The sequence below is a fragment of the Hemicordylus capensis genome, chromosome 2 (assembly GCF_027244095.1).
Source record: "Hemicordylus capensis ecotype Gifberg chromosome 2, rHemCap1.1.pri, whole genome shotgun sequence".
In the NCBI taxonomy this organism is placed as follows: domain Eukaryota; kingdom Metazoa; phylum Chordata; class Lepidosauria; order Squamata; family Cordylidae; genus Hemicordylus; species Hemicordylus capensis.
In genome coordinates this window covers 417,652,574-417,777,926 of record NC_069658.1, presented here as the reverse complement: position 1 = coordinate 417,777,926, position 125,353 = coordinate 417,652,574, and the positions used below count along the sequence as shown (strand labels likewise).

Here is a 125,353-nt window from a genome sequence, read left to right as displayed (position 1 = left end):
AATCCAGAGAAGAAACAGCAAGCGAGACAAAGTGGGAAAAAAGTAGGGAGAGATGCAGAGAAAGTGTGGAAAGAATAAGAATGGGATTGAGTCTTTCCCTTGTGTTCCCCAAGAGGGCAGGTCTCAACCCATCACTTTGTTAGCCAGCTGCCCAATATGTGAATATTGCCTAACATGTGGATACATATTGAAAGACTTATCATCTCCTTCAAGAAGGAGACTTATGTGCAAGGAATAAGAACAGCCCTGCTGGATCAGACCCAAAGCCCATCTAGTCCAGCATCCTGTTTCACACAGTAGCCCATCAGATGCCTCTGGAAGCCTACAGGCAGGAGTTGAGGGCATGCCCTCTCTCCTGCTATTACTCCCCTGCAACTGGTACTCAGAGGCATCCTACCTTTGAGGCTGGAGGTGGCCTATAGCCCTCCGACTAGTAGCCGTTGATAGACCTCTCCTCCATGCAGTTATCCAAACCCCTCTTAAAGCCATCCAGGTTGTTGGCTGTCACAACATCTTGTGGCAGAGAATCCATTGCACTCCTAAGTAGACCTGCTCTAGATAATTTATACAAACTCCAGGCCTAGATTATTTTTCAGGATCTAAACAAGGACTAAAAGCCACAAAAAATGAACTGTTCTTTATACGGTAGCTATACAACACAGTCAAGTATGAAAACTCAATGGTGTTCAGTCTTAGAGCTCCCTCATATAAGCCAGCATCCCCACATATGGTTGTAACTGGAGCTACTGCAATTTGTATTATCGTGACTGCTCAGGAAAGGCCTGCTGTGACTGAACAAAGCATAGTAATGGCATAGACAGCCTCTATGTCGGGGTGTCAGTCTCCTACCTATAAGTTCAGCAGCAGCCCCAGACACACCCAGATAGAGTAATATGGGGCCAGTATGTTAATTTTTATTGAAAAATTAATTACATTTTCCATACTGCTTTTCATTAAAATAATCCCAAAGCTGTTTACAGTCTAATTAAAACAATGCACAATAATTGGCTGGCCCCTTAGTCTGAAAAACATATGCTATATAAATTCGCCTACATATTGCACAGTGACCTGCCGATGGAAGCAGGTGGCATACATCTGAGCCCCTGGTGGCGCAGTGGTAAAACTGCCGCCCTGTAACCAGAAGGTTACAAGTTCGATCCTGACCAGGGGCTCAAGGTTGACTCAGCCTTCCATCCTTCCGAGGTCGGTAAAATGAGTACCCAGAATGTTGGGGGCAATATGCTAAATCATTGTAAACCGCTTAGAGAGCTCCGGCTATAAAGCGGTATATAAATGTAAGTGCTATTGCTATTGCTATCCACCCTGAACTATATTGGTGCGCCTGGCAATGCCACAGGGGGCTCCATCCAAATGTCATGTTGTGAGAGAGCAGCTCTGCCCAACTCCCGTTGTGACTGCTTCCATCAGCGGATGGCTGCGCAGTATATAAGTCAATGCTTTAAGAACTTTTTTTGGTTGAAAAGTGATATATAAAATATTCCAAATAATTGTGCTTTCACATGCTTATGAAAACCGGCACTGAAGACCCAACGTTTGCAAATCGAGTGTTTCCAAGTGGGATAATCCATTCACCCTTTTCATCTACCTGGGTTTGAGTTGGGAAAGCCCCCTATGATGAACCATTTAGCACATACATGGCTGTCTGTGGACAAATGGGGCTGTGGGATTGCTGGTGGTGGAAAAGAAGTTCAGAGATCAAGTGCCTCAATGCCTTCTGATGGCAGCAGATGGGCTGGTTTGGGGTGTGGAAGATGTTGGGGCTGAATGAATCCTCCCAGGGGGTCACTTCATCATGGTGTCAGCATCCTCCCAACATCCTTTCCTTTCTCCTTCCCTGACTGATTTTAAACAAAAGAGGAGTTTTGGCATTCCAGCTCCCTATATTGTGCCCACAATCAGACCTTTTAAAAGACTATTTGCATGTAGCTTTTGACTCCAAAATGAGGTCAGGTCAGATACATTCAGCCAACGTTTTCCTTCGAGCGACGGCATAATTGTCTCAACCAAACTGCGGAGATCATTATGCTGCCATTGTTAACACAAGCTCTTCTGCCAGTTTCCCCCCTCTTTGCTTGCGACTGCGGCACTATTTTCAGATGACAAATTGAAACTAATAACTAAAATGTCATTGTAATACAAAATGCAGGTTTCTACCTCTTCAGAACTGCTATGTGGCATTATTTTGCCTTTGTTAATTTAAAAGAATATAAAGTGTGTCGATGTAATAATGCTTAAATAGACTTTCAGAAAAGCAAAATTTGCAAATAATACAAAATATGATTAAAATAAAAAAGAATTGCATTGTACAGTTAAGCAATCTGATTCCCAATGGCTAAATTGAGACTGAAAGGGACGTTAATACAACCCATTAGTAGGGAACTCATTTTTCAAATGTACTTTTTCACACAACGCATAATCAACTTGTGGAATTCTGTGCCACAAGATGTGGTGACAGCCAACAACCTGGATGGCTTTAAGAGGGGTTTGAATAATGTCATGGAGGAGAGATCTGTCATCGGCTACTAGTCGGAGGGCTACAGGACACCTCCAGCCTCAAAGGCAGGGGCAGGGCGGGGAGAGTTATCCCACAGTTAAAACAACTTATTGTTTTAAAGGTTGATTTAGAAAGTGAGGGCAAGGCTCCACCTATGCAGACTCAGAGAAAAGTGAAAAGTGAATATTTCACCCTCAGAGAAGGGTGGAATATTCTGAGAGAGAGGAAGAGAGGGATGTTTAGCTTTTTGAATAAAAGGGGCCCTGGGGGTATATTTGGGGAACAAGTACTCTGAGGATAGTGTTGGCTTATTCCTACAGGGCATTTTGTCTTGTATCTAAACTTTGTAAAAATGTAAAGCAAATGGCAATACTATAAATTTATTTTCCTTTGTGATCTTACTTTTAACCCACTTTCCTTAAAGAAAGAAAGCTTATGAGATCACCCAGTGTGTGTCCATGTCCCCCATCAACTTCTCAATGCCTGGACCAATATGAACCAAACTGGGTACAGTTGTAGGGACACCTCAGTGGTGTTGGGAATTCTCTTTGGTAAGAGAATCCCTTTTTCATTATAGCAGAGTGTGCAGAGGCACAACACAGCGGAATTTGGTTAGGCATGCGTGTATGCTGAGAGTAAAGTAACTTGGAGCCAGTTCATAGTTTCAAATCAATATATATGGTATTTATTAGAGAACTCCATTCTAGATAGGAAAGTGAGGAATTAGGATCTCTAATCTAGCTAGCTAGCTGGATGCAGATGGATTCTGCATCTCTGCACACATGGTGCAGGTAGAGGAGCTTGCCATGTTGCAAGGTAGAAGGAACAGGAAGAGAAGGGAGAGAGGAAGGTGGAAGTGTCCCTGAGATTAGCAATCTACATTCCAAAGGGATAGTGTCAGAGCAGTAGAGAAGGGATGACCAATGTTTTGACCCTCTAGCCCTCTGACTCACTAGTCTGTCCTCCTATGTCACTGAGACAAGAGACAGCGCAAAGTCCTTAACTTCCAACAAGTGGTGTGGTTTGTGATGATGTTATCCATCCCAATTCAAGATGGCAGACTCATAAACATTTGAGGCACAAGTGGGCTAACTTGTGAACAGCCTAACTGATTTGAACCAAATTTGCTACAGCTGTAAGGACACATAAGGACACCTCAATGGTGTAGTTTGTACTGATATCATCCACCCCTATTCAAGATGGAGGACACGTGAACATTTTGAGGCACAAGTGGGCCAATTTGTAGACTGCCTAACCTATTTTAACCAAATTTGGTATAGTTGTAGTGAGTGACACATAGGGACACCTCAATGGTGTAGTTTGTGGTGTCATCCACCTCAGTTCAAGATGGCAGATGCATGAATGTTTGAGGTGCAACTGAACTAACTTGTGAACTGCCTAACCAATTTGGACCAAAATTAGTCCCGTTGTAGGGACAGTGAAAGGAAAGTAGGCAGATTAGTTCTTATCGGAACAACTTGTTATATTGTACGATGACCAGAATATTTGGGATAAGGCAGGATAAAAATATAAATAAAAAAAATATTAATTGAGCTGCAAAAGGGACCATCTACTGTGTAGCTGTAATTTGTTCTTCTATATCTGGGTTTGAGTCATGGGCACTGGATCATCTTCATGTCATGTGGCTCTGCTGTAGGAGTTAGCAACTAGTGGCCCCAGGGCCAAATCTACCCTTCCCCCATTCATGAATACATGCATTTTAGGATGCCTGCTTAAAGAGAAGGTTGGATTTCTCCCCACCCCTCCTCACACTTCCAGTGAACGTCTTTATTCATTACAGGGAGCCTGATTAGGGTTGCCTCTTGGCCAAACTTGTACTGCCCTAACCAGAATGTTGCCCTTCTGGCCAGTTGCCAGAATAGGAGAGTAGAAAGTGAAACTCTGTGCTCTATTACTTCCCTGATTTATATAAAATTTTATTTGTTCCTGTTTACACTTGTGTACTTGTCCTCATTCCCACCCCACTCTACATGGCTGAAAACCCTTCTCTGTATGCTGCATGTGGTATTAATTAACTCTGGTATATCCCATCTTGCAATGACTTCTGGCACAAGGTATGTTAGTAAACTGACTAAATATTTTTCTTCCTTAAACACGGACAATTTTTAATCTTATATTGTATCTGGTTGTATTTTTTATAGAACAGCTGTAAATTAACACAACAACTTTTACCATGTGGGGGAAAGTGGGAAATGAAATACTAAATAAGCATTTTGTTTCCACATCTATGTATTTACATGCAGGGGCTTTCCAAGTGGAGGGCTCTTTTGCACTTATGACAGTGAGTTTCCACACTGAACCAGATGTGGAAGATAAACATAACATCCATGTATAGTGCTTTTTGTACTTACATTGCTATTTTCTGTTGCCACTAGTGGGTAGAATAGTGTCAGCTGGTTATCTGTTCCTGCCTCCCTGCCAGGTTTCATGGCAAGTCGCAAAAACCACAAGGGACTGATTGACCAACCTACCCTTTAACTGTTCAAGGGTGCTCACCGACGTTATGTCCCTACTCACTTACCACCCAGCCCGCACTGTCCCTGCCAAGCTGTGACCTAACTATCTACAAACAACTAGGAAAGACAGAATGGAGTAGGCGAAAACAATCCCAACAAGGCCAATGCGTTGGAAGCCAAAAATTCCTACTCAGCCCCCTAAAGGGCAACCAGCCGAAACCCATTCTGCCCCTAGGGAAGGGAGGGAAGAAAAGCAAAATGCCAGATGGAAGTTTGGGACAGGGAGCTGCCTGAAACAGCCAACCTAACCCTGCCCCCTTAAACCACTGCCCAATCCAAGTCTTGGGGCTGCCCGTGAGGGGTGGGTTGGAACAAATCACCCACCCCTACAGCACGAGGCCTTGGGAAGCGCATTCTCCTCTTAGGGGTGTGCACAGAATTGAATTTGAACCAAACCACCAGTCCACATACCAGTTCATTAGAACCGGCTGGCGGTTTGGTTCATGCACTCAAATCAAATTCCAGTAAGGATTTCCTTTTACAAGCATTGGTGATCCCTAGGAAGTGAAAGGGGAGTGGGAGGTCACCTTAACTGCCGCGGCTCCCCTCGGCCCCACTAGTGCTCCCCTCAGCCCCACTAGTGCTCCCGCCCTATCAGCATAGGCTGGCTGAGGCCCAGTTTGGGCTTCCACACATGCATGGAGTCCCAAACCAGGCCCCAACTGGCCTGCACTGATGGGGAGAAGCGCCAGCAGGGCCTAGGGGAGCCGCCACTGTCATGGATAAGGTGGCGTCCGGCCTGCCCACCCACCCACCCTTTTCAACCCCCTGTCACTTCCTAGGTATCCCCGACGCTTGTAAAGGGGAATCCTTACCAGAAGAGAGAATGAAACCTGATCAGCCTAACAAAGGGGAATCGGAGTAGAGAAAGCATAGACGGAACAGGGATTCCATTGCTCACTATCTCTACCCCTAGTGGTCAGTAGGGTTGCTTGTGCTAAGAGTCGATGTCATCAGGAGCTGCATCTCCAACACCCCTTCTCATTGTCTCATGCACCAATCTATGACTCCCACCTTCTCTTGAAGAATCTGGAACCAGTCTCTTGGCTGCAGCTTGGTCAGCCCACCTGCTACCATGTCTTGAGTTGAGCTGTACTTTTGTTTAACTAGCCCCCTCTCTTGTGCCTGGAGAGAGACAGTGGGAGGTGCCAGTTATGGCTAAGGTGAGTCAGACCTGGTGGGAGGGGCCACATTCTTGTTGAGCCTGTTTGCCTCCGTTTGAAGCCTACTCTGTACATAAGAGGTGACAACCAGGGAATTTAGCGACCAGAGATTAGCAAACAGGAATTAACAAACAGTTGTCATTGAAGTTTTGCTTGGAGCTTAGCGGGGAAGTGTCTGAGGGAACCTGAAAGGAACTCGCTTGATCACAAGGAGCGCAGAAGAGAAGGTATGTACTACACCTTCTTTAATATTCGGGGGGGGCGGAGTTTAAACTTGAATAGCTGATAGCTTCAGCTAAGACCTATACAAATAATAATACAAATAAGACCTATAACAAATAATCTCCAAATACATGACACAGCCAACAAAGCCATTCATGAAGATAGAAAACCAGCAGGGTTGGTGGTGCTTCCATTACACAGAGTGTTGCATTTATGACAATTTGCTCAATGGGTAGAAGTCCTGGGTGTATGCTTGGTACTAGGAGCTCCTGGCCCTCAGGGAACAAGTTTGTTTATTTTATTTAACATATTTGTACACTGCCCAAAACACAAGTCTCTAGGCGGTTTACAACAAAACAATACAAATAAATAAAAAGCTTAAAACATTACAATAATCTATAATTTAAAACAATATTAAAACTATTAAAACAAACAACAGCATATTAAAACAGTATCTAATTAAAGCCTGGGTGAACAAATGTCTCTTCACTGCCTTTTAAAAAGTTGTAAGAGATGGGGAGACTCTTATTTCAACCAGGAGCTCATTCCAAAGTTTTTGGGGCAGCAACAAAGAAGTTTGTTCCCTCAAAGCCAAAGTGGCTGATCTGGAGTTTGATCCCTCAAAGCCAAGGTGGACAGCTCATTGAAAGTGTGAACTCAGTGTGTGGCTGCTGTAAAAGAGGCTAATTCCATGCTAAGGATAATTAGGAAGGGGATTGAAAATAAAAATGCTAATATTACAATGCCCTTATAGAAATCTATAGTGTGGTCACATTTGGAGTACTGCATACAGTTCTGGTCACCATATCTTAAAGAGGACATTGTAGAACTGGAAAAGGTACAGAAGAGGGCAACCAAGATGATCAGGGGCCTAGAGCACCTTCCTTATGAGGCTAGGCTACAGCATCTGGGCTTTTTAGTTTGGAAAAGAGGTGACTATGGGGAGACATGATAGAGGTGTATAAAATTATACATGGAGTAGAGAGAATGATCAGAGAGCCATTTTTCTCCCTCACTCACAACACTAGAACCAGGGGTCATCCCATTAAACTGAAGGCCAGGAAATTTTGAACTGACAAGAGGAAGTACTTTTTCACACAGCACATGATTAATCTGTGGAATTATCTGCCATGGGATGTGGTGATGGCCACTAGCTTGGATGGCTTTAAAAGGGGCTTAAACAAATTCATGGAGGACAGGTCTATCAATGGCTACTAGTCTGGTGGCTATAGACCACTTCCAGCCTCAGAGGCAAGGTGCTTCTAAATACCAGTTGCAGTGCAGCAACATAAAGAGAGAGGGCATGCCCTCACCTCTTGCCTGGGGTTTCTGAGGTGCATTTGGTGGGCCACTGCGTGAAATAGGATGCTGGACTAGATAGGCCTTGGGCCTGATCCATCAAGGCTGTTCGTACGAGGGAGCAGGCCAGGCGGAAGCAAGGGAGTGGGCGGGCAAGCGGTTGATAGACCAAACAAGCGCTCCCACCCCTGTTGCCTGTCTCTGACTTTCTTCCCCTTGGTGTGCTTTCTTCCCCTTCTTCCACAGTGCATTATTATGTTGCCCATGGCAGCAAGAAGAGCAAGGGGCCCCCAGTGGGGAGCACCTATTGCTCTCCTCACCATATTTTAATGCGCCATAGTGAGCCACTGGTGGCACAAGCAAACTGTCTGCTGGAGCAAAAAGAGTGAGCAGGTGCTTCCCATCCCCGTCACCCACCCATTGTTCTTCTTGCCACGGTGGACCACCCCTTCTCACCACAGCAGGTGAGGACAGAGAGCAAGCGAGCAAGCAGTGGGGATGGAGAGTGCCCACCTGGTCCATCACTTGCCCACCCATTCACACCCACCCAATGGGAGGCACCCAGCCATGCAGGTGAAGAGTCAGGGTGTGGGGGCATGAGGGACAAAGAGTATTAACTCTACCTGAGGTGTTCCCTCTAACAGGGATTCCCTGATATTGTTGACTACAACTCCCAGAATCCCCAGCTGCAATGGCTTTTGCTTGGGGATTATGGGAGTTGTAGTCAACAATGAGAATCCCTGTTAGAGGGAACACTGTTCTCAATCTTTGGGCCAGCCCTGATGATACTCCCATGAATCTGTCTGTCTGTCAATCCCAGGAATTTTTAGAGATATCCTTGAGTAAGGGGACATATATTTCCCAACGGACATATAGCATGCTTGAATCGTACTGTTTTAACTAAATGTTTAAAGAGCACAGTGGTGAGAAACTCTAATACTCAGAAGGTTCTGAGCTCAGGAGTGCTCTTGTGCCATTTGCATTAATTTTAGTGGGGCTTGTGCAAAAGAATATTCCAGTGGATTGTGCATTTCTCAACTGAGATTTGTTATATAACATGCATGCAAAAATGTGCCCAACACAAGTTCTGAAAGGAGGTTATTTACGTAGCTAAGAATTGTTGCTACCCTTAGAAATTCTTGCATAAGCCAATAAATTATAAACTATTGTTAAAACCACTGAAAAGCAAATGCTTTTAATAATCACATCTGCCAATGTCAGGTATTTCCCTTTATACATCTTTCTCACGCACATGTTCAGAGTAATGATATGTTCATGTGTGAGTGAGTGTTGGAATTGCAGTAGCAACTGAATTATTCCTAGACAGAAACTAAAGGGTTAATCTTACCTTTAGACCTGAAGGAAGGTGGGATAATTCAGGAGCCAGTGTGGTGTAGTGGTTAGAGTGCTGACTAGGACCAGGGAGACCTGAGTTCAAATCCCCATTCAGCCATGAAACTAGCTGGGTGACTCTGGGCCAGTCACTTCTCTCTCAGCCTAACCTACTTCACAGGGTTGTTGTGAAAAGAGAAACTCAAGTATGTAGTACACCGCTCAGGGCTCCTTGGAGGAAGAGCGGGATATAAATGTTAATAATAATAATAATAATAATAATATAATTAATAACAATAATATGCCAAAATAGAGGTTCCCGGCCTTTTATAACAAGTGTACTCCTTCTGTCACAAACCTGTAGCTCAGGCACCCCAGAGATAGAGAGAAAGAACACTCACAAATGTAAATGTTACAGTTATGAGACACGCTACAGCCTAATGGTGCAGTGGGGAAATGACTTGACTAGCAAGCCAGAGGTTGCCAGTTCAAATCCCTGCTGGTATGTTAAACACCAAATATCGGGCAGCAGTGATATAGGAAGATGCTGAAAGGCATCATCTCGTACTGTGTGGGAGGAGGCAATGGTAATCCCCTCCTGTATTCTACCAAAGACAACCACAGGGCTCTGTTGGTGCCAGGAGTTGAAATTGTCTTGACGGCACACATTACTTTACCTTACTTTAGTGACTGGCTTACATCCAGACTAAGGTACTCATGAGTACTCCCACTGAAATTAATGAGGCAAGTTTTCTTGTCCTATTAATTAATTTCATTGGGAGTACTCAGTGCTAATTTTAATAATACCGCCTCTTTAATAAGACACAAGTTTGGGGTGGTATAGAAATATTATAGATAGATAGATAGATAATTTTCTGAAGCCTGTCAATCAGGTTGAGCGAAGGAGTGCACTGAGCTTCAGCACATAGCCAGCCAATCAGGAGCAGAGGAGGAACCAATCTTCCCTCCCAATCTGCAGTGGTTATATCTCTGAGGACATGTTAGCTTCAAGCCCGTGGTGCACCTAGGCAAAACTGGTGCCCGATCTGCCCCACCTCCACATTTTCGGGGGCCTCCTGCTGCCACCCGTGCCCGCCACTGCCCCGCTGTGGACCACCAAAAGTTCCCTTTAGCCTAAGCTGCCAATGTGCATGACCAGGGCGTGGGGATGAGCTGAGCAGGCCTGCCCCACGCCCCGTGGCAGGGGCAGTGAGCAGAGGTGCAAAGTGCTTCTTTCGGCGCAGGTGCGCTGGAGTGCCTCGCAGTTTGCAAGGACCGCTGAGCCAGACAGGCAGGCCCAGTGGCCACTCCACCCACCGCCACCACCACGGGGTGGGGGGAGGCCTGCTCGGCTCACCTCCATCTGTGCACATGGCTAAAATAAGGTAACATTTGGCAGTTCGGCACAGTGGGGGAGCAGAGGGGTGGGGTGGCAGCAAGAGAAAACACCCCCCCCGGTCTATGGAGGCCCTCCTGGTCTTGGAGGCCATGTGCCGGGTCCCCAAGGTCCGGGGGTTAGGGTGCCTCTGCTTCAGGCTGGGACCTTTCTAGATTGCACACTATCACAGTGTCACAACAGGTCCCTTAAGTGTGCTTCCGTTTTGTCTGTGTTTTGACATCGCAGCACCTGCCTTGTAAGGAAGGTGCTGTTCATATTCCTGATGCCTTCTTTTGGATTTTATTGCTACATCACAGCCCTCTAATGTCACAGCCCTCTAAAAAAAAAAAAAGCTTTATTTGCCCATTGAAGGAGGCTCTCCCCCCTTACAAGAGATCTCTCTAATGTCGTTTGAATTTGGCGCCACAGAACATTGCAGTTTTACACCACTTTTTGCTGTGTAAGGCTCGCAATCTGGAAAGTGCCAAGGCGACCCTCCGATGGGGAACAGATAGTGCAGCTGCAGCATGGGGAGCAGGAGGGCTCTGAGTACCCCCGGGAGCCCCTCAAGTACCCCTAGGGGTCCTCCCTGTTGGAAACGCCCTGTGCTAATGGTTTCTCTATATACAAGCTTTTAATCACATAGGCAGACTCTGACTTCTCTCTCTCCATGCAGACAGATATGTAACCCAGCTAAGTTCTTCTTATTTTAAGTAAAGTTTCTTACAGTTACGAATCATGATTCCAGGTTTTTTCATAACGCAACTCTGCTAATGATAGTTTGCACTTGATAAAAGGCGGAAAAAATGTGTTTATAGATATTTCCTATGCATAAAATCAGGAAAGTGAAACATGTATCTTCACACTGTTGCTTAGGTAGGTTCCAGATCAGCTCCTTTCTTTTATGGCTGACTTAACACATTTGTTTTTAAACTGGAAGCACTTAATTTTTAAGAGCATTTTGACCTACCTTTCTTCTAATACACACACACACACACACACACACACACACACTTATGCACTTCAGTAATAATATATGTTAGTGAAAAATAGATACAAACCAATAAAACCATTTTTTAAAAAAATAGTCAAAACACCTGTTCATTTATTTTTTGCCAGATGTCTATATTTTCAGAAATCTTATTCCAGCAGATCCTGAGGATGCCTTTTGGAGGAGAAGCACCTTGCTTATGCTTAAAGCACTGTGGCCTTTCACCAACCTTTTTAAGAAGCTGCTTTCTTCTTATTAAAAGGAAAAATACTCTGCACATGTTGTGAAGCACTTCCCCCTGATGACTTAAAAAAACCAAACAGAACTCTGTTCTGGTCAGGGAAAAGGCATTATGCACATTCTCTGCAGCGTGAATTTGAGGTCCCAGGATTTTTTTTCTTCTTTAAACCAAAGCTTGATCCAAGTTAGTGGTTTGGAAACCTATGAACAGCAGTTTTTCCAAATGATCAAAATTTTAAAACGTGTGTGAACTTTTTCTTATTTAAGTTGTGCTCTGCTGAGATCCAGAAATTCTGCTTTTGTTTTGTGATTTTTATTGTTTTTACCATTTTTAATCAATCAATCAATCATGTTTATTTACGGTCATAGACCAAAATTTAAAACATACATAATAATACACATGATATAGTAATAATATATACATAATATAATCAGGAACATGGACTCATCCTAATCAGCAGTTTCCCGTTTGCATAATCTGGTTTAATATTTCTGCATTGCCCTGGAAACAAACAGCACTATCAAGCATATGTATTCAGTAGTAAATCTAAAGCAAGTTCAGTGGGCTTCACTTTCTAGTATGTTGTTAAGGACTGCAGCCTAAGCAATGTTATAAATCTATTTTTGTGCATGTGCCTCAACAAATCCTGCAGTCTGAACATGCTGTCTTGTATGAAAAAGAAAAAGAAATGGTTAATGCTCTCAATTTTGCTTTTAAAAAAAAATCTTTTTAAATCTTTTTTTAAAAAAATCTTTTTAAAAAAGAAAACGGCTTCTTTCAGCTGCAAAATATGTCTGTAGAGCATAGAATGCTATTCCAGGAGTCGAAGAGCAAGAGCGGTTGCACGGCCACTCCCATCTCTTGGTGCAGCTGTGGACAATGTGAGAATGTTCTGTTAGCAACAAGGTAACAGATGGCCTTAAAGGCTTGCTGCCCGTGAGCCTTGCCTCGCTGAGAGGGGGGCGGACAATAGCACACAGAGCCTAGCATGTGCCACCCAACAGCGCACAGACCCATTGTCAGGGCCGGAGTGCAAAATCCCAATTCCACGCTTAAGGGCGGCCAAAAAGGCGCCTCGCTCCTCCAGACCTGCAAAAGAGCAGCTCCCCATGTTGCACATTGAAAATCAGGAAGGGCAATGCATATAGAAATCTAATTATTGGCAGGCACAGAGCAAGCTTTTAGCATGATAATTGCAGGGCCCTGGTGCTTTCTTGTGCATAGACCCCTGAAAGGTGATCCTGAAAGCAAAAGTTAAAGCCATTGAGTTTCCATCAATCATTCAATGTTCGCTTTGATTATGCTGACAAGATTCTGTTTTGTTGGCTCTTAAAGTGCAGTGAGAAACTCTTATTAATCACTTTAAGATATTTTTATTTTAAGACAAGAGGAGGCTGTCTCCTCATTAGCCATCAATGAGAGCCAGAAGGGCTGAGAAAAGACTTTTGTGGGGCAGAATGGGCTCCAGTGATCAACGTCCTTGGGGCGTGGCTTCTCCAGTCACTGATATGGCACTGCATATTTCCAAACTGCCCTATGCTTTCAAGGCCAGGAGCTGACTTAGTTTACATCAGGCTAGTTCAACAGCCAGGTGTGAATGCCTGGACAGTCCCAGCAAAAGTTAGTCTAAACCAAATCTCACCAAAATCAATTGGACTTCATTCGTTGTGAGGAAATCCCACTCTCTTGCTATTTTGGTGGCTGCAAATAACTTTTGCTGGGTTCTACTCACAGAATGGCTTTAATCTACAAAGAAGTACATGTTGATGAAGCATTAGAAAAAATGTCTTATAACATCAGTTCAGCAATTGAATATTCTAGGCTGGTAGATAAAGACCATAAAAAGATAACGTGTCTCCCTGTACCTGTGTGTTGAGTGTTAATTCTGCAAAACCATTTATCCAGAAGAGAGTCACAAACTCCTAGGGGAGCCTTGCAAAGCAACTTCCTTGGAAGATTTCAGGAAAAGGTTGATCAAGTATGTGTTAGGAATTATTACGTTCTTAATGACTGGAGGCAGATGGTCCATACATGGTCAGCTCCAGATATTTGATAAGCCACTGGGCAAGACACTTGCTGGGCTGAGCACTCACACAACTCCATGCAGGGATGTAGCAAGGCCGGAGTGGCGCTCCCTGGGACAAAACATGAAGATGGGTCCCTGTCGTGTCCTCCTGTCCCCACCAGTGTTCCCTCTAACAGGGATTCCCAGATGTTGACTACAACTCCCATAATCCCCAGCTGCAATGGCATTTGCTTGGGGATTCTGGGAGTTGTAGTCAACAATATCTGGGAATCCCTGTTAGAGGGAACACTGGTTCCCCACTCCCCCACCTTCTTCAGAGAGGTATGAGGAAGAGAGCAAAAAGCAAGCTGTCAGCCAGCCAGCAGGTCCTTCCCTCCCCCCTTGTTTAATTATAGCTACACCTCTGGTTCCATGACCCTAAATCTACCTTCTGCATTGGCCTCCCAAGCACTGGGAGAGGGTATGCTAGAGATCATTCTTCAGCTCAGCACTCAGTCCATAGGTTCTGGGCAGGTGATGCCCAATCTTGCTGGAGGCTGGCACTAGCCTTGAATCCATGGATAGCACTAGAGGTTTGTGTGGTCAAGCAAATGCTGGGAGTTAGAGCAGAAGTACAATACCATACTTTGGATGGAAGATCAGAAGCATGAAGGAAAGTAGAAGTGTGAGTCCTTTTGTACTTCTCCAACCCTCCTTGAAGGCCTGCACCCAGTTAACAAAGAAAAAGAAACTTTACCCTACCCTCTGATTATTATTATTTTTTGCCAGCTGTAGGGGATTCAAGAGATAAACCATTATCATCACATGAGACTTCTGGAAGGGTTAAAACAGCAGAGACTCATGATGCCCCAGACTTTCTCAGAAACCCTTCGTGAAATGTGGCTTCCTGCTCTGCTTCTTATGCTTCTCAAGAGTATTGTGCGATGCCCAGAGAATTCTGGGCAAAGCGATAGAGCACACAACGATCTAAGTGCCAAGATGTGTGCAAAAGCTCTCACTTGGTTTATGTGGCCTCCCTTCCTCCACCCAGCACTGGATAAAGGTCCCACTAACAGGGCTCCTGCCAATGTGACAAGGAATCCCCCCACCCCCTCCCACCGCCAGTCTGCCTTGACCTCCCACAGAACCATCAAGCTGCCCCAGTGCTCAAAGAGCAATATGGGGGAATTGGCACAAGCACTTTTTAGAGGAGGAATTGGGAAGGGGAAGTAAATAGCATGCATAAGAACAGACTAGTAGCCATTAATAGACCTATCCTCCATGAATTGATCTAAACCCTTCTTAAAGTCATCCAAGCTAATGTCCATCACCACATTCCATGGCAGAGAATTCCATAGATTCATTATATGTGAAAAAGTACTCCCTTTTATTGGTCCTAAATTTCCCGGCTGCCAGCTTCATGGGATGACCCCTGGTTCTAGTGTTGTGAGAGAGGGAGAGAAAATCCTCTCTGTACACTCTCTCTGCTCCATGCATATACAATTCTATCGTCTCCCCATAGTCACCTCTTTTCCAAACTAAAAAGATCCAGGCCCCTGATAATCAGACTGCATCAGCATATATGTGAAGTTGGGGGGGGGGGTGTTTGTCCCAATATGCATCACTTTACATTTGCTAACATTGAACCACATTTGCCATTTTGTTGCCCATTCACCCAGTTTAGAGAGATCCTTTTGGAGCTCCTCACAATCTGTTTTGGATTTCACTACTCTAAATAATTTAGTGTCATCTGCAAATTTGGCTACTTTGCCGCTTAACCCAACTCCTAGATCATTTATGGACAAGTTAAAGAGCACTGGTCCCAGTACAGATTCCTGCAGGGGGTCCACTTCTTAGTTCCCTCCATTTAGAGAACTGTCCATTTATACCCACCCTCCGTTTCCCATCCTTCAACCAGTTACCAATCCACCCATGAACCTGTCCTCTTATCCCATGACTGCTAAGTTTTCTCAAGGGTCTCTGATGAGGCACTGTCAAAAGCTTTTTGAAAGTCCAAGTATACTACGTCAACTTGATCACCTTTATCAACACGCCTGTTGTCACTCTCAAATAACTCCAAAAGGTTGGTGAGGCAATATTTACCTTTGCAGAAGCCATTAGCTACTTTCCAGTCCTCTGGTACAAAACCTGATTTAGAGATAAGTTATATATTTTTGCAAGGATGTCAGCAATTTCATATTTGAGTTCTTTGAGAACTCTCGGGTAGATGCCATCTAGCCCTGGTGATCTGTTAATTTGTAATTTTTTCAGACAGTTTAGTAAATCATCTCTCATCACCTCTGATTCAGTTCTTTAGCCTCTGTCCCTGAGAAGCTCGGTTCATGCACAGGTATATGCTCAGTATCCTCCACCGTGAAGACAGATACAGAATTTTTTAGCTTCTCTGCAACCTGCATATCCTCCTTAATAATGCCTTTCACTCTCCCATCATCTAACGGGCCAGCCACCTCCTTGGCAGGTTTCCTGTTTCTGGTGTATTTAAAGAAGGGTTTTTTTTTAAATTCCGCTTGATGTTTTTAGCTAAATGTTCCTCAAACTTTCACCTCCCTCATTGTCTCCTTGCATTTCTTCTGCCAGAGTTTGTGATCCTTTCTGTTCATTTGAGCAGGCCTTCCAATTTCTGAAGGAAATATTTCCCCCCTTTATGGCTTCCTTGACTTTACTTCTTACTTGTACTGGCATCTTCCTGGGCTTGTATACGTTTGGTATACATTCTAACTAGGCTTCAATTATTGTGGTTTTAATCAAACTCTATGCATTCTGGAGCCAAGTGACTCTCCTGATTTTCACCAAACTCCTCATTTTAGGGAAGTCTCCTCTTCTGAAGTTCAAAGTATCTATTTTAGACTTCCTTGCTGATTCTTTCCTCATATGTATGCTGAATTTGATCGCACTATAGTCACTGTTCTCTAAAGGTTCCACAACACTGACATCTCACACCAGGTCCTGGGCACCATTTAGGATTAAGTCCAAGGTTGTCTTCTCTCTGGTAGGCTCCATGATCAACTGTTCTAGGGCACAGTCATTCAGCATATCTAGAAATCTGGCCTATTAGTCATTTAGGGGTGTGCACGGAACTAATTTGGTTGGTTCAGTTTGATTCTGAACTGAATTTGAACCAACCAGGCTCGGTCCAGTTCTGTGTCAGCCTGAACCAGGTCCGGTCCAGTTTGACCATCAATCAGGCTGAACCAGTTAATAGGAACATAAGGAGCTGCCATATACTGAGTCAGACTATTGTCTACACAGACTGGCAGCGGCTTTTCCAAGGTTGCAGGCAGGATAAACGAATTCGAACCTGTTTGCACATCCCTAATGTATGTGTGTGTGCTTTGAATATGACATACCAGCTTGGAAGCAGAAGATGCCCGCCCCACCCCCCATCCCTCCTTCTCCTTGAAATCTGTTACTTTTGAGAAAAAGTCACCAGGGCTCTTCCAGATTATTTCCACCCTGGTCCTTTTGTGGTTTCTTGCCTATCTGCTGTGAGGCCCATGTTGCATTCCTGCTGGCTACAGCAGCTAGACACGATAACAACAATAATAATACATCGGGTGCAATCCACAGTGGATTTAAAGGTAAAGGAAGAATCTCCTGGAGGCAACCTAGCAACCCTGAACAGCAGCATACGAACACTCCAGATTTGATCATTTTCAAAATTCAGAAAGCAACAGCAGTGTTTTGAGAGCCAGGTTCCAGAAGAAGGTAAACACTCTGTTTTCACACAAACAACGTTTTGGGGCCGTTCTTGCACATTATTTGTGCTCATGGGTGAATGTAAATAATATGGGACAGAAAGCAGATGAGAGATCTTTGCAAACAAAACGTACATTCTAGCCAGCGCAGTGTTATGTTCAGCTTGCAGACCTGGGAAAGCCAACAATAAAGGTAAGACCCATGTGTGAAGGCACTCAGCTAGTATTTTGCAATCACTTTGTATAGTTGGCAGCTGTGCTCCAGTGTTAGGTGCAAATTCAGAACACACCTGAACCCTGGACACATTGTGGGAAAAGAGGTACTTCACAGAATAACAAAATCTACATATGCTCCAACTGTCCTATTGATCAGGGGTCAACTCTCATTTTTTTGCAGATCACTGTCCTTACTTTTGTGTTTCTGGAATGCCTTATTAAAATGCTGCCTATCTATGCCTGTTGCCAGAGTAGCCATTCTTCAAGGTTCAGCCCCTCGCCTACTCTCAAGAAGTTAAATGTTGTACGGTGTGATCCTATGCATTACTTACTCAGAAGTAAGTTCCATGTATTCAATGGGGCTTCCTCCTAGGGGAGTGTGCATAGGATTGCAGCCTAAAAGTACAATCCTTCTGGGCACACTTACAAGACATATTAAGTTTCACTGAGCTCATTAAGCTTTAGTTCTGGGTAAATATGCATACAGTATATGGGTGATGAATGATACAACTTGTCCCTGATGCAAGGTAAAGGTAAAGTGTGCCGTTGAGTCAGTGTCAACTCTTGGAGACCACAGAGCCGTGTGGTTGTCTTTGGTAGAATACAGGAGGGGTTTACCATTGCCTCCTCCCACGCAGTATGAGATTATGCCTTTCAGCATCTTCCTATATTGCTGCTGCCAGATATAGGTACCAGTGGATGTACAGACATGAAAATGCCCAAGCATGAACAGTAAGGCACCACGCAGCACAGGGGCGAAGCTGCTAGGAGATGGGGGGGCCTGTGTTCACCCTTCTCCCCGGCAGTCCCTTGGATTGAGGGAGACAATGAAGAAAATAGGGAGGGGTGGTTTCCGTATTCTTTCAACCCAGATCCACTCAATTATAGCTACACCCCCGATGGAGCACATAGCCTACCATATATCACATTGAAGCGGCTATATTTTTGAATGATTGCTAGTAACAAAGCAGCTAGGCACCTTTTTAACTAACAGAGCAAAGAGGCACCTTTTAAAAGTGGCAGCTCTCTTTATTTAGCAGGGGGAGAGCAACTGGCCCTATCCATCCCCAGCACAGCATTCTTCCAGTGGCTATCATCTTTTTTTTTTTTTTTTAAGATTATGAGCCCTTTGGGGACAGGGAGCCATTTTATTTATTTATTTATATCTATGCAAACCGCTTTGGGAACTTCTGTTGAAAAGCGGTATATAAATATCCATCGTATTTGTACTTGTTAGTAACATATCGTAGAACAATTATGTACATGTTGTCCATTTATTTTGCAATAGCCTGTCCTCCTTTGATTTATAATCCAAGATGCTGTTTGCCCTTTGAGTTAAAGAACAAACACCATTTTGGATTTGAAATCAGTGGGGAAGACAAGTGATTGCAGAATAAATGAGCACAGCATACAGTCACCACAATATGGAGTATTTCTACCATCGTGGGGGTTCGAAAGGCAGCAGCGGGAGTGGTGGTGGTGTCAAGTATTTAGAATCACACCCTAGACGTCCATCCCCCCAACAGCCAAACCCTCACGTATGATCAACAACATTCAATCATCTTGGGAATGCTTTGCGGCGGCCCCATATGTAGGTGCCGAGGCTGGGGCTCTGAAACAAAGAGCAGCCCTTATGCTTGACGCTGTGCAGTGTATGGCCTGCTGGAGTGAGTGGGAGTTCTTGGAAATCAGGGACATCTGTCAACTCAACCGCAGATTAGACTCCTTCAAACGCAGCTGGGGAGGGGGTGGGACTCCTCCGGGTTGCCCATTTCATTCCCTCTGGCTGCGGCACACACAGACCACCACCACCACCACCACGCCGCTCTCTCCCGCCCAGCCGCTCGGACTTTTCCTTCTCGCGCGGGGAGAGTGTTCTTGCAGGCGCTCCACGCTGGCTCGAGCAGAGGCTGCCCGACCCACCCTATGTCCCAGGGGCGGGAGGCGTCGTGGAGCAGGCGGCGCTCGGCGCTCCCTCTCGTGCTGGTCTTGCTGGTGGGGCAGCGATGCGCCACCGACTACTGCAGCTGGAAGGGCAGGTAAGCACGCAGGCGCTGTCGAGGCGCAAGCCAAACGGGGGCCGATCCCAAGGGAGGACAAGCAGGGCTGTCCTAGGAGGACTGTCCTGCTGCTGCTGCTGGTGGCGTCAAGAGTGGCTTTCGCTTGGACTGACTTAGTTTTCACCCACACGAACCGCTTTGGGCTGCCCGTTCCCCTGACTCCATCCACATTTGAATGCGGATCCTCAGCCGCAAAGAACTTGCAATATCTGAAACCCAACTTCATGTAAATAGCGCGAAAATGGCAGACGCTTTGTTATGGTGTTATGAAAAATTTACCACGAGTGACTGCATCTACATTTTATGAATACCTGTAATCGACTGGAGCCACTGACTTAGAAGCCGGGATTCCTCGCTTCCAATGACTTCAGAATCAGAATCTGCATTAAATCGAACTGGTGACAGTAAGAATTACGAGTGCAGTTTCTGTGGCAGAGTTAAACATGTGCATAAACCTTTCCCAAGGAAACTGATGGGATGTAAAAGTGCTTAACTTTGGCTGGATTGTGCTGTAATTCAATTAAGTTTTTAAAATTATTATATTTATTATTATTACAATTAATTGCAACTTCTTTTGAACTGACTGGAACTAATCTACATTTTGCAAATACATTTAAAGTTATGTTTTTGAGTATCTGAAGATTAAAAAGCATGGTCCTGCCAAAGTGTTTGGGGTTGCAGTCTCCTGCACACTTAACTTGGGACGCAAGTCCCATTGAACTTAACTGGATTTTTTTCTGAATAAATATGCACAGGATTGAGCTGTGAGTCCCTTTAGTTTTACAGATTAAGCTTAATTCTCCCACTGAAATCAGTAGGACTTTAAAAGGCTGAATTTTGCCTGGACCCTGCCCTAAATCTATGCAGTATTTGCTGTATTGATGTGTTTATTTTAGGTATGTATCCTGCCTCAACACAACTTCAGTGTATTGTTAGTTTTTCATTAGTTGTTTATAATAAAATTTTAATAATATAGACTAACAACACATGGTTTCTAAATGTATGTTAAGACTTGAATTTTGATCTGAACTGGTGGTCTGATCAAAATGCACGAATTGGCTAAATAAAAGTGTGCAGCTCAGATCTGTATTCTGAAATACTTGTAGATGCTGAGGGCATTAGCTATTTGAACTTGCACCTGTAAAATGTGCATTGTAGTGTTTGGCTGGCTGAGTGTTGCATTTGCCTGCAGCCTCTTGCCTGCCTTGGACCAAAGACTGACTTAATCAGTGGCACTGGCGAAACTGCTATACCTGGCTATAACTCCAATCCAGAGATACATGTACCCCTAAAGGAACACACACGCCAATCAGATGGTTGGTGTGGTTTGCTTTGATGCAGGCCCTCCGCTCCTGAAGAGGTTATTGGTACTGCTCATGCTGAGAGTGCTGTTGTCCATCCATTCATTGCTGCATGCAGAGTTCCAGTCTAAGTGAGAATGTCCTAGCTAGGTTAAAAGTTAATGGCATTGAGCTTCGCCTTACAATACTCATTCTGTGTCATTTTATGTGCACATAAGCACATACAAGATGTGCAGATTGCAGCTGCAGGATGGGGTGAAAGTTGCAGTGCTTGCACAAATAGAGCTTCAGAAGGTTACTGTTGAAACTTGGAAGGGATGATGATGATGATGATGATGATGATTACATTTTTATCCCGCTCTTCCTCCAAGGAGCCCTGAGCGGTGTACTACATACTTGAGTTTCTCTTTCACAACAACCCTGTGAAGTAGGTTAGGCTGAGAGAGAAGTGACTGGCCCAGAGTCACCCAGCTAGTTTTATGGCTGAATGGGGATTTGAACTCGGATCTCCCCAGTCCTAGTCCAGCACTCTAACCACTACACCACACTGGCTCCTAGTCCAGCACTCTAACCACTACACCACACTGGTTTATAAAACCAGTTTGGTGGGGAGGGAAGAACTGTTCATAGTGGCTGGATGGGTAGGGTTGTTTTGGGGTGTCATTGTGAAATAGGGTTGCCCGATCCATACTCTGAGGTTCCTGTGCCATTTAAGAGTGTCGTGAGTTCTCCTGTCACAGCAGCACAGCGATTGGAAAAAGCCAAACTTGAGTGAAAGGATCAGTTCTGTGCACTTCTTCAGTGTAGGAGCCCTATTAGAGTCTGGACTGATGATGCTGGTGGGAATATCTATTGTTTATTTATTGAAAATATGTATATCCCAACTTTTCGAGAATGCACAATATAGTGTACCCACATTATAAACACACACAAACTAAAATAGTAATAAATCCATAATTACAAACTATTTTGAAACCGATGAGAGAAAGCAGCAGGCAATATCCACTAAAATGGTACAGAATAAGTAAATCAATACTATTAAAAAGCCACCTTTAAAAAAAAAAACCAAACTGTTTTTCACCTATCGACAGAAGCAGGAAACAGCAGGGGCAAGATGTGGGACTTCCTGCCTCAGGAGGCTCAACTCTCTGCCTTCTCGAGAAGGCAGATCTGGCCACGGTTACCCATGCCTTAGTCACGTCACGGCTGGATTACTGTAACGCGCTCTACGTGGGGCTGCCCTTGAAGAATATCCGGAAACTGCAGCTAGTGCAAAATGCGGCAGCTAGGGTTTTTATCCGGAGCTGCCCGGTGGGAGCACATCACACCCATCCTGAAAGAGCTGCACTGGCTGCCAGTTCGTTTCCGGGTCCAGTTCAAGGCGCTGGTTTTGACCTTTAAAGGCCTTAACAGTTTGGGCCCGGGGTATCTGAGGGACCGCCTGCTCCCAAAGGTTGCTGCCCGCTTGACAAGATCATCTGAGGGGGCTCAGCTCCGGGTGCCTGCAATGAAGGAGGCCCGGCTGCCGTGCACTCGGGACAGGGCCTTCTCTGTTGCTTCCCCCAGACTTTGGAATGCTCTCCCAGTGGCCATTCGCTCCTTGGACTCCATCACAGTTTTTAGAAAGCTTCTTAAATCTTGGCTTTTTACCCAGGCTTTTACATGACTGTTTCTACCTCTGCTTCTATGTGTTTTTACTCATTTATAGGTTTTATGCTTGTATTTTTATAGTTTTTAAATTAGATTTGTTTTATATTTTTAGCTTAATATTTTAATTGTCATTTTTATTGTATGTTTTTTTAACTTTTGTAAACCGCCTTGGGGTTGTTTTTAATGAAAGGCGGTATATCAATTCAACAATAAAATAAATAAAAAATAAACCTGGGCACCATTAAGGAAGAAGCCCTCTTGTGTGCTGCCGAACATCCCCCCGAAAAAGGCAGCATATGCCGAGGGCCTCCCCAAACGACCACAGAGCGTGGGCAGGCTCTGAGGTCCCATAAACTGAAATCTCCCTTCCTCTGACTGCTCCCTTATCTCTCATGTCCCATCTAAACATGGTTGTTGATGCCATTATTTTTCCAGTGGCTTGAGCTGGGAGCCTCACTCCCGTGCTGTGGAGCAGGTCCACCTCCGCTGTACTGAGGGCTTCTTGGAGTGGATGTACCCAGCACGGGCCCTCCGGGTCATCTTGGAGCCCAACCTGTCGAGCGCCCGACACACCACTGTCTGCATCAAGCCATCCAGCAACTTCCAAGGGGCCAACATCTACGTGGAGCATGATGGGCAGCTGCACCTGCTGTTGAGTGAAGTGGAGGAATCCCGCCTGAACCATGTGTCCTGCTTCAGCACCCACACACCTCAGCGGGTGGCCCTCTTCCTCCAAGCCAGTCCTCAGAGGGACATCAGCCGCAGGACAGCCAGTTTCCAGTATGAGTTGCTTAGCAACCAGAGCACCACAGGCCTGGACTACCAGAAAATGGCCCTCGTAGAAGGTAAGTCTGGGACTGGAGGTCGTTTTTAATCACTTTATTTTATTCCAGTGTGTATCCTGCCTTTCTGGATGCTTGAGGCAAAGTACATGAAACACACACACACACACACACACACACACACACACACACACACACACACGTGTTAAGCAACAAAAGTATTTTAAAATTGTTAAAGCAACTATTAAAAACAGTGGCGACCATTTTTGTTTGTTTTGCTGCTGAATTTTTATACTGCCTTTCATTAAAACAATCTCAAGGCGGTTTACAAAACATTTGAAATGTGAAATAATAATAATAAACTACACAATAAGAATCAAAATGGAATAAAAAAATACAAATCTAATTAAAAGTTTAAAAAACATGTGCAATCCTCTATAATAATATGGTAGTCCGTGATCCCGTGCCTGTCTTCGGCCCGTGTCTTTCTCGGCCGTTCTGAGCAGACACGGGCGGCCATGTTGTTCAGCGGCAGGGGGACCGGGAAAAGCAGCAGCAGCAGCGGGGGAATGGGGAGGACTGAGGTGGCAGCGGGGGAACCGGGAGGGCTGTGCCAGCAGCGGAGAAACCGGGAGAGCAGCAGGGGCAAAAAAATAACAACCCGGGAGTGTTAACAGAAGCAGGGGGACCGGGAAAAACAGAAGCAGCAGCGAGGAGCAACGGCGGCAGCGGATCCGGCTCCGCCACGGCGGGAGTGCGAATGAGGCGGCAGTGGCCACGGTGGGCCGGCGGGCCCTGCTGGTGGCAGCCGCCGCGGCGGGGCGACTGGCCCCGATGGTGGCGGCAGTGGCTGCAAGGAGACTGGGCCTGCTGGTGGCAGCTGCCACGGCGGGAGACTGAGCCCGCTGGCGGCGGTGGCTGGGGCGGGAGGACTGGGTTTGTTGGCGGTGGCGGCCACCGCGGGAAGCCCGGAGGCGGCGGCCACGGAACCGGACCGGCCGTGGGAAGGGTAAGGGAGCCCTGAGGTGGCGGGGGGCCTGAGGTGGGAGGCCTGAGGTGGTGGGGGGCCTGGGCCGGCCGGGGAGGCCGGCGGCGGCCCCGGATGGCGCCGGCCCTGGCCGAAGGAGGCGGTGGGCCCAGGTGGGAGGAGGCGGTGGTTGAGGGTGCAGACTAGGGCCCGTTAAATTAATGGGCTGAAAAATACTTGTATAACCATAAGAGACGAAGCAACAGCAAACAACACTCATTTAGAGGCCTGAGTAAAAAGACAAGATATTTCTTGCTTTCTAAAAGCTGTGATGGAGACTGAGGAGCAGAGGCCCACCAGGAGAGCATTTCAAAGTCTGGGGGCAATGACTGAGAAGGCCCTGTCCCGTGTACACAAGAGGCGAGCCTCCCTCATTGTTGGCACACAGAATAGGGCCTCTCTCTGATGACCTTGTGTTGAGCCAGCAAAAACCCTTGGTAGCAGGTGGTCCCTCAGGTAACCAGGACCCAAACCATTTAGGGCTTTAAAGGTCAAAACCAGCACCTTGAATTGGACCTGGAAACAGATTGGCAGCCAATATAGCTCTTTCAAAATGGGGGTAATATCTGGAGCTGCCCGCTGGGATCAAAACATCGTAGCTGTGGCATTTTGAACTAATTGCAGTTTCCGAATATTCTTCAAGGGCAGCCCCATTACAGTAATCCAGCTGTGACATGATTAAGGCATGGGTGACAGTGGCCAGATATGCCTTCTCGAGAAAGCGACGCAGCTGGCACACTGGCCACAGCCATGCAAAGGAACCCCTGGCCACCATCTCCACCTGAGCTTCCAAAAGCAGAGCTGGGTCCAACACAATAGGACCAGATGGTACCTGAGGCACGTCTGCCAGAACTGCCAAAACCTGGAGTCCAGGCCAGCACAGATGCAAGCAACTTTATCTGCAAAGTGACATGTAAACTGATCACGATGGGATGTAGATGGTTCCTCCCCCATTACCTCGGGGGACGTGTGGAGCAATTCCTTTGATACACGGAACAGCTCCGCTAGTCTGCACTGAGCATATGCAACGGAGGTGGAGAAAAAGTGTTTCTTTGCTGCCCCCACCACCACAGAGTAGTCCCTAAAATGGGCTCTAGCCCATGTTTGGTCAGATTCATCACAACTCTTTCTCCAACATCATTCCAGCCATCATCCAAGTTGTTTCATTGCCCTAAGCTCTGAGGAAAACTTATGAGCAGAACGGACTCCACCAAGCTGGAGAGGGCGTTTAGGAGTGCCTGTGAATAGCCTGGCTGCCTCCATATTCCAGAAATTCACCAGGACCTTGATAGAGTTGCCAGCTCTGGACACTGGAAACTCCCTGAGGGCTGTCTGGAAACTGAGCGGATCCATAAGCCTCCGGGGATGGACCATTTTAATTGGTCCACCACCCCTGCAGAGGGTAGATGAAGCAGTCAAACTAAACCCCACCAGATGATGATCTGTCCTGTTCATGGCAAGGGAGTTATCTCAGATTCCCCCACCTCCAGATTATTTATTCCCTGGTCAGCAAAACTCAGATCCAGAGTATGTCTTTCCACATGATAGGGCCCAATACCAGCTGAGATGGGCCCATGGTTGCCATGGAGGCCATGGAATCCTGAGCCACTCCTACAAGGGGGACCTCTGTGCAGACATTGAAGGCCCCCAACATTCTAAGCTTGGGGAAACGCAAAGACACCTCCGAGACTACCTGCTCCAGCTCGGGTAGGGAGATAGAAGAATACTCTGACCAATGGGAATTAAACAAAAGAAACCCAAGCCAGTCAGTCAGTGTCAGTCTGTAAGCCATCTCTAAAGCCTTTTGCCATTTCCCCAAAAGCCATGAGAAGGCAGGCCTGGCAAGCCACCTTAGCTAACAAATTCCATTGGGTAGGTCCCACCACTCAAAAGGCTGTACTCATTTTTGTCAGCCTTTCCTCCCAGGGCTGGGGCAAGTGGTGATGTGATGCACTGCTCTAGGCAGCGGGCGCCCATCTCTGTGTCTGCACGGGATCATGTGTCACCACCCGGCAGCCGGGTTAAGGGCACATTTGCACCCTTAAAGTCTGCTAAGAGCCAGGCTTAGGTGCTGGGCTTGGTGCTGAGGGACCGACGGGATTCATGTGGATCCTGGTGGTTTTCATGGGCAGCCAAGCCCTGCCTAAGCCTGGGCTTGGCTGCTCGTAGGCTTGTGTGAATAGTAAAGTAATTATGTGGCCTATCCTACAGGTTTGTTGTGTTTGAAATCAGGACTTGGGAAGCAATTTGCATGCTAAAAATGCCATAGAAATGGGTTATAAAAATCTCTCTTCCCCTATTAAGCTTCTCTTCATATTGAGTTTGTTCCAGATGCTATTGAGGTAACTGGACCAAGCTCACTGTATTTTACACTTTGAAGGGTGCACTACCAAAAGACTCTAATTCTTCTATTTGATGTTTTTATTCTCTAGCCATGTGCCGCCCTTGTGACAACATGGAACTTCTCATGGCTATCTGCAGCAGTGACTTTGGTAAGGAGACTTACAGGAGAACATAATGTCTGAGATATTTGATGTACTAAAACTCATCTTGCTTTTTTGTTGATTGGTTGTTAAGCAGAACAAGTAATTAGGGAGCACAATCAACTTCCTTTGTGTTCCAAAAATGTCCTTTCTTGAGCAAAGGTATATTGGGCTCAGGCCCAGTTCAGGTCCTTACAGATTGAAGATGCTCTTCCCAAAGGAGTAGGCAGGTGTACCCCTTCCACCATGCACTGCCTTAATAACATGTGCATGCCTGGCACAGATATCCATCCATGCAGAGGACTTTTAAGGTGAGGGGAAGAATTGCATGACTTGGGCTTCCATATGAACGCTTGTGTGAAGTCCTTCCTCGCACATTGTGTTATGAGCACAGTGTGCGAAGAAGGGGGATGCACCTGCCTGATCCACTGCTGATATTTTGCCTATGTTAGCATGTGAACATGGCCTGAGTTTCCTATTACTTTGTTCAAGCAAGGGTACTTTTTGAAAGTAGAATGTATGAAAAACACTGTAATGAGGTGGGGAGGTACTAATTCTGGCACTGGACTGGATCCATTTCATGTGCCTCATCCACAATTCTGGCATCATCTCATGTGCACATGCCACACTGTATGCCAGCACTACCATGCACATAGTAACTCACAAGCTTCTTGGAGCCTGTTTTTCAGTCCATGGCATCTTTTTGTTTTCCCACACAAGGGGGTGGCAGAACTAGTCACATGCACCAGTCATACGAGCCACCTCAAGCTTGGAAAAAACAGAACACCATATCTTTAATTAGTCTGTGGGCACACAGACTGCTGGGACACCTGTGCATGAGCAGTGTGAATTTTTCTCCTATTGATAATTGCAGACATGCCAGCAATTTTAGGCCGGAAGGATATTCTAAAATTAAAAATTGGATGGTAAATATAACAGGGCTTTCTCTCGGCTACCACCGAGAAGGCCCTGCTCTTTGTGACCATGGGCCTTGCTTTTGATGACATCTTTTTGCGGCAAGGATTCATTTTGAGATTGTAATACACAGCCGTAGGGATGGGGGGTAACAGGCCAACACACGCAAGCAGTTTTTCATGTGTACATTTGGTCTTTTCGCAGGGTGGGAGGGAATAGCTGCACAGATTTAATCAGCTCTGTATCTTTGGGATCAGAATAGCAGACTCATAGTCAACAGAAAGAGCTATCACTGGGGCTTTAACGCCTTATCTCCCTGTTGCTATTGCAATGTCTTGGTGTGCAATTTTGCTTTATTCAGCTATAGCCCTGTGCCTTTTTTTGGTTGCCGTTTCACTTTTTTGAATGGGTTTTTAAAAACATATCACATTTATATCCCTGTTCCTGCTTGGAAAAGCTGAGAGCTGCTTCCGTGGGACTCCACATAGTCTCTCATCCAGGCACTAATTGGGAGCTTGCTTAACTTCAGAGATGTTCATAGAGCATTTTACTTCAGATGGTTGAATCAGGCTAACCCGAGTTGGCTTGCACCAACTGCAACATCACCCTTTTGTTGTCATGTTGCTTTCTAGGGGTTGTTGGCTTTTAAGAGAGAGGAATGAGGAGAGTGAAAATTTTTCACTGAAAAACAGAACAATGGGCAAATACAGTAAGAAATAAAAATTAAAAATGTGTGCATATTGAAGCTAAAAATGGGTCCTGGGTCTGTAAAGGTTGAATATTATTGTCCTCCTAAACCAGGCCTACTCAACTTTGGCCCTCCAACTGTGTTTGGACTACAACTGCCATAATCCCTAGGCACGGTGGCCAATAGCCAGAGATTATAGGAGTTGTAGGCCAACATCTGCACGAAGGCCAAAGTTGATCAGGCATATCCTAGATCAGGCCAATTTATTTTTCACAGTTAAAACTCACTGGTTTTAACTTTCCTCCTTCATTAGCTTGCCATGGTAATCAGCCCCATTGCCCGCCCCCCCCCCAATTAAGTTATTGGATCTCAAATGAAGCACACTCTTCTTTGCTGGGCCTGCTTTGTATATGCACATACACACACACTTGCCCAGACAGTCAGATGTGGCGATGAAGGGCACACAATGGGGAGCATTTATACTTAAAGCACCAATGGACCAGAAGAAATAGCCCTTTGAACTGAATTTATTTTTGGCTTGACATCCTGGTCCTGAGTTCACCAATGGCCATCAGCAAGAGGTTTTTTGTTGTTGTTTAGAGAAAATGGCTGCTAATGAAAGTGTAAATGACCCCCAAAGTCAATGGGAGCTTTATGGTTCTTAAAAGAGAGGTCTTCAGTCACTCGGCCATGGGCTGCACTGGAGCAACTTGGAGCAGCAGGAACAAGGGCATTATAGCTTGTCAATAGACTTGACTGCATCTGAGTAAAAGATGCTCACATAAAGGCAGGGTGGGGGGAAGGGGAGCTGCAGAGGAAGGGACATCTGTTAGGCGAAAAGGCTAGCGTCTCCAGGAAATTGGATTAGCCCAGGAAGCTCCTGAAATCCTCCTAAATATGTTCTTTGTACACATGACATGAGTGAGGTAATTAGCCCCCAAAGGGAAATATTTAAATGATGCATTGTTTTGAAAACAAATTCCATAATTGATTATTTGACTGGGGTGCATTTATGGCTGCAAATGGAATTTGTCTTTTGAGAACCGTAGGTTTGAAAAAGGCCTCTGATCCCCTCCAGAATGAGGATCAGTGTATTCAACAACAGGCTTAAAAAAAAATAAAAAATAAAAATAAAATAGGGAGAGGTTGTTAGCCAGAGCATGTGGAGGGTGAAATGGTCATCTAAATGCTGCTCCATGGAACCAGAACTTGATTTAGTTAGCATATCATTGTAAGTACCATGGTGAGAAGGTGGCCCTTTGAAGCCCAATTTGTGTGATGAATCATTCAAATACCCACTTTCAGTCTGAGATGACCAAAAATCAAAAATAACTGTGGCTTGAAAACCCTCTCCCCAGCCTATGAGCATGTGAATTGGCTTTTCATGTGCTCAGGAGATGTTTGCACGATGGATGGTTTCACACTTTTATGTACACCATTCCTTTGTATTTTGTTATTGTACACAGAATGTACTATATGTACAATAATGTATGTGCTGATTCTGCTGGGAAGCCATATGTGAGGTGATGTTTTAAACCTGTGTTGTTGTTTTATATCTGTAATAGCCTGTTCACACATGAAACATATTATTTGATGGTGCAGTGATCAGCTGCTGCAGGTGTGAACGTGCTCAGTGTCTGTGGATTCTTAAGATTCTTAGGAAAGCAGAAGAATAATGGGATTCAGAAGGACCCAGACACTCATGTAGTTTAAACATTAACTTTTCTCAAATTTTGTCACAGGGAGCTTCTCCTATGTCAGTTAACAATAGTTGGGCACTTCCCACCTGTCATGGCTCACATTTCCCACCAGGTGGCCACTCTTCCTGGGGGAAAGCAAGAGTGCTAGTCACTTTTTGCAATAGGATTATAGTCAACTGACCCAGGATGTTTAGAGCTCCTTGGGTTGCTATTATTGCAAGAAGGCAAATCAACTCTCTGCCTGGAAAACTGTGAGGCTGTTCTAACGAGCTTCTGCTCAAGATTAAGCAGCCAAGTCTGGACTTGGCTGTTTGTGAGACCCACCAGGTTTATTTCTACCCACTCTGGTTGTGTGTGTGTGTGCGTGGCTTGCATGCCGCAGGGGATCAAAATGGTCATCTGGGAGAAGGTAGGTTGAACTCTGCCTCGCCCCCACATCCACACCCGCCCGACCATGCATGTGTGTGATCATGTGAATAGCCCCTGTGGTTATTTGTGGTTAATAATACTATGCCAGATGGTACATTGGTACGACAGGTCCTTATAAAGTCCATATCACCATACGAATAGCTACTAATAGTAATAAAGTGCCATCTTTTAAGTAGTCATCTCTCTGCATTGTGTTTATATCTAGTGGTGAGAGGATTGATCCAAAACGTCACTCATGACGTGAAGAATCACATGTCCCAGGTTGAAGTTGGTGTGCGGCGAGTCTACAGGCAGAAAAACCAGATCTTTCAGCAAGATAAAGCCAATGGGGAGTGGCATGGGCCCATCAAAACCCTGCTGCAGTGTAAGGTGAAGAAAGGGGCTGGGGATTTCCTCTTCACAGGCAATGAACACTTTGGTGAAGCTTGGTTGGGCTGCGCCCCACGATTTAAAGACTTCAGTGCTGTCTATCAAACAGCCAGAGAAAGAGGAGCAAATCCTTGTGAGTTTCAATTTGACTGATGAATCAGTGCGTGATGATCAGGAGGAGAACTGATTTCAGGAAAGTTCTATGTATAGAGGAGGAGATTTTGAGTTAGGTGGAATGTTAAAGACATGTGTTTGCTTTAGAGAAGAGAGCCAGTGTACTCCAGGGAATAGGGGCAAGCTTGTCCCAGAAAGACTCTGCTTCAAGTCTCTCCTCTATCATGGACTTGGCGTGGGGTTATCGGCAAGTTATATTCTCACTACTCCAGTCTGTAAAATGGGAATAATAGTAACTTACCTTACAAGGTTGTGGAGGACAAATAATAAAGAATGTGAAGTAGTTTGCAAATGAAAGACTGATAAATGATGAGGGATAGTTATAGTGCTGCTAACATTGGGAGCATGTAATCTGAATTCCAACATGTCTTGCTATTATGAAGACCCATGTTATACTGGGTGAAGCCCAGCTCTGTACAGAAAACTGTTCACATGATCATAAATCAACCTTGTGTTTAGAGAGGGGTTTAAACAAATAGTGCTTCCACATAATGCCCCCACTCTAGAGTACTGAGCATCATTTGCTATACATGTGCTGGGCCTGAGGGAACAGTTCTCTCCCACACAGCAAGCATCTTCTTGTCTATGCAAAGCTGTCCCCTTCATTGAACTAAATGAAGCCTTTGTGGGTGGCTGCTGGGGAAAAATCTAACATGGAGAGGCCTTTACTTGATTTGGGGTTCCCCTCATGGTGAATACAGCCTAGTAATAGACATGTCATCATACACCGCTCTGGGCTCCTTGGAGGAAGAGCGGGATATAAATGTAAAAATCATCATCGCACTGCACATTTCCTCGCTTTGCTTGCAAGGGTGGGGAAACTGCGAACACATTACAAGATGTTGTGGAACCAGTTTGAGGAGTAGACATAATGTGACAGATACAAAAGTGCTGTTTTTGGTGGTGGGAACACAGTTGCTTCAGTCTTATATCTGAAACAGCTAGAACTGCAGGCTACAAAGAGCAAAAGTATTTTCTTCATTGTTCTGTCATTAAAAAGACAAAACAGCCCTTAAGAATTGTTAATGAGCTTTTGAGTGACTAGACCAACCCTATCCAATGCAGGCTTTCTGAACAGAATATGCAAGCAAGGTTCCACTCTTCTATAAAAATGTTCTTCTCCCTCTGAGCCCTCTCTTTACTGCTTTTCTCTCTCTCTCTCTGATAGAGCTATATATAGATATGTCAATATCAGCCAACATTATTGCTGTTATTACAAACACATTTTGACATTCCATTCAGGGGCGTAACTATAATAGGGCAAGGGGAGACAGTTGTCTGGGGGCCCACTGCCTTGGGGGCCCCCTCAGAGGAAAGTCAGATGACTGACTCCCCCAGCCACGCACCCGCCTGGGCTTCCTTCAGTGGTATTCATCCTCCGAAATTGATGTGAGTGTTGGAACTACCAGAACAGCATGTCTTTTTCTAGTACCATTAAAAATGATTTGCATCGCTCACAATTTACAAAACCTTTAAAAAAATAATTTCTTTACTTCATGAGCTGAGCTTCAGTGAGTGGGGGGCTCCATTTCAAAATCGTGTCTCTGGACCCACTCCAACCTTGCTATGCTCCTGATTCCCTTCACAAGAGTTTAACAATTTCTTAACTGTGGTAGTTTAATCCAATCCACTCCATGTTAAGGCATTATATTTCAGTTCTGATCCAGCTGATCATGAAGAGATCTATGCAAGTTGCTTTTAGTTTCTCTTCTGTGTACTTGTGGCAGCGCCAAGTAAGTTCTGGGTTATGAGCTCTGTGGACAAGTGATGTCTGAAATGGCAAGTCACTATGCATAGTGCTGCCAATTAAAGTGAACCAGGAAGAGCTAGGTTTGAATCCTCACTCAGTCATGAAGCTTACTGATGTGACGACCACTCTCTTAGTCTAACCTCACAGGGTTGTTATGAGGATAATAAATGGGGGGGGAGCAATTTATATCTCTCTGAGCTCTGCAGAGGGGGTTGGTGATGGGTTATAAATATGATTATTATTGCTAGAATAAAGCAAGGATGCCATTTTCCATAAAGCAACTCTGGCATCTGAATTACAGCTTTAGCAGGCAAAATATAGAATTTACAACATGGAATTCTATTAATTCTTCATTATAGATGGCATATATGTAACATTTTTCTTATTTTGATCCCACCAATGCTCCCATGAGCCCAGGGAAGCATACACTGATCTATCCCACATACCTCCATTCTATCTTAACAATCAAAGCAATCAATCAAGCAAAGTAGGTCAGTGTGTGTGATTGGCCCAAGGTCACCCTAGGAACTTAATGAGAATGGGGATTTGAACTAGAGTCTCTCCAGTTCTAGTCAAACACTTAGTACTACATCATAGTGGTAGTTAGGACTAAACAAATGCCACAATAGTTCTCTAAATTAGTTCCTATCAGGGCTGCTCAACTCCAACCCTTCTGCAGTTGTTGGCCTATAGTTCCCATAATCCTTGGCTATTGGCCAGTGTGGCTGGGGATTATGGGAGTTCTAGTTCTAAAACAGCTGGGGGGTCTAAGTTGAGCAGGCCTATCCTAGATGATCCCATACACATAGAAATTTATGTACACAGAGCTCAGTGTTTCTCCCTTCACTATAGCTCTTGTGTTAGTCAAGTTGTCAGACTCCTGTGTTCTGCTTCCAACAAGTGGACACCACATTTTCTGTAGCTTGCTTGAAAAACATGCACATCAAAGGGAGAAGTATGCCAAAAGCTCCTAAGTAAGCATGTTTGTGTTTACATATAACAGCCTTCGTGCAGTACAGAATCTCTCTCTCTACACATATATATCTAAGGCATACCCATCACTAATCCCATGTGTGGCAGCTCTCGTGATAGTTCATGAACGAGCTGCTGGCAGGGAGAGAGAAAGCGGTGCCGCCAGTGGACAGGCTTCCAGGCAAGGCAGGAAACAAAAACGGTGGGGAGTGGGGGAAGAAAGCAGGGAGTGGGGAGAACTAGAGGCACAGAGGCTCTTTGATCTGCTTTGCAAAAGGGCATTTTTGCAAAGTTCTCTCCATGGAGGGAAGTAGAATATACATATTGCCCATGTGTTTTCCATTTATTGGCTTCCCAGCTCAGGCATTCATAGTAACCAAATAGTTGCACACAATTGTGGCCACAGTAATACTTGCCTTTCTTACAATGAGACTAGAAGAGTGTTTTATCTGAAGTGGTCACCATAATTTCATCTGTACAGATGAGGCAAAAGGTCAAACTGGGCCTTATGTGACAGGTCCGTTTATTTATAATTGGATCTGCCCCAACTGTACAGAAAGCAGAGTGAGAGATCCAGCTTCAAGAATAAAGGAAGCATTCCTTGTTATGATTTACCACTCCTTAGTCCAAAGATTTTCCTTGGGTCTTCCAGATGTTGCTGGATTACAACTTTCATCATCCTGAGCTACAATGGTCATTGCAGGTTGGGATCATGGGAGCTGTAATCCAACAACATCTGGAGGACCCAAGGACTCTATTTTAATCCATTATCCAAAGCAGTTTTCTTTGATCTGGGCTCCAGTTGCAGAAATGACTACTTATGAAGGATGAGTGGAGAAGAGTATGGACAACTGAGGAGATGGGATGTGGGATAGAGAAAAGAAAAAGAGGGAAGATTTCCCTTTTTTACATGACAAGTTTAAACACATGGACATGCTACTATCACAGCTAGTTCAATGGTTCTTAATATGGTTTTTGACTGTCTTCCTCCAACATCTGTTGATCAAAGATCATATAAACATTTTTCAGGCATCATTTTGCTTTGGAATTACGGAATCAATGGGAACAAAGGTTGAAGTACTTTCCAATATAAGGTTCTCTTGTTCCACTTGATTGCAAGTACTCATTATGCGAAGAACTGAAATCGATCCCAGATATAAACCAGTTACATATATAATCGACATTAGCTGTATATTTCAATTACTAAAGCATTATGGAGGAAGCTATAGATACAATCCAGCAATACCTGAACTGTGAATTTAGATCACTCACTATGGCAAGTGGATTAACTTCTAAGTTTTAAAATATAGTATTTATCCACTAGAAAAGGAAATGAAATACAGAATATTTGCAGCAATTACTATGTTTGCTGGGGGTGGTAGTGTCTTCTTTAAAATACCGTCTTTTCACATGCATGCATGCACGCACATGCACTCTATTCTTGAATAATTCTAGAACCATGAATCCTTAGTGCTGGCATTTTCTCCTAAATTATCTCCTTCTTTTCAATTAGCTTTTATTATTTTAATGGAGGATCCTCCCTCCCTCCCACAGCTTTTTGGACTTGCTCACGTAATTGCCTATATTTTATGTAAATGGAATTGTTACACCGTAAAATGATATACAAATGTGTCTACCACATAAAGTCCAATAAAGAGCTTGAATAAACCTATTATGTACAATGTAACGGCATCTGATAGCAGCCTGGGAAACACAGACCTGACAGATGCGGGCCCGTGACAAGGCCTGAAAAAAGTGAATAGGGAGGGCTCCAATAGACCACAATTAATTGACTTTTAAAATAACTCCTTTTTTCACAGTTCTACTTGGCTGAGCAAGATTCACAAATTGCTGTCTTGAACTTTTTAATGGGACAAAATAGCTGCCAATGAAAGTCTAAATGACATGGACTTTGAATGGGAACCATACAATGACCACACCGTGACATGTTTTTAACTGACATATTGATTATTTGAGGAGTAGCAGCCACTCAATTGAAGACCGAGAAGGAGCGGGGCGGGGGGGGGGGGGAGGAATGGAGAAAAGTTGTGCACGTTCTAAGGTGGTTGAAGTCATTTCACATTAGGGAAGACATTTTAAAATATGTTTATAAGTATAAAAAGCAAGTTGTGATAAATGCTTCAGTAGAATTTCTTTTAAGTACCTGCTTCTAACGTAGTAACAAACTCAGGTTTTAAAAAAAACTATGTTATCATATCAATACAGAAGTAGGTAATGCTGCACCAGGTTGGCTCCAAAAAGGAAGTGTAAGGAATGTGCAAGCTCACAGGGTGCTTCCATTATCATGACTGTGGTTATATTTGAACCAGGGGGCTTCCTGGTTTAGAGCTTGATTTTACAATGCATAAAATGGTTACTGAGAAACAAACCCCACTGAGTTCAATGGGGCTTACTCCAAAGTAGATACTTCGATTGTCGGCTTAGCCACTATAATACCTCAACATGTTAGTTTTGATGCAAGGTCCTTGGTTTCAATTTAGCTCCCTTCCAAGTACATTTAATTTAGGGATTAAGTGTGTCAAGTCACTTAAAGCAATTTTCATCCCCATGTGGAGGCACCATACATGTTTTCAAACACATCACTCCATGTTAATGATCATAATTAAACTTTATTGAAGATTTAGTGAATTGAGACCCATTAAGTGAAAGACCAAGTTAGGTGGTCTCTAATATATCGCAACCTTATGCTTGATATGGCAACAAGACAACTACAGACTGAGCAATACAGCAAATACAAACACTTGGCAAATAGACAGAGATCTAGGATGCTGGGGTCATTAATTTTTAATCTCAAAGCAATCCACAGATCTACTTGTTTTGACAACTTGCTTGAAGTAAACACATTCATTAGATATTTTACAGACTACATACATAGTTTTAAAGATTACAGAGTGAAGCAGCAAGCATTGATCCAAACAATTTAATTTTTTTAAAAACCCGTGTTACAAAAATCTTTGCAGGCTGAACCTCTCCAAGAACTTTGCTAACACCAAGATTTTCAGATCATTTCCTACCAAACTTTTTAAACATGTGCTAGATCATCATCAAGTTAACTATGTTTCCATGTAAACACAGCCATTAGATAAGATATTGCTGTATACAAAGATTTTCAGCTAGACTGTAACACAACAGATCTCCTTGGACACTACTGAACTAAAGTCAAGCACTTCAAAAGTCTTGGTGAATTCAGCAGGTGAGTTTTACATAATGCTTGGCTCCCTTCCACAGAAGCTAGAAGGATTTAAATATACTCAACTTTGGCTAGAGGATATCTAGGATATCCAAATCCATTCATATTGTTCAACTGCATGTCCTAGTAGAGCAATACTATTACTAATACTAGTAGAGCAATACTATCTTTGACTAAGAAACAAGCCTGGTTGTCCATTAAGAAATAGATTATCCTTCAACTGTTTCTCAGGATTATTGACAAAAGTCAACCACTACCCAAAGGACAATACTGTACCAGGCCAAAGACTAAAAGCAGTGAAGAGAAAAGTATCTGACCTATCTAAACATATTAAAATTCTCTAGGAATCCCAAAGATAATTTCAAGCATCTTTAAAAGATTCATTCCAGCAAAATCAAAATATTTCAATACCGATCAGGAAAATAAAAATAAAATCATAACCAAAGCCCAAAAGGCACTTGGCCATCAGTGAATTCAACACAGTGAATGCTATTTCAGATCACACGAAAGTTGGATGAAAGGAATGGATCCACTGTGCCTCATATTTGATATAGGATTTACTTTAAGCACATGAAAAAGTGTGCCTTGTTCCCATAATCATTTGCAGAATACAACATGCCACTCCTTTATGGGAAGGTGGCCCAAAAGCATTCATAAAGAATAGTAAGTAGGCCTCTTTAGGAAATGGACAGAAACCTTTCTTCATGAAGGGAGAAGTCTTAAAAATCCTACAACAAATTAGCAACGCTTATTGTGAAGGAAATAAGACTATAGAGCTCCCAATTGCCAAGAAGAGGTGTGTTATACTGGAGAAGACTCTATTACACAGAGAAGATTCAGTTCTCACATCTCCATATTACTGAGGGATGAACATGATCACAATAGCTTCATAGGCCACTCTGTCTACCACTCAATGTTTTTAACTGGTTCCTATTCATATTCCACACACTATGCAGTTCTGACATGGCCTTCATCTTTTTATGACTTTCCTGAATTATCTTCCATTTAATGTTAAGCATCCCATCACTTTTTCTTGGAGTGATCAACTGGATCTTGGTCAAGCCAACAATGCAGTTCTCCAAGTTCATAAGTGACCTGTGTGTCCTGGATTTCAGGAATATTTTCAGGGAGGTTCGGAATATGAAGTGCACTTGGCATACCAAGATGTGATGCCACCACCCATTTTTTCACAACAATTCTGTCCCAACTGTGTCCTGTAACTGGGATCCCTTATTTGACCTTGTGGATTGACTCGTTTTAAGTACACAAGGCCAGTTTACTGAATGCCCCAATTCAAGCATTCCTCAGAATTGTGTCAAATTTGACACAGAACACAGCACACCTCAGTTCTCATTTTACTGAAGCCTACACAGGACAGCATGTGAAGTTTCTAAAATAGAGCACTTCATAAGTCACAGTTGGTCAAGCAGCTTTCCAATTATTTGTGTCCTGGTCCAAGAAAGGCAAGCCAATTCTTGTTGACTATTGGTCAATGGCACAAGACCTACAAGATCACAGGACTTCAGCTGTGCCTGTCTGCTGGTTTTCTAATCCTCTTTAAGTGAGGAAAAAGCAGCAAAATTCTCAGTTGCTTCAGATGCACAACTATTATAATTATGCTGCATTAGAACCCAGAGGAAAATTCCAAGTCTCAAAAAGGCTAAACACACTATCCAAGAAGTCTTAACTCTACGGCTTCCCTGGCTTCTTTCCCAGGCTGCTGCCCTTAAAATAATAATAATAATAATAAAGTGGCAGTACACACGTTCAGTATGAAAATGCCAACTGGAAAGGACTGCCCAGAGACATGGCTAAATTCAGCAGGTGTGCAACTTCCAAGGACTGTGGAAAAACCCCAAGTAATCTTTAAACATTTGGTTCTACAGCAAAGATCACACAGGATGAATTGAATGTTACTAATGAGAGAGATTGAACCAACTCTGCCAGTAAGTAAGTAACACAATATTCAGGTGACAAGATTAGCTTGAAACATTCTACCTTTTCACCTATAATCGTCTATCTCCAGCATGATGGTGAAGATACAAAGCTCTTCAAAGACCAAAAGGAGGAAGTGAACTTCTTCCCATCCAGTGGCCAAACACATAAAACTGGATAAATTAGACTACATTAAGATTTTACGTTCATCCTTTTCAGCAAGGGTCGCTAGGTGAGGAAACCCACCAATGGGCTAAGCATCTCTTTTCAAGCTTCCTGTTTTTGCATCCAGTATATTATTCAACATCCTCACTAGCTTCAGTTCCTTGAGTCCAAAGAACTCTAATGAACCAAATTAAGCCAAGAGGGGCTTATTATGTGGGCCAAGAGGAACTTCCCTATGCCTTCACAGACACCAAGCAATGGGTGTAGGGAAAGTTCTTTTAAGAACACTGGTAATTGCCAGAGGCTCCAGAATTCCAAGTTTTACTTGACTCCTAGAAGTGCCCCTCTTCTTTCCCAACACTGCCAAATCCTATCTTCCTCCATGTGCAGTATTTGGAACAAGACCAAAAAAGCAGCCTTACCTCCTTTATAACCCAATCAGGTTCTCTTAACGAGACACAAGTCCCTTATCGCATACTGCACAAGAATCAGAACAAGGATTCCAAATCGGGTTTGGAGGGTCTGCCTGCACATTGTCCCAAAAGGATCCCTTGCCCACCATATTCACACAGTGGATACAAAGAGTTCTAGACTGTGCAGTGTACATGGGAAAGGCAGAAAAAGGGACACAAACCACATTTTCTGTGTTGCCTTTCTGGTTGTACATTAAGACAAAGGGGCAGAGGCACTTAATCACACATGCCCCAATTTGCCTGCCTCTCCAGACCAACATATAAAGACCACAGTGGATCAGGAGCTCAGTGGACATGATGTTTGCAGCCCATCAAGTTGTCCATGGGTAAGTCCCACTGAAAAGAGCAAAAGGGAGTTCCACAAGAACATTTTTTATTCGGCTTGTGCAAGAGATTCTTAATGGGTTGTGCTCTTGGCTCAACAGCCCCAGAAAGCAAAGAAACAAAGAGAGCTTCAAGGACAGGCAACTTTGCTTTGAATGCAAAAGCAAGCAACACACACACACACACACACACACACACACACACACACACACACACACACACACACACACCCATAGTTCTGGTTTCAAGAGATATGTTAGCATGCAGATGCCTTGAGCACACAAGTGATGGCGTGCCCTTCATCTCAGATTGAAATTTTGGTTCCCCTGGCAGATTGTTATGGTGGTCCCACTGGAGAACACCCAGAATGCAGGATAGAGAGCTTCAGTGAAGTGCGCTCGGAATTTGTAGAGGACGCTGGTTTTCTCACCAACGCCAAAGAAAATCACAAAGCCACCATCGTAATTCAGTAGGATACCAATCTTCTTCACCTTGGTGTTAGGCAGGCACTTCTCCACGTCATTGTGCCAGGCCGATACTTTGGCATTGAACCACTCAATGCACCACGAGAAGCTGTTGCGCCCCAGACGGCTCTCTGCCCCCCGCCGTGCCATGCTCCCATAGCAGATGCCAATTCCACAGAAGTTGTTGTGCTCCATCTCCACTTCCCAGTAATGGATCCCTCTCTTGAAACACTGGAAGCCCAGCACTTGGGAGCAATAGGTGAAGCGCTGAGGATGGTGGTGGTAATTCTGGGGGGTTTCTGACACTGCCATTTTGGTGTTTCTCTCTAGTAGGATCACTTTGTTATGGGCAGTATTGAAATCCAGAGTGAATTTTGTAGCAACTATTGAGAAATGGATGCATGGAGTAAGTGAAGAGGACCACATTTACTGATTAAGACAAACACGATATAATAATAAGACAAAACAACATCCTCAGAAAGAATAATAAAAGTGTCTGAATAAGACAAACACAGTATCTTCCCCCATTAAGATAATCGGGGAGGTCCAGTTACAGTTATTACTGGTTCGTTTGGTGGCAATCCAAAAAGTGAGCCTTCTCTAGGGTTCTGGAACACACTCAGGGCTCTGGAACACACTCCCAAATGAAATCAAAACCTCCCCATCTCTACTGTTTTTAAGTGACTATTGAAAAACACACCTATTTTATCAGGCTTTTAGTTAATGTTTTACTGGTGGTTATTTTGTTTTGAAGGTTTTAATTTGTAAACCACTCAGAGATTGTATAAGGAATGGGTATATTAGGTGATAAATTTAAAAAAGAAAAAAACAAGGGGGGGGGGGGCGGAGAGGGACCAGAGCGTGATAGTCTTACTTCTGGTTATTTGAAAGAAACCAGTGCACTTCACTTTGCTTCTCAGAACCATTTTTCTCAGATCACATGCCGAACCAAGTCAACAGGTACAAACAGCACTGAACGTTAAATACTTAGGAATGGAAGCACAAGTACCAGCACATTAGAGAAGTCAAGCCTTGAAAAAAAGATGCTGAAGACCAACCATGTTAAGCCATATTTTGGGGGCTGTACAAAGCTATGACCTCTCTCTCACTCCAACCTCAAAAGCATGCATTTTCCTCCTCCCACAGCAAGTCAGAATGCCTGTATCCTTTCCATTACACTGATCTTCATACAGGTTTTGCTTCCACTGCAACACTGTCCCCAGAGCAGTGCTTTATTTTCTCCCTGTGGGAATGAATGACAGCTACTTGTGGATTTGGTAGAGAGAGTGTCCATGGAGGACATCACTGAGGCTTAGCCTGCTCCATATCCCTAGTGACCCCAGTCATTAAGAATCAAGCTTGCACAAACCCATCCTGTGTTCTGCTTCTGAGTCACACTGGAATGTGACACCACGTTAGGAGGGTGGGACAGAATGCCGAAATTTATACGGATTAGGTTCTATCAAGCTGAGTCACTTACACTGCATGAGTTCCTCTCTTGATTTAGTTAAAAAACTTTCAAGGCTCCCCAATGGACTTGTGGCTCCCCTGCTGGAACTTCGTCCTCTCTGGTTAGGACTTGGATCTATATTTGGGGAAGCATAAGGAAAGACACCATGGGGTTGAAATGTTGCCCAAAAAGCATCTTCCAAGCCAATCCTAGGCACTCACAAGTTTGTTTCTATTAAAACTGGTTAGACTAAGAGTCTTGTGGTATCTTAAGGACTAACATTTTTTGTAGCACAAGGGTTTGTGAACTATCGTCCACTTTGTCAGATTGCTGTAGTCCACAAAAGCTTATGCTGGAAGTGTGGCTCTTTAAAACATGCCACAAAGACCCCTTTTTTTGCTGCAACAATCTGCTACCCCACTGGAAGAGATTTCAACAGGGCTTCCTTCCATGTCATTGTGCATAGAATTTCACTCCAGTCCTACTGTTCAAAGGGATGGCTGACAAACTCTTGAGGCTGTTCTCATGCACAGCCTAACCTGGGCTAGGATGCATGAGAGAATCACCAGGATCATGCCCAATCCCAGCAGGGCAGCGCCACCTAGCCCCGCCATTTATCCCGGCTGTTAGCCAAGGTTAAAGGAGCAGACACTCCCTTACCCCAGGCTAACTGCTTGTGTGTTTGCTGGGACTATGTTTAGCCCCTGTGGACACAGTGATGGGCACCTAGTGCCTCTTGGAGGGAATTCCCCAATGTAATGCACATATTGTGCATTGTATTGTGGGATTCACAGAGGCCAGAACAACAAGTTCTGGCCCCGGATCCCTCCGCCCTGCTCCGTGCTTCATGGAGCAGGGCTGCTTGTGTGGGAGTGTGGAGCGGAACACACTCCCACCACCAATCCCTCGATCATCTATGGGGAAGCTAAGCTTTTGGGAGCCTTTCCCACCCATCCACTCTTGATCAAGAGAATCACCCCATTCTATCCTCCAGTTTGTCAGCCTTCTTCCAAAGAGCAGGATTGGCCAAAGGGGGCCAATTATTGTATTGCCCATGCTAGTATAACTCCTCGCTAACATGCATTCCCACCTTCCAAGGAAATCTCTCTAGACACTCATGCCTGCTTTGCCTAACCACTGCATGGCTCTAATGCTCCCTCTGGTGGCTCACGCTATGAAAGAAGCCTTGGTTTGTAGAAACCAAGGTGGGGGAGAAGAGGAAATTAAGCATCTCTCTGCCATGTTAGGTACCAAGGAGTCAAACTACCAAAATGAGTACCTCTTTCTGTTTAAGGGTTCAGTTGTGAATCAGGTTCAAAATCACCAAGAGATTTCAGGTTTGGGTTCCAATAATATACTGACAAAACACTGAACTGACTTTTGGGTTCAGGTTCGGGGAAATGACTTGACGAGCAAGCCAGAGGTTCTTCGTTTGAATCCCCACTGGTATGGTTCCCAGACTATGGGAAACACTTATATCAGGACATTATAGAAGTGGGAAAGGTGCAGAAGAGGGCAACCAAGATAATCTAGGCCTAGAGCATCTTCCTTATGAGACAAGGCTACACCACCTGGGGCTTTTTAGTTTAGAAAAAAGATGACTGAGGGAAGACATGATAGAGGTCTATACAATCATGCATGGTGTGCAGAGAATGGAGAGAGATAATTTTTTTCTCCCTCTCTCAAAACACTAGGATCAGGGGTCATCCCATGAAAGTGATTGCCAAGAGGTTTAGGACCAATAAAAGGAAGTAATTCTTTATACAACCCATAAAGTTATAAAGAGGAATTGAGCAGGATAGAAAAAGAAGGAGACAAAAGCTCTGTGAGTTTTTTTAAGGGGAATCAGGAAAGGAACAAAGATGACCAAAAAAAAGGAGAAAATTGTAGGAGCTCTTCCAAAGCCCTGCTTTCAGGAGTGAGACAGTACTGGAACTGGGAGGTGCCTACTCCCAGTGCATCATGGGGCTCCCTAGCAGATTGACATTCAGCCCTGTCTATGGCAGCAGCTTTGCAGCATACCCCACTCTAAAGGATACCCTCCTACAGTGAGGAAGAACCAGATTTCACAGATCCAATTATCTCTGTACCAGTGTTCTCATTCCTGCTAGCCCAGCCCATCACACATTACACATATGGGAGTACATTTTGCTGATGTCAGTGAAACTTCCATTCATCCACTGCAGAAATAAGGTTAAGAAGACGAACAAGTTTCAAAAGACAGTCAACAGCTCCCTCCGGTGTTAAGCATTCATGTTGGACATGTCTATCAATGTCTATTAGCTATCATGGCTAGACAGAGCCTCAATGTTGGGAGGCAGCATGCTACTAAATACTAGTGGTACTGCAAAACGTTCAGAGGACAAATTGGAAACAGATTCTGGCAGCTTCATAATGCCCACCTCCTCTGCAAGGTAAGCATTACAATTCAGAAGTTCTTCCCACAGGCTCAGCGTGGTTTACAAAAACAGTCATCCAAGAGGGATTCACAGCCTTAAAACAAACAAACAAACAAACTGGGAGAGGGTTGGGTGTTGATTCTTGCATGACTGAACTTACTGCGTTTAGCAGGTCTTCTTCTCTGCTCTAAAAAAAAAGAACAATACCTAATTTAGAGGAAGAAGATGGAAGAACATTTCAAAATTACTACCTCAGCAGATGCAGAGAATAGGGTATCAGCATCTAATGCCAGACATACTAACATTGAATGTGGTTCACTGAAGCCTATTTGTCAGGGGCTAAAAAGGCATTTTATGACTTTGATAGTTGTAAGCAATAGGTTGATTTGTAAAGGGGATGTACCAATGCCCATCTGTACCTAGAGACACCAAGTCAAAATCCTGTATTTGCAGAGTGAGTTGCAATAATGCAAGGGACATGCAATTTGTATATGCTCAGGGGCATTTTTCTTCAACATTACACAATGCGGTCATTCACACAATCAAAAACTGTATTCTACCCAGGTTTGGGAGCGGTGTGTGCTCCCAATTTTTGCTTGTGTGGAAGCGAGGTAGGAGAAAAACCTGGGTAGAAGCGACTGTGTGCAAGCGAGGTAGGAGAAAAACTTGGGTAGTTTTTCCTCCTACCTTGCTTCCACACAATCAAACATTTGGAGCACACACAGCTCCCAAACCTGGGCAGAAAACTGTTTTGGGTTGTGTGAATGACCTCTACATCCAGTGAGGTCATGCACATCAGAGAGAAGCCCAGAATGAGATGAGCTAGAACCTGTTCTGCTAGCTTTCTGCTGACAGGGAACATTCAAAGTGTGATCTTCTACCTGCAGTGAAGTGGCAGTCTAACACTTCTTTCTGCTCACGTGGAAATGATATCCTGAACCAAGATCAAAGCTTACTTCTTGGTTTACTTTACTCAGAGTGAAAACTTCTGCTTCTTTAGGCGAGACCATTATTTTCTTAATTAACCATTATCTACTTGTTATGATAATCTTAGATTCCTTGCTGTCTTGATTAAGTTTATTTACTCAATCAGTCTGCCTTATTTGTAACCTTTCAAACTCTGCTGGTTCTTATAAGTTTTCCTGTGTATTGAAAAAAATAAGCTACTTTTCTTCATTATGCTCTTGTGACTGGCATGCTTCAAAACTATCAGTAGGTTTGATTGCACAAACTTGATTCTGGCAAGTTTGTGCTAATAAGATACAGAGAAATGGGGCTGGTGATGTTTGGAGATCCACTTGAACTTCGCAAGCAGGGAGGTTATCTAACCTAATCAACTACTACTATGATTATTTATATACCAATTAACAAAAAGTTGTCAAAGTCAAGAGAACATGGATGATGCAATAATGCAGCCACATCAATAAGTTTGAATATACTGATGCAGAACTCCTGCATAATACATTCTTGATAGGGATTTTGCTGGAATCAGGCATTACTAGAGCCCCATTCACATGTTATGGTCAACAAGTATGCAGTGTACACAGGCATAGTTATTTACACATTATACTGAACACAGGTATTGCATTACACTTCCTATCTGTACCATGCATTGAGAGTCCTGTATCCAGGTTCACTTTTAAAGTGAATGCAGGTACAGTCATTAACACAAAAAAATGTATGAGTGTACAGACATCTATACAATCATACAATGTAATGTCTGAATAGGGTTTTTATCAGCAGGAACTCATATCATCTATGCTGAAGCGACTGCATATGTGCTGGCATAGGTGGAATTAAATGGGCTAAGCAAGCAACTCTGCCCAAGAACACCTGGACTCCGAACAGGGACAGGGCAAGGACCCACTGCTGAATCAGCAGAAATCCTGCCTTTATTGAATGGCACCATGTTAACACTTTAGTTTGCTGGAATTAATGATATAGATGATAAACATCATGCCCACCTAGATATTGCCTCCATGCAGTGACTTGAGGTGGACTGAGTTTCACACAAATGTTTATTAAGATCAAACTAAGGTGTGTCCCACCCAACCATCTGACTCATAAGGCTGACCTATGTCCTACCACCTACGAAGTAGTGAAGAGGCCCACACCATATCCAATCACCTTTGGACTTCTCCAAGCAGCACAGCCAAACACCCATTTATTTGTGTAGTGCTATCAGCATACCAAGTACCATAAATAAGAGAGAGCTCTCCGCTCCAAGGAGCTTGCAATCATAGCTGTACAGCTTGACAGAAGCTGTCAAACATGCTGGGGTGGTGGGGGAAGAAATAGGAACTGAGTTGCAGGAACAGAGATTCAGTGGCTCTGACAAGCATTCCATTTAACAACACAGAAATTCATCATTTAGGCAGGGAAGCAGTGTAACTTCCTCAAAATTAGGAAATATTTCAGCACCAAGATGCTAGCTAATGGCTTTAGAGTTCACAGGGAAATACTATGTTTTGGAGTGTTATTTTAAAAATGTGTATCAGAACCAGATGTGACCAGAAAGTCATCAAGTATAACTGTATGCCCAGAGACAAACAAAATCCACACTCCCAAGACCAGTCTTCACAATGCAAGACACAATATGCCACAAAAAGGGAATGCGCACATACAAATAACTGCAGAGCAAGCAACTCTAGTAGAACCAATGTTGCAAGATTGGTGTTAGCGCCCTCTCCCTCCTCCAGGCTCTGGGGCAGAGTGCCTGCAGTAATCCATGCAGCCTGCAGAATTACAGAACCCCAAGGCAGTGGTTCCCAACCCAGAGGCCTCCAGATGTTGCTGAACTATAACTCCCACCATCCCCAACTACAATAAATTGTACCTGGGGGTGATGGGAGTTGTAGTTCAGCAACATCTGGAGACCTCTGGGTTGGAAACCACTGCCCTAAGGCATGAACATACTGACAGGGACTACTCTCCCAACCCCTTCTGTATGCTCCTCTGCAGAGCTTCTCAAATTGAAAGGACAGAATCCTTCAGACATATGGCTATGTTCCCCAATGAAGCCCTCTTGCCTCTTCTCTTGTTTCAAGGGTTCTGCTTATGTGCACAAAAGCAAACAAATCCGCTCTCACTTACTAGTGTCTGGAGCAATGTCTGGTGTCGGCAGCAATGCCTCTACAGTTGTGTCCAGCGAAGATTTTGGAAGGGGACTGTCCCCCTTTGGAGCATCTTTGGGACGAAAGAAGGCAGGAAAAGAAGCTTGTGAAACAGAGTTCACTAAGAATGAATTCTGCATTGCAAGACCCATTGCAAAAGACCTTGCTTCTGAAGGATAGCAAGTAGTCATTACTTAGCAATAGTGAAGCAAATAAGACAAGTGTCCTTTCACACATAATGTAGCAGCAAACTCATACTTGCCACCAGGAGTACCTTATTAAGAAAGCCATTTCCAGTCTTATTACAATAGTTACAGATTCAACGGCTGACAACCAGGGCAACTGCTGCCTTTTATTGCTTATCCTCAATGTTTGGTACTCAAACATTGGCAACATAGTTTTGTATGATGGCATTATATGGTATGGTATGATGGCATTATAATAATAAACCCCTGCTAACTGGGCAAAGAGGCACCTTTTAATGTGGTGGTTCTCTTTATTTAGCAGGGGGAGAGTAACTGGCCCTATCCACCTCCAGCACAGTACCTCCAGTGACTGTTGCTGGTGTGTGTCTTATGTTTTTTTTAGAATGTGAGCCCTTTGGGGACAGGGAGCCATCTTATTTATTTATTAGCTCTCTGTGTAAACCACCCTGAGCCATTTTTGGAAGGGCGGTATAGAAATCGAATTAATAATAATAATATTAATAGCAGTTTTATTTTCAACCCCCTTCCTAATAATCCCTAGCATGGAATTGGCCTTTTTCACAGCTGCAAGAGTCAACACTTTCAATGAGCTGTCCACCACAACCCCAAGACCCCTTATGCCTGCTTATGAGAACAGCCTTAAGATATACTGACCACTTGTGCAGTACCAAATACACAGCATAACGTACAAATGCTAGATATATGAACTTATCTTACACCTTTCCCACATAAACAGTTCCCCAGCTTCCTAACTTGCACCATCAACAATTAAAGCAGTTTTCCAGAATAGCGTCTTTAGAGTGTTGGAATTGATATGAAGGAGACACTGAGGTCATGCACGAAGACCTCGCCAGGAAGGGTGGGCAGGCTGTGGGGAAGGCAGGAACCTTCTCAGATGAGCACTTGCCATCCTCCACTCCACACCCACATGAGCAGTGGCATGGTGAAGTGGGAGGCTGGGAGCAGGACCCCACCCGCATCCCAGGGTGCCCCAAGGCATAAGCACGGCGACTGCTCTCCTTAGACTAGCTGCTGTGCTCAGCGTGGCCGATTCTTCTCCAGCTCACTGCTGGAAATGGCGGTGGGCCAGGGGGAAGCGGTTTAACCTGGCAACCATCACCCAGATGATCGCCAGCCGACGTTAAGCCAACCACAAGTTTGCTTAGCCTCAGCTAAATCCTGGGTTAACAAGCGAAGTTTGGCATGGATGCAGTGCCAGAAGCAACCTCAATCCCGGCACTTCACATGCATAGCCTAACCCAGGCTGGGCTGCCCTGGTTAGGCTGCATGTGTGAATATCCTTATTGTTTTGTGTTATTGGTGTTTGTGCGTGCATGCGCACATACAAACACACCCTTCGTTTTTGTCACTGATCAGACAGAATTTGGAAGGCTTTGTAGCACTCCAACAACCTGCAGACACTGTGGGCTGGAAGGGAGAAGAAATGAACATGTACAACAGCATCATACCATCTTCCAACCTCTTAGAAACTAGTCTGCCTGCAGCTTGTATTTATCACCATGACAGGAACTTGACAAGGGTTGCATGCTTTGCTTATGTACTTACTTGATGCTGCATTTTTTTTTCCTGGATAAGATGGCTGGGCCTGTGTTTTGGATTTCCACTGGTCACTTCCTGAAAGTATAAGTATACAGGAGTTTGATCAATATTCATTACATTGAACAATACAAGGTACGCACTACAAGCTTTGCCTTGGACTCTCCATGTAAAAAATGCCATATGGAAATGTGTATTAGGTGGAGTAAGTTACAGATCATTGGTCTGTTGCCAATATCTTATAGCTGACTTTAGGATAGTGGAAGCCAGCTACTTGTTATGAATTCAAGTCCCTGGGTTTGAATATACTTTTGCAAGGTTTCTTCAGCTGTAACAGGTGGTGTCATATGTTGTGGCCCGATAGATTTTTTCATCAGTCATGAAGCAAACCGCTATGTAACTTGGAAAACTCTCATGATTTCATAACTATCTCTGCAAGAAACAGGCTAGCTTTGCTTTGTTTCTCCTCTCTGAATAAAGCTGACTATCCTATACAATATCTAAATTCTCTGTCTCAATGTCTGTGTATTTGCTCTCTTATAAGGGAGGAAATCTGGTGCCATGTTGCACAATCCCTACACTCTACATCATAGACAAGTAAGGCTTTTTCCAAACAGGTAGGACTCAAGAAGGAATAATCCCTTCCCACTCTGTTTTATGGTTTGTAATTTGTGTGTTGTACTTGCCTTATTCTGTGTCCACCCCAAGCTCTGTAAGGGTAAAAAGTGTTGCTACCTCTGATAAGCCGCTCTGGTAAAACTTGTCAGGGGCAGAGTTTTGGAGGGAAAGTTGTAAACTGTTACTATTGTCTCCAGGGTGCTTTCCAGACTGCACCCTGGAGGAATTGGTGTAAAATCCCATGGCTTTTATCCAGATGTTTTGAAGCCACCATGGGATTTAACACCACTTCCTCCCAGGAGAGAGCAAGAGAAGGGGAATTTCCACATGGGCACCACCAGGCCTCTGGGGACTTGCTGCCCACCACACCTCTCACCGCCACATGTGAGGCAGATGAGGGAGACTATCAAGTCAAATCAGGGAATACTATCTGGAATTCAGAAGGATCCAGGGAACCTTTACAAGTTTCAACTCAATAGTGCTCTGACTTTCCATTAATGTGTAGATTGACTGATTGATTGACTGATTGACTGACTGACTTGACTAAGTGTTGCCAAGTCGGTGTAAATTAAAATACTTAGAATAAACATTTGTTAATATTTTGATGTTGAGAGTTCACCTGGACCTTTTTAAAAAAAATTATTGTTGCAGAACTTCCAAACTAGAAGCACAACTCCTGATTACTGGAATTGAGAGGTCTATTTCTGCCTCCCTTGTTTATGACAAGCCCAAATTACAGGCCTCTTTAACTGTGTTCTAAAGGGAGCAATCCACAGCATGATAGCTCAGGAGACCCTGAATATGAGAACACTAATTCCCATAATTGGCACCAAATTTGTCAGTCTAAAATTTCACATTTATTTTTTAAAATTCCATCATCCTGTACATAATACACAATAGAAATGCCAGTAAAAGCTTAAGAAGAAATTTAAATGAAGCACCTTCCATTTTCTTCTCTTGGGGCTGAGTCAAAAATTGTTTCACATCTTCTTTAAGGCCAAAGGCTTTTTGATAAACCGTGTGTATCAAGTTCTGATCCAAATCTACTTTGGGTTTGAATACATCTTTGATGGGTAACTGCCGCAGTTTCACTGCATTCTGAAATAAAGCAATAGAACTCTTGAACATTTACCCTCTACCCAGCAAGGAGCCCCATTATCTCCTGACTCAGGGTTTCTTAACCTTGGGCCCCCAGATGTTGTTGGACTACAACTCCCATCATCCTCAGCCACAAAGGCCATGTCTGGGAATGATGGGAGTTGTCGTCCAACAACATCTGGGGGCCCAAGGTTAAGAAACCCTGTCCTAACTGAAAGGGAGACATTACATTATGGAGCAGAGAATAATGTCTTCCAGTATTTGCACTAGCACAGTTGAAGTGATTTTTTAGCTGTCCTCCAAGTCTTGCTCTAGAACAAGGAGAGCAAAGCTAGCTTATTGAAGCCAAACTAAGGCTGCAGTCCTAATACACACAGTGAATAAGCACTTTCCACGTTTTTATAATTCTTAAGTTTTTTGCTTTAAGATTTTAATTTGGAATTTTAAAAGCTAATTTTGATTGTGGTTTTAGCTTGGGTTTTAAAACTTGTTTAATTTGGTTAATTTTATTAGTCTGATTTTATATTGTAACTGTTTTATAAATGTTGTGAGCTGCCCTGAGCAGTAATGTACCGAAGAGGCGGGGTATAAATGTTTTTGGGTTTTTTAAAATTTTCTTTCATGCACAGAGATTGTGCTGCAAGGGTCACTTCACACATTACATTTTCTCTAAAACACTATCATGTATGAAAAAGAAAGCCATGCACACTGATCCACATTGTCCTGTATGCAGAATCACATTAAAATGGCTGCTAAAAATCTACTTCTAACAATCGTCGCCAAAGATATACATCTAGTAAAAAAAGATTTAAAACATGATAGCATACATTATGTTTGTGTGTTCAGAACATACATTTATAGGGAAATATCACTGTCAGGTCAACAGATAAACATTTTATGGGCCAAAGAGTCAAGGGAGGAACACCAAAGGTTAACTCCAGCTCTTTATTCTTGCTTGGAAGCTACTCTCGACATTAAGAGAAGAAAACACTTTCTTGAATGGAGTCTAGAAATCCTTCATCTGTGTACATTGGGGAAAAAATTCAGTATAACTGAGACTTACCCTTAAAAAGGTGATGTCATCATCTTCTGTCAAGGCCATTTCAATCTTGTCTCTCTCCCCCTGGATTTCATTCTTCTTCTTACCCAGGACTTTATAGACAAAGTCATGCTTAGCATGGACTCTTGTCCCCTCTGCTTTGACCTTCTTTATTGACTCTTCTTCTTCTTGTTTAATCAAAGCTATAATTTCCTGGAACTCTGAACTCAGCAAATCCAACTTCCGGACAACTATGTCCTAAAGAGACAAAAATTATTTTGAAACCATGGTTTGAGAGGTTTTGAGGCTGAAAGATAGCTCCCCAACAGTTTGTGCAGCTCAATGTGGATTGATCTAATACAGCAAGAACATAATCACAGAGAAGCAAGATGGCATTTTTAGTGTATACAGGAGACCCTCATTATACACGGATTCTATATCTGCGGTTTTGCATATTCACGGGTGTCTAATTGACACCAGGATTCATTATCCATGGATATGAAAGGGTTAAAACCAATGTATCTGTGGTTCCTAGAGGGCTGGAAGTGACCGCAGAAGTCATTTCCAGCTGCTATTTTGTGGCTCATTTCAGCAAAAAAAAAAAAGGGGGGGGGGGTTTCCATGATTTTGGGCACCATTTGGGGGGCATTGCTGGATGCCAGGAGACCTGTGGAGCACAGTAGGGCACTTTATTTGGCCAATCTTTATGGGTTTTTTTTTGGGGGGGGGGTCTAAGAACCTAATCCCTGTGTTCCCATAGACTCAATATCCACAGTTTAATTATCCGCAGTAATATGCAGGAACCCCCACGGATAATGTGGTCCACTCGTACTGAACCGAGCAGGGCTGTACAACTTTGGCCCTCCAGCTTTGCTTTTCTTTTTAAGAAAACTACAACTCCCTTAATCCCCAGCCACACTGGCCAATAGTCAGGGACTATGAGAGTTGTAGGCCAACATCTGCAGGAGGACCCAAGTTTTGTAGCCCTGGATAGAGTTTTTGGAATTATGTTATTTACAAGACTCAAAATGCATTAGATATTTTACAGAAATATTTTGTATGTGTTGGGTTTATAATAAAGGCAGTTTATTTCTGTTGTCAGAGTAGCAGGGTTCCATTATATTGCAGACTTCTGTTATTCCCCATATGGCCAGCTAGATTTTTTTAATCAGGCTGAAAGTGAAGTTTAGTCTTGTAGACTGTTTGCTCACCTACCTTTAGCTCAACCACGATATTAAAGAGGGTTTAAAACAACAGATTTAACACTAAAGCAAGGTAACAGGAAAGATGTCTGTTGCTATGGCTCTTTTCCAGAAAACCATATTCAGAAAGAAAATTTGTGAACACAGTTTTAAGCTTTTATTCAGAAGAAACTTCAGATATCAATATTGATCAGATTTCAAACTTCAAATGAGGGTATCCATATCACAATATCATCCATCTCCAAACCAGTAATGCAGATAAAATGTAAGCTTTCCATATCCTAACTACTACAGCATTTTTACATTCTGAGTAACTTAGCTATCTTCTCTCAAGATAGGGAACTCCTTTGTTTCTTTGCTGACTTTGGGCTTCTTCTCCTTTATTCAAATTCAAGACGCCAAAACCTTGTTAATTCTAACTACTAACTCTCAACCTCCAACAATTTCTTTTCTTCCCTCCTCCTTAAACCTATGTTCATCTTCTCTCTTGGCCACTTGAGGTTTGAAAATAGATTTACCATCATCCTCTGCTCCTTTAGCTATCTGTCAAATCAGACACCCCTAATTTGCTGAATTCATATATTTTTGTTGTGCCAATTTGCTGACTACTTAGCATCTATCATACATATTCTAACCTCATCCTCTGTCAGGACACTGGGCCTATTGTAGGGATATCCACTACCAAACTTTTCTCTCCCCTCCCCCGCCGCGCGCCTCTCTCGCCCGCCCTGCCGCTCCCCCCGCACGCCTCTCTCGCCCGCCCTGTCGCTCCCCCTCCCGTGCGCCTCTCTCGCCCGCCCTGTCGCTCCCCCCCACGCGCCTCTCTCGCCCGCCCTGCCGCTCCTCCTCCCGCGCGCCTCTCTCGCCCGCCCTGTCGCTCCCCCCCACGCGCCTCTCTCGCCCGCCCTGCCGCTCCCCCTCCCGCGCACCTCTCTCGCTCGCCCTCGCTCCCCCTGCGTGCCTCTCTCGCTCCCCCTCCCGCGCACCTCTCTCGCTCCCCCTCCCGCGCACCTCTCTCGCTCGCCCTCGCTCCCCCTGCGCGCCTCTCTCGCTCCCCCTGCGCACCTCTCTCGCTCCCCCTCCCGCGCACCTCTCTCGCTCCCCCTCCCGCGCACCTCTCTCGCTCGCCCTCGCTCCCCCTGCGCACCTCTCTCGCTCCCCCTGCGCACCTCTCTCGCTCGCCCTGCGCGCCTCTCTCGCTCGCCCTGTTGCTCGCCCCCGCACGCCTCTCTCAATCGCTAGAGTCTGCAGCCACCACCGGTCGCCAGGCCAGGCCCGCCAGCGTGGGCCGGCCAATTCTCCTACTCCCCTCTCCCCCAAGCCTTCTGCCTCAGTCCACTCCCCCCCAATCCTTCTGCCCCAGCTTGCTCCCTCCTCCGTTTCCACCTCTTTCTCTCTCTCTCATTTGTGCTCCCCCCACCTCCGCTTTTTAGCCTGCTTGTGTTTTCCCTGCTGGCCGTTGCTGCTGCCACCTCCTTCCTCCAGTCCCTGGTGCGTCGGGTGGCAGCAAAGTGTTCAGCCGGCTCCTTCCTGCATGGTCCTCCCTCTAGAGCATCTTCCGAAGCAGCCAGCCATTTGTCTCTGCCCAGCCAGGCTCCACCGCTTTCTCTCCCCTCAGCTTCCCCCCTCCCTTCTGCCCCAGTCCGTTCAGTTCTCCTCTCCACTTGCCTGCTTTCCTTCCTTCCCTTCCCTCCCCTCCCCAAGCGGCCACTTCCCTATGCGGCCAACTGCTGCCCAGCCAATCCGGCACCTCCACCACCCAGCCAATCCGCTGGGTTGCCGGGACGCATCCCCACAGAGGCACGTCTACAAGAATTAATATAATAGATAGTTCATAAAATTTATGAATAGGTGACTAATTTAACCAAGGCAGACAGCTCCTTGGTCTATTCTTTTTCAGCCCAAGGCAGGCCATATAGATACCGGTATATGTCTGTGTACACACAAACACACCCACCCACACACCATTTACTCACTCGAAACACTAGGCGGTTATAAAAAGTAAAGAGAAATATTAATAAAGGTGTCTCTTACATTGGTTTGTTTCTGTTCCACTAGTATTTGGTCTGATAACCGGTTAGCCTTCTCATTCAGAGCATAGAGTTCCGTCAGTCTGTTCTTCAGCTGTTTCTGCAAAAGAGTAGAAAAAACACTTTAGAGTACAGGATCAGCCATTTCCCCCTTAGTAACATCATCCCTACTGGCACGCTGACTAAAGTAAAGTGTGCCGGCAAGTTGATTTTGACTCCTGGAGACTACAGAGCCCTGTGGTTCTCTTTGGTAGAATACAGAAAGAGTTTACCATTAGCATCTCCCGCACAGTATGAGATTATGCCTTTCAGCATCTTCCTATATTGCTGCTGCCCAATATACTTGTTTCCCATAGTCTGGGAAACATACCGTACCAGCGGGGATTCGAACTGGCAACCTTCTGCTTGTTAGTCAATTTTCCTGGTGACTCTTTATTCTTCCCAACTAGGTTTTCAAAAATAAAAATTAAAATACAGGTTTTAATTTTTCAGAGTTCAATTCCATCTCAGGATTCTGGGAAAAGGGTCAAAGTTGCAGCCAAACTTTTATTTAATGGGGCATGACTGTAGTGTTTTCAAAATGTGTTTAAGATGTGTCTGCTTCTTAATTTAAAAAAGCATCTTGCAGTATTCTAGAGTTCATAAGACCCTCAACAAAATTCATTAAAAAAAACCAAAATAGGGCCAACTAAAAAAAAGCAAAACAGCCCTTTGTCATCCTCCCAGCAGTATAAATGCCCTTCTAAATATGTAAGGATTTTAACCAACTTCTGGAAAGTCAACTGGCCAGCTGGGCTTTCCAGAGCAAACAGTCCGATATAGGGAGTGCCTTGAGAAGGCCCCCAGATCTAGTAAACTACCTACTGGACCTCAGGACAGCAGCTGCAATCAAAGCAGGGTCTCAAATATTTCAGTTCAGAAAAATAAACTTTTCCAAATTAATAAAGGAAACTGAACTGCAGAGATTTATTCCCACACTGGTGGGAGGAAGTTTGTTGGGGTTTGCAAGGTAGGGGGAGGGAATACTACTTTTTCTCTAGCTTTCAATCTATGCACCAAAAGCAGAAAGACCTGCTCATTCGTAAGTGTATATGGAAACAGTATATGTCCCTGTATTGTCCTTTCCAGTGTATCCATGTCCATATATAATCAAGTGACATTTGCAGGTAGTTTCTCCTTGGGACCGACTCTCACCATCCATTTCCTTAACTTTCCTCCGTACTTATACATCTGTTAAGTCCCTCCCAGCAGGACTGGCTTTGGATCAGGCCTAATTCTCACAGCCATTAGGCAAAGTAGTGAATGTATTCCTGGACTGCACCACTTCAAATAACAAGTGGGGTTTTATACTATTGAGTGCTACTCCTACTCTACACACACCCCTGCAAAGTAGACAGAAGTGCTCTAAAGTAGCTCTTTTCTCCCCATGTTAATATTCAGGGGAGAATGTTTATATGTTGCCAGACCCAGACTCAGAGAAGGCTCCTGTAACCAGATATAAAGGAAAACAGGGCTCCCATACCTCCAATGGTCAAGGGGGTGGGCCGTGGGACAACACAACATATGTAGCTTTCCTTGCCCCTGCCAGACAACCTACACCTGCCAAACACAATAGGAAAATACAACCTACCCTTTCTGCATAATGAGAAGTGCAGGAGCTTTGTTTTGCTTCCCAAATTCTCCACCCTACTTATATCTTTAGAAGTTGTAGAAGAGAAAATATTCCATTAGATGCAGCTTTTCCTTTTCCTTCCAAACAGAGATGGGAGAAGCCACACACATGACAAAATCCTTCCTTTTGTGCAACTGCCAAGGTTCTGGAATTGGCAACCCCAGGCAGCAACTAGGTAGTTTCCTTCCCAACAACAAACACCAGTACTGTATTACAGACACATCCCCTCTCACCTCCTTCTCTTCCTTGGCGTCTTGCAGGGGGATGGTGGCACAAGTCTTGTGCTTCACAAAGCAAAAGCAGCAGATGCAGCTGGCATGTTCCTTGCAGTAGAACTCCAGGAGCTTGTTATGATCTTGGCACTTCCTCTGATGAAGGTCCTTCATGGGCAGGACCAACTGGTGGCCCTTGAAGGCTGGGCTCTCCAGGTGAGGCTTCAGGTGCTCCTGGCAGAAGGAGGCCATGCAGGTGAGGCAGGTCTTGGCGGCAGCGGCTTGCAGGCAACTGTCGCAGGCCGTCTGGGGGGTGCTGCTCAGGCTCCACTTCTTCTCTTCTTCAATCCCCTTGGAAAGGCCCCCGTGGGTGCTCTGGAACTGCTCCACCACCCGGCAGAGCACCGTGTTCTTCTTCAGCTCGGGCCGGCTGTCGAAGATAGTCCTGCACTGGGGGCAGCTGAAGTCCCCCTGGATGCTCCCCCAGGTCATCTCCAGGCAAGGCAGGCAGAAGTTGTGGCCACACGGCGTCGTGACCGGGCTCTCGAAAACGCACAGGCAGATGGAGCATGTCAGCTCCTCTTCCAACCCGGCCAGGGAAGGGACGGAAGACGCTCTCATCAGCTCGGCCATGGCGACAGACACTGAGACTGAAACGAAAGCAGACCGCGGCGACGCAGCAAGGAAAGAGAAACTAGCCGTGAGCGCCTTGCCCCCACTTCCCAGAAATCACGTGGGCGAGCGAGTCACGTGAGAGGCGGTGAGCGGCGACACGTTATCTAAAGCGGAGTTGAGCCTCTCCGGTTCTCAATCTCAACCCATCCTCTTCCCAGCCTGCTGAGTGGCGCGTCTGGACTGTTTCTCTGGACTTTTAAATCTGGGCAGAGAATAATCAGCCATAAAATGTCATAGGGCTAGAAAAAGACACGTCTGAGATGGAGCTGAGTAGCTGCTCGATTTCTAAAAATAGAGGAACAGCCATGATTTTCTCTTTGCCCCAGAAGCCCAGAGGTGTGCATCATGAAAGCAGTACCTGACGTCCAGTCTAATTTTACTCATTTCCCAGTGATGATATGAGGAGGCCAGACTAACTCCATTTTGTGTGCAAACAAGTTGCTCCCCACCCCCACGCCCCGCGCCTGATTCTTTGCAGTTTAAAAGTTGGCAGCTAAGGGCTTGGATCAGAAAGGCTAACAGAAGGTTATAAGCATCGCTGTAACGGACATGCGGGGTGATGCAATGTCTGGAAAAAAGAGGCGACCCCATGCCAGTTAACTATGATTGCATTAACATGCTCTTTTGAACTTGCTGATATTAACACAAATATTTAGGGAGCATTAAGTAATGGTTGGGAGGGGGAGAAAGGAGGCGGGGAAAGCTCGTCATGTGTAAAATGCTGTAATCATTCAAAGAATGTATTAAAAAATCCTCCGAGGAAGGAGGGGTGCGCTTTTGCTTTGTGAAATTATTCCCAAAGTGCCACCTTTGCTATTCTGCAGAATAAACCGGTTTTTGGTTTGGGCCTCCACTCTCTTGGTGTGCTAATTGGACTTGCACGCCAGGCAAGAGCCCGGCTTTCCAGCATAACAGTTTTCCTGGTGCATTGGCTGGGAAAGTCAGTCTTGACCTGCCTGGCCTGATCCAGGACACCTCGCTCCGGCGGATGGCTGAGACAGCGCGCACCGACCTTTTGATCGGAGTCCCAGCCCTCGACCAGCGGCAAAGGCATCCTGGCGGCTGACAGTGCAACACTGCAATACGTGGAGGTCGACGGGGTCGCTGTTGCTGCTCCTGCTTCTCAGAACGGGTGAGTCTGCTTGAGCCCTCGGCTGGTGTGTGAGATTCTCTCTCCTTCCCCTAGGTAGAGATCGCACTCCTGAGGGGAGAGGTCGCAAGGGGCGGCACCCCAAGAGGGGAGACTGCGAACAGAGGCAGAGCAAAGGAGCCATAAGTCCCAGGGCAACAGGGGCAGTATCCCAGGATGGGAAGTGGAGGTAGTAAACAGACAGAGACCTGTTGTACACCTTTAGGATGCATCCTTAAAAATTGGGCAAAGTTTGGAGGTGATCCCTTGACTAAGAAAAAGATGAAGTTCTATTGTAGTGTGGCTTGGCCGATGTATGATTTGGATTTCAGGGTTAAAATGGCCTATGACGGGGTCAGTGGATTATGAAGTTATCTTACAGTTGTTGTTGTTCTGTACTAGACAAATGAAATTTGAGGACCACCAGTATGCTCAGTGGTTTATGAAATTGTGGAAGTGAGGCAGACTCAGGTTTGTTGTGGTCAAGAAATGGTTAATAGGGTCTGCAAGCTGCTCTAATTGCAAACAGCACAATAACTCTTGTTGACTGTGGAATGCAGGCTGGGGCCTCTCTGATATCTCCAGATAGCAGGGCGCTAGCTACAACACCTTCAAGGACACGTTTGGGAAAGGGAGTGAAATAGTTTGGCTGTATGGAGGGAGGAGGAGGGAAAGGAATGCTCAATTATAGTTAGAGGAATATTGCCTAATTGTAATAATTGTAAAATGACGATTAAGTGATGCTAACCAATGAGGATTGTATCCACTGAATGTAATTGAAATGGATATAAAAGCTGAAGTCACGATGTAATCGGCATCTCAGGCTTTGGAGTCTATTCCACTGAGATCAATTGCTGGCAATAAATTCTGCTTTCTCTCAACTGCTGGTGTCAATCTCTCACTCAGAACCCGGGGTGGGGTGGGGATTCTGCTACAGAAGGATAAGGGAACTCAAAGGAAATGTGGTTTGATAGCACCATTGCTTAAATCTCCTACCAAGGCTCCAGTTTTGGTGGATTCTCAAGAGGAGTCTGAGCTCTTCTACCCCCCCCCACCATATGCTCCTTAGTCACAGCAACCCCGGTTGCTACAGGCACCTCCCCTGGCCCCCAGTATGTCAGTGCATCGGGTGGGCCAGCCACTGCCACTAGTTCCAGTATGTTGGCAGTGACTGGACCAAACAATTTCACCCTGGCACCACCATCGCCAACACCCAAGAAGAAAAGGGCCACAACAGCCTGGGGCAAAGGGGATACGTAAGTGGGGAGCCCATCGAGACTAGATATAGATTTAAGGTGGCCCCGGGAATAGCACATCAGAGGAGGAAAAAGAAACAGGGGGACATGAAGAGGATTGGAAGCAGAGAAGAGAGCCAAGCTACAGTGAAGGAGATTTAGAATTGGACAAGATGTGCCCCCTACGACAGGTCCCTGTGCCGGGTGCTGCAGACACCACAACCATGTGGATCCATACCCTGTTTCCCACTGCCGATTTATATAATTGGAAGAACAACCTGCGCCCCCTTATAGAGAGGACCCCAAGTGGATGATTGATTTGGTGACTTCTATATTTAAGACTCACCACCCCACCTGGGCAGATGTGGGGAATTTGTTGGATGTGTTGTTGAGTGCAGAAGAACGGCATTTGGTGTGGGGAAAAGCAAGGGAAGCTGCACGAAGACAAAACGTGATAGCCTTGTTCCCAGATGCTGATCCTAACGGGGACCCCAATGATCAGACAGGACAAAATGATTTGGCTATCTTTAGAGGATGTGTGCTAATAGGACTAGAAGGAGGGGTTCCACGGCAGGTGAATTTGTGAAGAATTTATGAGGTTCGCCAGACCCTACAGAGACACCTGGGGACTTTCTTGAGCGCCTACTGGCTGCCTTCAGGAAATATTCCACCCTGGATCCAGAGGTTGTGGACAATCAGCGTATGCTGAACCTGCTCTTTATAGGGCAATCAGCCCCTGACATTAGAAGGAAATTGCAAAAGGTAGATGGGGCTGCAGCAATGACTATAGCGCAGCTGGTGGAAATTGCTATACTAAAACCTATACTAACAGAGACAAAGTGCAGGAGAAGAAAGAGGATAAGAAGATGAAGATACAGGCTAGTATGCTGGCGGCAGCAATCAGAGGAGATGGGGTAGGGGTGAAGGAAGGAATGTGGGAAGAGAATAGGGCAACCGCCCTAGATTGGATTGCGATCAATATGCCCTATGCTGAGGTTATGGCCATTGGAAACGGGAGTGTCCAAAGGGACAGAAGCAGGGTGATGGACGTAGATGAAGAAATGACGAAAGTAAGTCCCCTGCCCCCCACCCATGGCTATGAAAGAGTCAGAAGGAGGAAGTGACACTGAATAGGGAGCCCCCTCCAGAAGCAGGACCCCAAGATTGTTTTCAGTACGTGGATGGATTGATTTTAGGGGCAAAAAGCAAGGAAACGTGTATACCACTGACTGTGTCTCTATTGAACCATCTGGGTTTGTCTGGGTATAGAGTATCCAAGAAGAAAGCTCAGATAGCACAGGAAAAAGTGACTTATTTGGGGGTTGAAGTTTCCCAAGGCAAGCGTGCACTTTTGCCTGAAAGAAAGGAAGCAATTTGCAGAACCCCCCCCCCCGCCCCTAGAAAACAATTGCGTTCGTTCTTGGGCATGGCAGGGTTTTGCAGAATATGGATTCCTGAGTTTGGAGTAATTGCAAAGCCTTTGTATGAAGCCACTCAGGGAGAAGACACTCATCCTTTTGGCTGGAGTCCTGAGTGTGAAGCTGCGTTCAGAGAGCTAAAGCTAAAACTTATGAGTGCCCCTGCCCTAGGATTGCCTAATCCACAAAAGCAGTTTCAACTGTATGTGCATGAGGCAAAAGTGGTGGCTGTGGGTATGCTTACTCAATGCCTGGGAAGCTGGAAGCAACCAACTGCTTATTTCTCCAAGAAACTGGACACTGTAGCCCAGGGGTGGCCAGCGTGCCTTAGGGCAGCTGCAGCCCTTGTGGCAAGGGAAGCGGAGAAGTTTACTTTGGGACAGTCTGTGACTATGTTTGTGCTCCATGCTGTGTTAACAATCCTTGAGCAAAAAGGGAGTCACTGGCTCACCCCTGCCCGACTAGCCCAATATACAGCTGTACTTTTGGACAATCCACAGCTGGTTTTGGCAACAACCTCTAGCTTAAACCCAGCCACTCTATTCCCACACTGTGAGGAAGCTCCCCTGGAACATGATTGTCTGCAAACCATTGAGATTATGTATGCTAGCCGTCCTGACTTGAGAGATGAGCCTTTGCAGAATCCTGATGTGGAATAATATACAGATGGGAGCAGCTTTGTGCAAAATGGAAAAAGAATGGCAGGGTATGCAGTAGTGACTTTATGGGATACAGTAGAGGCGAATCCTCTCCCGGTGGGGACCTCCACCCCAAAAGCTGAACTCATTGCTGTAACTAGAGCTTTGATATTGGCAAAAGATCAGAAGGTGAACATTTGGACAGATTCGGCATATATTTTTGGAGTATTACACTCCCATGGCGCGTTGTGGAAAGAAAGGCTTGTTAACAGCAGTTGGGTCCCCTGTTAAATATGGCTCTGAGATACTTGCACTTTTGGAAGCTGTAAAAGCCCCTCGGGGAAGTGGCTGTGATGCATTGTAGAGCTCGCCAAAAGGGAAAGGACGAACAGGCTAAAGGGAACCGGGCAGCTGATGCTGCAGCTAAGAAAGCAGCTTTGAAAGAAGAAGTGCAGGCAGCCTTGATTCGTTCCCCAGTCCCCTTGGAGTCACCGCTTTGCACACCCAAAGACATTGAACTGGCTGAAAATTTACATGCAAATAAAGGGGTGGTGGAGGGGTGGTGGCCAAGTTGTGTCAAGAAGCTGCACTCAAGTGGCCAGAAGCCCCCCCCCCGCTCTGCTACGAGTTAGGGTAGCCCATTCAAATTGTAGTAGGGCAAATGAATGTAGTAGGTGATGCAATGGTAAAACAGTATTTGCTCTGTTTGTCTGCTGTGTTGATTTTTCTTCACAGGTATACTCAACAATTCTCTCCCTTCCACTGGACACTCCCAGTGGAAGTGTCGCCGTTACACTCCCATGAACCTGGAGACCTGGTCTACTTGAAAGCATGGAAGGGCGAAACCTTGAAACCAAAGTGGAACGGGCCATATAAAGTGCTGTTGACCACACACTTGCCCTTGAAACTAGAAGGGGTGTGGCCCTGGATACACTACATGCAGGTAAAACACGCTGAACCAAAGGAAGAACACTACAAGAGGGGTAAGCGAACTGATACAGCTACACAACTCCCAACTTTAGACTCAGAGGGCACTCAAGACCCTCCAATGCAGGACCAAGGAGGGACCAGAGAAAAGGGTAGCCAAGACCCTACAGCGAGGGACGCAGAAAAGTGGACAGCTGAACCCTTGAGTGAAATGACTGTACTAAATGAGGCAGGAGGGAGGGCTGAAAGGCCTCCCTTGCCTCAAAGGGGGGAGTGATATGAGGAGGCCAGACTAACTCCATTTTGTGTGCAAACAAGTTGCTCACCCCACCCCACCCCGCTTGATTCTTTGCAGTTTAAAAGTTGACACCTAAGGGCTTGGATCAGAAAGGCTAACAGAAGGTTATAAGCATAGCTGTAACGGGCATGCGGGTTGATGCAATGTCTGGAAAAAAGCGGAAGTAGGCAGTTAGACATTGCTACACGACCCCATGCCAGTTAACTATGATTGCATTAACATGCTCTTTTGAACTTGCTGATATTAACACACATATTTAGGGAGCATTAAGTAATGGTTGGGAGTGGGAGAAAGGAGGCGGGGAAAGCTTGTCATGTGCAAAATGCTGTAATCATTCAAAGAATGTATTATTAAAAACCCTCTGAGGAAGGAGGGGTGCGCTTTTGCTTTGTGAAATTATTCCCAAAGTGCCACCTTTGCTATTCTGCAGAATAAACTGGTTTTTGGTTTGGACCTCCACTCTCTTGGTGTGTTAATTGGACTTGCACACCAGGCAAGAGCCCGGCTTTCCGGCATAAGATGTAGTTGCAAATGCAGAAGTGCAGAGGGCACTCTCCATGACAGCTCTCATGGCCGTGGCCATGCCCACCCCAATAGCCAGAGAAGCCGAAGTACCGTCGGCCCCTCCCGGCGCGTCCCCCTTCCACCCTCCTGAAATTAATGGGACAAGTTTTTATTATTTATTAGATTTCTATACCGCCCTTCCAAAAATGGCTCAGGGCGGTTTACACAGAGAAATAAAAAATAAGGTGGATCCCTGTCCCCAAAGGGCTCACAATCTAAAAGGAAACGTTAGTCATCACTAACTTGTCCCATTAATTTCAATGGGCTTTTCTTGAGTAAATGAGTATGGCTGTCAGCTGGTGTGTAGCACCTTCAGAGTCTCACATCAGTCTGTGTAACTCCTCCGATGTTTCATCTTAAAAATGTTTAAGGTGCAGACATCTGGACCCCTACAACATGGCCAGGTTCTCCCCCACCCTCACGTTTACTTTGTCTTTTGGAGTTCTGGAAAACTCGAAAGCTTGCTGCTCAAGACTGTCCCCTTTGGGTTGGTCCTAATAAAAGGATTGGAAAAGCAGGAATGGGCGGATAATTTATTGAAGAAACTTGAGTCCCGACGCATTTCGAGGTTAAGTACCTCTTCGGGGGAAATCTTCATATAACAACATGCAAAGCTGTCTCACAGAACAGTCAGCAGTCTCTGAGAAGCCTTGCATGTTGTTGTTATACGAAGATTTTCCCCTGAAGAAAAGGTATTTAACTTTCAAACTGCAACTGGATTTCGTTTCTTCAATAAATAATCTTTGCACTGCCCCTGCTTTTTCTTTTCCTTGTTGTTGGTGTGATGCTTCCCTTGTTTGGTTTCACCTAATACAGGTATTACCACGTTGTGGCTTTGGGTTTGTTTCTAATGCACACTCAGGGCTACTCACAAATTTTTAATCTGCAAGTCATGCAGTGTGATCAAGAAGCATATTTGCTCAAAAGTATGTCCCACTTAATTCAACAGGGCTTAATCCATAGTAAGTGTGTTTTGGATAGCAGCCATCCTGCCTAACCCTATGAATGTTTACTCAGAAGGCAGTCCAGACAGTCCTTTATATGAGCCAGGATGGTTTCAGTCACCTTTTGACTCAGCACACAGGAGTCTTGATATTGCAACCACCTCATACCTTCTGTCTGTTAAATTCAGAGTATTTGCTCTCCTGTATGAAGAAGCTAGATTTTCACTGTGCATCAACACAATATGGACAGACCACTGGTTTTTTACATGTGTCCACGGCCTGTCTGAATATATCCCTAATATGCAAGTAGATTTCTTAATTCAAACTTAGTGCAGGCATATATTTGCAAACATATGAAGTCTTGCTAGATCACACCAAAGGCCTATCCAGTCCAGGATGGTGTTTGCCTTAGTGGCCAGCCAGATGCCTCTGGGAAGCAAATGAAGGTAACAGACTTCTACTGCTGGTGCTCCCCTGCAACTGGTATTCAGAGGCATTATTTCCTCTCAACCTAGGAACCAGCATATAGCCATGATGGGTGGTAAGCACAAATCGACATAGACTTCTCTTCCATGAACTTATCTAATCCTCTTCTAAAAGCCTTCTAGGGGGCTAGTACCCATCACCATTTGTTATGGCAGTGAATTCTGTAAATTAATTATGCACTTTTAAGTGGGTTGTAGCAAAAGCAGGAGTTGTGCAGCACCTTGCAAACTGAATATATTGTGGCATAAACCAATATTTGTCCTACAAAATAGTTATTAGTATTTAAAGTGCCAAGAGACTCTTTATTAGTGCTAAAAACATTCCTTTAAAAACAAACCCTCTCTCTGTATCCTAATTACACCCATTTTATTATGATTATTAGGTCTTTTGTGTTTGTGGACCTTAGAAGCCTGAAGTGCAACCCTTATTGACACAGAATTGCTGAGCCTAAGGGAGGAAAATAATTGCAATATTTGCTGAGTATACAGAAAGCTCAGGATAATACATGACCTTTGTGCATTCCAGGACTAACATCAGATTCTGGGCACAATTTCTAATAGGAATGCATGGTAGGAAAAAGTTAAATGCTGCCTCACCAGATGCTATGCTTCTGAATGCATCCACACCTACACAGCTGGGGCCTGGGTTGCCTGTTCGTATAGGCCTTTGGCCCCACCACTAACACAAACCTGGTTCGTGGGGACTAGAGACAGGGCCTTCTCAATTGTGGCCCCTCAGCTTTGGAACAGCCTCCAGAAAGAGCTTCGCTATGTTCCCTGCCTCAGTGTTTGTGCATTTTTTAAAATGCACATCTTCTTAAAGAGGCTTTTACACATTTTATCTGCTGCTTTTATCTGGTAGGTTTTTTAGTTTTCATTTTTAGCTTTTTATTAGGAACTTTTAATTTGAACTTTAAAAATGTGATTTTAAATATGGTTTTAGCTTTGGGTACTCCCAAAATTCTAAAAACAGTGCAGAGGTTTGTTATCAAAATGGCAATAGTATAGATTCCCTCTGGTTTCTAGATCTTGAGCATTATTGTGCCAGCTCACCAAACTGCTTTTGGACATGGCTGAGTGTTAAGAGTTGGCCATGTTACAGGATTAGCCAGGAATTTCCAAAAACTGCTATCATTCTTCAGGTGACTACTGAAAGCAATCCTGGATATTTTAATGGCTTAATATAGTGAAAAAAAATTTTTTTGGGGGGGGGGGATATTGGGAGAAAAGATGCTTCACGAATTGCTTTAGTCAGAGCTGACTGGGTTTGAAAAGAACAGAGATGTGTGAGCCATATGGGCTTTTGAGAAAGCCTTTTGAGAGGAAATTTTTCACTCACGGACACTGTCATTTATGTAACTGTACTGCAAGCGCAGTGCAGGAGTAATGACATCTCATTAGACAAATGTTAAGCCACCTTAAATTTTTGTTAGTAATAATGTAGTAACAGTCTACTTTTCTTGCAGAAATCAAGCTCTTGGGAATACAGATTTCCCCACTTGCTTTTATTATTCAGTTTCTCATTTAAAAATATCACACCTGCTATATTATAAGCCCTGAACATTCTATTACTTATAAAGTCAAAAGTATTCACCCAATTCCTCTGAAATTGTGCACACATAACCTAGCAGAGAAGAGACATCACCCTGCCATATTTGGTGCAAATCCATTGCAAAATTGCTGAGATACAGCAGTTTAAGTTTTTAACTCCTAAAAAGAAGTTTTAAAGTTTTGGCAACCTTTTTTCACCACAGATAATGTATATTTTAAAATGTTTGATGTCTTTTTAGCAATCCCCCAAAATTCAGGTCCATAAAGGACTGGTGCTTTTTACTGCCTTTGTCTTTCAGTTGGACATTAGGCTGGGGAGGGATGCATCCAGGCTGACATTTAACAGGTGCAGTTTCCCTAATCATTTCCTAGAGATGCCCCTGATGAATTTCTGCCTGATGCATCTCTGATCAAGACAAAATGTAGATGCATGAAGCCTCATTTCTAAAGCCATTGTCATATACCAGACTGTACAAAGTATTTACAGCTTATACGGTACGGAAGTTAAGATGGGCACCTTAACTTGCAATTTCCATTCTTTTTAGAGCATGAGTGAAAATATAAAGCAGCTTAACTCTCAACTTAAATCAAAGGTTTTGGGATTACTGAATATATTTCAAATTCCTGCCTTCACTAGATGTCAAAAAGCTTACCCAGCATGCAGAAAAACCAATGGAATTTACCACTAATCAGTTTTTCAGCCCATTTGATGTACATTAATTCTCCATATCTGGCATCTCCCAGACTTTTATCTCAATGATACTTTTTGTTTAGACACTGTGTTACTGTCCCAGCACTAACTATTTTAGCCACTCTAATACAAATACTCTACCCCTTGAGTTACTACTACCTAAGTTGCTTAATTACGTTTAAAGCAACTTTAAACTCTGGCCTCCTCTCAATGTGTAGCTTAAAAGTGGTACAAGAAGCATATTTCAATATATCTAATTATCTTAGGATAATTGTAGACTGTGAACCTGTTTGGGGCAGGGAACCATCTTTTTTATTTTTCTATGCATTATATTCTATTTCATCTTTGTTGTGTTAAATACCATATATTTTATAATGCACCTCATTTAAGATCAAACAGTGCAAATGTGTCAATTACTTGAAAAACAGCTGTCCATTCCAGTTGCTGCCCCAGTGCTTAATACCATCATCTTTAAACAAATCCTCTTGTTTACGCAGCTCCAACAAAGCATTATATAGAGGTTCCATAATCCATCTTTGGCTTGCCTCTTATCAAAACTGTTACTCTACTTGACATTTCTCGAAGACCATCATTCTAGTACACCATCTCATTAATTACATATCTTGCTTGTGAACACTGGAAGAGTGAAGATCTCTGACCAATCTTTTTTTTTTTTTAACTAAGTTCACTGTAAGATAACATTTCCTTGCTAGAATGCTATACAGTAAATGCCTTGTCAGAATTATTAAGAAGTTCAAGAATTAGTATGCAATACTAATTCCAGTGGTGAAATACCTGGGCTAATAATCCTGTGATTTTTAAAATTGTATTTGTATTGTACTGTCTTACATCCATTGTTTCCTTCTCCTTTTATTTATCTTTAAAACTCCCCTGCTAACTTGGCAAAGAGGTACCTTTTTAACATGATGATTCTCTTTATTTAGCAGGGGGAGAGTAACTGGCCCTATCCACCCCCAGCATAGTACCTCCAGTGACTGTTGCTGGTGTCTATCTTTTGTTTCTTTTTAGTTTGTAAGCCCTTTGCGGACAGGGATCCCTTTTATTTATTTATTATTTCTCTGTGTAAATCACTTTGGAAACTTTTGTTGAAAAGCGGTATATAAATATTTGTTGTTGTATTCATGGGAGAGTCTCCAATGAAGTGTAAATGGTTCTTCCAGTTTGCTTCTCCATTTGCTTTAATGGAGCGGGGAGACCACACACACACCCCCTCAAAAAGGAGGCATAAAAAGAGCTGACCCCCTCCACTGAAACAACAGAGCAGCTCTTTGAAAGCAGACGAGCTTCCTGTGTGCATCAGTGTTCCAAATCTCACAGAAGGCCACTGGATCATGGCATAGATCTTCTGATAGAAATGCAACATATTAGGCATCTTTCATTTTCAAATCTTCTGGACTGCATTTACACACTTATTTAGGAATGTTATAAGTTATGTGTTAATACAAAAACAACTTAAAAAAAAAAAAAGGACATGGCACAAGATCTGCAATCTGACTAAATGTTATGGCCCAACATAAAATTGTACAATTTTATGAACTTTCATTAAGTGATTCAAACTAAAGACTTAAATTTATCTATGAAACAAAGTACTGACTGTACTTATAGATAAGAGCTTAAGAGAGAGAGATGGTGAGATTTCAAGAATAGGCTTTTGGTATGCAAGAGTTTGTCCAAAGTAGCCGATGTGCAGTCTAACACTGTGCTGGTGCTAAGAGGAGGGGCAATTTTCACCAATCTCCCCTTCTCTGAAGCCCACTGTGCTTCCTGAAAATATGTCCCTGAGGGTTGCTCAACTCCCAAAGACATATTTTCAGGAGGCACATGGGCTGCAGAGGGGAGATCAGCAAAAATCACCCCTCCCCCATAGTGCCAGCAGTGTTAATCTGCATGTCAGCCAGAGAGTTCAAGGTTACTACATGTTCAAATGAGGCAAATGTGATGTGATGCTTGCATACGTTATTGGTGCAACATGAAGTCGAAGCGCATGGAAGCAGTTTTCAGGAGACAGCTATCCTGAATAAGTTAAAATGTGAACCGGGTCAAAGTTTCACAACCACCAGAAAGAGAAAATATTTCCATCTCACCAAAGGAAAGAGCTGCATAACATCTGTAAAACTCATAGGCACTCAGATGAAAATATGGCCACACAGAATTTAGATCAATCCACGTGTAGCCCTGCAATAGCTACACAGCATTAAAAGAGGATACAGAATTCTGTAACTGGATATGAACTTTTGATAATTTAATAAATTTGTAATAAATTCTACAGGTATGATGCTGCTCCCACTGCAATCAGTGGAAAAAGGACCATGAACTGATCCATTTCAAAATATCTGGATGTAACTATAAGGCAAAAGACCTTTTAGGTTCTTACAGTGTCAGCTAAGCATGGGAAAGTTTGTGTTTTTTAAAGGTATTAAATTGCTTATTAAAACATACATTTTCTCTTAGGCCTCATTTCAATTAAAAATGCTTTATTAAAAAAAGAAACCTCTAACAATAATGTGCATATACTATCTTCAGAACCTAAAGGAAAGCACCTCACAAAAATTTACATCCTACACACAAGTTCACAGCCTAGGGATTTCCATTTCCAATACTTGATTCAGTATTAGGAGGGTCAACTATTAGTCTTGGCTCAATCAGTGCATCCCAGCTTTCAGTTATCTACAAGAAAAAAATAATATATACACACATGTAAGACTCAACATGGACACAACAAAACACATGCATGCAATTCCCTACCCATTAAACCTTTTTGATACTAAAACTAAACGGGGGGGGGGAGGAATCTATCAACACACATATTTGTCCAAGGGGGAAGAAGTCTAATGTACAACAGAAAGGATGGGAAGTGAAGTGATTTTATCCCCCCAATCCCGTCTGTGATATTTTGCAGATTAAGAAAGTAATTTAACTACATACTAAGTAAATATAAAGCTGTACACAATATATGAAACTATGCATATACACCTATAATACTAAAACACAAGTAACTAGATGATGAATTTGTATTCGGTACCAATTATTTTCTTATGGAGATATATAAATATATAAATATAAATATATATACATATATCCATAAGAGATATGGAGAATATATTCTATGGAGATAGTTCAGTCCCACTGCTGGTACAATCCTGCTGCATGGAGTATTCCTAAAGGGCTGAACAGAGACTAATTTCCCTCCTTCCACAGCTTGCGACATGCACAGACTGTGCAGTGATTTGAAAGGCAATCTACAGCACAGAAATTTTTAAAAAGTCTCACCATACCTTTCTATCCTGAGATACTGCATACTCTATTGTTTCAGCTCCATCTGCAGATTGGTAAACCAGATCAAACTTGCCCGGCTCTTTTGCCACTACAATAAAAACCCCAACACAAATATAGTTAAAAAATACAGGTGGACCTCGATATCTGCAGATTCGCGTATCCTCGGTCAGGAAAAAGACACTTGATCTTGGCATACCGGGCGGGGGGGGGGGGACCTTGCATATCCAGAGGTTGGAGGTGGCCGGATATGACAATGGAGGTCATTTCCAGCCACCACTTTCTTCAACAGAACCATGAAATGGCTCCCATCTTTGTTAGGAAATAGAACGTCAATTTTCGGCCGATTTGGGGGCATAGCATGACTTCTGGGGAGCAACAGAGCATAATAAGAAGCTCCCACCCCCGTGAAAATCAGCCAATTTTCGGCCAGCCAGGAACCTAACCCCCACAATCCTATAGCCCCCAATGATTCTATATTCGCGGTTTCCATATCCGCAACTGCAGCCCAGAATGGAACTCCTGCAAATATCAAGGTTCTCCTGAATTGTCCAAAAGGTTTTGGTACTCATGATATCACTTGCAGGTAGAGGATTGAAGCCACGTAGTTAACTTACACCGAAAGCCAGAATGATGTCAAGTTTCATAAGAAAAAGTCAGCTTCACAGGCAATGACATGCTGTTGCTTGCAAGAATAGCAAAATGTGATTGTATTTTCAGTCCTGAAGTTGCAGAATACTTACTCGATGAAAAAGAAAGAATTTCAAGTTCTAGTTGTTTGTTTGTGGGGTTCCAACTGACAATTTTCCCTTCCTCAAAAAAAGAAGAAAAAAAGAATTACAAAATGTTATTGTTTATGTAGCTTAAGAGCAATGTGACAAATTTATCTGCCCAGATCTTTCTGGCAAAACATTTCAATGATCAGTATCATCTATATCTATATATCTCTCTATATATAAAATTCCAGTTCCCAACATTGTCACACTTCAGTGTGGCCAAGAAACAGAAATCCCAAATGTGACTGGTGATGAGGCACTCCCGATTGTCAATAGCAGGACTCATCATAGGCAGAGAAAGGATTAGCTCCCACCTCAATGGTGTCTCTGTGTGCACTTCCTTTACACTCTCCTATAAAAAGTGAATTGCTACCATACATTTATATAAGGGGGAAGCATTTCACTTGGGGATGCTGAATTATTAAAGAACTTTATGTGAAATTGCTGATCTTATAGCAAAAATATGCAACTTGTCCCTAACGTTAGGCTCTGTGCCAGAGGATTGGAAAGTAACCAACATAACACCAATTTTTAAAAAAGGATCCAGGTGGGGATCCAAGAAATTACAGACCAGTTAGCTTAGTGCCTGTTCCAGGTAACAAAAATAATTTAAACATATACAGGTAGACCTTGTTACTAGCAGTTCCAACATCCACAGTTCCACGTATACAACTGACACCCGAACCCAGTACATGTGGTGCATAAAAGGGTTAAAAACCGTGTATCTATGGTTCCTAGTTTTTGGGGTGTAGATCCATTTTGTGCATCTTTTGGGGAGATGGGAATTTTCCCTGTATTTTTCACAGGAAAATGTGAGAACTGCAGCTTTGGGGGGGCATTGTTGGACAGCTGGAGACACACAGCGCATGAAACAGAACTCTCAATTATTTCTACCTTTTCCAACCATTTTTAGCCAATGTTTTTGGCTCCAGGAACCTAACCCCCTAGTTCCCCTTGCCTCAATGTGTTATCCGCAGTTTTGCTATCTCAAAATTCCGTTCCCTCAGCCAAGGGAACGGAACTCCTGCGGATAACAAGGTCCACCTGTAGAAGAACAAGAAGCAGACAGCTTCTGCGAAGTTAAGTCTTGTCTCACTAGCCTTTTATAGTTTTTGAGAGTGTCAACAGGCATGTGGATGGAGGTGATCCAATTGATATTGTACACTTGGACTTTCAAAAAGCTTGTGACACATCCATCGTCAAAGGCTCTTGAGCAAACTTGGCAGTCATGGGACAAGCAGACAGGTCAGTTTATAGATAACAGTATTTTCACATGTATATCCCACGAGATATTCAGTTTTTCGGAACTGGCAAAAGGGAGTGCAGGGATTTAAGTGGGACAGGATATATAATTTTTTTCAACATAAAATTTGCCACTATGGTACTCATTCCCCAGCCCTCCCCTCACCACCACTTATATTCAATATATTACATTCAAGATGGGGAAATCCCTGGTGGCAAAAGCAAAATGGGGTGTGGGGTGGTGGTGCATGGAGAGCCTCCTGTCTCCCCTAGAAAAGCCCAAGCTGCCTTTCCAAGACATCCTCTGGCATCGGGAACAGCAGCAGGTTTCACAGGGAGGGGAAGTGGAGGCGGCTCCATGGCTTATACCCTGCGAGTTTTACACAGGTGCAGTGTATACCCGTGCCCCCCACCCCAGAAGTGATTGTTTTGTTTTTTACAGGGAATACTTGGTGTGGGTTATACTTGCGTGCGGGGTATATGAGTGGAAATACAGCAGTAACTGGTTAGAGGGTAGGAATGAATAGACAATTTTCATCATAGACAAAGTGAGCCTACCCCCCAAACTGTATTGGGAGCAGTGCTTTTTAATCTGTTTATAAATGATTTAGAAATTGGGGTAAGCAGTGAGGTGTCTAAACCAGCAGATGATACCAAACTATTCAGGGTGGTGAAATTCAAAATGGATTGTGAGGCGCTCCAATAGGATCTCTCCAAACTGGGCAACAAAATGGCAAATGCAGTTTAATGTAAGTAAGTGATATAAATGAAGCCTATTGGGGCAATTTTTTTTAATCAAGTTCACACGTACTGTGCACTGACAGGGTCTGAGCTGTCACTGATTAACCAGGAAAGGGACCTTGGGATTGTGGTAGAAAACTCAATGAAAATGTCAACAAAATGTGTGCCAAAAAAGCAAATACTATGTTAGAGGTCATTAGGAAACAGATGGAAAATAAAACTGCTAATATCATAATGCCTTTATACAAATCTATAGTGTAGCCACATTTGAAATACTGTGTACAATTCTGCTTGCTGCATCCCAAACATATTATACAACTGGAAAAGGTGCAGGAGAGGGCTAAAGCACCTTTATTACAAGCAAAAGCAACAACTGGGGCTCTTTAGTTTAGAAAAAAAGGCGACAAGAGGAAGACACAAGAGACATCTAGGTGGACAGAGTGGAGAGAGAGAAATTTCTCTCTCAAACAACACTAGAACCAGGAGTCATCAATAAACTGACTGGCAGAAGATTTAGGATAGACAAAAGGAAGAACTACTTCACATAATGCACAATTGGGTCTATGGAATTAGTTGCCACATGATATCATGATGGCCACCAGCATGAGTGGCTTTAAAAGGGGATTAGACAAATCATCAATGGCTACTGGTCCTGATAGCTATAAGCTACCTCCAGGTTTACAGGCAGGATGTCTCTGAATACCAGCTGCAGGGGAGCAACAGCAGAAGAGGGGGCATGCCTTTATCTCCTACTTGTGAAGTTCCCGGAAGCATCTGGTAGGCCACTCCGGGAAACAGAATGCTGGACTAGAGAGGCCATAAGCTTGATTCAGCAACCCTCTTCTTGTGTTCTTACTGCTGTGGTGATGGTGAAGGGCAAAACTTTCCATCTGCTCCTGGCACTGGGTCCCTGGATTCACAGACAGGGACCCCCGCAGGTAGTGCAGCATGTCTCTGTGCACAGAGCACACAAGGATACACTGCGCCGTTCAGGATTCCATGTAAAATACAATCTCATCTGCAATATTTTCCTTAGCCACCTATACTGAAATAAAACCCAGTGTATAGGTTCCACTACAATACAGAATACTGAAGAACTGGAACCCAGGATGAGGGTCGGCAGAAAGAAGCAGGCTTAGTTCTCAATGGTTTCTATTCTGAAAATGAACTTCTGTGAAGAAATTGGGGTCATTTATTTAGCTTCACCCCCATAAACACTGAACACGTCTTTATCTTTCCCCACATAAGTACACTTACTCCTATGAGGAAACAACAACAACATAGCAGCCAAGAGCACCAGTAGAGTAGAATCTGAGTTGCTGGAAGCCAGCAACTTAAGAAGAATCTTGTAGCAGAAAGCCCCAAAGGGCCCCCTTGGCCTCAATGAACAATATCTCCCCACCTTCCTGTAATAAGGATGGACATTTTGCTACTTAAATAAAATTATATTTGTTGCATTCAGCCAGATTTGTTGCCTAATTTGCTCTATGTCAAGGCTTCACATCAGTAACCTCATAGAGAAAACATGCTTAGCAGATATCATAGCTACTGACGGTTTTAGATAGCGAGCCCCTTTGGGGCAGGGAACACTATTTTCAAACAATTTGTTTTGCCATATAAACCACTTTATGAACTTTTTGTTGAAAAGCAGTATATTCATAACAACAACAATAACAACAATACTAACGAGTGGGCCCGGGCACAGAGCATCTGCACCTCTAGTTCGGCCCAGCTGTCTCCCTCCCCCCCCCCGCTTCTCCCCCTCCCATACACACACACTTTCTGGCTTCCTCCGGCTCCCGCCACCTCCTCCTGGTGGCCAGGCCAGGGCCCGCTGCCACCTCACCCTGGCAGCCGGGCAGGCCAGGCTGTCCCGCGTCCTCCTCTCAGAGGCTAGGCCAGGCCGGCCCCCCGCCTCCTCCTCTGGGCGGCTGGGCCAGGGCCTGCCGCCGACTCTTCACCCGGGCGGGCCAGGGCCAGGGCATCCCACCACCGTCTCCTCCTCTGGACCACTGGTGGCTGGGCCAGGGCCTCCGGCTGCCCTGCCACCAGCTCGTCCCACCGGCCGGCCACCTCTTCAGGCCGGTGTGGCTTCAACCGCCCGCCTCCTCAGGCCAGTGCGGCTTCACCCGCCGGCCACCCGCCTCCTCAGGCACCAAACTCCCTGCCGCTCTGGATCTCTCGTGTGCTCTCACGAGGTGGCCACGCATCCAGAACAGACCATCTTGGAGAAATAATTATATAGATAATAGCTTCTGCTTGCATAATGGGGAAGGCTTTAAATAATAAGATGAAGAAGGGAAAATTGATAGCTTGCACATAGATAAAACTATTTGAGAGTTCTAGTGTAGTTAATGGTGTCATGTTTGCAGAGAAGTAAAAGGCAATAAGCTACTATCAAATTCACATCTGCTATAAAACTGCTCAAGGTATTAGCAGCTCTTATTAAGTATCGGTTCCACCATCAAGCCAAGAGAGGAACCTTGTGACCTGCAAGATCATGTTGCGTGTTGAAGTCAATTCTTTCTCTAACAGACCAGCTCAGTCTTCCACACTACCTCAAATGGCCATACAAGATCTCACCACCACCATATTATAGAACGGAGTGGGTTGAGGCTGAGACATCATAGCTTGCCCAGTAAGTCCATAGGAGAATAAGATTTGCCCAGTGAGCTGTGAATGGAGAATATCCTGGCTCAAGTCTCATACTCTTAGTCACCACACCATATTCATTCTTAGAAGTAGGGATGAGCCTGAATGGGCTCAGGCAGCCGGGGGTGGGGCACAGTTCCCTTAAAAAGCGGGTAAGCAGGTCCTTACCTGCTCCACCTCTTTTCTGGATGTGGCGCTTGCTGTACAAAATGCCCTGCAGCATGTGTGCAGCATCGGTACGCACATGGCCGCCGCACGTGCACAGCAGCCATGTGTGTGCCAACACTGTGCGCAGGCTGCAGAGAGCAGCACCACAGCCGCATGCAGCCTTTTGGAAAGCAAGCACCATACTCAGAAAAGTGGTAGAGTTCGGCTGCAGGTGCCTGAGCCAGTTCGGCGCTTCCCTAAGGAGGCGCTGAATCGGTTCATGCACATCCCTACTTAGAAGAAGCACTGAGAATTCAGAATATGAATGTATAATCAATAAGAATATCAGAAAACAGTAAGTATCAATAGCAATACCTTGTAATCAGATACTTCAGGAGTGTAATTTTCAGTTAATTCCAGAAGCTGTTAAAATAAAATGTAAAACATCAGGCATGCATATGGCTTCAGTGGATTATGCTATCCAATAAAGACCTGACCTCCACTCTCTTCCACAAAATTGTAATTTATTCAGGTGAGTAACCAAAGATCCGGGCAGTCAGTTCTAGGAGCCTAGCATGTTCCATCTGCTTTCTATAGTATTTAGTTAACCACTTTGATTTTAAATCTTGCGCTATCTGAAGGGTTCATGGCTAATAACAGCATTAAGAATTAATCCATCCATAAGGGACACATAACTGAAACAGAACATATACTTTAAACAGACCCAGAGAACAAGTAACGTAGAAATACAAATATTAAAAGGGATTACACAAAGACCAATTAATTCTTCTGTGGAAAGGAAGGAGCAGTAGAGCCAGCTGTTGACAGGAGAGCAGTCATGGCTCAGCTTTGCACATAATAAATGTTGAATAATAATAATGGTGGCATCCCAGCTGCAGAGGGTCTTGGATGATACGGATTATCTGGACCCTTTTCAATCTGGCTTCCGCCCCAGATATGGGACTGAAACTGCCTTGGTCGCTCTAGTGGATGACCTTTGCTGGGAGCTAGACTGGGGGAGTGCATCCCTGTTGGTTCTGCTGGACCTCTCAGCGGCGTTCGATACCATCGACCATGGTATCCTTCTGGGCCGCCTCTCGAGTATGGGAATCGGAGGCACTGCATTGCAGTGGTTCCGGTCCTTTCTCGAGGGGAGGGTCCAGAAGGTGGTGCTGGGGGACTACTGCTCGGCTCCATGGCCATTGGCCTGTGGGGTCCTGCAGGCTTCGGTCTTGTCCCCCATGCTGTTTAAGATCTACATGAAGCCGCTGGGAGAGGTCATCCGGGGACTTGGACTGAGTTGTCAGCAATATGCGGATGACACTCAGCTCTATCTCTCCTTGTCATCTGATCCTAGGGAGGTGGTGGATGTCCTGAATCGGGGGCTGGAGGCTAGGGGTGTGCATGGTCCGGAGTCCCCCCCAGTCCGGCAGGGGGGGACTGTGACTTTAAGCGGGGGGGGTAGTACTTCCCCCCCCCCGCCGCTCTTTCCCCTCCAGTGCTGGTCCGTTGAAAAATCTTCTTGGGGCAGCAGAGTTCCTCCCTGCCGCCCCTGCCCCCATCGTTGTTAGTTAAGGCTTAAAAGAGACGAGCGCTAGTGGCGTGCATGCACCCTGCGCGGCGTGCGTGCTCATCTCTGACGCGCACGCCGCATACGTCACTGTGACGTATGTGGCACGCGTGCGGCAGCGTCAGAGACGAGCGCGCACGCCGCACAGGGCGCATGCGCGCCACTAGCGCTCGTCTCTTTTAAGCCTTAACTAACAGCGACGGGGGCAGGGGCGGCAGGGAGGAACTCTGCCGCCCCAAGAAGATTTTTCAACGGACCAGCACTGCAGGGGAAAGAGTGGCGGGGGTAAGTACTACCACCACCACCCCGCTTAAAGTCGCAGTCCCCCGCCCATCCGGACCGCCGGTCCGGTCCGGCGGTCTTTCCCATGGGGCCGGACCAAAACCATGCACACCACTAATGGAGGCCGTGATGGGTTGGATGTGGGTTAATAAACTGAAATTGAATCCAGACAAGACGGAGGTAATGTTGGTCGGTAGGAGAGACAATCGGGATGAGGAGATTTTACGGGTTCTGGATGGGGTTGCACTCCCCTTGAAAGAGCAAGTATGCAGCTTGGGGTATTACTGGACCCGGCTCTGCTTTTGGAAGCTCAGGTAGAGGCGGTGGCCAGGGGTGCCTTTGCACAGCTTTGGCTAGTGCGCCATCTGCGTCCCTTTCTCGAGAAGATAGATCTGGCTACAGTTATGCATGCCTTAGTCATGTCACGGCTAGATTACTGTAATGTGCTCTACGTGGGACTGCCCTTGAAGAATATCCAAAAACTGCAGCGAGTGCAAAATGCGGCAGCTAGGGTTTTATCTGGGGCTGCCCGGTGGGAGCACATCACACCCATTTTGAAAGAGCTGCACTGGCTACCAGTTTGTTTCTGGGTCCAATTCAAGGTGCTGGTTTTGGCCTTTAAAGCCCTTAACGGTTTGGGCCCGGGATACCTGAGGGACTGCCTGCTCCCAAAGGTTGCTGCCCGCTTGATGAAGTCATCTGAGGGGTCTCTGCTCCGGGTGCTGACAATGAGGGAGGCTCAGTCGTTGTGCACGCAAGACAGGGCCTTCTCTGTTGCTGCCCCCAGACTCTGGAATGCTCTCCCAGTGGCTATTCGCTCCTCGGTCTCCATCACAGCTTTTAGAAAGAGTGTAAATTCTTGGCTTTTTGCCCAGGCTTTTGATTGTCTCTGCTGCTGCTCTTTGTACTCTGTATTGCTTTTATGCTTTTGTTTTAAATTTTTAATCAGATTTGTTTTATATTTTTAGCTTAATATTTTAATTGTGTCTTTATTTACAGTCTTGTTCTTAAATTCTGCTGTAAACCACCTTGGGATTGTTTTAATAAAAGGCGGTATATAAATTTATCAATCAATCAATCAATCAATCAAAGGGTCTCAGGTTCAATCTCCAGCATCTTGTGCTCAGGTATCTGAGGTCATGGTAGACAGAATTGGCTAGGTGGTCCAATAATTTGACTCAACATGATTCTGCCTAATCCTCAAGTGCGGTTGGCTTTCACTTAGGTTATGTTTGTATGCACACAAAGATAGCATCTCATCCTGCGCACATTGGCATGTGCACGTTGTACGCACGGACAAGTGCGACGTGCACGGGCTACTTCTGGTCATTTCCAATCCGAGGAGAGGATGGGGGCGGCAGGGAGGTATGCTGCTGCCCTGCCGGACCAGTTTTACAGAGAGCGGGGAGGTGGTAAGTGCACTCTCCCCCACCCTTAAAATTAGCCCCCCACGCGCGCGCCTTTGAACCAGCCCCCGCCAATTCCGTGCATATCCGTACCATTCAAGCAATTTTAAAACTGATCTTGGACCCACTAAAGAAACAACACTGAAATCACCGGCTTCCTCAGCAGTGACTGCTGCTCTCTATTTGTCCTTGCTTTTAGAAATGCAATTTGTTTCTTTGTAGTAAATCAATATATTGCTAAGATTAGTTTCCAGTTTAATGTGCATACTTTAAATAATTTGCCTGAATACTGTATTTGTCCATCTTCTGGGACTGCCTTCCAGTCTTTGTCTATTATTATGCTTTGTGCTCAGTGTACTAAACCCCTTTTTTCAACGAGGTAAAGGGAAACCAAGAGCCAACTCAATCTACTCAAGTAAGCATGCTCTCTTTGAAGAATCATGGCTACCTTGCCCTACAAGCAACACATACACTTTGACTGTGTAATGCTAGAACTCATAACACAATTCATATTCCACCCAACTATACTAATTATACAATCCTCTCCCAATAACTGAACTCCAGCATCAGATTCCTGTCAGTGTTATTAGAATTCCATACTCTGCTATAGTCAAAGATATGAAGTGCGTTACAATATATGTATTTTAAGATTTCATACCTTAAAGGCAATTTTCTCTCCTACTTGGGGAGGGGCAGCTAACAGAGGTAGTGTGCTATAATCCTTCTTCGGCGCCTCCACTGGATTCTATGAAATAGAAGACATTATAATTAAAGATTAACAAACCCAACAAAAAAAAAAGTTAATAAATAACAAAAGACACTAGGGAACTTGCATGTTTGAATGCCTTGCACCTCCGAGTTCCAGATGCTAGGACAAACGGGGAATGGAAAGCCACCATCACACTCTGCTTGGTAGTTTCCAGAGTTCCTGCATAGCTGCTGTTGGAAACGGAACTCTGAATTTATGGGCTATTTTTAAACAGGCAACTTAGGATGCAAGAAATCTAGTCACATCTACAGATAAAAGCTTTGTATTTTAATTTTGTGATGTATGCTTATCTTACAGTGCTCATTCACCAAATATGTCATCCGTGATGGAGACAAAAACAAGCCGTGGTCACCACCACTCACCTGGATAATAACTGAAGTGTTTGTTGCTGCTTCATTTAACTGTTGTTGTTTTTGGTGTTCACCATTGTAATTATAGAATAAGTTGGTACTTTCTCCTCTTCCTCTTCCCCGGCCTCTGAATATGCCACGACAACCACGAACCCTAGGCCCTCTCCAGAAGACATTTTCTCCTCTCCCACGACCCCTTGCAGCATTGGTAAGGCTTGCAGTTTGTCCATAAGTAGCAGCTGGCAGTTTGCCATCATTTCCTCCCAAGGACTGATTGAATGCAGTGTTTGTCTTGGGTTTCTTAATAGTGCAAGTCTCAGAGTCTGAACTATCAGAATCAGAAGAAGAGATTTGAGGTTTGGGCTTTGAAGTCAAGCCTGTCGCAGTTCCTCGGCTATTAGAGAGCAATTTACTTTTCAGGCTACTGATTTTCTGCTCCTCTTCTTCCCCTGAACTAGAATCAGTATCTGAGCTAGAGGACTGGCTCTTGGCCTTGTTACTTTTTGCTTTCCTTGGCGCATTTCCATCTTTAGGTTTCGTAGCAAGCTTACCAGCAGAAGTGAGTTTTACCAGAGAATCCAGTTGTGATTTGTGTGTGTGCTCTGCTGCCACCTTAGTTTTATGTGCGGGTTTTTGCTTTAGATTGGTTACACTGTGGTCACTGTCAGATGACGTAGTGGTGGAGTCACTTGAAGTTCCACTTTTCTTTGTACTGGCCTGTGCTGTTGAGTTTTTCCCCATACTCGGTTGGCTAAGACTCAAAGGAAAAGTCTTGTTGGTCTTTTTTGTTTCAAACGTCCTTGTTTTTTGCCTCTTTTTGGTTCTCTCAACCTCCCGCTCTTTTCCCCGGTCAACTTGTTTTTTAAGCTTTTTGGAATGAGAAGCATTGTCATTACTATCTGCAGTATAGTTTCTTTCAATCACTAATTTTTCCCTTTTCTTATGTTTCTTAGGATTCTGAACGTTTGCAACATCCTCTTCTTGACTTGAAAGGTGCTCAACATTCCCTTTACTCTTTTTTCTCTTTCTGTGCTCTTCTGCTGCACTGTCAGATTCCTCTGCCTCCAACTTCTGCCTGTGTCGTTTTCTCTCTTTCTTTGATAGGTGACCATTAGCAGTTTTCTCATAATTGTCTTCTCCAATAACTTCTTCCAACCTGACTCTGCCAAGACAATAAAGGCATATAATGGTTTACACATTATCATTTTATAAATTATCATTCACTCAAACCTGGCTTCTTGCAAGTCCTTGCATTTCAAAGAACCAGGAGTCGGTATACTGCAGGTGACTAACAGCCTAATTGTATGTATGTATGTATGTTTAGAAGTCAGTCAGTCCCACTGTGTTCAGTGTGGCTTAGCTTATTCCCAACTCTGCTTGGGAAGCTTACCTTTACGTTCTCTCAACCCAGCTTCTGTAGCTAGGTCTCTACAAGTAGCTTCATGCACTGACATTAGAAGATGGATAATAAGCACCTGGAGTGGAATCACACCTGACCTCCACAATTTGAAAATCTGAATAAATCTGGCACACGTGCATACAGATCCTAACAGGCCTGCTCAACTTAGGCCCCTCAGCTGTTTTTGAACTACAACTCCCATAATCCCCAGCCACAGTGGCCAATAGCCAGGGATTATGGGAGTTGTAGGCCAAGATCTGCAGGAGGACCAAAGCTGAGCAGCCCTGGTGTAGGTTCTCCACGGCAACTGGGGGGAAAACAACATAACTGATCATAACATAACAACATAACTAGATCATAGGCAGTTACTGTTCAGACCCTTGGATGAATGTGTGAAACTCTGTGAAGGTCAGAAGGGGTACGGCCGTGATCCCAACTACAGCCTGAAAAGGAGTAGTGTTTATCCTCATGTTGTAGCAACTCTGCTCACTTATATCTTCTGTTAATACAAATACGACAAATATTTATATACTACTTTCGCCAAAAGTTCTCAAAGGAGTTTACAAAGATATAAATAAATAAATAAAATGGCTCCCTGTCCCCAAAGGGCTCACATAAGTTAAGCAACAGCCACTGGAGGTATGCTGTGCTGGGGATGGATAGGGCCAGTTGCTCTCCCCCTGCTAAATAAAGAGAATCACCATTTTAAAAAGGTGCCTCTTTGCTCAATCAGCAGTGGTACCATTAAAGTGAGGGATGCTTCATGGCAGTTTAATGGCAGTCGCTTCATGAGTATCACACCCATCCTGCGTCAGCTTCATTGGCTACCAATCCGCTTCTGGGCTAGATTCAAGGTGCTGCTGGTATTGACCTTTAAAGCCCTACATGGCTTGGGGCCAGGGCACCTGTTGGACCACATTTAACCATATTAATCTGCCAGGGCCCACCGCTCATCATCTCAGGCCCTGCTCATGACCCCGCCACTAACAGAGATCCGGTTGGCAGGGACTAGAGACAGGGCCTTTTCGGTTGTGGCCTCTCAGCTTTGGAACGCCCTCCCTGAAGAGCTTCGCCATGCTCCCTCCCTCAGTGTTTTTAAAAATCATCTTAAAACACACCTTTTACAGGAGGATTTTTAATGCTCCATTGTTATTTTGTTTTATCTGGTAGGTTCTTTAGCTTCTTTAGTTTTTTATAATTTTCAGTTTTAATTTGAACCTAATAATTGTGGTTTTTAATCTGACTTTTTAAAAAATTAGCTAATTTTATTACTTTTATTGTATCTGTGTCTAATTGTTGTGAGCCGTTCAGAGCAGTAGTGCACTGGAGAGGCGAATAATAATAATAAAATAACAAGAGAGCCAGCATGGTGTAGTGGTTAGAGTGCTGGACTAGGACCGGGGAGACCCGAGTTCAAATCCCCATTCAGCCATGAAACTAGCTGGGTGACTCTGGGCCAGTCACTTCTCTCTCAGCCTAGCCTACTTCACAGGGTTGTTGTGAAAGACAAACTCAAGTATGTAGTACACCACTCTGGGCTCCTTGGAGGAAGAGTGGGATATAAATGTAAAATAATAACAACAATAAAAATAACAGCAGCAGCAGATCAGGCCACTTCTCCCTGGTCAGTTGGCAACCCTGCCTGCCCCCTCCCGTGCCCAAGGTCTTCGCTGCCCCCGCCCCGCAGAGCCCCCACCGGAGGGAGTCGTTGTCCCGCACGAGGCGGGCGCTTTCGGTGGGCGGCAGGAGCGCCCCCTCGAGGAAGAGACTGAGTTTGGCGCGGCGGCTGAAGCCAAACTTATCCCGGATGAGGCTGATCAGGTCGGTGACCAGGCGCACTTGGCTGGGCTCCAGGAGCAGCCAGCACAACCCGCAGGCCGGACTTCCCGGGGGTGGATAGTCGAAAAGCAGCCGCAACCTCACGGGGCCCTCGGTGGCCGCCGCCATCTCGGAAGTGAACATCAACAGCTACGGCGCGTCACACGGGACGAAAGAGGAGAAAGAGCGAGAGCGATAGAGAGGTAAATGGGGATCGGCCTTTCGCCCTGCTATCGCCCCCTGTTGGACATTGCGCCTCATCACTCTGGCGAAAAACCGCTGTAACGCAAGGCGGAATAAGACAATGGTGAATTGAATCAGGCAGCGACGAACGATAGCATCGATACGATGCCAGTAATTGCTTTTTGCACAATAGACTGTTTTAAATATTTCCCTAAGGACCGAAACCTAGGTCTAGATTTGTTTTCGCTCTCTGCATGACTGTTTCCACAATATGAGGGTGTGCATATTATTGCTGAAGTTGCCATCTCTTTTGTGCTTTTAGGAGCCGCGTGGTAGGCAGACATTCAACAGGGCTAGCTTTGCTCTGCATCGAAAGGGATGGAAACCTCACCTAGTTTATTTCTGCCCTTTATGCAATTGTTAAAGGAACATGAGATTTGCCACAAAAAAGATGGCAGGATACAACCCTATAGGCTATCTGGAAGGAAGTAGCTAGTATTTGCATATATTTATTCCACATTTAGTATATTGCTCATTGACCAATGAGGAAACACAGACAAATCTCTAGCCAGAGATAAAAAATATTGTTTGCAGCCATGCAGAAGGTAATTGAAGACAACAAGGTATGAAAATGACTCGGAAGCCAGCTGGCTCAAAATGCCGCAGCCTGCCTGCTTATCGGCAGCAGAAAATATGATTATGTTTCACCTTTGTTGAGGTTGCTCCATTGGCTGCCAGTTCGCTTCCGGGTCCAGTTCAAAGTGCTGGTTATCACCTATAAAACCCTTCAGAGTTTGGCTCCTGTGCACCTTCAGGACTGCTTCCCCAACTTGGACCCACCCTGTGAGGTGGGATCAGGTGGGTCTTCTCAGTTCTGGATTCAGGGGAGGTACGTGGGGCCCAGGCTCGTGGGAGGGTCTTTTCTGTTGCAGCCCCCTCCTTTTAAAAAAAAACCAAAGCCTTGACTCCTGAGATTCATAATGCCCCCTCCCTTCTGTCCTTCTGAAAACGTATCTGTTTTGCCAGGCTTTTAGTATGTGTGTTTGGGTTTGTTTGTTTTTTTGTCTTCACTGTTATTTTAATTTATGTAAACTGCCTCAAGTCTAAAGAAGTCAGGTAGTCAGTAAATTTGCTAAATAAATAAATAAATTCTACCACCTCTTCAAGATCATTGGTTTAAAATGCCAGGTAGCTCACAGTCTCAGGAGTTAGCCACAGAATTGTATGGATTAAGAGTTTCATGTGTCTGCCTACATATGTTGTCTTTATATTATATTATATTGTGTTGTGTTGTGTTAGAGCCAGTGTGGTGTAGTGGTTAGAGTGCTGGACTAGGACCAGGGAGACCTGAGTTCAAATCCCCATTCAGCCATGAAACTAGCTGGGTGACTCTGGGCCAGTCACGCATCTCTCAGCCTAACCTACTTCACAGGGTTGTTGTGAAAGAGAAACTCAAGTATGTAGTACTCTGCTCTGGGCTCCTTGGAGGAAGAGCGGAATATAAATGTAAAATAATAATAATATTATTATATTTGTGCTGCTCTGAGACAGTAGTAGTTATTTAAAATACTCTCTAAGTGTAAGCTTTCAAGCAACACAGGAGTCTTCATCAGATTTAGCTAGGGTTGTTGCCAACTCTGACTAAAGCTATTCTTGGATACACCCCACCCCACCCCCACCATCTTTTCACAATGTCAAGCCATCATAATATCCAGGATTGCTTTCAATGAAAAAGACTGATGCTGATTCTTGCAGACCCCAAACCAACCCTGAAGAGCTGGCAACTTAGGTTATTGAGCAAAAATAAAATTAATTAAAGACAATGTTAACTTGACCCCCTTCCCTTAAAAAGTGATGTAGGGCAAGGGTGGTGCTTGGATTTGAACATGAAGTGCAGAAATCTGTCCTGAACACGTCCAGCTTTCTAGGATCTTAAAACTTTCTAGGATCTAAGTTTTATATCTTGCATTCCTGACTGCCAGTTTTGAAAATGAGTGCTGTAAAGAGCGGCTAGGTGGCTGGCTATTACAATTTCAAATTAAGAATTATATAATAAAATACATACCACGTTTCACTGTGATCTTTCCATATAAGCCAAACAGAACATTGTGTTTTGCATCTTTCCTGGCTCCTGAAACTGCATGTGGGCATTTGAGCTGGGATTTGTTCCTGAAACAAAGGATGTTGCCTTCAACATGCATGCCAGCTTTCATTCTGATGTCTCAATCTTCAAGGTAGAGTGACATTGCATTGTCTTTTTATGTCTTCCTCTCCCTTGAAAACTAGTGTGCAGGGGTTTTATTTGTATGTTATGTAGGGTAGGGCTTGGGCCGGCATTCATCCTTGAAACCCAGAATGTTGTCTTTCATTCAACATTTCTGTGTTTGAGGAAGACGCTGCATTTCATTGCATTTCATTGTATGTTCCAACCCGGACCTTGAGATCTTCTTTGGAGGCCCTCCTCTGAGTACCCTTGCCAAACAAGGTGAGGAGGGTGGCTACTGGGCGGGGGGGGGGAAGCCTTTTTGGTGGTTTCACCCCATTTATGGAATAGCCTCCCAGTGAGATTTGCCTGGCTTCATCACTTTGTTCTTTGAGATGTAAAAACATCTTCAGGTAAAGACCTTTTTGTTAACTCAGGCTTTTTAAATTTAAATTATTTTAAAATTGATTTTAAGAGTTTTTTAATTGCTTTGTATTGTATTTTCTCCCCCTCCCCTTTTGGTCTATTATAATGTCATGTGTTTTTATTTTATATTTTAATGCTATGCTGTGAGCTGCCCAGATAACAATTTGTTATGGGGTGGCTAACAACGTTTATTATTATTAAGTGTATTTTGTTTTTTCCTCTTCTCTTTGAAATTTATACAGTGATGGAGCTGCTCTTCAGACTTGGAACAGAATTGTGTGGTGAATGTGTCTGTCAAATGTATGTGCACCAACTTTCATTCAAATATCTCAGTGCCTGAGGGACTTAATACATAATGAGCAAATGTACAAGCATGCAAGTTAAACCAAAGGCTTCACTTTACTCAGTCAATAGTAACAGCTGTGAAAAAGGCCAATTCCATGCTAGGGATCATTAGGAAGGGGACTGGAAATAAAACTGCTGCTATTATAGTGCCCTTATACAAAACTATGGTGCGGCCACACCTGAAGTATTGCGTACAATTCTGGTCACCAAATCTAAAAAAGGACATTGTAGAACTGGAAAAGGTGCAGAAGAGGGCAGCCAAGATGATCAGGGGCCCTAGAGCACCTTCCTTATGAGGCAAGGCTACAACACCTGGGGCTATTTAGTTTAGAAAAAAGGTGACTGTGCAGGGAGACATGAAAGAGGTCTATAAAATCATGCACAGAATAGAGAGAGTGGATAGAGAGAAATTCTTCTCCCTCTCACATTACACTAGAACCAGGGATCATCCCATGAAACTGATTGCCACGAAATTTAGGACCAGTAAATGGAAGTACTTTTTCACACGACGCATAATCAATTTGTGAAATTCTCTGCCCCAAGATGTGGTGACAGCCAAAAACCTGGATGGCTTTAAGAGGGGTTTGGATAACTTCATGGAGGAGAGGTCTATCAACGGCTACTAGTCTGAGGGCTATAGGCCACCTGCAGCCTCAGAGTTGAAGGGGATTAACAGCAGGAGAGAGGGCATCCTCTCAACTCCTGCCTGTAGGCTCCCAGTGGCATCTGGTGGGCCACTGTGTGCAACAGGATGCTGGACTAGATGGCCTTGGGCCTGATCCAGCAGGGATGTTCTTATGTAATAAAACACTGCGCTAATTACAATATTAGTGGCTCAAGCTCCAATCCTAAATAAACTTACTGGACTGGTTCAGACATCAGGTGGAACTTTGCCAGGCTCAGTGTGATGTCCCCTTGAACTCACTTCAAACCTTGGGGACAGATCTCAGGTTATTTGAAGCAAGCAGGCTAGAACAGACCAAGATTAGTAGGTTTGGATTACATGGCCACTCTCAGCTTATTGTAACTGAGATAGGAAGTAGGATTAGGAAAGAAGGAGGAATACCAGCATGGTGCCCTTTCACTTTATTTCCTCTAAAGACCATTCATGAGATGCAGGGGAGGTGTTGTCCCCTGGAACTGGCTCACAATCCACCACCTGCAGCAGCCTACTTCATGGTGGGGCCAGCTCTTTCCACAGGTGGTTGTAGCTAGAGCTTAAGCAGCATCAAGCAAGGGACAGAAAGAAACCTAGTGCAGCAAGCATTATGCCATCATTAAAGAGTAATTTCCATGTTTAAATTTTTATTGATTTTAACAATATCTTAACATTCACATCACATTAAAGAAATATTGACTTCCAGCTCGCACCTCCTCGTGAATCACTAACTTATTATTATTATTATAGCAATAACCCTTGCTATAATTGTTATTATTATAGCAATAACCCTTGCTATAATAGTAATTAATAGCTATAATAGTAATTAAAAACATATATCTTAAACCTTACAAACTCTATTTTGATCTACCCAACCTGCTATTATTACTAAATTTCAAACCCTGTTGTAAAATCAATATTAGGGAAATAGTTCTTTAAGTATAATAAAAATGGTTTCCAATCTTCTTTAAAACATTCCAAATTTTGATCTCTTATCAGTACTGTGAGTTTTGCCATCTCCGCATATTCCAAAATTTTTCTCAGCCAATCTTCTTTTGAAGGCAGTTCATTACTCTTCCATTTCTGCGCATATATTATTCTGGCCGCCATAGTAGTGTACATAAAGAATGTTAAATTGGTTGCAGAAAACACTCCTTGCGTTATTCCCAGCAGGAAGGATTCTGGCTTCTTAGGAAATGTCATTTTAAAAATTTTCTTTAACTCATTATATATCATGTCCCAAAAGGCCTTAGCCTTCCTACAAGACCACCACATATGAAAAAAGGTTCCTTCGGAGTGTCCACATTTCCAGCATTTGTTTGAAACATTTTTATACATTAATGCCAATTTTTTAGGTGTCAAGTACCACCTATACATCATTTTATAATAATTTTCTTTTAAAAGATAACATGCAGTGAACTTTAAATCAGTTTTCCATAATTTTTCCCAGGCTGCCATTTCTATATTATAGCCCACATCTTGAGCCCATTTTACCATAATCATTTAAGAGTAATTTCCTAGTTCAAGTACAGTTCATTTTGTTATGCACATCAGCCTGTTTGCATAATGTATGCAGTTTGTAGCACTAGCGGGAAATAATTATTGTAGAGATCCAGTATCTAGAGGTGTGGCTTGTTTCCTGGTTTCTCTGAAAACCAGGGAGGTAGGTCACTAGACTGTACCTTATTTTGATCTATCCAGAATTGAGAAGACATGATTTTTAAGTGTGCAACCCATATCTTACTGGAAAAAATAGAATGGTTTTAATGGTTTTTGGATTTCATCCTGAAGCTTTCCGGAACAACTTTACAAAGCTAGTACAGGTGGCCCTTGTCACTCATGGTTCCAACAACCGTGGTTTCACGTATCTGCGGACAGGCCGTGGAGACCTGATTTCTTTATCTGTGGTGCAAAAATAGTCTAAAATTTGCCTGTTCATGGTTGTGGGATTGCCAGGAATGACTTCCAGTGTCATTTCTGTCAGTCATTTTAGAGACCAGAGCCATTTTCAGGCTCTTTCTTAAAACAAAACAAATTTTTTTTTTTGCTGAACATTTGGCTGATTTGGGGGTTTCCAGGGGAATTTCTGGAGCTCTGCAGCCCTTGAGAGTAAGGTGTGTAGTTCTACTCTTATTTTTTTAAGGCTCCCCCCAAAAAAAACCCTAAGCCCCAATCCCCATAGAGCAGTGGTTCCCAACCAGGGTGCCTCCAGTTGTTGCTGAACTCCCATCACCCCCAACCACATTAAATTGTAGCTGGGAATGATGGGAGTTGTAGTTCAGCAACATCTAGAGGCACTCTGGTTGGGAACCACTGCCATAGAGTGAAGGTTTTGTTATTTGCAGTTTCTGTATTCACACTAATTGGCGGGAACAGAACCCCCGCGACTAATGAGGGCTACCTGTACAGCCAAGCATGCATGTTGCTGCAGTTCAGAAGGTGAGCAAGGAATCTGATGAGCGATCATCTACATTTCATCATATGCTGGCAGGGTTTTCTGAGTAGTCAGTTCTGCAAGAGGATTTGAGACCATGCCCTGGGTTGCCAGCTGATCAAAAAAAAATAGTGTGGTCTGCTCTTAAGTCCTTAGCAACACCTTGGTGGGCAGAAATCAGCAAGTGAAGTTTTTTACTGCATGATCAATCACTGATATCTGCATAGCAAGCTACTGTCCAAAGCACAGGAGTAGGGAAGATTAAAAAATCGGCAACCTTAACAGTGACTGGGTCAAGGCCACCTTGTCTGGCAAGGCTTTTAACTGAGAGCTTATGCTGCTGAGATCAGCACAGTATCTCCAAACGGAGCATAATGCCAATAATGGGATGCAAACAAATAGTGAAAATGAGGCACAGCAAAAGACTTGTTTAGACTGTCTGGAGAATGTTTAGATGAGGGCAACCTTTGTGACTACATGAAATGTGCAAACAAACTGGTTTAAGTTGAGGCACAGATCTGTTGGTCTTCTTCTGATACAGCGTTTGCTTTTTCTCGAGTCCATCACACCAGAATTGGTTATCCACGTGAATTTTTTGGGATTGTGTCATAAAACCAAGGTGCCATCTGGTTTGTTTGTTTGTTTGTTTGAAGGGTTCAACTCCTGTGCCATTTTAATAGCTTGGCTCTAGATGTCACATAACAGTTTGACACTTAGAAACCAACAGCTTGATCCTCTGAAAAATTAGGGATGCCTAAAGCCATTGAAATGAACCAGTTTATGTATGCCTAACTCTTCATAGGATGGGGCTGCAAGTATATGACAAACTATCGTTCAGTGGTAGAGCAGATGCTGCCAAAGGTCCCAGGTTCATTCCCTGGCCATCTCTAGGTAAAGCTGGGAAAGAATTCTGTCTGAAACCCTGAAGAGTCTCTGCCAGTCACTGTAGATAATACTGAGCTAGATGAACCAGCTCCATATGTTCACACATCAGTTCTTTCTATATGGGGAAAAGCTTCCCCTCCAAATTCCTATATCTCAGGTGACTGTCACAGGCTCAGCGGTTGTACTTCCTCCTCATCTGTATCCACCCTGATTTTTCCAGGGCAAACATTGTTCAATAATGTGGGTGGTGCGTTCACATATCAGTGTGAACTGGTATGTGAAATATTATGAGCCTGGCTGTCTGGAATGAATGGGCCTGTTTTGCCTGTCCAATATGATGGGTGATGATTGATTACTCTAACCTCTGGAATGTTATACCCATCAGAGTTTGGGGGAGGGAGGGAGGGAGAGATATCTAGAAGGAATTCTTGCCATCTGAATTTAGGCCCAGGGAGGAACCTCATTCTCACTGTAGCCCAAAGTGCTTTACCTTCATCCAGTTTCCAACTCTCTCTGGCCTAATTCTCACCAAGGTGGTAAACCTGTGTATGGGCTGTCCCACTTCAGATTGTAGTTTGGAGCTCACATGATGAATATATTCCTTCATACAAAACAATTCCCTCCATGTAGAAAGCTGGGTGTCTAACTTTCTCCCTGACATGCTAGTTTTTTTTAATGTGCCAGGATATTTATATGGAAATAAATATCCTCATCACTGAAGCCTGGTGGCGATGAGCAGAGATCCCGTTACTTGAGCATAACTTTCTTTCCAGACTTTCCTGCTCCATCCTGACCATTCTTTCTGTGCCATCAGGTGAGGCTTCACCTGCAGTGTGAAGTGGTCCAGCCAAGATGCAAGTTTACCTCGTTAGTGGGAAGTAGGCCATAGAAAGAGCCATGACCTGGCTGACAGCAAAGCACTTTGGAGTGAATTTAGATGAAAGATTTGCAGTCATGCTGTCTGCTTTGGAAGCTAGCTGCTTCCAAAGTGCCTGCCTGCCTCTCTCTCTCTCTCTCTCTCTCTCTCTCTCTCTGTGAGAATGAAACAGGTACCATATTTACCTGAATAGAAGATGACTCTGAATTTAAGACAATGCCTTTACAAGATAGAGGTTAAATACAAGTTAGACCTGTTGTTGCCAGAACCTAAGGGGTATACTCGTGGGTCAAATGGGCCATAACCCAAAATTTGACTTTAAAAAGCCAAATCTGGCAACATTCTGAATCAAAGATGACCCCACATGTTTAACAGGAAAGAAATGGGAAGGGGGGAGACCTGGTCTTGAATTCGGGTAAATACAGTACTACAAAGTTACAATGAGTCTCCAGTGCCTTCTCGCATTGAAACAGGATAAAACCCTGTTGTGTAGTCCCTGGACTTTTCAGGGCAGTAGGAAGTGCTTAACCATGTAACTTGTAAATGGATTTGGTGGAAACGGTTGGAATTCAAGTTATGAGCTTGGCTGTTCCAGAAGCAATACGCCTAGCCCAAAAGCCATGGTGTTGGTGCAGATGCAGGCTAGGAAGGGCAGGTTGCTGTTTAGAGTGGGTAGTGTGGATTGCTGATTGCCTGCAGCACAGTCGGGATGCTGCTACCTAATGGCGCCATGGGGAAACGCTTGACTAACAAGCAGAAGGTTGCCGGTTCAAATCCCTGCTGGTACTATATTGAGCAGCAGCGATATAGGAAGATGCTGAAAGGCATCATCGGGGCTCTGTGGGCACCAGAAGTTGAAATCGACTCAACAGCACACTTTACTTACTTAGCTGTGTAGCAGGTACTGAGCAGCTGCCAGATGTAGCGCTGCATCTCTGCTCTGTGCTGCTTGTGCCTTTTGTGTACCTGCACTGCAGCAGTGAGGTCTGTTGCAGCCTAGGTGGATGGGTTGTTCCCATTCCTTGGCATAGGGAGAACTTTTGTGCAAACTAAAGGTGCCTGTGTTCTGGCGACTTTGTTTTGGGTATAGTTGCCATGCTCCCCCCAAATTCTGGGTTTCACCCGGATTTTAAGCATCTCACCCAGATTGCTTAGCCCACCCAGATTTGCCCAGATTTCAGCTTTCATTAAAACAAAAGCTAAGCCCTAGCCCTTGTAAAAACTAAGTTATGGAGCAAAATGTGCAGTCACTATTCTGCTCAAATTATTTTCAAGCCAAATTACATATATACAAATTAGGCACCTGAATTTGGAAAGCCAGAATATGGCAACCCTAGTTTTGTGTAGCTGTGGGAAGGGGCAGAGTTGTAATCCTGCCATAAGAAGTGTGTGTGCTAGACCAGGTTCCTAATTCTGTGCATTAGAAACTAAGAATATAAGAACAGCCCTGCTGGATCAGGCCCAAGGCCTATCTAGTCCAGCATCCTATTTCCCATAGTGGCCCACCAAATGATTATGGGAAGCACACAGGCAAGAGATGAAGGCATGCCCCCTCTCCTGTCAGTGCTTTCCTACAGGTGGTCTCCAGAAGCACAGGGAATGATGGGAATTGTAGTCCCACAACACCTGAGGGGATCCAAGGTTGGAAACTCCTGTGCTAGAGACTAAAGCACAGCCATGCACTAACATGGCCTATTCTAAGATTTTGAACTTTACATGTATCACTCGTTCCAAGAAGGCTAGTTAGCTACTAACAGCTTTACACTGTATTAAATCCAAATATTTGACAGTGCTGGCAATCAACATTGACCGAGAATAACTGACCCAAACAGATGAGGCCAAATTAGCTTTCATCCTCCAAACACAAAAGAAACCTGTTATTACAGCGCTGCCTTGCTGTAACAGAAACACAAGATGCAAGTAGTGAAACATTTGCATGCCCAAACCTTTGCCAACCTAACAGAAACCACGATCTGGACACAGTGTTGAAACTCCTCCATACAAAAGTGCTCACTTCACGCTATTAAAAAACAGTTGTCATCCATCCAGCTTACAACGTGAAAAGTTGGCCCCAACCCAAATTCTCTCCTCCAAAAAGCTTTCGGGAACTGTCAGAGAAAACATTGGCTGCAATTCTCAGGCAGAGGATGAAAGAAGGCGCCCCTGGGCGGGATACGCTTGCCAGTTCCCTTCATAACAAGCGCTCGACACTTCCCTCTTTCAGAAACAGCTGACCAGGCGCTGGAGTCACATGATTTCTACTTGGGGAAATCACCACATCCTTGCAGAAATGTTGCCGAAACAACATGCTGTCGTGCTGTTCTCTCTGGTGGCTCTGAGTGCAGGTACTCGTCATTGGTGTGTCGGGGGCGGGTGGGGAGGGGAAGAGAAGAAGTGAATGCTTGGTCCAGAGACCAGTGATGTTTGCGTCGATCCTAATTGCATGCCTGTGGAAGTAGATCCCACTGCCTTGAGGCGGGGAACGGGAGGGGGGGGTGGATTATAAAAGGAACTTGCTTCTGAGTGGAAAGCTTTTTTGGGGTGTCTGGTGTGTTAATTCAGAGCTCTGATGAGCTGCAAGTCACACAAAGTTCCTCTTTCTTTTGATCGGGTTTTCCTTCCCACCCCCATCCCTGGACCACAGGCAAAGCAAGATGGAGATCCTGAAAGTGAAATTTCAGCAAGTGCAGCTTGTCACATCACTGGGTCAGGGTGAGCTTCAGCTGCCAAAATTGCATCTTATGGTCTGCTACAAAAAGTGTCCCCCCTGGAATCTGGTCATTGTTCCCCACCCCTCCCCATATAGCCTCTTCTTGGGTAGCATTGCAACTGTTTATGCTCTCACTTAGAGGAGTGGTCCATTGGACAAACCGTTTGATTTCTGATGTTAAGCTGAGATTCGGAGCATGCCAATTGAGAAACAGGTTCCACTAAAATCAAGGGACATCTTGAGTGGGAGTTGGCACTGCAGCTGTGGTTGAACTTCAGCACCCATCATCTTCAGCCACAATGAATTGTGGCTGGGGATGATGGGAGCTGTATTTCAGCAGCAGCTGAAGTGCCAAAGGTTGCCTTCCCCTGCTATATAGGATCAGATAGGGCCCGTCCTATTAGACTGGAGCTTGACTGGCTCCAAGCCTGTTTTCTACAACACATCTCTGTGTTGTAGCTAGCAGCTATTGTTTGATTCCAGTAAGAAGTCTGAATGATGCTTTTCTCATTATTGTGACTGATGTTAGATCCAGGGACATATTTAGTAGCTGCTGAAATCGAAGGACGCTTGTGTACATTACATTGCACTGGAAGAGCGTAGCACCCGATGGTTACAGATCAGAAAAGAGCAAGTCAAAAAAGAGATGTAAGAGGTTATTTATGAAGCAACAGGGATCTCAGTGCCTTTTGAACTTAAACTCTTCACACAAAAAGAATTAGATCTCTCTGACTGCCCCATGATCCATTACAATTGTGTTCCTGCTAATGTCTGGTAGATATGTATTTTGGTCCAATGTGATGAGCGTGTGCATGTGAATAAGTATTTGTGCTTGCATACATGTGTGTGGAGTGTTGCACTTCCAGCATGTCTTGTGGCAGTTAAGCAACACTGAGAATCCCTTTGCCTTCCCACCCCACATCTGAAAGCAACAAAGAGATTAATAAGTAACTGCGCTTAAACTGGAAGAAAACAGTATTTTTCCTTGATACTTAAGATAAGCTGCTTCTCCCATCTCAGCCCAATATGTTTCAGTCTAAACTAAGTCAAAGAGGGAGATGAGGACCTTTATCTGTGAAAGCTGTGTATGTTTGCAGGATTTGCTCTTATGCACACATACATGGAAGTAAATCCCACGGAACACAGTGGGATTTCTGAGTAAACATGCATAGGAAGATAGGAAGCTGCCATATAGTGAGTCAGACCATAGGTCCGTCTAGCTCAGTATTGTCCACACAGACTGGCAGCGGCTTCTCCATGGTTGCAGGCAGGAATCTCTCTCAGCCCTATCTTGGAGAAGCCACCAGGGAGGGAACCTGGAACCTAGATGCTCTTCCCAGAGTGGCTCTACCCCCTCAGGGGAATATCTTACAGTGCTCACACATCTAGTCTCACATTCATATGCAACCAGGGTGGACCCTGCTCTCATCATCTGGAAGTAGTTCATCTGTAGTTGCAGGGGCGTAATGAGGCTGGAGTGGGCCCAGAGAAAAAATTTAAAATGGGCCCCTCACTGATATACACACACTCACTTCACATGTGACTTGCCTCTGGGGGGCCCCTCGAGGCATGGGGGCCCCCAGGCAGCCGCCTCCCCTTGCCTAATGGTAGTTACGCCCCTGTGTAGGTGTAAGGTTATGATCTTGAAACTGCTCACTCCCAGATAAATTACACTGATTGCAGCAGGTCTGCTGCTGTGGCCTAAATTGCTGGAGGATTCTGGCCTACATTGGTCTCTGCCTTCCACCAAAGAGAGTTTGGAAGCCACAGAAGAGACAGAAAAGCTCTTGCAAGGGAGCTGTTTCCTATGCCTATGCTAATCAAGCTGCAGCTGTGGCTAGTGTTGGCAGGCTGCAATCTGTCTCCTTAACAGCTCTGCAGCTGCTGGTGAAGAAGATATAGTTGTGGCTTATCCCACCCTGCCTCATCATCCGTCCTCCCCTTCTGTCTGCTGGAGCAAGCAAGGTGGAAAGTGGGAGGTGTGGCACAGAAGGCCTTAAAGAGACAGAAAATATTTTTGGGTTGTCTCCTGGTAATCTTAGTCATTGAATCCCACAGGAGAAGTGGCTTAGTCACAGGATACTAAGAGGAAGGTTGCATCTGACTCATTATAGGCTTATGAGCTGTTTCAGCAAGGGTGACTAGATGCAGGGATGCAACCTTTGTGTCGAAGAGGGTGGTTTGGCAAGTGCTGCTTATCCTAGAGCAGGGCTGCTCAACTTTGGCCCTCCTACAGATGTTGGTTTACAACTCCCTTGATCCTTTGATAATGACTACTGTGGCTGAGGATTATGGGAGTTGTAGTCCAAAAGCAGCTGGCGGGGAGGCAAAGTTGAGCAGGCCTGTCCTACAAGGATGAGAAAAGCAGCACTTGCTGAAATTCCCACTTCTGCACAGCTGTTGATGGTTCCGGGGTCCCAGTGAAATTAATAGAGTTTATCCACAAAATAACAGTCCTTTGGATCAGTATGCCAGAGGATGTTGTGCAATTTCTTGGAGGTAGAGCAAAACACCTTTCTTAATGCCTACAGATTGTGACGCAATATAACATCCGTTTCAACTGTTAAATACATAGCTCAGAAGTGGAGGTCACTTTACAGTCTCCCTTCCCTGAAGTTTTGTGGATAGGGACATTGTCCTCAAAGCATCTCCAGAGAAGAGCCACAGGCAGGCCTCCTCATTCCTCTCACTGTTGTTAAAATGCCTGATGCCAGGCTGCGATAACTGTTTGCTGAATACTGTCTTGTTCAAGGCTTTCCTGCTGATGCTCACTGCTAAAAACTGCGTCATGGGAGTCTCTAAGGCAAAATAGATCTTGGGGTTTACTCTGACACTAAAGCTAAGGTCAACCAGTGGCTAGAGCAAGTCTAGCCTTTAGGAGAGTAGAGCCTTTAGGAGAGTAGAGCCTTTAGGAACTCCACTTTTCTCTTATAAGGACTGGACTTGCTGCATGAAGCAGTTAGAGGCGTCAACCAACTCTCGGGGGTGGGGGGAATGTGGCAACCATATTCTTGCTTTGCCCTGAAGGTCACTGGGCAGTACTGGAAATATGCTTAACTTTGAGCCTAAAGTTTCCCTTCTAGAGTCACTAAGGGGACAGAATGAGGTAATGTTGGGATGCCATTAAGGAAGAATGGGGGAAGAGGACAAGAGCGCCTCTATCTCTGGCCAGCTCACTAGTTCTACACATGGAGTGACGATGGTTTTAAATACTATTCTTAATGGACAATGGGTATAAATACAAGGGATATAAATACTGTACTTAAATGGGCCTGTCTGTTTGGCATGTATGTATGTCAAAGATGCATATCCGTGTGCATTAAGGAAAAAATGATTGTCCCGTACTGACAACAATAATTATTGTGAAGTATTTAAAAAGGCGTGGGAATAATTGCGGAACAATATTCTCTCCACACTTTAACCTTGAATATAGCCAAGGAAGTGCAATGGTCTGAGTGTTGGACTACAAACTGGGATTCCCAGCGATAGATTCCTGCTCAGCCATAAAGCTCCTTGGGTCAGCAGAGGTGGTGTTGTTGAGTCAGCCAGATCAGGCAGCATCTGAGGGCCCTCTGGACTGAACCGCGCCCACCCCCAGGTTACCTGCTGGCAATGTTGGTGTGAATTGGCTGAGAGACTTATGGCACTGCTGTCTCTTTTCCCAGCACCCACCATTGGCCGAAGAAAGCATCCTCAGAGGCCCCTGTAATATTGTAGGGCCTCTTGGGAATGAGCTGATGGGGAAAGCAGGAGAAGGATGTGCTGTCATCGGAGCCTCACGGCCAAGAGATGTGTGCAGCAGCTCCTCTTTTCCCATTCTCCTTGGTCCCTGTCAGCCAATGGCCTTTCTCCCAAAGGCCCCTAGGTCGCCAGGGGCCAACTGGGGAGCAACAGATGCAATGGTGGTGGATCCTGAGGGAGAGGAGTTGCTACCACCAGCTTGCTTTCCTTTCTCTGGTAAACAGGGGGCCCAACATGTTATGGTGGGTCCCCAGGACCCCCTGCAGCCTAACACTTCTGCTTTGGGCCAGTCACCTGAGAGAGGGTGACTGGCCAGGGTTATTGTGAAGATAAAATAAAGAAGAACTCTGTATGTTGCCCGGCCTGGCTGGGAGGAAGAGCAGAATAAAAATGCAACAAAATGTTAACAATGTACAGAAGTGGCTCTACGCTGTGTGTTTAAAATAGGATAACCCTTTTTCTTAGTACTGCAGTCAACAAGGTTCTTATGTATTTATGCTGGCAAGTACATGCTCTGCCCTCACCAAGCAAAGTCCCTGTTTCTTTCTCCTTTCTAGGTGTATTAATCAAAGAACCCAGAGAACCAAAGCAGGCCTGGGATTATGTCCCTGTCCGAAGCAATGCAAGCATGTTCTGGTGGTTGTACTACGCCAACAGCCCTACGCAGAATTTCACAGAGCTCCCACTTATCTTGTGGCTTCAAGTAAGTTGGGACAAGATGTGGAGTGATTTGTGAGGAGATTCTGCTTCAATGGGGGGTATGTAGGGGGTGATAACAGGAAACAGGTCATGGGTAGATTTGCCAACTAACTGGCCTCAGCTGCTGTGCCTTTAACAGTGGTTTGCTCTGTAGCAATTCACAAAGCATAGAATTAAAAATAAATATGATCACCTGATAATGCAGATCAAGGTACTGGTAAAGGCACAGCAGTTAGGCCAAGTTGAAAAGTTGGCCACCCAAATCATGTGTTTTGGAGAGGCATGTCCCCTCCCTTTTAGTGTCACAAGTGACTCCAATGTGGCTTGGAGTTAGTTGCCCATTGACTAAATCAGGGGTTCTCAACCTTGGGTCCCCAGATGTTGTTGGACTTCAACTCCCATAATCTCCAACCAAAGGCCACTGGGGCTGGGGATTATGGGAACCCCTGGACTAAATACTTCCCTTAGGCAGACCAAAGGAAGTCTTTGGTATCTGAATATATGTATATCATGGTAGCTGGTTCTTCAGTAGCAGAGGACTAACAGCATATTGAGATCTGCCAATTGCAAAGCAAAATCTGAAAGACATGGCAAAGGCATCCCACTGTTCTGAATTGGCAACTCTTCACAATGTATGAAAAGCCATCTTTTGAAGGGCTTTTAACAGCTGCATGAATGAAGAGGAATTCAACTTTTTTCATCATTGCATGTGTACTGTATGCTGTGAAAAGCTGCACTTGTTGAAATGTTATGCAGCTGTTAAAGGCCCCTAGGAAGTGTGAGATTGGCAACTCTAATGTTAGGTTACATGGAACACCATAGCATCTTGTGACTCTGAGGAAAGTGACTCCCTGTTTGGCAGTGGGCTTGTTGTGTTGCCTTAGGTAATTCCTTCCTGCATGATGTGGATGAGGTGGTGGTGAAGGAGAAGGAGAAGAAGAGCAGCTGCTAACTACTTCACAGGGTTTTGTGGAGACAGACTCATCCTTTTTCACCTCCATTGTTTTGTAGGGAGGTCCAGGGGCTTCAGGCTGTGGATTTGGGAATTTTGAAGAGATTGGTCCGTTAGATAGCAATCTAAAACCAAGAAGGACAACTTGGGTATGTATGGCTTATGACGAGGAGTTTCAACTTTTCCTTGCTGAATTATAGTTCACAATCTTCTCATAATTGTGTGACTAACTGGGCCAAAAGTGTCCTTTGCTATGTAAGTTGGAGGAATCTTCCAGGTCATAACTTCTAAAGTTTGCAGACAGTTGTGCTGCATTGTACAATCTTTGTTTTCAATTCCTGTTTCATTTTGCTCATGCAGTACCTTGATTTCAGTATAATTCCTACTTCCCCTCTCCTTTAGCAGCACACATATGCTGCCAAAGTTGCCACCTTTTTTTCTGGCTCCATTCCTGTATGGTTTACTGGTGTCTGAAATACAGACCTGTATGTAGAAACCTAAAGGCGTGGGCATGTGCATGCTCTCACAAGTTTTTTTGATGTCCGCTCAGTTAATTTTAGATCCAACTCAGGCTGAATCAGGAAGGCCCCACTTTGAATGCACGTGCACACACACACACTGCCTTGATACTGTTACCCAGAAAAGAATTCATTCTGCATATACATGAAATGAATTAAAGGCAATACTGCACCATTCTTTCTTAAAAATCAACTATCTACCGGGAGAAGGATTTCTATTTGGACTATGGGATGGTGTGAGAGGAGTCTAACTCTTCCCTCTACATTGCCACCCCGATCTGAATTATGCCTCCTGTGACTTATTAGGCAGGGAGGAGATCATGTCAGGAGCTCCAAACACAGAGCTTCCTTATCTAGTCTGGTTCTTAAGCCCCTGTTAAAGATTGGAGGGGTATTTTGTATGTGTGTGTGTTGCAAGATGAGCAACAGGACGCTCTTGTATATGCCGAACGTCAAACTGCAGCAAATGCAGGTGTATTTCAAAAACATTCACACATATTTTCTTTGTATACCGCCTCTAAATTCCTGCAATGGTGCAGGTAAAAAAAGTGCTCGGAACCATCCGCTTACAACAACTTAATTTTATTTCCAAAGCCATACAGGCAGGGATAACTTTACTCCTCAGAAGTCCCTAGGCCTGACACCTCCTCGCATGCCCCCCACCTCCAACAGCTTGCTGAGACCACCAATCATAATGCTGCCCTCCCTTTCAGTCTGAATTAGTGTTGGAAATTTGAAGAGTATTTCAAGGTTTCTCCCAAGGAGAAATTTTTGGAGATTTCCCCAATATTGGTTGGTTTGGATGAAACAGCCACTGACACACATGGTCAGGATGGAGATGTGTTGAGAGTGCACCTGCCCTGACATCATTGTGTGAGGGGGGCTGTTTATCTCAGTTGCCCCTCTAGGTGCATTCCCAGTGCCTGTTTAAATAGGTATTTGGAACATGTGTAGAGAGGCAATTCAGCTGAACAGCCCTGTCATGTTACAAAAAGACATGCCAAGAGTGCCCTGGGATGTCCTTCAGCAATGTCATGGCAATTTTGGTACAACCCTGTCAGTATTGTGTGTCAGGTGGGCATCTTGCCTGACCCCAGATGGTTCTTCACAAGACTAGAAAACTGACCAGAATCTCCTGACCTCTCGGGTGCCCTCCAAGTCTTCCTACACCTGGATCTTTTAGGAAAGCCGTCTCTGGATATGGGGAGTTTAAATCTGTTTGCTGCAAATATCTGGAGCTGAAGTAAAAGGTGTATATGGGAAACCTCTGAAAAGCTGTATTTTGTTGAGTACACAGTCATGCTTTGCTCTGTGGTTAAGGCATTTCTGATGCTTATTTTGCACACGTTGCTGATGTGGCTGAAGATTTACTCTGCTTGTTTCTCTTGGTGGCACAGTTGCAGTCAGCAAGCCTGCTGTTTGTGGATAATCCTGTTGGCACTGGATACAGTTATGTTAATGATAGCAGTGCATACACAACAGATCTCTGCGCAATCACTTCTGATATGATGGTCTTACTTCAGAAGTTCTTCTGCTCTAAGACAGAATTCCAGGCAAGTATGGTTGTTATCTTAACTGGGCAAAGAGGTACCTTTTTAACATGGTGATTCTCTTTATTTAGCAGGGGGAGAGTTTCTGGCCCTATCCACCCCCCAGCACAGTACCTCCAGTGACTTGCTGGTGTCTTTCTTGTGTTTCTTTTTAGATTGTGAGCCCTTTGGGGACAGGGAGCCTATGTATGTATGTATGTATGCATTATTTCTCTATGTAAACCGCTTTGGAAACTTTCGTTGAAAAGCGGTATATAAATTTTTGTTGTTGTTTTCATGACTGAATTAAGAGAGAAGGCCATAAATATCTGAGAGGCAGGAGTATTTCTGCAACTAGAGCAGAGAGTAGTCCACTGAATTGCCTACATGGGCACAGAATTGAGCATCCAGCACTCAGTTGGGCATCCCGAGCCCAGAACTACACACATTACTGCACTGAGAGTTTTCCTGCCTCTGCAAATAGCAGCTGGTGATGAAATGGAGCGGCATTCCACCCTGAGAATCTCCATTTGAATGCGTGTGGGTGGTTTTTTAAAAAACATTTCTAGCCCTAATGGCTGTGCAAAAAGACTTTAAAATCTTTGAGCAGTATCTGCTGAAATCTCCAAAGCCAAACAGGACTAAGCGACAGTTAGGACTTGATAACTGGGTGCCTACACAATGCTCTTGTCTCTTTTTTGTAAGAGTTTTGCTCCTTCACATTAAGTCTGTCCTCCCTTTTCTCCTTGAAAGCCAATGTGCTGTAGTGGCTAGAGTGTTGGGCTGAGACTGGAGAGACCCAGATTCAAATCCATACTTTGCCATAATACTCACTGGGTGACCTTGTGCCAGCCCTGCTTTTTTAGTGTAACCTACCTCACAGTGAGGATAAAATGGTGGAGCCATATGCACTCTTGGAAGAGAAGAGAGGGCAGGACAACATAATATTTCAGTCTTTGAGTAAAATTACTGTATATGATCTCCAAATGCAGGCAGTTTAAGACTTTACCCAGCCCTTTGATCAGTGTGAGGATTTTTAAGAGCACTTTATATCCATCAGTGCAGATATTATTATATTTGCTCCTGTGCCTGTTTTTAGCTGTAACTTACTGTTGCTGTTTTTATTAAATATTTGGTTTTTTTAAACTTTTAGTAAGGGCTCTTGGGGTAAAAGGTGGCCTAAAAATGCAATGAATAAATTGTATGATTTTTATTTTACTAGGATTTGTTTTATGTGCAATTGCCCCCCCCCCGCCCCCAATCTTTGGAATAGGACAGGAGATATGTATGTATGTTTGTTTGTCTTTTGCTCTTATGTCTGCAAAAAGAAGCAAGTGTGTCACGTTTTGGTCTCGTACCTCAGAATAGCAAAAGATTTTGCTGTGTGAGTGAGTGTAAGAAATGGGTGAAGGTCTGTTTTTGTGGATGACAGAGAGTAAGGCTGTTCACACAAGCAGCCCTACCAGCTCATGTGAAATGTCTGGATTGAGGCCAGTCCTGGCGCTGCCCTGCCAGGTAGCCCAGAGTCATGTCCCCCTACCCCCACCCCAGCCTTTTACCGGGTTAAAGGGTATAAGTGTGCCCTTCTCCCTGGGTCCCCAGGCATGGGTCTGCTTGGGCTGACACATGACTGGGGCAGCCCTGCAGACACGGAGCCGGGCACCTAGAGTGTCCAGCTTGTGGAGGAATCCCCCAATGCACCACATTCATTGCACGTTGCGTTGTGGGATTTCTGGAGAGTGGGCAGTGTTTTCTTGGCCTCCAGAATGCCATCTCCTGGATGGGATCCAGGAGATGCTGTGGGGGAAGGTACGTGTACTCCTGCCTTCCCTCCCATACCTTCTGGCCCTCCCTAGCCACCAGGGATCTGGGTTGTGAGAATGACCTCGGTGAGTTAAATGTTCAGTGCTCAAAGTCCTAACTGCTCTTATGTGACTTCCCTTGTAGACTATTCCTTTCTACATCTTTTCAGAATCTTATGGAGGAAAAATGGCTGCTGGCATTGCTTTGGAGCTTCATAAGGTAAACCAAATCCTTTCTCGTTAAGCTTGTTCTTTGGTAGTAGAAAGTTTGTGTTTATGCCTCACCAGTGAGAAACTGAGGGAAAAGCCAGACTGTCTTATCTATCTACCTGTGCGCGCACACACGTTTTTACAGTGGGTTCTTCTCCTGCAGTCTGAATCTGGCTCTTCAACTGGTGGCATAAAATATAACTAGCAGTTCAAATGCTAGATGAGCCATTGAGCCAGTCCTTGGTCCCCTTCTATGTTAGACAAACTGTCTAGCTTATGTATCTTTTTTTTTTTAAAGTAGGTGAGGTGTGGTGTGTGTGTGTGTGTGTGTGTGTGTGCAAGTCATATGAAACACTTTTTATTCATGTCTTTCATCCATGTTACCTGTGATCCCTTTTTTAGCTGGAGATTTCAGGGATTGAACTTGGAACCTTCTGCATGCAAAGCAGATGCTCTACCATTGAGCTATGTGGTTCATTCTGCATCTTATAAAGCAAAATTAAAGCTAAAAGCCTGCTCTGGGAATTAAGGGGATTTTTTTGAGGAGGAGTGCTGGTGATCTCATGGGTGCTAGCTAATAATCACTAGAGCCATAATGCAATATCAGATGAGGAATCTACTTTTCCTTGATTTAACCTGGAACCACACCAAAAACCTGTAGAATCTATTTGTTTTTTCAAAGGCTGCTTCAGGTTTGAAGTATTCACAGTACTTTTTAACAGAGGTTAAGGTTTGACTGGAATTCAACTCAAACACACATTCCTATTTTGCCCTAAGAAAACTGTCCCTGCCTCCCATTGAATGGAATGAAATCAGGCATCTTAATTTAATAGTAACTGTCTTCTGACTTTGTTTTGAAAGGCCATTCAAGCTGGGAAGATAAAATGCAATTTTCGTGGGGTAGCCCTTGGTGATTCATGGATTTCTCCCCTAGGTATGTTAATAGGAACTAGCCGACCTGCACAGATCATCTGTGCACTCTTTGGGGCTGGCTGTTCCCCACTCCCACCTGCCTCACTCTCTCTTGCTCGCCCTCTCCCCCCCCCCCGCATTGAGCATTTTACCTCACCAGGCGGTGGGCGGCCATTTTCGGCCAAACCTAACCACTGCCACAGGTCCTCCTTGCTGGGCAGCGGGTGGCCAAAAACGGCCCCGCTGCCGTTCCTCCTCCCGGGCAGCAAACAGGGAAGTCTCACCGCCCATTTCCCTCCCACCATGGCCTCCAACGGGTACCGGGGCTGCGCCCCGCCGCCCATTTGCCTCCTGCCCCAGGCTGCAACGGGCACTGGGGCTGTGCCAAGGCTGCCGCCTCAGGCCGTTTTGCGGCCCGCCACCACATCAGCTGCCTTTTTTTTTTTTTTGCCCCAAACTCTTGCCCAATGCCAGGAACTCTCGCAAGAGTTCCACTGCCAAATCCTGGGCACGCATGCCAGCTAAGAGAATTAAATATATAGACTAACTGAACCTGCACAGAGCATCTATGCCCTCTTTGGGGCTGGCAGTTCCCCCCACCTTCTGACCCAGTCTCTCCCGCCCTCCCTCCTGCCTTCTGCCCCAGTCTTCTCAGCTTATTGTCCCCAGCCGCCGGCAGCACTTTCCTTCCTTGCTGGGCGCAGCTCCGTCGCCCGCCTAGCCGGGCGGTTGGGCTGGGCCGCGCTGCCGCCTCCATTTCCGCTGCTGCCACCTCCCCACCGCATCTGTTGCCGGGCTGCTCTCAGCGGCGCGGCTCTAACGCCACCCGCTGCCGCCTCCTTCCTGGTGGCCCAGCCGCCTCCCCAGGCTTGCCAGGGCCAGGCTGGGCCGCCGCCTCCATTACCGTGGTCGGAACTCTCGCGTGACCTTTCGAGAGTTCCACTGTGAAGAGGAGTTCCACCCCAAAGAGCTTGACACGCATCCCCACAGTCGGCTAAGAGAATTAATAATATAGATGCTTTGAACATTGCTTCTTTCATTTCCATATTAACTCTTGCTCTGGTTTCAAACAAATTTCAAGGAAGATTCTTTGCTCTGTAAAATGTGTGCTGTAGTTTTAGTTGCAAACTTTTGGGTTAGCCTTTGAGCAGATTAAGCTAAAACATTTCAGAATGGCAGAGCAGATCAATGCACATGGCAGGCATGGTTACTGGCTGCTTAAAGAGTGCTGATAAAGAGGCATCTATAATTAAGGAGAGCTGGTCTTGTGGTAGCAAGCCTGAATTCCCTCAGGGGAATATCTTGCAGTGCTCACACATCAAGTCTCCCATTCATATGCCACCAGGGCAGACCCTGCTTAGCTAAGGGGACAAGTCATGCTTGCTACCACAAGACCAGCTCTCCTCTGGTCTTGCTCAGCCCCCCCCCCCACCCCAACTCAGGCTTTGGAGATTCCACAAGAGAAAGGGGTTTTCCCAGCCTGGATATGCCAGAAACTGAAGGTATGCCAGGACCTTCAACATGCAAAGCATGTGCTCTACCACTGAGCTACAACCCTTCCCCAGGCCCATGGTTTTGCAACTTTGGACAAGTGTGACTCCAGAGGTGGGTGATGGAGGCCACATCAAAAAGGTAGTTGCTTTTCCCCACATAAGACATGTGGGACTCAGCTTGCCCTGCACTTTGCCCCTTCTGTGCCCCCCTCAACCTTTTTTCCTGGTGCCACCACATTTGGCTGCAAATCAGTTGTGCTTCTGTAAAGTTCCCACTTATTCTAGTGTGCATGTGCAGAAGATATTCTCAGTGGATCATGCTCAGCATGATGAGACCTACTGTTATTGCACCATGAAGACCTCTCTTTTCCCCCTCCTCTCTCTCCTGCCCTTTAGATTCTGTGCTTGCCTGGGGGCCTTACCTCTACAGCACCGTAAGTATTCTCTTGATCAGTGTTGTTTGCTGCAAAATGTTTTGCTTCTGCATTTCGGCAAGAATTGCCTTGCTGCATCATGCCAAAGGTCCATCTCGTCCAGCACTCTTTCCCCCAACCAGATGCTCCTGAGAAGGTCACAAGCCCCCACCTCCCTCCCTCCCCTCCCTCCCTGATAGGATTGCTGTCTGACATAAGAATTATGTTCTTTGGGGCTCTCTCCTCTTTTGCACTGCAGTCCTTCCTTGATGATAGAGGTTTACGGGAAGTGACGACTGTTGCCAAAAAGATTCTGGATGCTGTTGATAAAAGTGAATTCAAACAGGCTACATCACTTTGGAGTGAGGCAGAGGAAATCATAGAAAAGGTAAGAGGGCTGATCTTTAAGGAAGCTAGGTGAATGGATCAGAAGCTTAGAAAAATAGCACAGGTGTTGGCCATTTGCGAGGCAACGCTGACGCGGGCTGCAAGGAGGCATGTTGCAGCCCCGCGCACCCACTTTTTGGAAGAGTGCCGGCAGGAAGAAAGCAGCAGGGGCTGGCAGGTAGGCAGTGCCCTCCCTGCCATTTAAAGCAAACCCCCCACCCTCTGAACTGGTAACCACTCGGTAACTACCTTCGAACACTGGTTACCAGAACCGTTTTGGCGCTCCTAGAATGGAGCACCAAACGATTCCATACACATCACTAACAGGTAGCATGAAAACTGGATGCAAAAAGAGACATGCTCCTGTACTTTTTAAATATTTGTGTGGAAGATGAAATTTTAGCTCATCATACAAGGATGAGGGAAGTTGCATCTACTCAAATGGGACTCTTTTTTTATATCTGGCTATACACTGAATGGAAATTGGATGTGGAGGGAGACATGCTTCTGCTTTAGAGTGAGTCTTGGTTTATTTTCTTGAGCCATCTGGATAGTTTTACTAAGCAGTCCCTTGAAACTGCAGGCACTATTTGCTTTCTGCTTATGATCTGCAGTGGCCTGGATGATGTGAGTTGTTCTGCAGGGGGTTTAGTTTGTAACTGTGGGTACAAGTTAGTATGTGGAAGAGCCTGCCTTGAAATAAAGACCTGGTACTCATTTCACTTTTACACTGCTCTCCTCCAAGGAGTTCAGAGGCATACATAGTTCCCTCCCTGCCCCCGCCAGCTGAAGAAATTGTGGTGGGTTAGTTGCATGGGTTTGAATTCATGGATTAAAACTGCACATATATAAAGGTTATTCTGAAGGAACAAGCATTGTTTCTTTGATTCACAGGCATCATTTTTAGAAAGGGTGTGGCGGGGGGCAGGGAGGAAAGCATCTTCTGAGATTATGCCTGCTCCCCAAGTTTTGAAATTGTTTATTTGTTTATTTCGGCCCAAGGCCAGCATACAAGTTTTGAAAGTATTTGTATTAACTTGTGTGTGTTTTTTTTTTAAGGAGACAGTTTACATAAATTAATTGGTTTAGTTAAAATAAATTAATAGTATGCTACCCTATTAAAGGTAAAATTGTGCCGTTGAGTCAGTGTCGATTCCTGGCGACCACAGAGCCATGTGGTTTTCTTTGGTAGAATACAGGAGGGGTTTACCATTGCCATCTCCTGAAGCCATCTAATAGTGTAGTGGGGAAGTAACTTGCCTAGCAAGCAAGAGGTTGCCGGTTCAAATCCCCTCTGGTATGTTTCCCAGGCTATGGGAAACACCTATATCAGGCAGCACCAATTTATGCTGAAAGGCATTATCTCATACTGTGCAGGAGATGGCAATGGTAAAACCCTCCTGTATTCTACCAAAGAAAACCACAGGGTTCTGTGGTCACCAGGAGTCTACACCAACTCAACGGCACAACTTTACCTTTTGCTCTATTAAAGGTGCCCCAATTAATCAATGGAGACTGCAATCCCATATATACTTACTAGCAAGCCCAATTGAAATCAGCAGGATTGCTTCTGAGTAAACTTGTATAGGATTGTGTTGCAATCCAACTACAAACATAGATTGCAAAAGGGTGATGGTGTTGGCCTTTGGCAGCGAAAACAACAGAGTGTCCTGTGAATATTTACGAACAGACTTATTGTGACACTAGTGTTTTCAGGCCCGTTGTGATAACGGGCGCTAGTAGGGGAGAGTTCCCCCCCCGCCCCACTTCCTCTGGCCTCCCCCCCCCACGCCCTCCCAGCTGGCCGAGACTTCCTTACCCAAAGCAGCCCGCGACAGTCGGGCGATCAAAAATCCATTTTTTGCGAAGAAGAGAGGAGCTCCCGAACAGAGCTCCTCTCTGTGCTAAGCCAATGCCCAAACTGCTGCTATGGACGCAAAGGACGCAATAGGCATCCTTTGCGTCCATAGCAGCAGTTTGGGCATTGGCTTAGCACAGAGAGGAGCTCTGTTCGGGAGCTCCTCTCTTCTTCGCAAAAAATGGATTTTAGATCGCCCGACTGTCGCGGGCTGCTTTGGGTAAGGAAGTCTCGGCCAGCTGGGAGGGCGGTTGGCGGCCATGGCGGCGGCCGCGGAGGCATTCTTCTGGGCCGTTTTGGCCCTTAATCATTTGCGGGGGGGAGCGGGGAAGGAGTATTTGGGCAGCTGGGAGGGCGGGAGAGTGGGCGGTGGCGGCGGCCGGGCAGACTCTGGGGGCGCCACTGCCGGTCCGGTCCGCCCCCGCCTCACATTCCCGGCCGGTCTCCCCGGCCGGGCAAGGGCCCCAAGGACTCGCAGCCGCCTGGCTGCGGCGGCGGCGCCAGGCCTCGGCGGCGGCTCTGCCACCGCCTCGGCCGGCTTACCCCGTCGCCTCCTCCCCCCGACCGGCTTCGGTGGCGCGGCTCCACCGCCGCCTTGGCCGCGCTGCGTCCTCTGGCCGAGGCGGCGGCTTCGCCGCCGCCTCGGCCAGTCTCCTCCTTCCCCGCATTCCTGGCTTCTTCGGGGCGGCCGCTTCTGGCCGCCCAAGATGGCCACCGGGTGCCGGCCGTCATGTCTCCCTTGCCCTGTTCTGCGCCTGCGCTTCGCACAGGCGCAGAACAGGGCAGGGAGGCACAGACACACGCTTGGTGTCCGTCCACGGACGGACACCAAGCATTTTATTAGAGAGGATGAGCTTTTGCAGGCTCCATTCCCTTTCATTTCCCCGCCCCTCCCCCACTCCTTCAATGGGAATGCATCCTGAAAAAATAGGTCTGAACAATCTTAAGTTGGTTTTAAACCCATTTACCTATCACAGCTTCTAACAAGTAATTCTGGGTATTGTCATGTTAGAAGAATGTTGAGAATCTTCAGTTAGAGCTCCCCAGTGTTCTTGCAGACCTAATGTCACCAGCATTATCGGAGATGGAAGATCTAGATTCTAAATGTGTTTGTTTATAGGGTGTAGCCATACCTTTGAGTGGAAGGTGGTTGTTCTTGACCTCCTGCCTCACAGCACTCTCTCTTGCTTCCTAGAACACGAATGGTGTGAACTTCTATAACATCCTGACTCCAGATACTTCTTCAAGTACAGCTCTTACATCCACTGCAACAACTGATACCGTCCCCTTTCGTAGGTTGAGGGGAAGCCCTGCCTGCCTTACTTGGGGTGGGGGGGGATTCTTTTTTTTAGTGGGGGTGTTTTTGATTTTAGAACATCGAGGACTCTAAAGGCACTTCTACTCTACAGACTTCAATTTAACAGTCATTTCCTCTACCCAGGGGCACTGTAGGAACTATCATTCTGTGGAGAGGGGGAGGAGATTAAGCATCCCTGACCCTCTGCTTCTTTACTGCAAATCCTACACTCCACAGCTATTCACTGACCAGTGTTCTTGGTTCTTGTGTCTGCCACGGCTTAGTCACAAATTGGGGGGTGGGGGTTGCTCTGTGCAATGTGTCACATACTTTGGTGGAGGAAGGAACTACTGGCCTATCAATTTTCACACCAGTTTGAACTGACTTTACTGTATTCTGCTGCCAATGGTTTTTAACAGGCATTTACTGGATTTGAGCAGATCAGGCCTTGGCAGATTGCCAAGCAAAAAGAGGCTCTACTAGCAGCTAGATCAGGGGCATAGCTAGGGGAGAGGGGGCCTGTGTTTGCCTCTCTCTCCAGCGGCCCCTCAAAGTGAAGGAAACAATGAAGAAAATAGGGAGGGGTGCAGCTGGGGCCCTTTGGAGCTTGGGGGCCTGGGTTCTTTGAACCCATCTGCTCAATTATAACTACACCCCCTGAGCTAGATGATACCTAGATGATACCTACCACAAGAGCTGGTCTTGTGGTAGCAAGCATGACTTGTCCCCATAGCTAAGCAGGATCTGCCCTGGTTGCATATGAATGGGAGACTTGATGTGAGTGAGCACTGCAAGATCTTCCCCTCAGGGGATGGAGCCGCTCTGGGAAGAGCAGAAGGTTTCAAGTTCCCTCCCTGGCAACATCTCCAAGATAGGGCTGAGAGAGATTCCTGCCTGCAACCTTGGAGAAGCTGCTGCCAGTCTGTGAAGACAATACTGAGCTAGATAGACCAATGGTCTGACTCAGTATATGGCAGCTTCCTATGTTCCTATGCCTTTAGCATTATAATAGTGAAAGCTTTATCTAGTTTGTTCCTTAATGTTGGGTCAAGAGCTGGAAAATGATGGATTTAAAAAAGAAAGAAAGAAACAGTAGTCGAGAGCCAGAACTGCATTTCACATATCTACTCAGTTGTCTTCCATCACTAACCCTTTCAAGCCAAAATAATTGCTGAATAGTTAAAGCATGTGGTCACTGACTCAATTGCCAACATGGCCTTTTTTCTTCTTCTTTTTGGCATAGGAAGATGGGTCTAGGTCAGCAGGGGAAGGTTGTGGGTTGTGCCAGAAACTGGGTTGAGATCTAGTTGGGTGAGCAGAAACTGGCCTTGCATAAGCCTGTTTTTACTTTGATATTTGTGGTCTTAAAAGATGCACCTGGAGTGTCTTTAATGGAGCCCATAACCTGCTAATAATGTTTACAGTATCACACCTCAAGGTGGACCTAGACGTTACAAGATTTCCCAACCCTGTGTGTGCTGTTGAAAATGTACATACAGGTGGGGAAACATCTTGCTGGGGAAAAGTGTGTGTGTGTGTGTGTGTGTGTGAGAGAGAGAGAGAGAGAGAGAGAGAGAATATGAATGTACATCCCAGGCTGTTTCTCACTGCTTGACAATTGGCCCTCCTTCAGGACAGAGCTGAGCTGTGAAAGTGAGGAGGGGGAGGAGGCAGGAGAAGAGGTTAAGGAGGACCCCTCCTGCTGTTTGTTTCCTGAAATTCATGTTAGGTGACAAACATGGGGTCGTCAATCCCCAGTTATCAGGGGAATAGCTGTTTTTGACCTCCAGCTACACTGCTTCATATTCCCATGCAGTTAGTGATGAGGGAAAGGGAATCCTTTCCCCAGAGAGGTTTTCTTGATACCAAATATATTATTATTTATTTTTTATTATTTATTATAATTTTATTATATTAAATTTATTTTATATAATGAAAATTATATTATAATTATATTATTATATTATATTATAAAATTTTATATTAAATTTATTATTATTATTATTATTATTATTTTAAAAGCACAAGGTGAAGACCTCTCTGATTGCATAGGCCCCTTAATTTTTAGTTTAGTTCTGCTTTTACTCTTGGAATATTTTGTTGGTGCTCTGCTTTCTTGTTGTGTATTTTAATTGCTTTAGTGCAGTTTGTGCTTTTGCTCTAATGCAGTCTTATTGTTAAGACTGAACTGAAGGGCAAGATCTTACTATTCTTGATTAGATAAAATGTCATGTTTCCAGATAAGCTGCTGAATGCAGTCTCCAATAAATTATCTCCTCTCTCTTTCTTTTAAGTAAATCTCTTCCAGCGTCACGTACAGCGTCAAAGCGAAGACAAGCTGAGTGACCTGATGAATGGGCCCATCAGAAAGAAGCTGAAAATAATCCCAGACCATGTCAAGTGGGGAGGTATTGTTATGTTTTCTAGGCTAAATCTAATATTATGTCTAGGAATTTTTGCAACTGCTGGTCTGCTGGGAAATGAGGGCTTTACCATTTGCAGAGAACACTTCCTGATCTTTCTCTCCATAAGTTTTCTTCTTCTTGGATCTGGTAGTTTGTCTTGTCAGGATGGCTTAGAAAAGGGTGTCCAAGTATCTTTACCCAGAATGTAATTTTCTCATTCCCCTTAATGAGAGGACCTGGGACGTGGAAAATGTGCTTAGTTAAACTAGCAGGATTTTTTGTTTCCATACTCTGCCTTTAAAATAGGGATACTGTTACTGCTGGCTACTACAAGTGCAGATCAGTTTATATGTAATGTCTCACATCCTTAAAAAGCATGTGTGTAAGAAGGCTCTGCAAGGATGTGGTGGGAGCCCGTCCGTGACTCCCCCATGAGAGCCGTTGCGCCACAGGACTAACATTTCTGAGAGCTGTTTGTGCTCCAGCAATGCTCTGCAAGATCAGAAATTTGTTGCTGAGGATCAGTGCTCAGAAATGTTAGCCTTGTGGCACAATAGCATTCATGCAGGAGGTCTGGGGGAATTGCATTCCCAACACGTGTCTGCAGAGCCTCCTTACGCACATCTGTCAGCCACTCCCAGTAGGATGCACACCAGGGCTGCAGGGAAGCACTCTGCAGTCCTGTGGCAACGGTTTTGGGCACAGCACCTACCGGGGGGTGGGGAGCGGCAGAGCAGGTAAGAGCACCCTCCCTGCTTCTTAAAGGCCCCCCTCCCTATGGATGGTTCATGCACATCCCTATCTCTGACTAACTGGGTTTGGTACATACTTTGATTATTTAGAATAAAAGAATTATTTTATTACTAGTGGGCCCGGGCACAGAGCATCTGCACCTCTAGTTGAGCCCAGCCATTCTCCCCCCCCCCCTCCCCATGCCGGTATGTCCGGCTTTCTGGCTGGCCGACTGGCTGCTCTCCCCCACCACCATCCCGCTTACGCCGGCCAGGCTAGGCTGCCCCGCTGCCGCTTCCTCCATGCGGCTAGACCAGGGCCCACTGCTGCCGTCGCTTCACCCCAGATCCAAGATTAACCTGATATAAAATTGATAAACCTTTGATCTTCGCCCGCCATCCGCCCACCTCCTCGCTGCCACCATTGTATCTCCCTGCCGCTGTCTCCTCTTCCTGGCCGGTGGGACTTCGCCCGCCATCTGCCCACGGCTTCGCCCACCGGCCCTCCACCTCTGCATCCTGGCCGCCTCCATTCTTTCTCTCAGCTTCAATGCTGGAACTTCATGCACTCTAGAGCATCTGCGCATTAGTACTTGATTGCTCCCCTCACCTCAGAGATCTCCCCACCCTCACCTGAGCTGCATTCCTGCTCCTCCTCCATCCTGTTGCTTCTATCCCCCTCACCCTTCTTGGTGAATAGGTGGCATTGCTACCGCCTGTTGGCTAAGTTGCAGCCCACTATCCCCAGAGACCTCCTCACCCGAACCCCGCTCCTGCTCCTCCCCCCAGGAGCAGCAGCAGTGGTTGACTGGGCTGTTCCTCGCTGCTGCCACCACCATGGCTGCTCGTTCCTCTCAGGCCACTGAAAGGCCCAGGCCCATCTCTTGCTTGCCTCCCTCTGACAATGACCATGGTAGCCCCAAGCAGACAATGCTTGCCTCGCTCTGACACTGACCTTGGTAGCCCCAAACAGCAGCAGTGGTTGACTGGGCCCTTCCTTGCTGCTAGTGCTGCCATGGGTGCTCATTCCCTTCAGGCTGCTGAGGGGAATGCTGAGGGCTCAGGCCTGTCCTTTGCCCTTCCCTTCTGTCTCTCTTCCCCCTCCCTTCTTTTTCTCTTTTTCTCTCCTCCACTCGCTCTTCCCCACTCTTTCTTCCTTCTCCCTTTAATTTTTTCCTCTCCCTCCCTCCCTGAGTTATTTAATTCACACAACGGCATCCTCTTTCTCCTGAAGGGGCTCTTTGCTCCCTCACGACCCATCTTTTTGCAGACCCCTGCCTGCTATCCTTTTATATATAGATAGATTCCTCTCCTCTACAATCAAGAACATCTTCCAACCAGTAACAGTTGCATTCCAACTGACCTTAACCATCACAGGCTTTTCCTCCTTAGCTGCATATGGAATCACCACAGTGCCACAGGATCCTCCTCCCTATCTGCATAGGGGATCCCCACTGCCCAATCACCATGGTGCTTCTGCTCTCACCGTCTCCTTCTCCCTATCTGCATATGGAATCCCTACTGCCCAGTTAGGTGCTTCTGCTTGCGAACTCTTGTCAGCCAATCGCCTCCTCCCCCTCTGTCAGCCAATTGCCTCCTATCTGCCACGTCCCCACACATGGCCTGTCTTGGAGAATTAATAATATAGATTGAAGCAACTTCTGTTTGCAATAATGTGCAAGCTTTCAGTCAAAACAGAAGTTTTCATTAAACAGAATGAAGGTGGTGAATCCTGTATCAAAACCAGGTGGTCATTCTCAAGGGCCTTTGGTGGTGGTGAAGGTGGCGGGGGGACCATGAGATTAACCTGATATAAAATTGATAAACCTTTTTAGTGTATATCCACACAGACAGAAGCTGCAAGGAGAAGGAATTTGATGAAGCTGGTGGCATCTTCATGCATCTTTTTATACTGTGAAGACTGCTACTACTTCTAGTTCTAAATAGTTCTACTCGTTCTAAATGGACTTTTTCTGTCTCTGGGTGCAAGCTCTGGAAAGAAAACCTGTCATGAAGCTTTTTGGAGTATTTTAAATAAGAATGGGGACCAACCTGCTGTGGATGGCACTGATTGGCTAATGCCTATAATACTGCACACCCACCCCACAAATCTACAACTTGCAAAAACTTTTAAAACGTTTATGGTACTTAAAAAAGAATGAACATACAAAGGTGTATGTGGTTACTTGTGACCTGGAGCAGTAAACGAGCAGTTATTACTGCAGTGGAGGAACCACGGCCCCCCTGCACTACCACAGGCGGCTGATCCCGCCACTGCCACCACATGTGGAGGAACAGCCTTCTGTTCTCTCACTTTTTTACCGCAGCCACCAAGTGGACTTTTGGTATGGCTGGGTCCACTACAACAGCCCTTCACCTTTATCAAAAATTACAACAACAAACCTGTAGTGTGGGAAAGCTTATAGGCATGGGGTGGAGACAAATCAATAAGCTTCTAATTTTTTTAAAACAAAGTATACTTTTAGAAAAAAATGGTTCAATTAAAAGATTACTTTTGCAGCAAAAAATAATTCAAAACAGTTATTAACAGAGCAAGTTGGAGGGGGGGAAATAAAAACTGGAAAAACACAATCACTACCTGACTCTATACTGATCCCTACTCAGAGTTCTCTGTGCTTTCTTTTCAGCTTCTGGCTTGCTGGGTGGTCTCTTGTTCTAATTACAGCACAGGTCTGGGGCTCAATCCAGCCTGGCTCTTCCTTTTCTTCTGGAGATTTCAGCTAGACTTCTCTTCTTGCTGGCTGCTCATCTCTGCTTTCCTGGACTCACTCTAGCAGACTTCCAGACTCTCTTCCTTCTTCTGAAACCTCCAGCTCTGACTCTCTCCAGCAGACTTGACTTGACTCTGTCTTCCAGGACTCTCTTCTCTTGACTTGCCTGCCCAAACCCTCTCAACTCTCTCAATATATACAAGAGCTGTTTACAAAAAAGTTTGGGAATATTCACAACAATAGAGGGGCTTATATACAGAAACCCAAGAGGTCTAGGCCTCGTTCCTCCACGACTGCCTATGCTCTTGTTAGTTCATAAATGATTGTTGATGTTCTTCCTTGCCTTTCTACTATGCCTTTTAATATTTCTCCTTTAAATCCCCAGGCCAGGCACAAGATGTGTTCTCACACATGACTGAGGACTTCATGAAGCATGCAATAGACATTGTAGATGACTTACTGGCTGCAAACATCAATGTGACTGTTTATAACGGGCAATTGGATCTCATCGTTCCTACCATGGGTAAGGCTATCTCCTGGTGAGGATGTGTCAGCAGAAGTAGGGGATGGATGAGCCGACAATATTGCTAGATTCTGGTGCTTCGAAATCAGATCTGTATGCCACAAAAGTGGTCATATAACTATTCTTGTTGTTAGATCTGTGAATTTCTTTACATGAACCTAACTTTGCCATGAACTTCTGTGCAGTGTACATAAGGCACAGGGATGCTTAAGATCGGAATAAAAACTTCCCAAAATTGCCATGATTGCACCATATCTGATGTAGGTTGTAAGTCTCTTGGATTTGACTTGACTAATGTGTGGTGAAATCATAACTCTGTCAAGACAGTCTAGGGTTTTAAGATGAGAGCTCTTTTGCACACCAGAGAATCTTGATTCCTTGCAATGCTTTGGAAAATGAAGAAAAACAATCATTTAGTTGTGTGATTTACCATTTGAGTTGGATTGTGTCTGTGGCAGTGAAGCCTTAATATCAATTGATCAAGCAAGTATGATGGCAGAGAATGTTCATGAATATCCCAACAGCTCGGGGGTGGGGGGAATTATTAGCAACAGAATATTTACAGCTTCTGTGAGGGAATGAAAGCTGGCAGTTTGGTTAGAATGATAACGTTGCACAGGCTCCAGGGACAGGAAAGTTGAGATCCAATGAGATATAGAAGTGAAGTGATGAAGCCAAGAGGTTCAAAATGTTGTTGCCGCATATTGCCAGCTCCTAAGTGGAGTACTCCTCTTTGGGCTCCAGCCAGTCTGGAACAGGAACCTTGTAATGCTGCTCAGAGCTTTGTGGGGAAGGGGGAAGCTGAAGGAGGGGGAAAGACCTTTTTTCTTTCTTTCTCATTCCTTTAAGGCCTTCCTTTGCTGTGCAAAGGAATCTGTTTGGAGTTGATTACCAGCCCTGAACCTGAACATCTTATCATTATATAGTGAGGCGAAAGGTAGTCTGGGGAGTGGGAAAGGGAAAAGGTATCTATTTTCCTTTCTCTTGTCTTGAAACATCCCTGCACAATACTTTAACTTTATGGTATGCATCCCTCCCAATTTAATCCCTCTGGATATGTATTTAATGGGAGCCCTTGGGCAATTGCAGCCCACCTTTTTGGAATCTCTGCCAATAGGAGTGATGTCATCTCGGTTAGCTGCCTTTATCTCTCCCACGTTTCACATACAGAGGCGTATCTAGGGAAAATAGCACCTAGGGCAAGCACTGAAATTGCGTCCCCTGTCCAAACATCTGACACCCATCTTTCAGATAACTTTACCATAATATCACCTGAAAAATACAAGTCAAGCTCGTTAATCTTTTAATATTTCAAAAACTATTTAGCAGTGAATGGAGCCAGACCAAAAAATGCTGGAAAACTACAAATTTCAGCATGCTTGGGGCTCATGAAATACCAAATACTATGTGGAGTTGTACTTGGAAAAACTAAAAGAAGTGCCTGTCTAATTCTCTGCTATGCATTGTAGCATCATGATTACATAAGTTTTAAAAATAAATGGAGAATTTGACTTTTCCCAGATACTCTGAAAATAATTAAAGGATATGCAGAGTAAACTGTGTCACTACTTGGAATATATTCTAGTCTTTCAGAAAGACAGTTAAAATGAGAGAAAGAGAGCAAGAAACTCCCAGTGGGCCTTAATACTAAGGATTTCACACTGATTCAAAGACAAACTCACCATTAATAGCCATATTATTAAGACATCACATTTAGCTCACTTATCACAAGAAGCAAAGTAAGAGCAAATGAATACAATCCTAGCTCATAAGCTTCAGCTCAGTATTCACAAGCCCTGATTCTCTGTAAATAGTGCCAAACTAAATATGTGTACAGTGACATATTATATTAAATTTATTTATTTATACCTGTAGCCCCTTTGGAGGGCTTCCTAAAGGCCGTGTGTGTGTGGGGGGGTGTCTTCAAAGGTTCCCCCTCCCCCCGCTGGCCTCTAGGGCCTTGGAGGGACCATTTGAGCATGTGCGGTGGCCTTTAAAAAAAATGTAAATGGCTGCTGGGGGGGCGGGGGAAGGCCACTGCGCATGCTCAAATGGTTTCTACAAGGCCTGGCATGGACTAGGACCTCACAGAGGCCCTTTGAGCATGCACAGTGGCCATTTTGTTTTCGGTGGCCTTTTTTTTTAAAAAAAAATTGCGCCCCCCTTCAAGTGGTGCCCGGGGCACGTGCCCTGCCTGCTCCACCCTAGATACGCCCCTGCTCACATAATCAGGGTCGGATTATGATGTGCTGAGGCCATGAACTATATGAACCTTAAAAGGACCCATAGTATTTCAGAACAGGTCAGAAGTCCCACCCTGGCTCCTCACTCACCGCACTGCTCATGATTACAGTAGCATTCATTTGAAGTGGTGAATGCGGTCCATAACAGTGATGGTGGGCTTTGGTCTACACTGTACCGGGCCCTGGTCTAGTAAAACGTTGATATAACTTAGTTATTTCTGCACAGAATTATAAACTCAATGCAATTAATAACAGTGTAGCCATATAAGCGTGTATTTGTCTTAGCAGAATGATGATGTCTGTTTTTCCTTCCTCCTATATTTGTCAACCAATTATATAAATCTTGAAATTTGGAATATTTTTGATATTCAGAGGCCCCTCATAATGTGAGGCCCTAAGCTGTAGCTTCCTTAGCTTCTGCCTAAATTTCACACTGCACATTATACCTTTTTATATTCTGCTACAAAGAACCCATAAGGCTTGTATCTTCTGTTCTCTTTGATGCTGAATTTTTTCTTAGACTGATTACTGGTTTATTCAGTAAAGGTTAAAAAAATGTGTATGTGTGTGTTGTCCCTCAGGACGTTAATTTATTTTCACACCCACCTGCTTCCTCTTCTTCATCAGCTAGAATTGAGCTGCATTTCTTTAGAAGTTTAAATGCTTCTAGTAATTCAACATGACCTCATGAATGCAATGCTTGTTAACTGACAGGTCATTAAGTCTACAGCTCTGTTCCAAAGTCGGGTGTTCTAGCAAATAAAAACACTTGACCATTTAAAATTGGTTGAATTACCAATTGGACTGTGTTGAGACTGTTGTTAGCCTGTTCTTGGCTAACTTCCTTCAATTATCCGAAGGGGAGCTGAAACCAATTTGCCCCCCAAATTCTTCTCGAATATTTGAGAATCCAGCATCTGATGAAAATGAATTTTAGTTTCTGTATGATGTTAACTGACAGTCTGTATCTGATTGCACCAGAAAGCTGAGGTGCAATGGTGTTTTTAGCAGTTGCCAGTGGACGTATAGCAACCATCAGGATCTAGCAATAACCAGTATCTGCCTGCATCTGACAACTTGCAGTCAGGCACTGCTCATTGCTGACTGTCTGCTGGATCCTATTGCATGGCCACTTACTATCAAATGCTATCAGACACTGATAGTCAATATCACATGCTGAAATTAAAATGTCAACTCTGATCAGATGTCAGTTAACAAATATAGGTGTTAATGGTGTGTTGTAGGTAACTTGCAGTGGTAACTTGTTAAAGAGGCACCTTTTTAACGTGGTGATTCTCTTTATTGAGCAGGGGGAGAGTAACTGGCCCTATTCACCCCCAGCACAGCATCCCTCCAGTGGCTGTTGCTGGTGTCTATCTGATGTTTCATTTTTAGATTGTGAGCCCTTTGGGGACAGGGAGCCATCTTATTTGTTTGTTATTCTCTGTGTAAACCGCACAGAGCCATTTTTGGAAGGGCAGTATAGAAATTGAATAAATAAATTAATAATTTAGCATTGATTGATTGATTGGATTTATATACCGCCCTTCCAAAAATGGCTCAGGGTGTTTTTTTGCTGGCAGTTGTTCATTTCATCTGATTTATTGTCTATATCTCACTCTTTCTTCCTGAAAAAGCAACTGCTGCTTACAAGCAAAAACAAATGCAAAATATCAAAGCAGTAATAAAGGAATTTTTAAGAATAATCTATGAGCAACTCATTTCACTTGCACGAACAATCATTTTATAATAGTAATATAAAATAATTAGAGTCATTATATATGGTAAGTATTGAAATGTTGCTAGCTTTGCCTGATCAATTTGATTTGCTAGTATTAACAGTAGAATGACATTACACTGCCGCTAACTGGGCAAAGAGGCATCTTTTTAGAGTGGTGATTTTCTTTATGTTAAGTAAGGGAGGAGCAATTCTCCCTGTTCAACCCAGCAGAGTGTCCCTCCAGTGGCTGTGGCTGGTGTCTCCCTGTGTGTTTCTTTTTAGACTGTAAGCTTCTTTGGGACAGGGAACCATTTTCTGTTGCTATGTAAACTGCTTTGAGAACTTGTTGAAAAGTAGCATATAAATATTCTGAATAATAATAACTAGCAATCTAATTCATTTACCTTTTTTTTGGTTCTGTTAATTCTTGTTAACCTCACCAGAACAACCACCTTCTGAAATAGATGGCAAAACCAAATGAAGCGACTTCACATAATGAATTTGAATGTTTAGGGATGAAATTGTGAATTGTAACACACTTGCTGTAATCGTTCATCTTTGTTCCAGTGAAAACATCTGCTCTGTGCCTGTGCCACAGTGTAACTTGGATTAGGTGGATTAATTGATGGTTTTTAATATGGGTTGTATGAAGAAATCAGTCTTGAGACGGAACTGTTGTCTTAACAACCTCTGAATCGGATTCAAGCCAGCCCTCACCGCCCCCAGCCTGATATCTGGCAAAACTGGACACTAGCCTTTTGCATGAACCTCATTTTGATCGTTCATTCTTTCTCTTGGTTTAGGCCAAGAAGCATGGCTCCGGAAACTCAAATGGCCGAAGCTGAAAGCATTCTGTGCTCGAAAATGGGATGCTTTATACGCATGCCCAAACTCCACACAGACATCAGCTTTCCATAAGTCCTATGATAACTTAGACTTTTTCTGGATCCTGATGGCTGGGCACATGGTAAGTAATCTGCACGTTCTTGAAGAAGATGTAGAACATTCATGGAGGCCCAGCTTGCTTGCCTTGCTTAAACTAAATGCTCCTACGATGTAGGTGGCACTGGAAGTACACTATTTTGTGAAAGCCTGTGCACTATTTCAGGGATCAAACGTGTAGAGTTGTATGGAGAATCTCCGCATGTACACCCCTGCAGTATGTCACACCCATAAGGAAAGAGACATCTAATAGCCATCCCCATCTTGAAGGAATGAGGAACAAAGAGCAAGTGTGATGAAACCTTCTGCTAGCCCAACTAGTTAGTTTCAAAAACTAGAAGCTTTCAAATTGCAAGATTCTCTTCTTCAAACCTGTAGAAGTTTTGAAGTTAGTAGAAGAAGGCCTGAAAAAAAAGGGGGGGGGGAGAATACCAATATGTTATACAGGCAGGCTAGTGGTTATTGTCTGCTGCTGTTTGCAGCATGGAGACAGGAGTGTGGAGTGAACCTGAAGAGAGCTCAATAATAAAGTTGTTCACATGACCAAAGTGCCTGGGGCTGGGAGGAAAGTAGGAGCCTACCTGCCCTGGGCCCTGACATGACTACCTGTTTCCCACCCCAAACAGGATTCCCAGGAGCCCAAAGAGGATGGCAATGTACTTTTTATTGTGCAGTTTTTTATACCTGGGGTAGCCCATAGGGCTGGTTGTGGGAACAACCTCAATGAATATTTAAAATGGCAGACTACAGTAAGCAGTAAGCAGAGAACTATCATTTGACGATAACGATAAGACAGGATCATGCTGTGCTTAACTCACTGCTGTTGAAATAAATGGGGCAGTGCTCAAGTTCTTCTGAATTGTGGTCAAAATTAGTTGAGTCTTGGCTTTCTTCTTTCTAGTCTCTCTGTCCCTTTTGGCTTATTGTCTTTTAGATGGCAACCATTCTGGATTGAATATATTCTCAGATGGTGGAGGCATTTTTCCCCCCTCTTTCTTTTCCTAAATGAATGAATAGCTGGGCTGATCTCTGTTGCTGTTAATATTGTGCTGCTCTCTCCATACCAGATACCAGCTGACCAAGGTGATATGGCACTGAAAATGATGAAGATGGTGACCCACCAAAGCCACTAACGGGATAGGGTCTTGCTCCCCTAGAAAACCAGAGCCTGCCATCAGAATTTTCATTGCATACTGGATTGCGGGAGGAAGCAGCACTCTTCCACACCATTGTGTGTCTCTGCTATTGGATACTATGCAAGGCATTTGCAGCAGCAGATGCTGTATTCTTCTTAAAAAAATAATAATTATAAAAACTGTGTTACCCTCACTGACTTTCAGTGTGAGAAATAATTCACTGAAGAGCTGCTCTCTGCCATGTTTGCTTTTTATATTATGTTAAGAGCTTTTGATCAACTTCTGTTTAGGCACAATTCTCAAGCCCTGAGCCCTAGGATGGACCCAGTGGATGGACAGTCTTTCTAAAACAACAATGTTCACCATAAATTAGGAAAGGCCATCCTGCATCTAGAAAATCCATAAGGTGGCAATGAAATGCACTGCTGGAACAGTATGGTAGCCAGCCTCTTCCCCAGAAACTGGTGGGGAGCAGCAGCTCTTCAAGGTGAGCAGAATTCCCGGGACAAAACAGAAGTCCATCCGGATGGGCTGGCTGGTAAAACATATGGAGAGGGGGCTAGTAACTGGGCTACCTCTAAGTTGCAATAAGGGAAAACATTTGTATATAGTATAATTTTAAGATAATTAGCTCATATGCATATAAAAACAAGTACTCTTACGTGTGGGCATATTCAAACAATGACCTCATCGGGCTGGTTTCTCTCGCTTGCCCAAGGCCTTCTAATGGTTGCCATTCCTCCTACAACCCTGGAAGCTTGGTCTAAAACATGATTGGGTGTAGATTCCCACTGCTGGAAGGACACCAAGACCCCAACTAGGCCTTCAAATAGGGTGGGTGTGTACAATTCTTAAAGTGTCAAAGGTGCATGAGGACAGGCTGGTGGACCCTTCCCCTGCCCGATATATTTGCCCGACAGCGCCTCAGCCTTATACTTTCCCCCTAGCTGGGATACCAACTGGAGGAAAAATGGACTGCAGGGGGGAGGGCTGCAAACTTGTCCACCCTGAAGCTGCTTTTTACCACACTAGACAAAAAGATATGTGTACACATCTCTTCCCCTGCAACTTCCCCTGCATCTCTTCCCCTGCAGTGTCCATCTGTCTCCCTCATTCACTGTGGAAAGTTGCAATTGTTACATCAAAAAAATGAGTGCAACCATACTGTTTCTGGTGTGAGGTGCTAATGGAGTGCACCAAAGTCTTGCAAGGACTCAGTCTCTGTGTCCATGCACTTATCCATGTGACAACTGACTCTGGTTCATCTAAGATTAGCAGAGTTGACACAGGGCAGTAGCAAACAGTTTGTTGTGCAAACCCAGGACAATTTTGCACTGTTTCTTGGCGCATATTCCTCCTTCTGTTTCTAGCTCCATACTACATTGAGTACAGCCACCAGCAGTGAGGAAAGGTGTCACTTTCATGAGCGTTCAGTCTTGTTTCATGTTCACTGTTTACAATTTATTCACAAGCAGAAGTAGGTTTACAATTTCTTCACAAACAAAAGTATTTTTTCCAGATTGGAAGCTGTTTGTGGATCTCTTCATAAAGAGCAGGTGACTCCTGCAGCTTTGCAAAATGGAACAACAATATGAAGGAAACTGTCTTGCTAGAGAACGCTAAGAAATTAAACAAATCTTGCTTGGTGTTGCCTTCCCTCTGTATGTCCCATTTCCTGTTTATTCTGTAGTTAGAAAGTTGATATAGCCACTTTCCCAGGTTCCCACTACAATGGGTAGGATCCAGACTAAACTGGTCATGGTGAAATCTTATAGAAATTAATGGGAATTCAGTTTGTAAAAGTTACATACTTTGATACTCCAAGAATTGTCCCATTTGTTTCAATGGCTGTTAGTTATGACTAACTAAATCTGTGCCTGATATTTCTTGATCAGTTGCAGTTTCTGGGGAAACCACTGGGCTTTATCTAAATATGCCGTGTGTCTGGCAGTGTGACAACTATTTTTTAATACATGTATTTAATGCATGTCTGTCTAGATGACTTTGAGTAATAATAAAATCCTGGGAATTAAACTGAATTTGTATGATGTGTCATTTCTTAAAGCCAAATAAATGAATATTTATTTTAGAAATGTATAATGCACTCTTCCATGTGCGAATTCAACTGGTATATATGAACATATTGATGTCCCTCCTCTTTTCAAAACACAGCCTTTTGCCTTTCTCAAACTGTCCACTGAAGCAGTGTCAAGAAATAAAGAAAAGGGGGCACAGAAGGAGCAAAGTGCATTTCTGGGTGGGTGAGCTGTGTTCCACATTTAGATTTCTGAAACAGAAACGGTGG

At 44.7% G+C, this 125,353-nt stretch overlaps 4 protein-coding genes and 1 pseudogene across 14 annotated transcripts; 3 read left to right on the top strand and 2 right to left on the bottom strand.

The window, feature by feature from the left end:
* Positions 1-19,365: 19,365 nt before the first annotated feature.
* LOC128341716 (meteorin-like protein) lies at positions 19,366-31,490 on the top strand. Its single transcript, XM_053288150.1, has 4 exons — positions 19,366-19,654; positions 23,062-23,471; positions 26,868-26,927; positions 30,856-31,490. The coding sequence occupies exons 1-4, from the start codon at positions 19,542-19,544 to the stop codon at positions 31,170-31,172; spliced, it is 900 nt and encodes a 299-aa protein (XP_053144125.1). The 5' UTR covers positions 19,366-19,541; the 3' UTR covers positions 31,173-31,490.
* A 5,035-nt stretch (positions 31,491-36,525) lies between these two features.
* On the bottom strand, positions 36,526-57,905 carry TRIM25 (tripartite motif containing 25). 2 transcript variants are annotated; one of them, XM_053297782.1, is made up of 9 exons: positions 57,105-57,905; positions 55,204-55,299; positions 51,992-52,225; positions 50,772-50,928; positions 49,222-49,290; positions 47,430-47,522; positions 44,497-44,523; positions 41,968-42,072; positions 36,526-40,870 (listed from the first exon to the last, which is right to left on the bottom strand). In XM_053297782.1, exons 1-9 carry the CDS (start codon positions 57,714-57,716, stop codon positions 40,323-40,325), a joined length of 1,941 nt encoding a protein of 646 aa, XP_053153757.1. In that variant the 5' UTR covers positions 57,717-57,905; the 3' UTR covers positions 36,526-40,322. The 2 variants fall into 2 exon arrangements, with proteins under 2 accessions (XP_053153757.1, XP_053153758.1); XM_053297783.1 differs by lacking the exon at positions 41,968-42,072.
* Positions 57,906-58,884: 979 nt separating this feature from the next.
* Positions 58,885-62,919, top strand: LOC128345598 (uncharacterized; annotated as a pseudogene).
* Positions 62,920-70,112: 7,193 nt separating this feature from the next.
* Positions 70,113-85,104, bottom strand: COIL (coilin). 2 transcript variants are annotated; one of them, XM_053295495.1, is made up of 7 exons: positions 84,976-85,104; positions 80,880-82,029; positions 80,407-80,493; positions 76,866-76,913; positions 71,676-71,745; positions 70,935-71,023; positions 70,113-70,326 (listed from the first exon to the last, which is right to left on the bottom strand). In XM_053295495.1, exons 1-7 carry the CDS (start codon positions 84,993-84,995, stop codon positions 70,237-70,239), a joined length of 1,554 nt encoding a protein of 517 aa, XP_053151470.1. In that variant the 5' UTR covers positions 84,996-85,104; the 3' UTR covers positions 70,113-70,236. The 2 variants fall into 2 exon arrangements, with proteins under 2 accessions (XP_053151470.1, XP_053151469.1); XM_053295494.1 differs by lacking the exon at positions 84,976-85,104 and adding an exon at positions 83,963-84,248.
* Positions 84,148-125,087, top strand: SCPEP1 (serine carboxypeptidase 1). Of its 9 annotated transcripts, XM_053295500.1 has the most exons (16): positions 84,949-85,125; positions 86,362-86,501; positions 87,139-87,196; positions 94,320-94,440; positions 99,104-99,249; positions 100,257-100,346; positions 102,113-102,268; positions 104,192-104,266; positions 105,118-105,190; positions 107,058-107,095; positions 107,334-107,462; positions 110,515-110,611; positions 112,911-113,024; positions 116,870-117,007; positions 121,774-121,937; positions 122,980-125,087. In XM_053295500.1, exons 3-16 carry the CDS (start codon positions 87,182-87,184, stop codon positions 123,043-123,045), a joined length of 1,422 nt encoding a protein of 473 aa, XP_053151475.1. In that variant the 5' UTR covers positions 84,949-85,125; positions 86,362-86,501; positions 87,139-87,181; the 3' UTR covers positions 123,046-125,087. The 9 variants fall into 9 exon arrangements, with proteins under 9 accessions (XP_053151477.1, XP_053151473.1, XP_053151474.1 ...); XM_053295498.1 differs by lacking the exons at positions 84,949-85,125; positions 87,139-87,196 and adding an exon at positions 84,162-84,287; XM_053295499.1 differs by lacking the exons at positions 84,949-85,125; positions 87,139-87,196 and adding an exon at positions 84,285-84,391.
* The last annotated feature ends 266 nt before the right edge of the window (positions 125,088-125,353 follow it).

Bases quoted from the DNA above. Each gene is read 5' to 3' on its own strand.
- TRIM25 (XM_053297782.1), bottom strand. From the start codon at position 57,716: ATGGCCGAGCTGATGAGAGCGTCTTCCGTCCCTTCCCTGGCCGGGTTG. The intron at 49,291-50,771 runs GTGCTTCATTTA...TTATACTTTCAG, and splicing joins CCAAGAGAAGAAAATGGAAG to GAAGTGACCAGTGGAAATCC. The intron at 44,524-47,429 runs GTAAGTGAGAGC...CTTTTTTTTTAG, and splicing joins AGACATTGCTCCAGACACTA to AGCAGAGAAGAAGACCTGCT.
- COIL (XM_053295494.1), bottom strand. From the start codon at position 84,228: ATGTTCACTTCCGAGATGGCGGCGGCCACCGAGGGCCCCGTGAGGTTG. The intron at 82,030-83,962 runs GTGGGGGCTCTG...TTGTCTTGGCAG, and splicing joins CGGGACAACGACTCCCTCCG to AGTCAGGTTGGAAGAAGTTA. The intron at 80,494-80,879 runs GTGAGTGGTGGT...TCTATTTCATAG, and splicing joins ACACTTCAGTTATTATCCAG to AATCCAGTGGAGGCGCCGAA.
- LOC128341716 (XM_053288150.1), top strand. From the start codon at position 19,542: ATGTCCCAGGGGCGGGAGGCGTCGTGGAGCAGGCGGCGCTCGGCGCTC. The intron at 23,472-26,867 runs GTAAGTCTGGGA...TTTATTCTCTAG, and splicing joins GAAAATGGCCCTCGTAGAAG to CCATGTGCCGCCCTTGTGAC. The intron at 26,928-30,855 runs GTAAGGAGACTT...GTTTATATCTAG, and splicing joins TATCTGCAGCAGTGACTTTG to TGGTGAGAGGATTGATCCAA.
- SCPEP1 (XM_053295498.1), top strand. From the start codon at position 86,409: ATGTGGGCATTTGAGCTGGGATTTGTTCCTGAAACAAAGGATGTTGCC. The intron at 94,441-99,103 runs GTACTCGTCATT...TCTCCTTTCTAG, and splicing joins TCTGGTGGCTCTGAGTGCAG to GTGTATTAATCAAAGAACCC. The intron at 110,612-112,910 runs GTAGGTTGAGGG...CTTTCTTTTAAG, and splicing joins AACTGATACCGTCCCCTTTC to TAAATCTCTTCCAGCGTCAC.